General features: G+C 38.6%; 2 protein-coding genes across 33 annotated transcripts in view; both read left to right on the top strand.

Moving 5' to 3' along the window:
• Nucleotides 1-25,597: 25,597 nt before the first annotated feature.
• cngb1a (cyclic nucleotide gated channel subunit beta 1a) lies at nucleotides 25,598-92,174 on the top strand. Its single transcript, XM_079825289.1, has 37 exons — nucleotides 25,598-25,664; nucleotides 29,863-29,956; nucleotides 30,046-30,076; nucleotides 30,202-30,247; nucleotides 30,394-30,490; nucleotides 33,496-33,587; nucleotides 34,136-34,235; nucleotides 35,341-35,376; nucleotides 38,715-38,739; nucleotides 38,876-38,960; nucleotides 39,052-39,182; nucleotides 39,265-39,406; nucleotides 42,913-42,979; nucleotides 45,220-45,244; nucleotides 53,772-54,051; nucleotides 57,247-57,393; nucleotides 59,956-60,009; nucleotides 65,453-65,579; nucleotides 65,844-65,874; nucleotides 69,485-69,620; nucleotides 69,714-69,731; nucleotides 69,827-69,898; nucleotides 70,626-70,780; nucleotides 70,884-71,096; nucleotides 72,498-72,706; nucleotides 75,849-75,899; nucleotides 76,007-76,093; nucleotides 76,180-76,244; nucleotides 76,358-76,480; nucleotides 76,572-76,713; nucleotides 78,451-78,610; nucleotides 78,692-78,789; nucleotides 81,539-81,622; nucleotides 81,816-81,934; nucleotides 83,748-83,894; nucleotides 84,376-84,544; nucleotides 89,588-92,174. Exons 2-37 carry the CDS (start codon nucleotides 29,864-29,866, stop codon nucleotides 89,837-89,839), a joined length of 3,909 nt encoding a protein of 1,302 aa, XP_079681415.1. The 5' UTR covers nucleotides 25,598-25,664; nucleotide 29,863; the 3' UTR covers nucleotides 89,840-92,174.
• A 7,024-nt stretch (nucleotides 92,175-99,198) lies between these two features.
• kifc3 (kinesin family member C3) overlaps nucleotides 99,199-144,179 on the top strand; it is a 59,780-nt gene continuing 14,799 nt past the window's right edge. For 4 of the 32 annotated variants that reach the window (XM_079825660.1, XM_079825657.1, XM_079825666.1 and 1 more), the window contains exons 1-11: nucleotides 99,199-99,464; nucleotides 126,969-127,086; nucleotides 130,505-130,647; nucleotides 134,434-134,632; nucleotides 136,497-136,636; nucleotides 136,844-136,909; nucleotides 137,598-137,720; nucleotides 137,920-138,201; nucleotides 140,071-140,244; nucleotides 142,874-143,021; nucleotides 143,967-144,097. In XM_079825660.1, the coding sequence (XP_079681786.1) occupies nucleotides 127,005-127,086; nucleotides 130,505-130,647; nucleotides 134,434-134,632; nucleotides 136,497-136,636; nucleotides 136,844-136,909; nucleotides 137,598-137,720; nucleotides 137,920-138,201; nucleotides 140,071-140,244; nucleotides 142,874-143,021; nucleotides 143,967-144,097 (1,488 nt within the window). In that variant the 5' untranslated portion in view covers nucleotides 99,199-99,464; nucleotides 126,969-127,004. Of the gene's footprint in view, nucleotides 99,465-111,138; nucleotides 112,446-119,348; nucleotides 119,632-124,205; nucleotides 124,484-126,968; nucleotides 127,087-127,137; nucleotides 127,370-130,504; nucleotides 130,648-133,886; nucleotides 133,923-134,433; nucleotides 134,633-136,496; nucleotides 136,637-136,843; nucleotides 136,910-137,597; nucleotides 137,721-137,919; nucleotides 138,202-140,070; nucleotides 140,245-141,309; nucleotides 141,397-142,873; nucleotides 143,022-143,966; nucleotides 144,098-144,179 lie in introns of those variants that run through there. The other 28 variants (XM_079825646.1, XM_079825653.1, XM_079825649.1 and 25 more) reach the window with 25 other exon arrangements.

Below are 144,179 nucleotides of genomic sequence, written 5' to 3'. Positions count from 1 at the left end.
CTGCTGGAGCTCCAAAAGTCACCACTGGTCTCCCGTGGGAGGGTCCAGCGGGTTCTCCTGGAGGCTCTACCGGCTGCGGAGCAGAGGGAATAGGGGCCTGCGGAGATTGACTCGGCGGGTTTGCCCTAAACGTGATCCTCAGATCACCCTGGCCATCCAAAGAAGCAGGTCCACCCGGGTTAGGGGCAGCCCTGGTTCGTGGGATGGGTAAGGGGACTCCCCCAGCCCGGAGGTAGGAGAGTCTCGATCTAAGCTCCGCGATAGTCATGTTCCCGCAGTGGGAACATGAACTATCCACAAACGCCGCCTCAACGTGCTGTATGCCCAAACACGTGAGACAGCGATTGTGACCGTCAGCAGGGGACAGGGAACGACCGCATCCAGAAACGCACGGGTGGTAAGACATCCTGAAAAGGACGGCACGTCACCCGTGAACTCTTTTTGTGAGGAAACGCTCTTGTGCTGAAGCACTCAGGGGGAAACGCGACAGCGCACGGGATTGTTGTGCAGCCCGTGCCTGTACTCAGCAGGAAAAACGCCCAACCAGACCAACAGGATTTGCTGTTGCTGTTAAAACAGCAGTTTTTCTCTGCTTGCAGAGGCAGCCGATGAGTCAGCGCGGATCCCGCTGGAATGTGCCGTCTCTCCAACACGCGTTTCCTGGATTCTCCGGTCTTCTAAATAAAGCTTGCTGATAGCAGCGATAAACTCAAGCAGTCTTGCGTTGAGAGTCCTCTTCATCTGCCGTGTGGCTCCGAAGTGAATGACAGCGTGCATTCGCTCTCGCTTCCTGTTTATACCCGCGGCGCGGGGCGGAGCGCGAGATGCAAATCTCGCACGCCAATTGTTCATTGGCCGGTTCTAGATAGCTCGAAGCTGATAGGGGCTCCCAGAAGTGATCCCAATTCGTCGGTACGTCCGACGTACGTCGAACGTGACCGACTGAATGGGAACTGTTTTGCGATATATGGTAGTTTTTGAGAAATTGATGCGTTTCCATTGGGCGTATTTTCAATTGAATTTAAGCAATTTGAAGGGTAATGGAAACACAGCTAATGGATTATCTATTAATAAAGACTTTTCACACGGTTCCTCGCACAATTTTATGTTATGACCACAAAGCACATTTACCATCATTACCACACCTCAGAAATCGCATACTGTCTGATTAGGTACTTCATTTGAATTTAAATTTACTTCATGACCGTTAAAAAGTATGTTCTATATAGTATGAATGTGGGTAGACATACTACATCAGCCATGTATTTACTGTCATGTGACCTACCAGCGACAGTTGCGTCACTTCACTGCCATTCATAAATCCTCTCTCGTGGCCTCATGGGATAGTAAAGTGTCCATCGAATGTGCATGTCAGAATCTCACCGGAAGTAGTAGGTCATCTGGGTAATTTTCACCTATATTGTTCGAATACTATGCTTCTTCTGTCACAGTCTGTTTTTCGCCTATTATAATGAAAGGCAATAATAAGTAAAATGCACTCACGCAAATAACTTTATTTGATTGTTTCAATATGCATTGACACAGATTACTTTATTTGAATGTTGATATAACATGAGAAATGCATACAAAGCATAAAAGAAATGTCATCTGTATGATGACGTCAGGAACCTATGAATCAGCTTTTTGAATCAGCTTTTTGAGCCGAACTGTCCAAAAAGAACCGGTTCGCGGAAATGAATCGGACTTTGCATCACTACTGGAGAACAGGACACAGGCGAACTCGCTGGAGAAACAGGTAGTCCGTGTTGCATAAACGAGATCAGACAAAGAACTGAGGTGAGGTGTGTTTAAATAGGAGTGCTGATGAAGGTGCAGACGAGGTGCAGGTGTGTGTGATAATGAAGTGCATACAGGTGAGAGTCGAGGATGCTGGGAAGTGAAGCGCAGAAGTGACAGGTGACGATGTGACTGTAACAATAATGCTTATTATATAAATATTATATATTTGTTTTTTATAAATAATAAAAAGTTAGAGATGAGACGATTATTTAGGTCACTCGCTGAAAGATTCATAAATCAAGGCCTGTGTTTTACATACTCTTTCACAAAGATACAATTTTAGACTTTCCATTTTAGACATTCCCTTGTGGACATCTTTTCTTCCCTGTGCTTTTAGCTCTAATGAAAACCATTTAAAATATTTACTCTCTAAATCTAGTTTTTTTTTAAGTCTTGTCTTTTTTTGAGGAAACTCAGATCTTGCAAGTTAATCCAACAAGAAAATGCCAGTTCTTTGAAGTCAACTTCAGTGGATTAACTTGGGCTTTTTTGAAAGGCACACAAACACTATTTCATCTGTGTTAATTGTTTTGACTTACTCTTCTTAAACACAGCATTTATCACGACTATCTTCTGTTATCAAGGGAATGCTGTCATGTTGCTTCCTTTCTCTCTCTCTCTCTCTCTCACACACACACACACACACCAGAACACAGCCTGTTGTTGTTTTTTCTTTCACATTTTTTCTTTCACATCTCCATTTTATAGAGGTAAGAATTAGAGTATGCTTACTCCGTGTTTGTAAAAAAATAAGCCATTTCTTAAATTCTTACAACCCTCATTAGTATAATTGTACCATGGTACTGCCACAATATATATATATACAGTATATATATATATATATATATATATATATATATATATATATATATATATATATATATATATATATATATATATATATATATATATATATATATAATTTTTTTTTTTTTTAAATAAGGGAATTCATTCATACTCTTACAGAGACTATGCTTGATGAGAGCAGTTTTATTTCCTGTGTTAACCAATTTCCAATTAAAGCAGGAAGTTTGGGTTGGGCATGTGGAAAGGTGTGGCGCTTAGGAATAGGCTTTATATATAGAATGAGTAAACCAGTCTTATCAGCTCCTTGTTTATTGTCCTTATAAACTCGTTGATTTAAAATATACTAAAAAAAAAACTACAGTAAAATTTATTTAAATCTCTAGACAGAAAGATTTTTGCAGGTTTTAATAAAATGTATTTAATAACAATAGGCATAATAAGCATATTTCCAGTGTTCCTCAGACTTACGTCGCCAACTCAATCATCCTCTGTATAATTAATGTAAAATAATTACTTTTACAATTAATTGGAATAGAATTTCACAAATATATTGATACAAAAAAGAATTCTAGTAATCTATGAGTCTGCATTTACATTGCTTGTATATATTTTGACATGCAACATTTTTTCCCCGGCCTAGTCATCATCACTATTTGAAATGCAATTTCGAGAGTGAATCACCCATTTATATGTAGACGTCACTTCCAAAACTTTGCAGCATGTAATTGGTCGTCATTCCTCTTAGCAGTGTGAAAAATAGATATATATAGCCCAGAAAGAGCGCTCACTTTACAATCACAATTAAGCTGTCACTCATCTCAGTTCGCGATCTCACAGCGTTCCATTAAAATCAGTAAAGTTGTCTACACTGCATAATGAATCTCTTACTTACATCGTGTGTTGTTTGTTAATGAGATGATTATTGGCAAAAAAAAATTGTGATCAAACACTAATTTGCGGACCCCCTGCAGTACCTGCAGTGTTCTCCATCATACGCACTGTTGACACAAGATGAAAAATAATTTAAACCACAGTCTGAATTGAAGATTCAAATTGTATTGTTTAATGTTATTTTTAGTATTATTATTTTTTATTATTTTCATAATTATTTGTATAATGTATTTTGTAAAGTCAGGCTGTCTCTGTACACGTGTCCCAAGGAGAGACATGGGATGAGCTATATTTGGTACAGAAATGTGCATACATGTAGCACATATTTCCACTGATGCATACCGTAGCATAAGTATTCTGCTGATTTATTTGTTCCGTGATGTGTCGTCGACTGATGCGCAGTATTCCCAATGTGGGAAGCACATGTGTAAGATTGAAGTATATGCTCTATTTGAAACATAGGATGCATGTTTCTCTACCTTCTAAGAAAATCTCTTCCTAGTGAGTTCCTCTGTTAGTAGTATATAACATTCAAATTGAGTGAACTGCCCCAGACGGCAGAAGAGAGACGAGAAGAAGAAGAGATGAGATCAGGAGGAGACGAGAAGAAGAAGACGGGATGAGATCAGGAGAAGATGAGAAGAGAAGACCGCAGATAGAGGGAGAGGGACAGAGGGAGGATGGAACAAGGAAGAGGGTAGAAGAACGGAGGAATGGAGAAACAAATACAGCTGGCATGAGACAATAACTGTTCAATGTCTCTACTTTGTCTGACATATAAAAATAATAAGAGATCTCTTGGCAAATGACTGGAATCCGGTCCTGTGATTCAACCATAAGCTTCATTTTCAGATCAACAAAATCCAGGCCTGTTGGAAGAGCTAATGGCATCATGCTTCAGAATGCTGTCTACATAGGCCGCTAGTATACTTTTAACATGTGGCTAGCAAAAGTTGTTTTGTTGAGCTTTCTTAGACTCTCAAGTTTTTGTCCAAAAATTGTCCCAACTTTCCAAATTGAGTTATCTGAACAAATAATTTTACATTGAACAATGTTGTGCCAGGTCCCAGCAAATAAAAAGAAATGTTATTAAAAAAATTATTGCTTTGCATTTACTGGCTTGATTTATGCTGCTGCTGTTTTTATCACTGTTATTTAGTTGTCATATGGTTCAGAGTTGGCCTGACGTCGTCATACTCAGATTCTAGTCAGAGTCTGATACTGCTCCATTGGACTGTGATTATTGGGACAGGCTAGTTCAGAGTTCATATTTTTACTGAATTACAATTGTTGATCATCACCGTGTTTGAGATTTGTGTGTTGAAGTAGTATATGTGCATCTCATATGTGCAACTTTTGTACGCAATATATTTGCCCGGGTAAAATGGGTAAAGTGTTTGCTTCTAGTTTTATGAGGCAAACAATGTTCATGTCATGAAGTTATCTTTGAAAAATAAGGACTGTAGCTGCTTGCATTGCTAAACAGATTTTTCAGTCCTGCTTTCTCCCACTCCTGCAGGATTCTGTCCCGTTCCCGTCGCTCCTGCAAAAATATACATTACCTTCTCCCGCTCCCGCCCCAAACATTCATGTTTTGTCCCGCTCCCACCCACAAAAGCCAGCATAAAAGTATAAACAGATTTTTTTCTGTACGTCCATTAAATTGTATCAAGTCATTTAACATAAAATCAAGCGTGTGCATGGTTTGGCATGGCAGAATGCACACAAAGTGCGCTCCCTTAATAATTCCTAAAAAGCTATCATCTCAGTTCAGCGCAATCTCACAAAGCTCTGTTCTCAATGAAGCTGACAATGAATCTTCCATAATGTCTACACATTTTTAGGGCCCGAGCACCGATGGTGTGTGGACCCTATTGTATTTGCTCAGCCTATTATTATTATTATCCCAAATGAATCACATTTTTGAGGGCCTAAACATGCTCGAAAACTCATGAAACTTTGCACATGCGTCAGAAGTTGTGAAAATTTACATCTGATATGGTTTTCAGAATTAGGTGTGGCAAAATGGCTCGATAGTGCCACTTACAAAATTTCAATTAAGCGCCGTTCGAGCTATGTTTCACGTATGAGTATGAAATTCGGTGGACACATGTAACAGCCCAATACCTACAAAAAAGACCCTGGGTGCAAAATCTAAAAACCCAACAGGAAGTGAGATATTTTGAATTTTCTCTGCAAAATATGTGCAGTTTTTGTAATTTCCGGACGTTGTACTTTAACGAATTCCTCCTAGAGATTTAATCAGATCAACATCATATTTGCAGAGTCTTATTTAGAGGCCTTGGCGATGTTAAATTGCGAAGATCTTGAGTTTTCACTGGAGGGCGTGTCCGTGGCGGCCTCACAAATTTCGATGTTTCGCTATAAAACATGAAGTTGTTGTAACTCGGACACACAATGTCCAATCTGCCCCAAACGTCACATGTTTTATTAGAGTTCTGATCTGAACACATCTACATGCCAAAATTCAGTTACAGTCATAGCGCCACCTGCGGGCAACAGGAAAGGCCATGTTTTACACTGTGATTAAATCCTCATTGAGATTTAACCACATCATATTTGGTCAGTCTAATCTTTAGGCCTTGGTGATGTTAAATTGTGAAGATCTTGAGTTTTCGCTGAAGGGCGTGTCCTAGTCTGGTGTTTCGCCATGACATAGGAAGCTATTGTAAGTCAGGCATACAATGTCCGATCTGCCTCAAACTTCACATGTCTGATAATAGTCCTGACCTGAAGACTCTACATGCCAATATTCAGTTATAGTCAAAGTGCCACCTGCTGGCAGAAGGAAGTGTGGCACATTGAAGTGAGTTTGCCATATTTCTCCTATATTTACCCGCTTAAATGCATGTCGCCCACTGTTCGCTGTTTTCCTGAGGCCACCGGGTGGCGGTGCATGTGCGAGGGCCCTTTCATCGCTGCTTGCAGCTTTAATCCTTGTTATAATCTCAGGATTTGCCAGCATGCAGAATTCATCACTGAACAAAAACTCACTTTCTAACTTAAATGCCAGATTGGCCATTGCGTTCAAAAAATCAACACATATGTCTGTGATTTGCTACATTGCAGCAAAAACATGTTATAAATAGAAACTCTACCCATGCTAGTGTAACTCATTTTAATTTAGTTTTAGTAGTTCTTGTTGCTTTTGTGCAATAGATTAATAACAATTTATGTGTTTAAATGTTTTTTTGTGTTTTTTGTTGTGGCAAGGGTGGCATGGTTCAGCAAGGTCGGCAACAGGAGAGAAGAGGCAGGTGATGAGCGGTACGTAAGTTAAGGTTAAGTGCAGAATGACGTTCACCTGTGTCTCGTTGCAGTAATTGGCGTGGGGAGACCGGATAAAAGCCGGTCGGAAACAGGAAGCGTGGAGTAAGAGAGAGCAGCTGGAGACTCGTGGTCATGAGGAAGCCCTGGAGAGCACACCTGTTGTTATTGAGCGGAGAAGTGAACGTGAACCTGAGTTGAATGCGCGGACAGCGCAATTTTTGTTTTGTTTTGTACCAGAGAGTCAAAATAAACACACGGGTCCCAGCAAGCCGACCCTGTCTCCTTCCTTCATTATACAATAATGAATTGTAACATTGTTACAGTTTTCTTTTTAGATATTTCTATTTTGCTGGAGTCCCGCAAATCGTTTTACCGCCCGCGTTCACACTCAGCCATCAAATCTAGTCCCATAGGAGTAGGTCCGCGGGAGTGCAGGTCTCTATCTTGAAGTTTTAAGTTCAAAAGACTACCCGTTACTCATTGGAGGAACAAACGTTTTTAAGTTGGCTTGAACAGAGAAAATTAGTTGAGTTTACTTAAAAAGTTGAGTGTGATAGGTTGCTTATTTTTTCAAGTTGGTTCAATTACTTTTTTTAGTTGCCTTGACAAGAATTTCTCAGTTCAAAAGACTACCTGTTACTTATTAGATGAACAAAAGGATTTAAGTTTACTTTAATTAGAGTGAATTCGTTTATTTAACTTAAAAAGTTGAGTGTGGTAGGTTGCCTTATTTTTTTAAAGTTAGCTCAACGTTTCTTTTTTTCTACAGTGCACAAGATTTCTTGAACAAAGCCGTAGTTAGTGTCATCATCAATTGATGTGAGTTTATTAGCATCATGTTTTCTGTACAGTGTTCGGCTTTCCCCATAGGTGTACATGCTCAGGAACACTTTCGATTTCAGTGTAAATGATGAAAAAAAGTCAATGTAAATAACAGGGTCCAGAGAAGAACGGAATTACCGTGTTTTTATACTGTTATTAGAAGTGGAATTGAATCCCATACTAATCTCAACTAATCAAAAGAGATGTGTTAAATTTGAAAGCTCATTAAAATCAAACTCCCTCTATCACCAATACGCACATGCACCTCCAGCACAGGGCAAGTCTGAACAAATTAATTTCTGTGTTAATTGGATTATATGAAGCGCTCATTAAAATCCCACCCATGTAATAGGAAGATGTTTCCAGATGGTTCTGAACATTTTTGCCATATCATTTTAGCGCATTTAGCACTAAAAAAAGCTGCATTAGTGCTGCATGTTAATTAGACGTGAGTGTTTCATAGCCTTAGTCGCTCATTAGCATTACATAGAGATCATGTGAAAACAGCCAAGACAGGTGTTTCTGCTTTACAGACCAAGTAGGTGTTTGACACATTCAGATCTGTTCTCAGAGGAATGAGTCCAGCCAAAATTAATTTATTTTAAAAACCTGTATGACTTTTTTCTTCTTTGGAACGCACAAGTATTAAAGGGAGAAAATAAATTTTCCTTGAGCTTTTGACATATAAGAGGTCATCATACTATAAGAATATCCTGTGAGTTTCAGAGCTGAAAACTTCCTTGTTAGTCAAAGAAAAGCTTTTATTGACACCAGGCCCAGCAAACGACAGGTTTTTCAAAGTGGGGATCTATGACGTCAAAGGGAGGCAAGCACCGCCTCTGCAGAAGAAGATCAACGCCTACTTCAGCACTGCATGTTTAGCCCCGCCCACCAATTCGCGTATGACATGCAATAGAATAGGTAGCCTAAGTAACATAGGCCAATCAATGTGGTGTTAAACCAGATCGAGCTACCAAACATGCCATTGAGAAAAATAAGTGCAGAGGCGTTTTGTGTAAACATGATGGTTATTGTAGTTCTAGACTAAATGTGAGCATTTATTTATCTCACTTGCACAATAAAGATTCTGTACTCCTCAAAATGAATAAAATCAGTCAAATGCAAAATCAGAGTACTATGCAAACCTCCAATAATTAAATGTTAAATAAAACAACTATTTTTATGCATAATCTACCTTTATATTTAATTTACCAATGTCTTGCTGCTGACCTTTGATGATGAAAATTACTAGATTTTTTGTTTTTATTGGTAAAACTTTTTTCTCCTGCATCCTATTCTACCATTATCCAGAATGGCAGCAGAGCAGAGCTGCGCCCTCTACTGTTCATGCGTGAATTAGCATTTTTACCTCAGCCTGGGGCTTATTGTTTCAATTTTGGTATGAAGAGGTCTTTACCGTTGCACAAAAATATTACTTTTTTGTTATAAAAAAAAAACAAGCCCAGCCCAGGTGAGAAAAAGTAATGCAAAAGTAACTTAACGCATTACTTTTCTTAAAAAGGAACTAAGCAACTCAATTAGTTACTTTTTAAGGGAGTAACGCAATATTGTAATGCATTACTTTTCAAAGTAACTTTCCCCAACACTGTTCGTTAGTGTACAGAAACTGAGTTGCAATGACGAGATCACTGCATTCATGCGCTCAACATGTCTGTGATTGGCTACAATGATCATCACTGCAACCTTTTATGCCATGATCTTAATATAATGCCATAGATCTAAATATAATGCAACACTTTTGACAATTAGTATAAGGAACACGCCGACTTTTGGGGATTTTAGCTTATTCACTGATGGCTGATGTACTGAGCCTCAGACTCAGACTGAGCTTGACGACGTAGATGTGACGTCACATGAGCAACCTGCCTGACAGTTGTAAATCCTCTAGTTGTGCAAAGAGAAATCTGAATCACCGAATCTTGCAGAAATGGAGAGCGTGAGCAGGAGCAACATTTGGTAAGTATTCTGATTAATTAGTTTGTAATTTTGCATAGTATTTATTTATTTTAATAAATTGCCTCATAGTAAAAGATTGCCTGCGAGCTTCTCCTCCTGTCTATATGGTAATTTCTCTACTGCGCGCCGGTTGTCGCGTGGTTATGACGCAATCGTTAGCCTATTTCTACAAAAACGGCTTCTACGGGGCGATAGTGTAAGATACAAGGTAATGGCCTTTTATACATTGTCGTGTTTCGTGTCGTGTCTTTAAACACCTCAGATGTAAAGTTATTCGCTGGCTTGGTTAGCAATGGCTGCCCCTATATGGAAGGTACTCTTTCCGGGTGCTGGATTACCCCCTTGAGATAAACGGCTCCAGCTAGCCTACTGCTCATTAAGTGACAAAATAACGCCAACATTTTCCTATTTACATGTTGTGATGTGTATAGTTACATCGTGTACTAAGACGGATGGAACTTTGATGGAGCTTTGCTGCCGTACCATGAGTGCAGCGGCACAATGATATTACGCAGCGCCTGAAAATAGTCCCCAGTGCTCTCTGTGCATGGAGGATGTTGATGGAAGTTAGCCTATTTTCAGGTGCTGTGTAATATCATTGCGCCGCTGCACTCATGGTACGGCAGGAATGTTCCTTATTACGCAGGAATGAGAGTATAGTTCCTAGCCATATCGGTCTAGAAAATCGCAACTTTTCATTTTCTGTCGGTCTTAGTACACAATGTAACTACATCACATCATGTAAATAGGAAAATGTTGGCATTATTTTGTCACTTATTGAGCAGAAGGCTAGCTGGAGCCATTTACCTCCAGTCTTTGTGCTAAGCTAGGCTAGCGGTGTGTGCGTCTGACAGAGTTATGGCACGCACGGAGATGAGAATGGTATGTATGGACTTATCTAACTCTGGGGGATACGGTGAATAAGCTAAAGTCCCATAAAGTCGGCGTGTTCCGTAAACCAGGAGAGCTGTAATAGTAAAAACGCAGTAAAAGAGAGGGTAATACTTAGCTATTTCAAATGGAAAGACGTTAGCCAATCACAGCAGTGGGCGTTTACACTGAACTCTCACAGCAGACACGCCCCTTAAAACAGAGCGTTCAGACCAGAGCGATAAAATCAGGGTCAGAAAAATGGCTTTTATTTATAAATTATGACAATTTTTGATGTAAAAAGCATTCTAACATTATAAGTGCACCCCAGGAAACATCATAAAACAACGCAGTTCATGACCCCTTTAATAAATGTAAATTATTATTTTTTTCATTATTCAATATTGATTATGGGAGTTAAGTGAATGAGCCCAAACCGAATACTGTGAGGAACACCGGCAGGTCCGTGCCACTCATAACGAAAAAAGTACTGTTGGAGACTAGCAAGTGTCCCTGCCAAATTATTATTCTCCACACATTTATATCTACCTACCGCCTGAAGTGTCCTTGTAAAGGAAGAACGTAGCATATATTAAGTATTAATGTCTGAGGGAGCTCTGAAGGTGTTTGCATAGAAAGCGATGGTTATAAAACATAGTCATTTTGTAGCCAATACAAATCAAATTCCACCTGCCGTAACAAGAGGTCATATTATAGCAAAACTCCATCTAACCGTCTCTCATTACAGTCACACCACAAGCCTAATGGCAACTTAACACACTAAATTCACCCTGAGATGGAGAATGTGGGTGGAAGCTGCAAATGGGGACTAGATTGATAAAAAAAATTGGAGGTGGCAGAAGGCTATTTACAATGTGAGCTACAGGTAATGAGAAATACGCTGACAGGAAAGCAGCGGCTGATGATCTGATTTAGAGTGAATGATGGAGAGACGGAGGAAAACAGGCTAAGGGTATGTGACATAGAAAACTGATAAACTCTAATAAATGTCATGACTCAAAACTACATATTGTAGTTCATGTTTTTTATTATGCTATTTTAAAGGTTTATAATTTTGTTTTGGATTCTCCTTCAATGGGTTTACATGCATCCAAGGTCATAAAACACTTTTTCATTTTCTCGTAATATACAGTGCAGCATCGCCTCTTTTCTCACAGTCTGGAAAAGTTGGATAAATGATTCTGTCTTTCCAAGAGCCTACTCTGATTGGTCAGACGGCCCAGTCTGCTGTGATTGGTCGACTCTGCTCTGATTGGTCAGACGGCCCAGTCTGTTGTGATTGGTCTACTCTGCTCTGATTGGTCAGGTGGCCCAGTCTGCTGTGATTGGTCTACTCTGCTCTGATTGGTCAGACGGCCCAGTCTGTTGTGATTGGTCTACTCTTCTCAGATTGGTCAGATGGCACAGTCTGCTGTGATTGGTCTACTCTGCTCTGATTGGTCAGGTGGCCCAGTCTGTTGTGATTGGTCTACTCTGCTCTGATTGGTCAGGTGGCACAGTCTGCTGTGATTGGTCTACTCTGCTCTGATTGGTCAGGTGGCCCAGTCTGCTGTGATTGGTCTACTCTGCTCTGATTGGTCAGGTGGCCCAGTCTGTTGTGATTGGTCTACTCTGCTCTGATTGGTCAGATGGTCCAGTCTGTTGTGATTGGTCTACTCTGCTCTGATTGGTCCGGTGGCCCAGTCTGCTGTGATTGGTCTCCTCTGCTCTGATTGGTCAGACGGCCCACTCTGTTGTGATTGGTCTACTCTGCTCTGATTGGTCAGACGAGCCAGTCTGTTGTGATTGGTCTACTCTGCTCTGATTGGTCAGATGGTCCAGTCTGCTGTGATTTGTCTACTCTGCTCTGATTGGTCAGGTGGCCCAGTCTGCTGTGATTGGTCTACTCTGCTCTGATTGGTCAGGTGGCCCAGTCTGCTGTGATTGGTCTACTCTGCTCTGATTGGTCAGGTGGCCCAGTCTGTTGTGATTGGTCTACTCTGCTCTGATTGGTCAGGTGGCCCAGTCTGCTGTGATTGGTCTACTCTGCTCTGATTGGTCAGGTGGCACAGTCTGCTGTGATTGGTCGACTCTGCTCTGATTGGTCAGATGGCACAGTCTGCTGTGATTGGTCGACTCTTCTCTGATTGGTCAGATGGCACAGTCTGCTGTGATTGGTCTACTCTGCTCTGATTGGTCAGATGGTCCAGTCTGTTGTGATTGGTCTACTCTGCTCTGATTGGTCAGGTGGCACAGTCTGCTGTGATTGGTCGACTCTTCTCTGATTGGTCAGATGGCACAGTCTGCTGTGATTGGTCTACTCTGCTCTGATTGGTCAGATGGTCCAGTCTGTTGTGATTGGTCTACTCTGCTCTGATTGGTCAGGCGGCACAGTCTGCTGTGATTGGTCTACTCTGCTCTGATTGGTCAGGCGGCACAGTCTGCTGTGATTGGTCTACTCTGCTCTGATTGGTCAGGCGGCACAGTCTGCTGTGATTGGTCTACTCTGCTCTGATTGGTCAGGTGGCACAGTCTGTTGTGATTGGTCTACTGCTATTTTCCGCAAAGCTCTCTCAATTTCCATTTCTCCAAGACCTGTAACACTAGAGATTACACTTCAGCTGCACCGTTTTGTATTACTGACTTGAATGACACCTTATATTTGTTGCTATTTAATTGCTTGCTCTATCATAGAGATTATTAACTCAAACTTGTGAAATCAAAATAACAGTCTTCGTTCTGGAGGTGTCTAAACGTTTGTCTTTATGGCCCAATACCGTAGGCTGTGATTAAGAAGGGAAGTGTTGCTCAGTGTCTCCCATAGCTGTGGTCCAGCTTGTTATAAAGTAGACCTTCTGTTTCATTAATGGTGTGTTTTGGCCTTCAAAGCGAGTTCATCACTGATTTCCTCAAGGAATATGTATTAGAGCAGGATTACATGATCAGAGCCTCTTCATTTCCAGCACTTGTCACTGCAAGATCTGGTTTGTTTGTTCCTTTTAATTCCAGGAGCTGATATTAAAAAAAAAAATGATTGAGAAAGATGTGAGGAAAGGCCATAGCAATGGACACTACATGTTAGACTAAAGGCATAAATGATACCTGCAGAGCCCTTTGACAGGGAATAATAATGGCAGCTGTGTGTATCAAAAGCAAATGCCCTTCAAAATAAATGTATTCATATGGTTCAAATGGTTTACTCTTCAATAGGTTGTTATCTAATGCAACTACATCTATACAATTGAAATGTGGCTTAACCCTATAATGCCTATCATATTTGATATTCTGATATTCTAAATTATCTACATGATCAAAAGTTTGCTGAAAAACCTGATAACCTAATGCCCTCTGTAGTCTGTAGTTTATACATTTTAGCAACTATCATTGTAGAAATTTATTTTTGTGAAACCTTTACTAATTTTTATAATGTAAACGTAAAACTTTTATATTGTTAGTAACATTTCAGAAACATAATAACTTTACTTGACTATCCATACAACATTTTTCAGGCTTTTGAGGAATGTTTATTGGTGCATCTCTAAATCATCATTATATTGCATTGCATTGCATATGCCCCCACAATTAAAGCTACAGAGCTTTCATAAAAATAAGCACTTAAATATTTCCTTACTAAGATATATTATTGGGTGATATAGAGTGACCACTGATATTTATATGCATTTTAAATAGTCTGTTATGTTATAAATATCAACAAATTCACACAGCCACCTTTCCACTGCACACAACATTCACACATACGGTTGTCTCATTTCGCCCTCTAGCGGTAATCACACAGAACTTTGGATTTGCTTGTGAAGCAACCGTTACTCTTGGCTTATTCACCATGGTATAATGCATGTATGAATATATGAGATCCACACAAAACAAATGACCCCCAATACATCTAAAATAAAAACATAGATGTTATTGAGCTAATAACATAAATATTGATTTAATAATTATAAAATATTTTTTCTGCCATAATTATTAATAACCGCCATTTTACAGGCGGATACAGAAATAGTGTTTACAGAATAACGTTAAAGTGTTAAAATATTGGTAATTCTAACTTCACGCTCATAGTTTTGATTAGAATACATTACATCCGGTCAAGCCGCAGAAGTTTAAATATTTCAACGCATTCGAAGCTCAAATTTTTGTTTTTCCCAGATCCTGGGTCAGACGTAACAACCCTGTGTTTGGGTAGTTTCTGTGTTACCCAGATCATAGGTCAGACGTAACAACCCAGTGTTTGGGTAGTTTTTGTGTTACCCAGATCCTGGGTCAGACGTAACAACCCAGTGTTTGGGTAGTTTCTGTGTTACTCAGATCCTGGGTCAGACGTAACCACCCAGTGTTTGGGTAGTTTCTGTGTTACTTAGATCATAGGTCAGACGTAACAACCCAGTGTTTGGGTGGTTTCTGTGTTACCCAGATCCTGGGTCAGACATAACAACCCAGTGTTTTGGTAGTTCCCAGAACTGTACAATATTTGTTAATGGACATGTTATGGAGTCAGTCACAGCTGGGTGAAATTCAGGGTGGCAGTCTGAAGTTAGAAGTTCCCCCACTGAACACGACACAAGCTCCAGCACGAGATTCAGCGCCGTTACGGTTGAAACGGGACTACAGAGACTGTCGATTACACCTGAATTACTTCTAAAGTTTAATTTTTACTTCAAAAATAAAGGTATTATCATGCAAACCAGTGGTTGTGTGGAGTATTTAAAAAAAGTTATTATCATTATGTATGAAGTAATATATATATATATATATATATATATATATATATATATATATATATATATATATATATATATATATATATATAATTTGCTGGGTAAAATTAACCCATCATGTGTTTTGTCCTATATTTACCCAGCCCTTGGGTTGAAAACAATCCAAATTGGGGTTTTTTTTAACCCAGTGTTTTTTTTTGTGTGGTTACATTGTCTTCCTGTTAGTGTTGCAAGGGTCATGAGACCCAGCTCACTGTATGGCATATCTTTTCCCCTTCTCACAGGCTCAAATCTGTTTGGATTACAGCCTCTGATCACTTAAGGAGATTGTGCATGTGTTCATTTGTAGTAGAGTGGAAGAAACTCTTCAAAGAGTTTCACGTGAGGAAAACCTTCATTTAGAGTATACAGACGCCCGGAGTCAATAAAAACATTTGGCTGTTGTCCATTTAGTCCTATAATTTTCTTATAAAGGTATACTCCATTAAGTTGTTCCAAACCTAAATTACTTTCTTTATTCCATTAGAACACAAAATGTCCAAGCTGCGGTTTTTTCATACAGTGAAAAAGAAAAATAGCTGGAAAAGAACAGGGAAAAGAAATTAATTTAGGTTTGGAATAACATGAGGGTGAGTAAATGATGACAGTTTTCATTTCTGGGTGAGCTATTGCTTTAAGCTGACAGCTTGAAACTGTTAGTTTAAATTAGTTATGTTAGCTTTACAGTTAAGAAATGCTGTGCAATGAATCCTCTGAGGGATCTGAAGCACAGAGAGACCAAGAGACAGCAGAGAATATTGAGAACAGAGCTGTCAGTACACGGGGATGATCCATCCTCGGTTTTGCTGACGCTGAATTTCAATGCGGTTTGTCCTGCTAGCCAAACTAACACATAATCCCTCAGGCCATAGAGACGGCTACTGTTTATCCTGCCAATCAAACACGCCTGTGCTTGTTGTACAGTCAGACACCTGTTTAGCTACATATGGCATCAAAACATCATGTCATGCCTTAAAGATCAAGGGCCAGATTTACTAAACAGGGCAAATTAGCCTGAGAGCGCAATTCCAAGAAAAGCGCTGATGGGAGTGGAAAGTTCTGCGCATGATCTAGGCCTACTGACGACCCGTAATTTAAAGAACACGGACACAGACGGATCATTTCCATAATGACCAACGCAATCTACCAAGAGCAGCGCAGATAAGCGTCTGGTTTAAGACGTGCTTTTTTGGGCTGTAAATAATGGTCCCAAACACCAGTCTATTGACAAGAACAAACCCAATTAAATCACGTTGCGTGATTCATAGTCTCCTCCACAAATGTTGCATCTGAAAGGGAAACTCTGACAAATGCATATCCAGGTTCATCTTTGATTACCCCTTTAGGGTCGGTCAAAAATCTTTGAGTAATCTTTGATAACCAGCTGTCCTTCAAAGACCACATTTCAAAGACAGCTCGGTCGTGCAGGTTTGCGCTGCACAACATCAGGAAGATCAGACCATTCCTAAGAGAGCACGCAACACAGCTTCTCGTCCAGGCCCTGGTCATTTCTAGGCTTGACTACTGCAATGCGCTTCTGGCTGGACTTCCATCGTGTGCAATCCAAACGCTTCAAATGATTCAGAATGCAGCAGCATGTCTTGTCTTCAACGAGCCCATGTCACACCTCTCTTCATCTCTCTGCACTGGCTACCACCTGCTGCTCACATCAAGTTCAAGGTGTTGACGCTTGCTTACATATCCACCACGAGCTCAGCTCCTGCATACTTTGACTCACTCCTACGAGTCTACACCCCCAGCAGAAGCCTTCGCTCATCTAAGGAGTGACTGCTTGTGGTGCCATCACAGAGAGGCATGAAATCCCTTTCCAGAACATTTTCATTCACCCAGGGCCGGCCCAAGCCTTTATGGAGCCCTAAGCAGAATTTTATTTGGGCGCCCCTCGGTGCCACCAATACGATTGACTATGGTCAATTCTTGATCATTCGCACACCCAGTATCAGTTTTAGTAGTTGTAGCTGTGTTGCTTTCATCATGTCTGGCAGTAATGGTCTTACCCCAATACGGTTTTTAATTGTAACAGTAGCAAACCCACAGGTGTGGTCAGGTGTTAATATTCAAAGCCTTACTGTACTACAGTTCAGACTGGGATATGTACTTAAAAACAAATGTAAGTAGTCTCTTATGCTGAACATGAATCACTTTTCCCCAGGATTCTCTGATGAATAGGAGGTTCAAAAGAACAGCATTTCTCTGAAATAGAAAGCTTTCAAAAAAATCCTAAAAATATTGTACACAACTGTTTTCACCATTGATAATAATCATAAATGTTTCTTGAGAATCAAATCCTCATATTAGAATGAATTCTGAAGGATCATGTGACACTGAAGACTGGAGTAATGATGATAAATTCAGCTTTGATCACAGGAGTGAATCACACTTTACTATTCACATATAAAACATGTTTTACATTATAATAATATTTCACAATATTACCGTTTTTACTGTATTTTTGATCAAATAAATGCATCCTTGTTGAGCAGAAGAGACTTCTTTTAAAAGCAAGAAATGTTGGTTTCTTTCAAAAATTAAGCTTTTATTTAGGCGGAAATAAAAATTAATTTTTTGCATTCCATTCGACTGTGTAGAAAGAACCTTTTTATTTTCTAAACAAAAACTTCCAAAATATAGGCTACACAACTTATAATTCCAAGGGGACGATATAGCAGTTTGCAGAAAAACATTTATTGAGAAACTGGAAGCTATGCTGTACTCCGGACAAAACATGCAGCACGTCAGACAAGATATTCGCACTAAACCATATCATATTCTCAAATCCATCTATTCATAAAAAGGTTACCGGGCAACTGACGAGTAACGTTACGTTTTAGCGCTGGTTTTCTCGCACTTGGACTTTGAACCCTGGCTAACAAGTGAATAGCGTTTGGCCGATGGCGCCGCGAGCTCGTGCAATGCTGTCAGAATCAATCCGTGCATATATTAGAAAACTTAACATTTTGCAGTTTATTTAGTAATTGTTTAAGGCCATTTCGCGATTTCAATTATCATGAAATAACACACTGCAAAAAGTAATTTCATGTGCTCTTGGGGGCCCCCTGGTGGCAAAGGGGGCCCTAAGCAGCCGCTTAGTTCGCTTATGCCTTGGGACGGCTCTGCATTCACCGTGCCTTGCTGGTGGAACGATCTTCCCACCTCCATCCGGAAGGCAGAATCACTAACAACATTCAAAAGACTGCTGAAAACTCATCTCTTCCATGAGCACTTAATCTCATCTATAAAAAAAATAAAAAAATCTATTTTCCTCTATTCCCTCCCTATTTTAGCTTATACTACTCTAAGTAATGTCAAAACGTACAACCCCAAATCAGAAAAAGTTGGGACAGTATGGAAAACGCAAATAAAAAAAAAAGAAGTGATTTCTAAATTTACTTTGACTTGTATTTCATTGCAGACAATATGAACACAAAATCTTTCATGTTTTGTCTGGTCAACTTCATGCCGTTTGTAAATATGCATCCTTTCCTGTCATTCAGACCTGCAACACATTTCAAAAAAAGTTGGGACAGTAAAGCATTTACCACTTTGTAATGTTGCCATTCCTTTTCACAACACTAAAAAGACGTTTAGGGACTGAAGACACCAAGTGATGGAGTGTTTCAGGTGTAATTTTGTCCCATTCTTCCTGTAAACAAGTCTTAAGGTGGGCAACAGTACGGAGTCTTCGTTGTCGCATTTTGCGCTTCAAAATGCGCCACACATTCTCTATTGGAGACAGGTCGGGACTGCAGGCAGGCCAGTCAAGTACCCGTACCCTCTTCCTCCGCAGCCAGGACTTTGTAATGTGTGCAGAATGTGGTTTTGCATTGTCTTGTTGAAATATGCATGGACGTCCCTGGAAAAGATGTCTTCTTGAAGGCAGCATATTATGCTCCAAAATCTCTATGTACTTTTCAGCATTAATGGTGCCTTCACCGTCTGGATGATCCTTTTCTTCTTTGGTCCGGAGCACACGGCGTCCATTCCTTCCAAAAAATACCTGAAATACTGATTCATCTGACCACAGTACACGTTTCCACTGTGTGATGGTCCATCCCAGATGCATCCGAGCCCAGAGAAGTCGACGGCGCTTCTGGACACTGTTAACATAGGGCTTCCTTTTGGCACAGTACAGTTTTAACTGCCATTTGTGGATGTAACTACGTATTGTGGTACTTGACAAAGGTTTGCCAAAGTAGTCCTGAGCCCATTAGATTAGATTAGATTAGATTAGATTCAACTTTATTGTCATTACACAAGTACAAGTACAAGGCAACGAAATGCAGTTTAGGTCTAACCAGAAGTGCAATAGCAGCAAGTGCAGGATATACAATGGATGCGTAAGTGCAGGACATGGATATGTACTGAATATGTATAAATATGTATAAATAGAGAGACGTTATTACTATAAACAGAACTGAATTTACAGGTGAATATGTACAGTGAATAAATATACAGATGGCTATTACTATAAACAGAATTTACAGGTGAATATGTACTATGAATACAATATACAGATGGCTATTACTATAAACAGAATTTTACAGATAGAGGTATACAATAATATGCTAGGCTAATATGAGGAATAGCAGTGGATTAGGGTAGTGCAATAAATTATGGACAGAGCTATCCGGAAAAAAAAAAAGTGTAAAGTGCAGTGGAAAGTGGTTGCATATTACAGTTAGAAGTACAGTGCAAAATGCAAATGTAAACATTGGTACTATAAATACAGTCGGCAGTGCAAATGAGCATAATCCAGTTAAGATATGGCAGTGCAAGATGCATATGTAAACAGTTGTTACTGTGATAAACAGTCGGTAGTGCAAATAACAAAGTGAAGGAAGATGTGAGGTAGGAGAGTTATCAGTTTATGAGGGAAGTGGATCAACGGGGGTTTGAGTTCAATAAAGAGACAGCTCTGGGGAAAAAACTGTTCTTTAGTCTGCTGGTCCTGGTCCGGTGGATCCTGAAACGCCTGCCGGAGGGCAGGAGAGAAAACAGTCTGTGGGCTGGGTGCGAGGAGTCCTTGAGGATGCTGCGAGCTCGATGCAGACAGCGTTTCCTCTGGATGTGCTCGATGGCAGGCAGTGGAGTCCCTGTGATGCGCTGGGCAGTTTTCACCACCCGCTGCAGTGCCTTGCGCTCCGCAACAGAGCAGCTCCCATACCATACTGCCACACAGTTGGTCAGGATGCTTTCTATTGCGCAGCGATAGAGGTTCACCAGGATAGCCGAGGAGAGCTGATTCTTCCTCAGTGTCCTCAGGAAGAAGAGGCGCTGGTGAGCCTTCTTGACCAGGCTGGAGGTGTTGGTCGTCCACGACATGTCCGCCGAGATGTGGATCCCCAGGAACTTGAAACTGGAGACACGTTCAACAGCCATTCCATTGATGTGGATGGTGTCGTGTGTGCCTCTTGACTCCTTCCTGAAGTCCACGATGAGCTCCTTCGTTTTGGTGGTGTTGAGGAGCAGGTTATTATCAGCGCACCATGTGGCCAGGTGCTGGATCTCCTCCCTATAGGCAGTCTCATCGTTGTTGCTGATGAGCCCAATTACCGTAGTGTCGTCCGCAAACTTGACGATGGAATTAGATCCATACACAGGCTTGCAGTCGGCGGTGAAGAGGGAGTAGAGAAACGGGCTTAGCACACAGCCCTGTGGTACACCAGTGTTAAGAGTGATGGATGTGGAGCAGGTGAATCCTGAACGAACATTCTGGGGTCTGTCAGTTAGGAAGTCCAAAATCCAGTTACACATTGAAGTGTTGATGCCCAGGTCTCCAAGTTTGGCTATTAACTTGGATGGGATGACAGTGTTGAATGCTGAGCTGAAGTCAACAAACAGCATGTGTGCATACGTGTTCTTATGGTCCAGATGGGTGAGCACAGAGTGCAGTGCCATGGAAACGGCATCCTCTGTGCTCCTATTGCTGCGGTAGGCAAACTGGTGTGAGTCCAATGTGGATGGTATAGAGTCTTTTAGGTGTTCCAGGACCAGCCGCTCAAAGCACTTCATGACGATGGGTGATATCGCTCATAGATGAATGACGATTCTTGATGCAGTGCCGCCTGAGGGATCGGAGATCACGGTTGTTCAGCTTAGGCTTGCGCCCTTGTCCTTTACGCACTGAAATTCCTCCAGATTCCTTGAATCATTTAATTATGTTATGTACTGTTGAATGTGAAATATCCAAATCTCTTCCTATCTTTCTTTGAGGAACATTGTTTTTAAACATTTCAATAATTTTCTCACGTATTTGTTGGCAAACTGGCGATCCTCGGCCCATCTTTGCTCCTAAAGGATTAGACCTTTCTTGGATGCTGCTTTTGTACCAAATCATAATTACAATCACCTGTTGACATCACCTGTTTCAAATCACATCATTATTTAACCATTATACCTCATTACTAGACCTAAATTGCTCCTGTCCCAACTTTTTTTGAAATGTGTTGCAGGTCTGAATGACAGGAAAGGATGCATATTTACAAATGACATGAAGTTGACCAGACAAACCATGAAATATTTTGTTGTTCATATTGTCTGCAATGAAATACAAGTCAAAGTAAATTTAGAAATCACTTCTTTTTTTTTTTTTTTGCGTTTTCCATACTGTCCCAACTTTTTCTGATTTGGGGTTGTAGTATTTCTGGCACTTTTTGTGCTTCTTCACCTCTTCATCACAGATCACTTCCTGTATTCCTCAGTTGTAAGTCGTTTTGGATAAAAGTGTCTGCTAAATACATAAACATAATGTAAATGCATATGCAAGGTCAGCCGCAAAATATCTGTCCACCCATTTTCTGACAGTAGTTTCCAAAAGAGGGTTTGCACTGGCGCAAGCTGTTAGTAAATCTGGCCCCAAGTGTGTAGTTTCAAATACTCCCTCTGTCATTGGTCAGAGGCACAGATTACATGTGGCCTGCTAATAGCTATATTTTGATTTGTACTGATAATGTGTGACCAAATTGTTATTAGTTATTGGTTGTCTGAAATTCTTGACAGATAATCAGACGTTGCGTGAGGTTTCCTCCGCTCAGGGTTGTGATGTGGCATCTGTAATAAGTGGCAGGGTGGGTGACATATGGGGAGGAGGGATGAAGCAGACTCCAGAGGGTTGTGAGCAGAGGTGAAAGTGACTCATCTCAGACTTTGAGAATTTTTAAACATGAGCCGAGAGACAGCATCTTATCTCACTGATGAATATGTGCCAGATGGCAAACTGGGAGGCAATGGCAACAGACTGAGATAGTTACCGGGTCTGAAGGGCAGCGGCAAACACACTGGAATCGTTCGTAATATCAGAGCTTGTTTATGAAGGTTTGAGGGGCCCCTAAAGGCCGGTTGAATTAGGTCATTAGTATTTTTGTCTTATGACCGTAGGATGTCTTCCAGGAGCAATAATATCTTACTGAATCTTGCTCAGAAACTCACCTGCAGCTTTAACCTTTCAAACACATTAAACCATAACCCTAGCGATGAAATTAATCTCATTGGGGAGCAAGGGTTATTATCGTTAACTAAATGTAAAACCATAAAAAATCTTTTCATTTTCATTACTTGAAGTAAAATAAACATTACCTGAAATAAAGCATATTTTACAACCCCAAATCAGAAAAAGTTGGGACAGTATAGAAAACGGAAAAAAAAAAGAAAAAAAGAAGTGATTTCTAAATTTACTTTGACTTGTATTTCATTGCAGACAATATGAACAAAACATATTTCATGTTTTGTCTGGTCAACTTCATGTCATTTGTAAATATGCATCCTTTCCTGTCATTCAGACCTGCAACACATTTCAAAAAAAGTTGGGACAGTAAAACATTTACCACTTTGTAATGTTGCCATTCCTTTTCACAACACTTAAAAGACGTTTAGGGACTGAAGACACCAAGTGATGAAGTGTTTCAGGTGTAATTTTGTCCCATTCTTCCTGCAAACAAGTCTTAAGGTGGGCAACAGTACGGGGTCTTCGTTGTCGCATTTTGCGCTTCAAAATGCGCCACACATTCTCTATTGGAGACAGGTCGGGATTGCAGGCAGGCCAGTCAAGTACCCGTACCCTCTTCCTCCGCAGCCAGGACTTTGTAATGTGTGCAGAATGTGGTTTTGCATTGTCTTGTTGAAATATGCATGGACGTCCCTGGAAAAGATGTCTTCTTGAAGGCAGCATATTATGCTCCAAAATCTCTATGTACTTTTCAGCATTAATGGTGCCTTCACAGAAGTGCAAGTTACCTTTGCCAAGGGCACTGACACAACCCCATACCATGACAGACCCTGGCTTTTGGACTTGTTGCTGGTAACAGTCTGGATGATCCTTTTCTTCTTTGGTCCGGAGCACACGGCGTCCATTCCTCCCAAAAAATACCTGAAATACTGATTCATCTGACCACAGTACACGTTTCCACTGTGTGATGGTCCATCCCAGATGCCTCCGAGCCCAGAGAAGTCGACGGCGCTTCTGGACACTGTTAACATAGGGCTTCCTTTTGACGACCCTTCCTTTTCATAATTACAATCACCTGTTGACATCACCTGTTTCAAATCACGTCATTATTTAACCATTTTACCTCATTACTAGCCCTAAATTGCTCCTGTCAGGCTGGTGCGACCAAGCGGCAATGTGTCCGGGAACCGAACCAAGATTTTTTTTTTCCTCTCTCCACTCTCTCGTCTCTGTCGCTCCTTGTGCATCTGTCTCCTTTTCTCTCGTCTCGTTTGTCCTTACCCCCATGTGCTGCGGCCACCGAGACTGGCCCCGGGGGGAGTAGAGCATAGTCTCGTGGGTACCCCCCGGCCTGCGAGGGACGATGGGGGTATTTGATATGCAGGGCGAGCGAGAGCCATGAGAGAGTGGTGCGAGGCTGGTGCGTGATTGAAGATGAGCACCAGCTGCGCGTCACATTGGTCTCTAATCCTCTCACAGAGAAGCTCGGAAGCATAAAAGGAGGAGAGAGAGAGAGGACCAGGCCTGGATTTTACGTTTTGTTTATGTTATATTATGTGTGTGCGCGACAGCCGTCCGTGAGGATTTGATGCATGTAAACCGGTTGAAGGAGACCGCCAAAACAAAATTAGGAACCTTTAAAATAGCATAATAGGGGCACAACATTTTTTTATATAGGTTGCTGCATTCAGGATAAGCAAGCCTGGTCTCATTGCGAAAATGTACCTCTGGCAACGTTTTTGCAAACCCCAAAATACGTACCAATATGTACATATCACTGCAGTTTCAAAGTGATATGTCCACTGGGTGCCGCCAAAAGCTTCGTTTTTTTCCCCGGAACAGATGAGCGTCAATCTGACGTTTTGTGACATTGTTTTTTTAACGTACACCTACACTAAACCCTAAACCTAACCGATAGTGTTAACAAAAGCAAATGTGACAAAAATACAATAGTAACCATGTCTTGTTAGCTTGTGTGAATTCATCTTTGAGCTCTTTTATCATGACTTGTCTTTCACGGGATTCGTACCTGAGCTTTCATTATTACAAGTACAAATCTGTACCAGCTGAGCTACTGAGCAAACTTATTATATAAAATAAGCCGAGCATATGGAGCAGATTAAGTGACGCAAACTCCAAAATTTATTCATTTACATGGAAAAAAAAAAACGATAAAAAGTGCTTGCTGTTTTACTGCCTCTAGTGTTCATTTCACTTTGAAACTGCAGAGATATGTACTTTTTCAGAGATATGTGCGGTTTGCAAAAACGTTGCCAGAGGTACATTTTCACAATGAGACCAGGTTGGGATAAGCACATAAGTACCATTTTGATGAACAATACAAAACACATATTCCTTCTCTGTTGTAAACAAACACCGCGTCAGCTCACGCGTGAGTAGTCATACGAGTAGCATTTCGAGTGTCATGCTGGGAATTAGAAATCCCAGCCCAGTTTGAGTTCAATTTAAGTTTGTCTAAATTTAAAAAAAGTTAATAAAACTCAATGAATCAATGAAACCATTCAGATTACTTAAAATTTGTCAGTTTTGTGAAAGTTCTAACTCATAAAAGTGAATTTGATTGAACTAATGTGTTTAATTTTAACCCCACTCAAACCAATAGTGTGCACTGCGTAAAATGAGACTACCAAACCAGCCCATGAAAAACTACTATATCTATATTTAGATACTATATATTTGGCTACTATTTGAGGGGGTTTGGCGGTGGATTCTGACTCCACTTTTGTCCTGGACCCCTCTGTTGTTGTCATATACGGGCTGAGCTCCAAGAAGGATTCTGTGAAGCTAATGAGGTCCAAGTCCAGGTCCTCCCTGTCCATCCCTCCCAGAGAAAGCCTAATCCCGTTAGCTGTGCTTTCTCACGGATAATCCCTCCACTTCCCCACCTGTCCTTGAGCCCTCAGCCTCTCTCTGGGATGACTGTCTTCTGCTGAACACTACAGGTAAATATTGCGCATGCCAACATTAACAAGCAAGACCCTGAAATATTAATATCAATGTCCATTTAATGTGCATACATGTTTATTTTTAGCATGGGGTTTTGTTAGGTGTTTTATTGTTGTTGTTTTCTGTATTTCTTTTCAAATTGTGTGGATTGTAACAACCAGGTCAATTAGGTAACAATAGTTAATGCATCCACTAAGATTAGCTAACAATGAGCAATACAGGATTTATTATGGTAACACTTTATTTTAAAGTAACATAGTTAAACATTACTACATGTACTTACTAGTAATAACAGTAAATAATTACAAGCAATTAACCGTAACTCTATAGTAAGTACATGTACTTATTTGAGTGAGTACAATGTAACTACGTCACCGTAAAATAAAGTGTAACCCATTATTGTTGTTTGTTAATATTATTTAATGGTGTTACCCTTTATTTTAAGGTGCCATTGTTATAGTGTAATTATACTGAGTAATTGAATGAAATTAGTTAACAACATGTACTTACTATATACTTAGGGTTAGTGTTAGTGTTTGGTTTGATAGGGTTAGTTGTGTAACTATGCATAATTTACTATTACCATAGTAACTACATGTAACAGAGACACTGTGACCATATTTTCCATTTTTAGTTAATGTTAACTAATGTAGTAAACTAATGTCATTCATCATTTTGTATTAGTTTGAATTAAATTTTCTGGCATCATATTTACCAGGATCAGGGTCAACTGAATTTCCATACATTAAATATACAGAAACTAAACTCTGTTTTTAGAGATTATATAGACTTGAGTGGAGGTGGGTCACAGCTCATTTCCTCAAACGTCAACCTCCTGACAGCTGGTTTGACTTGCAGTAAATCACCAGTCCATGAATCTACTCTGGCTCAATGTTTTCCCCCATCTGCTCAGAGACTGTTCTGCATTGTGCATTTCACCCATAATCGCTGTTTTTATTCGTTTGGCTCAGTGTATTTGGGAAGTAATGTTTCTATTGGTTGCAGTGTATATTGGCTAGTATTAAAACAGATGCCGATCACTGGACCAAACCGGGTTGGGGAGTTTTAAGTGAATGAATTATTTAAAATCTGCAGTAGTGGGAGTGTGGTCATGGTTTGAATACACGTCTGACAATGTACAGCGCAGTGTCTGAGCTGAAATGGAGAGGTTAGAGTGAGAAAATTGACCACCACAGAACAATGAAGTGCTCTCCATGCGTCTGCGGCCTCGGACTGCATCTTTCTCTGCTCAGGTGTAAAGTGGAACAGTGTGGGTAGACAGGTACAGCTGGCTTGGTCTATTTCCGCAGGTGTTCAAGCCAGGAGAGATTAGGGTCAGATGCATTTATCAGTGATTAACAGTGACAGGAGCCCACACACAAACAGCCATGATCCCTTTGGAGCAAAACCTCTGTGACCAAGAGCAAGAAAAAGTTAGATTTATTAAAAATGTCATGTCAATTGGTTTCAAACTAGGTGCTGTAAGCAGTTTCAGCTGCTGTGTTAACTTTAGCCCGACACCAAAATTTGCACCTCAAAGGCATATCGGCAAACTCAAATGTGCAAAATGATTGACAGTCCATTAAATATATTCGAGTACATAAGCATGCAGTGATAGATGGTTCACTTCTTCTTGCAGTATTGAATTTACTTTAAATTATCTCTAAAATACAGCTTTCCAGTCTGGCAGAACCATGATAATAAAATGTAAATTACACTTCAGTATTAATTATGTGACTCCCCTTTAAGTGTGTGTACACTTCTTTTGCCACATTGGTCACTGCAGCTGCTGTGCATGGATAAATATTCATAACAACATTCATTTACATTTAATGAAAATTACAGGATTTTCAAAATGTATTTTTAAAAATGTGATATTTTGTGTGGGCTTAAAATTCAAAAATGGCTAACACTCTAATGAATAAAGGGGCTGAAATTATTAGTAGTTTGGCATAATCTTAATTATTATTTATAGTTATTTCATTATTTCTCTTGTACTTTAATCAAAGCTATATTTTTGCTGACACAAAATCAAGGGGAGTTTTAAAATCAATGAACAATCAGTTAAAGTGACAATATCAAACTAGAGCAGGAGGTAAATCTATGATAAATGCAGCAGAAATAGCCTATATAACGAGATGAAAACTGCACATAGTACACGCACTCAAATCAGAGCATCGTATTTTAATCTTTTAATTTACTGAACAAACTGATTCACTAGAATGAAGTGGACTCCAACGCTGTATGAGAGGGATAGGACTGTTTAGTTTGAACCGAGTCACTAGAATGAGTGAGTCATATTTGAATCTCTTAATGTACATGATCTGCACGAAAGACAGATTCACTAAAATGGATGGGACTTCCCAATATGAGAGAGGTAGGACAGTTTCAGACATTATTCAGTATCAGACATTCATTAGAATAAATCGAACTTTCTAACGCTAAATATAACAGAAAGGGTTCTTTGGGATGAACCGATTCTCTAAAACGAATCAGACTTTCTAATGCTTCATATGATAGAGAGGACTGTTTATGTTAAAGGGTTAGTTCCCCCAAAAATGATTCCTCTACCTCATGCCGTTCCACACCCGTAAGACCTCCGTTCATCTTCGGAACACAAATGAAGATATTTGTATTGAAATCCGATGGCTCAGTGAGGCCTGCATAGCCAGCAATGACATTTCCTCTCTCAAGATCCATTAATGTTCTAAAAACATATTTAAATCAGTTCCTGTGAGTACAGTGGTTCGATATTAATATTATAAAGCCACGAGAATATTTTTGGTGCGCCAAAAAACAAAATAACGACTTATATAGTGATGGCCGATTTCAAAACACTGCTTCATGAGATTCGAAGCGTTATGATTCAGCGTATCGAATCAGTGGCTCGGAGTGCCAAAGTCACATGATTTCAGCAGTTTGGCGGTTTGACACGCGATCCGAATCATGATTCAACACACTGATTCGATGCGCTCCAAAGCTTCATGAAGCAGTGTTTTGAAATCGGCCATCACTATATAAGTTGTTATTTTATTTTTTGGCGCACCAAAAATATTCTTGTTGCTTTATAATATTAAAGGAACACTCCACTTTTTTTGAAAATTGGCTTATTTTCCAACTCCCCTAGAGTTAAACAGTTGAGTTTGACCGTTTTCGAATCCATTCAGCCGATCTCCGGGTCTGGCGGTAGCACTTTTAGCATAGCTTAGCATAGATCATTGAATCTGATTAGACCGTTAGCATCTTGATCAAAAATGACCAAAGAGTTTCGATATTTTTCCTATTTAAAACTTGACTCTTCTGTAATTACATCGTGTACTAAGACCGACGGAAAATGAAAAGTTGCGATTTTCTAGGCAGATATGTCAAGTAACTATACTCTCATTCCTGCGTAATAATCAAGGAACGTTGCTGCCGTACCATGAGTGCAGCGGCACAATGATACTACACAGCGCCTGAAAATAGGCTAACTTCCGTCAACATAACCAACGTGACAAACTGCTTGCACAGAGAGTGCTGTTGACAATTTTCAGGCGCTGCGTAATATCAAGTTTTAAAAAGGGAAAAATATCAAAACTCTTTGGTTATTTTTGAGCGAGATGCTAACAGTCTAATCAGATTCAATGATCTATGCTAAGCTATGCTGCTACCGCCAGACCCGGAGATCGGCTGAATGGATTCGAAAACGGTAAAACTCAACTGTTTAACTCTAGAGGAGATGGAAAATGAGCCTGTTTTCAAAAAAAGTGGAGTGTTCCTTTAATATTGAACCACTGTACTCACATGTACTGATTTAAATATGTTTTTAGTACATTAATGGATCTTGTGAGAGGAAATGTCATTGCTGGCTATGCACGCCTCACTGAGCCTTCAGATTTCAACAAGATGAACGGAGGTCTTATGGGTGTGGAACGGCATAAGGGTGAGGAATAAATTACATTATTTTCCTTTTTGGGTGAACTAACCCTTTAAATCTTTAATTATTACCTTAATGCAGGCACTAAAAACAGCGATGTCGCGTCTGGTCGTGGACCCACGGTGCAATGCTACTCATTGGGCTCGAACTGGAAGTGGAGTCGCTACTTTTATTTAGTTTCTCCCCAACACTTTTAAAGGATCTTTTTGGACCATTGTTGTTCATTATAGTGAACATCCTTATATGACATTGACCCTTGCTGTGTGTATTTCTGACAGCATGTTTAGCTGGGTGATAAAAGTTGTTCCCCAGCCTCCAGAGTCCCCTGGGACACTGGGAGAGGAGGACCAGAACAATGCGTCCACATCAGCAGTGAGTGTGTGTTTGTGTTAATGTGTACATACACTGAGTCGCCTTTCACAGTTTAAGCATGTCTTCGCTCTCTGCGTGCTGTTCTTTAGGGTGTGATGAAAAAAGAGGACGTAAAACAAGGTAACTCTATCAAAACAAGGCACTCTATCAAATTGTTCTGCAGTTTTGATCAATGATCAACATTGAATCCCCACATCACAGAAAAAGAGTATTGTTCATACATTTTGTATGGTGTTATTTTACAGAAACCAACCCTTCCAAGTCAAAGGAGGAGGTCTCAGAGGAAAACAGGTGATGTTTTGTTTGTGTGTGTGTTTGGAGTACATATGTGCGTTCAGTGTCTCTAGATGCTGTAATCCTACCAGACCTAATTACTTCTCTCCTTCCCACCCACCCTCTCTCTCTCTCTCCCTCTCTCTCTCTCGCTCTCTCTCTAGCTCTCAGAATGGGGTTTTGAATTGGCTTTCTCATGGGTTTAGCAGTGCTCTCCCTCAGCCAGTGAACGCCTCTAAACTGGGCAACGCTGAACTAAAGGTATTTTTATGACTCATGTTAAGTATACTAACATAATAAAACGAAATAAATAATCAAAATAATCAAATTAATAATAATCGATAGCCTTTTATCTTTAAGTTCTTGAGTAATTGTACTTATACTTTTATGAACTGAATACTTCCACCATTACAGTTCTTGAGTATTCAGAATTAATTACTAAACTTGAGTATAATTTTGGAGTTTTTATGCTGTACTTAAAGGGATAGTTCACCCAAAAATGAAAATGATGTCATTAATTATTCACCCTCATGTCCATCCAAACCCATAAGTCTTTTGTTCATCTTCAGAACACAAATGAAGATGTTTTTGATGAAATCTGAGAGCTTTCTGTCCCTCCATTGACAGCTACGCAACTACCAGTGAGGCTTCAAAAAGATCATCAAGAGATCATAAAACTAATCCATATGAATTGAACGGTTTAGTCCAAATTTCCTGAAGAGACTCGGTCGCTTTATATAATGAACAGATTGAATTTAGGCTTTTATTCACATATAAACATTCATCAACTCACACATCAGCTGAGGTAAACAGAAGCTCAAGCATGTTCACGTTCAGCTTCAACAAGAACCAATGAGGTTCATTCTCGTGTTACTCATCACTTTTGAGCTTCAGCAAGAACCAATGAGGTTCATTCTCGTGTTACGCATCACTTTTGAGCTTCAGCAAGAACCAATGAGGTTCATTCTCGTGTTACGCATCACTTTTGAGCTTCAGCAAGAACCAATGAGGTTAATTCTCGTGTTACGCATCACTTTTGAGCTTCGGCAAGAACCAATGATGTTCATTCTCGTGTTACTCATCACTTTTGAGCTTCGGCAAGAACCAATGAGGTTCATTCTCGTGTTACGCATCACTTTTGAGCTTCGGCAAGAACCAATGAGGTTCATTCTCATGCTACGCAGGTTCGGTTGAGCTTCTGTTTATGTTCGCTGATCAATGTTTACATGTGAATAAAAGCCTAAATTCAATCTGTTCATCATATAAAGTGATTGAGTCTCTTCAGAAAATCTGGACTAAACCACTCAATTCATATGGATTAGTTTTATGATCTCTTATTTAATTTTTTGAAGTGTCAAAATGTCAGTTGTGTAGCTGTCAATGGAGGCACAGAAAGCTCTCAGATTTCATCAGAAATATCTTCATTTGTGTTCTGAAGATAAACGAAAGTCTTACGGGTTTGGAACGACATGAGGATGAGAAAATCATGAAAGAATTTTCCTTTTTGGGTGAACTATCCCTTTAAAGGGGTACTTCAGCGCTCGGAAGATGTATGTGTATTTAAACTGTGTCATTTATGTAGTAGAAATGTGATTTTTTAATTTTTATTTAGTGCCTTCTAGACTGAGAAAAGACGGAACATTTATTTTTGTCTCGTGGATGAAAGACAACAACTCCCAGAATGCACTTGCTTCGCTGCCCTACGAGGCCACTCCCTACACCGCCCCCAACGTCGTTTTGATCTTCATAATAATACAATAATTTTGTTCAGTTAGAGAGTAAAAACTACAATTAAAAACTGAACATGCATTTTCAATAAAGTGTGAGTGAGCCAAACGAAAGTCACAGGACAAACACAGCAGGAGTCAGATTTTTATTCAGCACGAGAGCGAAGTAAGAGCTGAGCAGAGCTGAGGTGAGGTAAGCGTGACAGTCATTCTCAGCGCGTGTCCAGTCTGGCGCGTTTTCAGATCGCATATGGAAGCTAAACTTTCATAGGAATTCAATGAAAAGTTGAAACACTCACTTTGCTCTGCATCGCTCTGTTATGAATGCCCGAGGCCGAGCCGAGCGCATTTACATTCTGTGCATGAGATCTCTCCCCTGTGGGCGGGTTGATAACATGCGGAACAGCTCCCTCTACTGGCTGTAGTTTTTAGCCTCTGGCCAAAAAATCCTCAGATGACGCAAAATGACGATATTTGCGTCATCTAAGGATTTTTTCCAGAAATAAAATGCACAATTCTCTCGTCTCAGGGGGATATGAGGGGGGAAAGTACCATAATTCAAATATACTACGGGGTTTCTACTGATACAAAGCTTAATGCTAAATCACTGAAGTGACCCTTTAAGTGCTATTGAAACTAAACACACTCTTACAGTTCTTGCATTATTGTACGTAATTACTAAACTTGAGTACATTTTTGGAGATTTTGTACTGTAGCCTACTTAAGCACTATGGAAAATGAATACTTGCACACTTCTTCAGTTACATTAACATTTTTAATTAGACTACCAATGTACAAAGTACATATTTATTTGTGTTTTTTTATTGCTTGCTCTTTTTTTCTTTCTTTTTTGTCAATGAGGTTAGGAGCCAATCAAATTTCACTCCCAGCTGAACCTTTACAGTCAGTGACATCTATTTTGGTGTAAACCATGACAAAAATATGATTATTTGTCATTATGAAGAGACGCCTTCTTCAGTGGCTATAACTTTAAGATAAAACAACACATATTATCTCTGGACGTTGCTAAAGATGCATGACCTTAACTCCCGTGTGAACACAGTCAGTGTTCAGTCTATAAACAAATATATTTAAGAGCCAAACAGCTGTTTATTGTTCAGGTGACAAGTTTCAGTTCAACATCTAGTGTGTTGTGCCCTGAAGTTTTACAAGATGCAAAAAAAAAAAAGGTTTCTGTAACTGTTTGTAACAACAACAACAAAAATGGGACAATCTCTTTAATTTCTTGATTTAACAAGTCTGTTTCTGAATACTTTAGAAATAACATTTAAAGTTACTGTAATGCAAAAATGTTTCATTCCTTGATTTAATCAGTCTATTTATCGAGCCAATATTGCCTTTTTAAATACTTGAGTACAATTGAATTAGAATTAAACCTTTTTTATTTGAATTTTAATATAGTGCAATTTTGAAACGAAATCCAATCCTGATTGGAAAAATCCTGATATTATACATCTATAGGGCAAATGAGTTTGTCTGTTTTATTGTTTACATTTTTTTTCTTTTTGTTTACCACAGATTGAACAGCAAGATGGAAATGCAGTGAGCAACAGGTATAGTTTCAATCATATGGATTCAGTTTTATTCTGTATATGTATGGTTTATGGCATGTAGTTACATGGGAATATGTGTGTGTTGCACATCTGTATCTGTGAGTTTGCCTGTTAAATGGATATTTTGAGTTTTACACATATTTTCATCACTGTATCACCACCACGGATGGCAGTACCACATCGGACCAGTGAGTAGGCTTATAGTGGAGCTCATGCACAAAAATGCAAAGCTTTGCTGCAGACCAGCATGGAGAATTTTTATTGTTCATTTTTTTGCATGCTACACACGCAAGGACTTCATTGCACTGAGCTATATTTCCATATTAACAGCTCAAGGCATAAGAGCCTCATGCTGAACAGACATAAACTTTAGTATTCCAATATATATATATTCATCTACAAGAACACAACTGGAATGGAACATTTGTTTTATGTTTTATGCTAAGGCTACTGCTTCACGGGTGTGAACGGCCTATGGGCAGACTGTTTGCTTTTACTGTCCCCTGCTGCCATCTAGAGTTGACTTAGAGCAAATCCGCTTATTTGCATGCTTTCATATCCTTATGCTCAGAGCAGCTGATGGACTGTATCTCTTCTTCCATCAGGGCTGGAATGATAGGATGGATTGTGCAGGGACTGGGAAAAGTGGTTCCACAGCCAGATGAGAAATACAAGGGTCACACCGAGCCAGAGGAGGTCACAGAGGTATAGACACACATATTTCACTTGTCCAAAAAGAAGGCGAGGCTTTGTGCAGTGTGATTACTTATTTGGTTATTTACCAAGTTTACTGGATTTATTGCCGTTTACTGCATACGCTTATTAGTTAAGCATTTTGAATTTGTGGAGCATATTAATGACTTGTTTTTAATGCTGTTCATGGACATTTGTATTCATGAGGAATGATCATTCGTGTGTTTAATATCCAGTAAATCCAGTAATTTCACATGAATTTAAATTCAGAATTTGGTCACACTTTAAATTAGGTGTCTTTAACAATTATGTACTTTAAAAAAAAGTTAAGTACAATGTACTTATTGTGTTCGTGTTGTATTGAAAACACTTGAGATACGTGAGATATGGGTACAGTTAGGGACAGGTTTGGTGTTCTGAGTAGATTTAAGAGATAGGGGTATAGTAATTATATATGTAATAACAAAAAATAATTACAGATGTAGTTAATGCTGGTCTCTTTAAATGTAAGTTCAATGTAAAAACATACACAATCAGTGCATTGTATGAAATGAATAAATAAAATGTTAGTACATAGTAGTTAAAGACACTTACAAAAGTGTGACAGAGAACTTTGAATAACAAATGATGAATTATGATAACAAAATATTACCAAGATAGATATTTTTTTAAATATACGGCAGCTTGTGTCCGCCATATAATAAAAAATGTAAAAGGTAATTGACTTTTTATCTCACAATTCTGACTTTTTTTCTCACAATTGCAAATTTATAATCACAATTTTGAGGTAAAAGTCAGAATTGTGAGAAACAAAGACACAATTATCTTTTTTTTTATTCATTCCATGGTGAAAACATGTTTCCATAAAAGACATTAATATTTTTACTGAGAACGTTTCTATTTGTTATTAGATAAAAACTGAGGAATGATATTTTAAAACACATATTTATTTATTTAATTACTTATTTACATTAGATTTTAAAAATGTTACTTGAACATATAGTGACACTAACAGAGTTAATGGAGTTAGTCCTACCAGAGCATTTCAGGTCCACGGGCACCAGTCTCAAAGGTGCCTTTAGCTTTTCTGTGAGAGTTTTGTTTCATTTCCATTTAGCCTGCAGTTGTTCCAGTGGTTAAAGTGGATCCTCCAGTAAGTACAGTGTTTTTAGAGCAAGCTATGTCAGGATCATGCTCGCTGTTCCCTCCTCTGTCCCACAAATCAGCATTAAAGGGGCCATATTCTAGACTTTTCATTATCACATCATCAGGGCGGGACAAGATGCTGAATAGTTTAAATCTGGGTGGCCCGATGTTCTCAGCTCAGTTTCAGTCTGTGGATGTAAATGATGAATATTGAAAGATGTCTACATACGGTTTCATTTCAAAGATAGCACAATCATATGTCCCCTTTAAGTAAGGTGATGTACAGAGACATTCATTTGAATTACTTGTTCTACAAACTACACCACAAGAGTGGATCAGCCCAAACGGCTGAATATTAATGACTTTATACACTCACCTAAAGGATTATTAGGAACACCTCTTCAATTTCTCGTTAATGCAATTATCTAATCAACCAATCACATGGCAGATGCTTCAATGCATTTAGGGGTGTGGTCCTGGTCAAGACAGTCTCCTGAACTCCAAACTGAATGTCAGAATGGGAAAGAAAAGTGACATCCAGTATGCGGCAGTGCTGTGGGCGAAAGTGCCTTGTTAATGCTAGAGGTCAGAGGAGAATGGGCCGACTGATTCAAGCTGATAGAAGAGCAACTTTGACTGAAATAACCACTCATTACAACCGAGGTATGCAGCAAAGCATTTGTGAAGCCACAACACGCACAACCTTGAGGCGAATGGGCTGCAACAGCAGAAGACCCCACCGGGTACCACTCATCTCCCCTACAAATAGGAAAAAGAGGCTACAATTTGCACGAGCTCACCAAAATTGGACAGTTGAAGACTGGAAAAATGTTGCCTGGTCTGATGAGTCTCAATTTCTGTTGAGACATTCAGATGGTAGAGTCAGAATTTGGCGTAAACAGAATGAGAACATGGATCCATCATGCCTTGTTACCACTGTGCAGGCTGGTGGTGGTGGGGTAATGGTGTGGGGGATGTTTTCTTGGCACACTTTAGGCCCTTTAGTGCCAATTGGGCATCGTTTAAATGCCACGGCCTACCTGAGCATTGTTTCTGACTATGTCCATCCCTTTATGACCACCATGTACCCATCCTCTGATGGCTACTTCCAGCAGGATAATGCACCATGTCACAAAGCTCGAATCATTTCAAATTGGTTTCTTGAACATGACAATGAGTTCACTGAACTAAAATGGCCCCCACAGTCACCAGATCTAAACCCAATAGAGCATCTTTGGGATGTGGTGGAACGGGAGCTTCGTGCCCTGGATGTGCATCCCACAAATCTCCATCAACTGCAAGATGCTATCCTATCAATATGGGCCAACATTTCTAAAGAATGCTTTCAGCACCTTGTTGAATCAATGCCACGTAGAATTAAGGCAGTTCTGAAGGCGAAAGGGGGTCAAACACAGTATTAGTATGGTCTTCCAAATAATCCTTTAGGTGAGTGTCCTCACAGCTATGTTATCATAGAATATAGTGTTACAACAAATTAAAGTTGTAAACACAAGCTGGCTGCTGCAGACAAGCCTGTCTGGACTGCTTTGGGTGGTTATAGGTCGAGTCTTTAAGAAATACTTTGAACCTCATTGCATTTCAAATATCCTGCTATACACTTTGTGCAGAATTATTAGGCAAGTTGATTTTCTGATCATATTTTTTTCCAGGCACATTTTACCAATTCTAAACCACAATAAACTTAATAAATAAAATAAAAAATGTGTACTTAATAATGTATAAGTTATATATAATTGTTAAAGGCTGGAAATCAAAACGACCTTATTTTCAGGTGTGCATAATTATTAGGCATGTTTTTTTTACAGATAAAATGAGCCAAAAAAGAGATTTAACTCAGACTGAAAAGTCAAAAATTATTAAATGCCCTTGAGGATACAATACTAATGCAATACTAGACATTGCAGTTAAGGCATGACCATTGCACAGTGAAATGCTTGTTGGGTCAGCAGGCCAAAAACAAGTGGTGAAGACAAGACACCTGTTAACCGCAAAATAATTAAGAATTAAGGTGAAGAATTAAGTGTGAAACCATCAGGAACCCTTTAGTCTCCAGCGCCACCATTTTCCAGAGCTGCAACCTACCTGGAGTCTCCAGAAGTGCAAGGTGTCAGGACTTAAGTTAGGTAAAGAATCCTAAAAACTACCCCCACTAAATAAAAAGAAAATGTGCCTAATTCTGCACACCTGAATATAAGGTGTTTTTCATTTCCAGCTTTCATGAAAAATTATTTGTCACTTATACATTATTAAATACTAAATGAATTGTAGTTATCAGGATTACTGTGGTTTGGAATTGGTAAAATGTGCCTGGAAAAAAAATATGATCAGAAAATCAACGTGCCTAATAATTCTGCACACAGTTTAGATGTACATCACTCTATGGTATGGCCTTGCTGCATCGGACATCTCAAATGCTTGCCTGGCTAGCAGCTTAAAATGCACATACTGGCTTACTTACATAAGTTACATACCAGTGTTTCTTCAACCTTAAAGCTGGCGTTTCGATAGTCTTTTCTTCCCCATTGTGACGTATATCTGAGTGAAACGGCTTCTCGAACAAGATAAAATGTTGGGTGGGACTTGATTTTGTCCATTGGGAATTGATTGGATAGTTGTGGTTTGCTATTGGTGGATCTCATGTGAGTGACAGGTTGCCCCGCCCTCGCGCCACTTAACTCATCATCAGAGAAGAGAGGTCGCTGCAAGAGGGAGGGGAAGTTATTTTGATTAAAGATTATGAGGGCACATGAATTTTAAAGGTAATGATGAGAACGGATAATTCATTAATAATAAACACAGCAATATTCTGTAAAAATATAAAAATTGTCCATTTTGATTTCATGGTGACCTTGATTTGTATTAAAACTAACACATTGTTACATGAGGATTACATTAAAACTTCATGGTTTGTTTATTTATTTATTGCATTTTTTTTCAAATGAATTTTATGTATATTTTATTGTTTCACAGACCCAGACTTTTGAACTTCGAAGTGTGAAATATATTAAGCATGTGAAAATGGTGTATCCGGGGTTTTTTTTACACAATCTGTCCAGCGGAGATGAAATATGAGATACATGTTTTATTTTCTACCGTTTCTAAGTTTACTCAGCCCAAAGCCAACAAAGTTGAAGAAACACTGATATATTCCTAAAAACCTTGCAAACACTTTTACAAATGAGAGATGGGCTACTTGACATAATATAGACAGAGAAAAACACAAGTTCAAGCCAATGTAGAGCACCTGGCCTATCAATTTTAACACCAATATTAAATCTAAGGCTACACACAGTAAGCGTTCTTTGTGTTTCCGTGTCTTCACAGGTACAAGAGGTCAAAGACATTCGTGGTGAGTGCCGCCTCTTGATAACCACTTGATCTAGAACTGTATAAACTTTGGAAATGATCATTTTTAAAGAATTTGCATTGTGAAGGGCTGATGAGAACGGAAAGGACACATGTGACATGATTCTCCCTCTCACCAGATGCTGAGCCGCTGCCTCATATTCCTGTGGTGGAGGTTGTGTCTGATGAGGAGCCAGACGCTGCAAACGTGCCCTTCTCTCCCAGGTATATGTTAATGAGCTGTCAGAAGCTAATCAGGATTCTCAGGATTCTGCCTGAACTCTTCCTTTAATCTGCCTGTCTCTTTCTCTTTCAGGGTAATAGAATGGATTAAGCATGGTTTTGAGAAGGTAGTCCCTCACTCTCCTCTCGATCTTCGTCCTCCCACTGGTACGGAAACATCTGCCCAGAGGGCTGCTTCTGCTCCTGTGACACCCTGCAAACAAGGTAGAATTTTAAAAATCAAAAATGCTCGGTTGGGCTTCCTTGGAGACTGAGTTCTGCATGTGACACTTTTTTTTATATTCAGCACCTGAACCAACACCTGCTCCTGCACCTCCACCAGCACCAGCACCAGCACCAGCACCTCCTCCTGCAGCTCCACCTGCACCTGCATCGGCGCCTGCAGCTCCTGAGCAACCTAAAGTAGCTGAGGATTCCAAAGGCACGAAGTAAGTGTCCGTACCCTTCCCTTATAATGGCTATGGCTATCTAAACCAACTAAATTAAGAGATGTACCAATGTATCAGCCAAATGGGTATCGGCCGATAAAAGCTTTATTTTCACTATTGGCTATCGGCCGATTGTTTAAAGGATTAGTTCACTTCAAAATTTTAGGACCCACTTTATATTAGGTGGCCTTAACTACTATGTACTAACATTTTAATTAATCATTTAATACAATGCACTTATTGTGTACATACATGTTTTTACATTGTACTTACATTTGAAAAAATACCTGCATGTAATTATATCTGTAATTAATTTCTGTAGTTACATTTGTAATTACACAGTTGACACTTCCCTCACACCTAACCCTACCCTTAAACTTACCCATACCACCACACCTGTCCCTAACCCTACCCGTATCCCACCTCAATATCAGCAAAGGTGTTTTGCAATACAATTTAAACACAGTAAGTACATTGTACTTATTTTTTGATGTAAGTACATAGTAGTTAAAGCCACCTAATATAAAGTGGGGCCAAATTTTACTCAACCCCATCTCATCCAAGATGTTAATGTCTTTCTTTCTTCAGTCGAAAAGAAAGCCGTTTTTTGAGGAAAACATTCCAGGATTTTTCTCTCCACCTTAGACTTCCACACTCTAAAAAATGCTATGTTAAAAATAACCCAAGTTGGGTTGAAAATGGACTAACCCAGCAATTGGGTTGTTTTAACCCAGCAATTGGGTTGTTTTAACCCAGCAATTAGGTTGTTTTAAGCAAACATTTAACCCAACCGCTGGGTTAAAACAACCCAATTGCTGGGTTAAAACAACCCAATTGCTGGGTTAGTCCATTTTCAACCCAACTTGGGTTATTGTTAACCCAGCATTTTTTAGAGTGCATGGCAACCATAATGCTGAAGGTCCAAATCAATGCAGTTTCAAAGGAAGGGTTTCAGAGGCTCTGCATGATCCCTGATCATCTTGCGCTGCTCTGTGCCATGTCAAGGATTGCGCAATCACATTGGGTCACGCTAGACGTAGGCGGAAGTACCGCCCCAAGACTAATACTAAAGCCCTTTACCAAAAAACAACTTCAAAATAGTCCCACATCCTTGGTTTACCTTTTTTTGCTAAAGGATGTTTGTATTAGTCTTCGCATGTGCGCTTTGTAAACACGGAGGCGGTAGGGTGAATTCAGGGTGATTGGGACACTTTTTTCCAAGTCATCTCAATGGCAAAAAGTGTCCCAATCACCCTGAATTCACCTTACTTCTAGCGTGACCTTTCCGACGTGATTACGCAATCCTTGACACGTCGCAGAGCAGCCCAAGATGAGTAATTTGGGTTAAAAAGTATTTTCATTTTTAATTACATTTGAAAATGGCAGATCGTTTCGCTAGATAAGACCCTATTCCTCGTCTAGGATCGCGCAGAGCCTCTGAAACCCTTCAAAGCCCTTTGAAACTGCATTGATTTGGACCTTCAACATTTTGGGTAGCCATGGAAGTCTATGATGGGGAGAAAAATCCTGGAATGTTTTCCTTAAAAAAAAAAAAAAAAAATTTGACTGAAGAAAGAAAGACATCTTGGATGAGATGGGGGTGAGTAAAATATCAGGAAAATGTCACTAATCCTAACTAATCCTTTAAAAACACATAAAAAAATGTGTCAGACTGCGTGTGAAGAAAATCTTGTGTTGAATTTAGGGCAAGTTAACGCAACAATAGCGCATTAACAGTTAAAAAACATAGGGTGTTTCTCAAACAGAAGGTTGCATCTTAAGGCATGTCTCGGCTGCCACGTCATCAAAAGTTGCTAAAGGCCATCTCAATTTGAAGGATCCTTCAAAGGCAGCCTTCGGTTGTGTCCTTCATTCGGCCTGTTTTGAAGGATACATTAGATTTATCCGTTGTGGCCTTAAATCACCCACACTCCTTTGCACATTTAATCACAAAAATAAACTGATGGGAAATGAGTTGGTACTGAGCTTGTCTGAGTTTATTATGAAATGTAAGACAAAAATAATGTTTTCGGACATGAAAGCATAGATGTTAATTTTTTGTTTTTCTGTAAATGAATCACTAGCACTAAGCTGACAATAATGCAAGCCATGTCATTCCCTATATTGCATTAATAGAATGCCAGTTATTTTAAAGATTTGTAATACAAAGTATTTTTCCGAAATGAAGTTTACCCAAAAACGATTTTTTTATGTTCATCTGCTTACCCCCAAGGCATCCAAGATGTAGGTGTCTTTGTTTCTTCAGTAGAACACAAATGAAGATTTTTAACTCCAACCGTTGCAGTGTGATAGTCGTATAATGCATGTCAATGGGGATATGTTACAGTATGAGAGCAATGAGAGTAATAACACATAGACATACGAATCCTTATTAAATCATGCGGCTCGTGGCGACACATTGATGTCTTAAGTCACGAAACGATCGGTTTCTGCGAGAAACCGAACAGTATTTATGTTATTTTTTTACCTCTTATCAGACGAATGTCATCTAGTATTCCCAGCGCCATAACTTCCGGCGAATAAGGTCAAAATACTGGCGTGATCAAAGATATATATACGTAGATGCCTCATTCGGCCGATCCGCGCAGGCTCTAATGAGGAATCTATGTATATATCTATGATCGGGCCGGTATTTTGCATGTATTTTGACCTTATTCGCCGGAAGTGATGGCCCGGGGGCGGCTGATGCAGAGCCATTGAAAAAAATGAAAAACATTTTTAAATATGGATATTTTTCTTACACAAACGCATCGATTTGCTTCAGAAGGCCTTTATTAACACCCCGGAGCCGCGTGGAGCACGTTATTTGACGGACAGATGCATTTTTTTATGGACTTCAAAAACAGAGCAACAATTACTGCTATTATAATGCTTGGATTAGCCAGAACATTTTTAATATAACTTAAGCTTTGATTCGTCTGAAAGTAGAATGTCATATACACCTCGGATGACTTGAGGGTGAATAAATCATGGGCTAATTTTAATTTTTGGGTGAACTATCCCTTTAAATAGTATTTTCGTGACTGTGGGGGTGGGAACATGTGTGACGTAGCCATACACACTTACTAGACTGTCTCATTCTAGCGTTTATTCGCCGGAGTGTCCATTTAAACCAAATGCAAATATTGTGCCTTGTTGGCAAGTGCTATTCGCACAAACTCCGGCTAACAATGCCTGGTTGGGCCAAACAAGATAAAACAAATATTGACTTCTTTTCAGATACAATTTTGTATCTGCTTATTCTATTAATTAGTGTTAGAATCAAAAAAAAGAAGAAACCGTATCTTTCGTATTTCATTTCTGTTTTAAAAAAGGAAAAATGAATGGATTTTGGATGGATAGCATTCGGTTATCAGTGTGCTAGCATTCCATTCTGAACATAACACATATCTGAGACCTTTTATTGTTTGGATACATTTGAATCATTTTGATATGTAGGCCTAGATAAGTCTAATGACATGCATTATGTTTTATTTGTTTTGTAGTATGGTTGGCTGGATTGTACAGGGGCTTGGTCGCATGATGCCTCAACCAGTACTGAAACCAAAAGAGGTAAATTGTGAGCACACTGTCCCCTTTAAAGGGGTCATGAACTGCGTTGTTTTATTGTTTTATCGTGTTTCCGGTAGTGCACTTATAATGTTAGAATGAATTTTACATCAAAAATGGTCATAATTTATAAATAAAAGGCCTTTTTCCTACCCTGATTTTAGCCGTCTGATTTGAACACTCTGTTTGAAGGGCCGTGTCTGCTGTGAGACGTCAGTGTAAACGCCCACTGCTGTGATTGGCTGCTCTGAGACTTCACTGTAAACGCCCACTGCTGTGATTGGCTGCTTTGAGACTTCAGTGTAAACGCCCACTGCTGTGATTGGCTGCTCTGAGACTTCACTGTAAACGCCCACTGCTGTGATTGGCTGCTTTGAGACTTCAGTGTAAACGCCCACTGCTCTGATTGGCTACTCTGAGACTTCAGTGTAAACGCCCACTGCTGTGATTGGTTAGCATCTTTGCATATGAAATAGCCTAACAAAGTATTATTTGTGGAACTCTCGAAATCCATTCGCACATTTTACTATTACAGCTCTCTCAAGTGTTGATCTTAGCATTATATTAAGATCATGGCATGAAAGGTTGCAGTGATGATCATTGTAGCCAATCACAGACATGTTGAGCGCATGAATGCAGTGATCTCGTCATTGCAACTCGATTTCTGCACACTAACGAATGCTTTCATCATAACTTACAGGGCAAACACAATGTAAATAAGAGATTTGTTGATTATTACAGAAGTTTTGGCAAGAGTCCAGAACTCAGTCACTGATAAACTTGCACTGTTTGATTGACAGCCTCAACGATTGTAAACGGAACGTTCTTTGATCGCTTTCTATATATAATCACAGTTCAAATAACAGATTATTTTCATCCTACTAAAAGAAACAATATGTGAAGTTGACCTTTTAGTCACTGGTTTGATTTGCTGACACAGACAAAGAACATCTGACTACATGAATCATTACATATCATAAATCACTGGTCACAGATCAGGCATTATAAGTAACATGTAACATAAAAATCAGTTTGCAAAGCCTGCGCCGAAATTGCGACTTATTAACCAAAGAATCCACAGTGAAATGTAATGAATACAAATAAATAATGCTCAATTGAGACATTCACATTGTTGAACATGAATAACCACATTCCTAAAATTAGGATCCTTTGGAAGGTAATGTTATTTTTAGTCCTGTATCGCTCTTCTCTCCTCGTCATCTCACTAACACGCCAATGGGCGTGGCCAAAGTTGCTGAAGTAGGCGTTGATCTTTCAACTATCTATCTATTCCTCAACAAGTCGTTCGCTGGGCTTTGTTACAATAAAAGCTGTTTTTAGACCTGTAAGGACGTTATTAGTTCTGAAACACGCTTCTAAAGGAACACGCCTACTTTTTTGGGACTTTAGCTTATTCACCGAATCCCCCAGAGTTAGATTAGTCCATACATACCATTCTCATCTGCGTGCGTGCCATAACTCTGTCTGACGCACCCACCGCTAGCCTAGCTTAGCACAAAGACTGGAGGTAAACAGCTCCAGCTAGCCTACTGCTCAATAAGTGACAAAATAATGCCAACATTTTACATGTTGTCATGTGTAGTTACATTGTGTACTAAGACCGACGGAAAATGAAAAGTTGTGATTTTCTAGACTGATATGGCGAGGAACTATACTCTCATTCCTGCGTAATGATCAAGGAGCTTTGCAAAGATATTACGCTGTGCCTGAAAATAGTCCCCAGCACGTTCTCTGTGCAAGCAGATTGTCACGTTGGTTATGTTGACAGAAGTTAACCTATTTTCAGGCGCTGTGTAATATCATTGCGCTGCTGCACCCATGGTACGGCAGCAAAGTCCCTTGATTATTAGAAATTATAAATAGGAAAATGTTGGCGTTATTTTGTCACTTATTGAGCAGTAGGCTAGCTGGAGCCATTTACCTCCAGTCTTTGTGCTAAGCTAGGCTAGCGATGGGTGCTTCGGACAGAATTATGGCACGCACAGATATGAGAATGGTATGTATGGACTTAACTGTATTTAACTCTGGGGGATACGGTGAATAAGCGAAAGTCCCAAAAAATTGGCGTTCCTTTAAAGGATATTCTTATAGTATGATGACCTCATATATGGCAAAAGAAATTTGGTTTCTCAGTTCATGACCCCTGTGTAATGTGTGTGAAAAGAAAAAAACAAAGTTCACTACTAGTCTTCCATTTACCCATTTCCTTTGTTTATTTGCAGGACAGCTCTGATATCGTTCAAAACGGTAAGTTGTTTTAATGCATCTCCGCACACATATATATAATAGATGAAATGACTTCAGACAGTTTTGCAGGACAGGGTTGTTTTGTCCCCAAGATGATATCTGAACATATCAGAGGCATTGCTATTCTCTCAAACTGCTTATTTGTAGGGTGGAGGTGTTAACTCAGCTCCTCTTCTCCTTCTGTTTCAGGGGAGAAGGTCGTTAAAGCCCCCTAAACATAAGGAGAAGACGACTGGGAGAGTCATTACCTCCACACAGAGACAGCGAGAGATGTTCAGACAGACACACACACACACACATCAATAGTTCCATAGAGCTCAACACATATGAATGTGCTTTTTCATGTAAACTGGTGATTTCTGGTAACTATATTACAGATTTGCATGCTGGCTTGTTAATTATTTAGTGCATTAGTGATTAGGCTACCTCAGAGAGACAAGCAGTAAACAAAAACAAACAAAAAAAAGAGTTTACAAAGTCGTTTGCTGCATAAGATGCTCTATAAGTGCTCCATCATTCTCACTAAACGGGAATTCAACATTTCTGCCTTTGATTGATCAGATATTCCAGGCCCAGACTTGTGTGCAAGATTTCAAAAGCACTACAGACCCACAATGTACACACTTTTTTGAAGAAATCAACTTTTCTATAAATATTAAACCAGAATATAGGGGAAAGTATTTTAACATAAAAAATAAACCTTTTAAGGAGCACAGTTATGCCCAATATTGTTGCCATAAAGCCAAAAAAAGTTGAATACTCATAAATCCCCATGCCACTAAATGCGTTTGCCAATATCTACATTGCCTGCTATAAAAGCAACAGTTAGCCTAAATGCTTTGAATAACAAAACCCTGCTTTTTTTCTATCATGCTAAGCATATTAGCAAAGCCACTGTGCAATACCAGGCTTCAACAGGGTGGAATATTATTATGCTGTATATTGATGCTGTTTATGTTTTATTGTAAAATGCTATTGCTTACACAGCACAGGCAGCTACCTTACTTTGTTCGCTGTATGAAATCACTAACAAATAAATGATTTATAAAAGCAGATTGTTTGTTGTGTGGTCAGAGCAGAAATGTGTACAGTAAAATGCTTGCAATAATTGTTCTGTTATTCTGTAGTATTTGCAACTGCAGCAGTTTTGATGAATTATAAAATAGCTAGCTAAAATGTTTTGAGGCATTTTTAAAATGTATTTCTGTATCAGTAAATTTTTGCACTTTAGGACACATATGCAGTGTTGGGGAAAAAGTTACTTTTAAAATTAATGCATTACAATATTTCGTTACTCCTTAAAAAGTAAATAATTGTGTTATTTAGTAACTTTTTCTTACTTGGGCTGGGTATTCCAGAAAGCAGGTTATGTGGCATACCTGGGTATGTTTAACCCAGATAACCTCAACTTTCACTTCCAAAAACGGAGGTCACTTTCAGGGTACACTCTAAAAAATGCTGGGTTAAAAATAACCCAAGTTGGGTTGAAAATGGACTAACCCAGCAATTGGGTTGTTTTAACCCAGCGGTTGGGTTAAATGTTTGCTTAAAACAACCCAATCGCTGGGTTAAAACAACCCAATTGCTGGGTTAGTCCATTTTCAACCCAACTTTGGTTATTATTAGCCCAGCATTTTTTAGAGTGTATGTAAGTAGCCATAGCAACTCACTCTCTGAACATAACCTGCTCCGAAGCAGCTCATGTTCCAGGGTTAGTTTGCTTAAGAGGTATTCAGATGTGTGTAATATAATTAATATAGTTGAAATTAATATAGCTAAATGTGTTATAGTTACAGTTATTATGCACAATTTTATATACATATTAATTCTAAAGCACTATAAAGGTAATGTTTAAATGTTAATTCAATTCAAATGTATTTATTATTTATTTTATTGTCTCACACATGGATCTGCATTAAATGAATTAGCATCAAACAAACATCCTTATTCTCGATTAATAAAGATTACTTATTAAACGAAGATATTGAAAAAATTATTGCACAACCACCAAATAGGTGGCGATGTGCACTAAGTAGGTTATGTATTAAGTATTAATGTATTAAGAAGAAGAGGAAGTAGATTGGTGAGCTTTTTCTTAGCGTCTGTTTCCATGGTGAATCATCGATTCGTTGCTCTGTTGAGGATGTCTGTTCACGGTTAAAGGAACACGCCGACTTTTTGGGACTTATTCACCGTATCCCCCAGAGATAGATAAGTCCATACATACCATTCTCATCTCCGTGCGTGCCATAACTCTGTCTGACGCACCCACCGCTAGCCTAGCTTAGGCAAGGCAAGTTTATTTGTATAGCACATTTCATACACAGTGGCAATTCAAAGTGCTTTACACAGAAATGAAATAAAAATATTACAGTTATAATAGGAATTTAAAGAAATAAAAATTAAAGAAAATATTGAAAGATAAAAATAAAGAGTATAATTAAAAATAAAAATAAAAACAGGGTTAAATTTAAGCATATAAATTAAAATGCAAGCAGTTCGGACAAAGCACGTACAGTGGCACAGTGCTCATTCAGTAAATGCACAGCTGAACAGATGTGTTTTGAGTCTGGATTTGAAAGTGGCTACTGTTGGAGCACATCTGATCTGTTCAGGAAGCTGGTTCCAGCTACGGCTGGCATAATAGCTAAAAGCAGACTCTCCTTGCTTTGAGTGAACCCTTGGTATTTCTAATTGACTTGATCCTGATGATCTGAGTGATCTGTTGGGTTTGTATTTAATCAGCATATCTGCAATGTATTGAGGTCCTAGGTCATTGAGTGATTTATATACAAGTAATAGCACTTTAAAATCGATCCTAAATGTAACTGGAAGCCAGTGTAAAGATCTGAGGACTGGTGTGATATGGTCATATTTTCTGGTTCGGCTCAGGATCCTGGCAGCAGCGTTCTGTATGAGCTGCAGCTGTCTAATGGTCTTTTTGGGAAGGCCGGTGAGAAGACCATTACAATAATCCACCCTGCTGGTGATAAAAGCATGAACGAGTTTCTCTAAGTCTTGCCTGGAAACAAAGCATCTAATTCTTGATATATTTTTGAGATGATAGTAAGCGGATTTAGTTATTGCTTTGACATGACTATTGAAACTCAGGTCTGACTCCAAAATCACACCAAGATTCCTGACTTGATTTTTTGATTTCAGGCCTTTAGCCTCAAGATATGCGTTCACCTTGAGAATTTCATCTTTGTTTCCAAATGTAGTAATTTCAGTTTTGTCTTTGTTTAACTGAAGAAAGTTTTGGCACATCCAACTGTTAACTTCATCAATGCATTTACATAGAGAGTCAATGGGGCTGTAGTCATTAGGTGATAGGGCTAAGTAGATCTGGGTGTCGTCAGCATAGCTGTGGTAAGCCATTTTGTTATTTTTCATTATTTGGCTCAGTGGCAGCATGTACAGGTTGAATAGGAGTGGTGCAAGAATTGACCCTTGTGGGACTCCGCATGTCATGGATGTCCACTCAGACTTATGGTCACCTATACTCACATAATAACCTCTCCCTTCTAAGTAAGACCTGAACCATTTGAGGACCATTCCAGAAAGCCCAACCCAATTTTCTAGCCTGTCAAGAAGTATTTTGTGGTCAACAGTGTCGAATGCAGCACTGAGGTCCAGTAGTACCAGAATTGATGTTTTGCCTGTATCTGTATTGAGGCGAATATCATTTATTATCTTAATGAGGGCCGTCTCTGTGCTGTGATGCGGTCGGAAACCAGATTGAAAATTGTCAAAGTATCCGTTTGAGCTTAAGAATTTGTTCAGCTGACTGAAAACAACTTTTTCAATGATCTTGCCTATGAAGGGGAGATTTGAGATTGGTCTGTAGTTGCTCAATATGGAGTTATCCAGATTTCTCTTTTTCAGGAGAGGCTTAACTACTGCGGTTTTAAGGGAGTTTGGAAAAGTCCCAGAAAGAAGTGAGGCGTTTACCACTTCTAGGAGATCTGCTTCTAAACAGTTAAACACACTTTTGAAAAAAGAAGTGGGGAGTGTGTCAAGGGCGCAGGTTGATGTTTTAAGGTGCTGTACTGTTTCTTCTAAAATTTTACCATCAATTGCTTCGAAATCAGTCATAGTAACTTTCTGAGGCTGTGGTCTGATCTGATTCACCTCAGAGCAACTGAACGATGTGCTGATCGCATTTCTGATATTAATGATTTTCTCGGAGAAGAAGGAAGCAAACTCACTACATTTGCTGTCTGAGAGCATTTCACTGGGAATATGACTCGGGGGGTTTGTTAGTCTCTCTACAGTAGCAAAAAGAGTGCGCGTGTTGTTTATGTTTCTGTTTATAATATTTGAAAAGAAGGTCTGTCTAGCTTTGCCTAGTTCCACACTGAAAGCACGAAGACTGTCTTTATAGATCTTATAATGGACTACAAGTTTTGTCTTTCGCCACATGCGTTCCGATTTCCTGCATTGTCTTTTCATTAATTGCACTGCTGTTGAGTTTCTCCAAGGTGCTTTTTGTTTGCCACTCTTTTTCCTGGCTTTTACAGGAGCAATATCATCAATTACACCCTTAACTTTTGAGTTAAAAGAGTCAAGGAGAAAATCAACAGAGTCTGCAGATATGCTTGGTGTTAGAGATATAGCCTTCATAAACAGCACACTGGTGTTCTCATTTAAGCATCTCTTTTTGATAGAGACAGATCTAGTTTCAATGGCAGGAGAGATTGATATATCAAAGAAAATACAGAAATGATCAGACATTGCCACATCCTTAATAACTATTGATGAAATATTTAGACCCTTACTGATAAGTAAATCTAGAGTGTGTCCACGATCATGTGTGGGTCCGTGAACATGTTGTGTCAAATCAAAAGTGTTAAGAACAGTCATGAGATCTTTTGTTGTACTGGATTCAGCATTGTCAATGTGAATGTTAAAATCCCCAGCAATAGCAAAACAGTCATACTCAGATGAGATTGCTGATAACAGCTCTGTAAAGTCATCAATAAAGGCCGGAGAATATTTCGGAGGCCTATAAATAATGATAAGCAGGATGCGTGGAGCACCTTTTAGCACAATGCCCAGATATTCTAGAGACAAATAGTCACCAAACGATACTTGCTTACATTGATAGACATCTTTAAATAGTGCTGCGACCCCCCCGCCCCTTCTGACTGGTCTGTTGACACTCATAAAAGTAAAGTTAGGAGGGGCTGTTTCATTGAGGACTGTTGCACTGCAGCTGTCTTCTAGCCACGTTTCATTTAGCAGCAAAAAATCTAGGTTGTTTGTGGATATTAAGTCGTTGACTAGAAATTATTTGTTTTTAAGTGAACGGATGTTTAAGAGTGCTAACTTAACAGTATTAATTTTAATTTTTTCCCCCATAGTAATCTTAGTTTGACAATTAACAGGCAGCAGATTAGATGGGTTTGCCATACGGCCTGAGAAAGCCTTGGACTTTCTATCACGTAACAGAACAGAAATAGAGAAAGATAAAGGCACACTGGATTCACGCATGTTTTGTAAACATTCGATAAGATTGCTGTTGACGTTGCGAGGACCCAGAACACGTCACTGAGAGCTGGTATCAGTTGTTTTTGGTGCAGATGGAGGAGGGTGTGTGCCCTGGCGTTGTGACCGAAGAAATCTCACAGGAGGAGGGGCAGAGCGAGCTGGGCCCACAGTCTTTGGTGGTTGTGGGGCTCGACGCTCTTTGGTTGATATCTGGGGGCTCGCAGTGATCGAGTATGATTGTCTGTTTCCAGTATAAACAAAATCCATTTTCTCTGTGAAGCTCAGAGGCGGGGATGCTGTAGAGCGGGATAACATGTCTGGTGAGGGGGGCTGTTTCTCTGGTGTTACCGGAAACTGCAATATGTTATCGTCTGGTTCAAGGCGTGATATAGACATTTCTTCCAGCCTATTGCTTATACCACATATAAGTTGTAAAAGTTCACCAGTCTCACCCCTGATGGTCCCCATTTTTACCAGTGCCTCCACAGACTCCACAGTATGGGCTGAGATGTTACTGTTTAGTGGCTCGATCTGTGTCACTTGGAGCAGTTCTAATCTGTCACAGTGCGTCTGTGGTGAGCTTAGCACAAAGACTGGAGGTAAACGGCTCCAGCTAGCCTACTGCTCAATAGGTAACAAAACAATGCCAACATTTTCCTATTTACATGCTGTGATGTGTATAGTTACATTGTGTACTAAGACCGAATTACGCAGTAATATCATTGCGCCGCTGCACTCATGGTACGGCAGCAAAGTTCCTTGATCATTACGCAGGAATGAGAGTATAGTTCCTAGCCATATCGGTCTAGAAAATCACAACTTTTCATTTTCTACCAGTCTTAGTACACAATGTAACTATACACCTGACAACATGTAAATAGGAAAATGTTGGCGTTATTTAGTCACTTATTGAGCAGTAGGCTAGCTGGAGCCATTTACCTCCAGTCTTTATGCTAAGCTAGGCTAGCGGTGGGTGCGTCAGACAGAGTGATGGCACGCACGGAGATGAGAATGGTATGTATGGACTTATCTAACTCTGGGGGATACGGTGAATAAGTCCCAAAAAGTCTGCATGTTCCTTTAACATACTCTGAGTTGTCTGAACTTACTCACGGACACGTTTTTGGAACCAGCATACCTCGAGTAAGCAAGGTTTGAGAGTCTGAGAGTCCAAGGTATATATGGCGGTAGGTTAACCTTGCTTTCTGGAATACCCCCCTGGGCTTGCGTGTTTGTTTTTATATATAAAAAATAAATAAATAAAAGATATATTTATCATTATGAATATAAACAAATAAGATGTCTTTTAGTACTCACTATCAAGCTAGAATAACGATACTGGTAAAGTTTAAAATACACACACAACACAGTGTCTACGACACTGACAAGAAAAAAACATCAGTAAACATTGGTAGAGTATATAAAAACAAACCAAGGGCCGAAATAAATGTGCAGGTAAAGTTCCCGGTGAACATGGTAGAAGAGTTTAGACAGAGGGTAGTAGCTAAAGCTAACTTAGTTCTAAAAAAAGTTCCTGGATGCGGTGTACCAGCTTTTACACATGCATTTTGTTATCTAAAGTTACATTTTGCGAAATTCAAAACGACAGCGATCAACTTGAGCTAGGCATATTGAGTATTTATCATCTCTACTAATGGCTCGCTAGGTGTATAACATTGTAACTTTATGCTAAGTAATGTTATGTTAGCTATATTAGGCAGCTACGTGTGCTAGTGAGACATGCTTCATGAAAACATAAACCCAAAAAATGTATAATCAAAATGAAAGATTACCTGTCCAGCAGAAATACAGCCTCTTGAACTCAAACGGGTGCGCCAGGGTTGCCAGGTTTTCACAAAAAAAATCCGCCCAATTGCTACTCAAAACTAGCCCAAAACAAGCCCAATCGTGTTTCTCCGGTAGAAATCGCGTTTGGGGGGTAAAATATGTGTCTTTTTGGTAGGGCTGCCTGCTAAAATTCGCAAATCCCGGGGCAAAATATCACATAATTGGGGTCGCTTCAACCCGCGGACATGAAAAACAGCCGCGGCAACAGTGTTTGAAGTAGCCCGACTTGGCAACAGTGGGGCGCGCGCATGTGGGCAGATCCTGGAGCAAAAGCGGCAGTTGCCATGGTAACGAGAGAGAGTGACAGTCGCCCAAGCCAATCACTTGTTTCCTGAACGAAAATAATGAGCGGTGTTTATTGCAGATTAAAAAGTATAGAGTCACTCGATTTTTATACTCTCTTTTTCAGAGTACTTAAATTTTAATTATGTATTGACATATAAAGAAAGTTTAAACAAATTTGGACAAAATTGTTTTAGATCATACTTACCTACCCCACCTAGAGAGGTTTAGATAAAGGTGATTAAAAATCAGTATCTAACCTGACGAAAAGATATTTATTCAGTGTTATCCACATTATATTTCAACTGCAACCACATTGACAACTTTTGCAAAGATACGTTTGGCCATTAACTTTTAAACGCATCATCATAGTCAAATTGCAAACACATGAGGAGGGTCTCGGTATGAAAGACCCACAACTGGCAGATCAACGTGCTACTACAATTCTCTCTGTTACATTAGGAAATTAAATTAAATTGAATGTGGAGGATTTCAACTGTCACTAGATGATTGACAGGGCGGTTTAAAAGGTGACAGGATGCATGGTAACTAAGCAACAGAGCCATCCGTTAAAGATGACGAAGTAATATCTCTCAAAGCTTGCCTACTCTTCTGCTACACACTCAAAAGCATGTACTTTTTCTTCACAAAAAGAGTACATACTTTTAGGACGTAGTATAAGTAAGCGAATTGGGATGCAGCATGGGTCCCAAGGACCTCTGGTTTAGCTGATCTGCCAGGTGGTCTCCCAGCTTGACCAGCCCAAATTGCACCCAAACCCCCATTACAACAAACCACTCTGGCCTCAAATTAGGTCAATGTTAATATACGCAATAGAAAAGGAATTCAAAAGCATTTCTTTAGTGTTTGGTCCTCTGACCTGTGGTTTTTCCTGTTGTCGGTGCAGTCTGCATCCTGCAGGACCCGTGTGATATGGTGCTGGAGGAGGTGGACTCAGACTGGGATGCCCAGCAGAGGGAGCAGGGCTCGGGCCAGGACGTCCAGGCTGAGGAGCAGGTGCAGCTGGACAGCTCATCTCTGCTGCAGGTGATCCCCAAGATCCTGCCACACGTGCTGGCCATGCAGGATCAGGAGGACGCGGAGACGCAGACTGAGCGCTGGACGCCTCTTATTGAGAGCATCAAGAAGGAAGCGGAGGAGACTGCCATAGCAAACATGGAAGACAGGTGAGAGTCAGTTATTTGGATCCCATTGACCTTGTGGTGGATTTAACACTGTAAAGCCTTAGTTGGCCATATTTGTCAGGAACATTTCAAATCTCATGGAACAGTTTTAGAAACTTTAAACTTTATGTGAGATGGTGGTCCAGTGGGTTAAACCATGGAACTGATATGCAGAAGGTTGCTGGATCGATCCCAGCGGTCACCACCAGTGTGTCCTTGAGCAAGGCCCTTTACTCCATGTTGCTCCAGGGGGATTGTCCATGTAATAAGGGCACTGTTAGTCACTTTGGATAACAGCGTCTGCCAAATGCATAAATGTAAATGTCTCATACTGTAGTGATAATATTGAGCTCATACTCAAGAAGGAAAGAACACCTACATTTTCTTTTTGAGCAAACTAAGCAAAAATTTGCAATATAGTGCAGGGCCGAAAAATAAGATGAAATTTCAATTAGCTTGTAATGTAAATCAATGAGTCTTTATAACAGAATATATAACAGACTTCTTAATACTTACATAAAATGCTTATAATTATCAGTAGTCACTCTATATCTCCAAATAATATGTCTTAGTAAGATGATATTTAAATGCTTGTTTTTATGATCAAAGCTCTTATTGTGGGGGGCAAAACATATGATGCTGTGCCATACAATGATGATTAAGAGATTAACAAATAAACATTCATCCAAGAAATTTTATCACATTTAATGCTCATATTTTAACACGATTTTTCACCCAAAAAATGTTTTAAAAAAGGAGGAAAAATTGCTTCAGTCCAGTAAATGTTCATCTTGAAATATTATAAACAACATATAAGTTATTTTTATATTTACTTTTATACAAGATTTCATAGCAAAAATACACACGAACCATGACCTGAAGCCTTTTACTTGCTAAAAAGTATAAACTATCCATCATCAGTTGAAATTTCAGCATAGTTTTGATCATGTTGATAGTTTAGAGTTTAGAGATAGTTTACATAATCAACAAGTGTTGCCCTAATCTCATCAGAGATGGCTCTCTTTCCTTCTCTTCTTTGCCCTCATCCTCTTCTTCCTCTTCCTCCAACTCCTCCTATTCCGACTCTTCGTCTTTGAATTTGTCCTCTGCCTCTCCCTCCTACTCATCTTGCCCTCTGCCCGTTGTTAGCATCCATTGTTCAAAAAAGGTAGCCTGACCTTTGACCTATTTATATGCCTATACTACAGTAAAGCAGTGATTGGTTAGTGATCAGTTAAGCAATTAGTGTTTGCACATGTGAGGAGTGTGTATGTGTGAGACCCAGTGAATAAGTGTAGCATTTTGATTGGTTGTGTTGGGAAAAGGAAAGCAAGTCGCTTCCAGTTAGATTGTGCAAAACGGTGTGTAGTTTTGCACTTTGAGTGAGGGGTTTCAAAAATCATGTGAAATTAACAGATTTTGTGTGTAAGCAGTTGGAAAAAACTGTATTTTTTATAAATGTTATAAACGTTACGGTAAATAGGTTGTTTTGCTACTGTGCCTTTAAGACACCTTCATTAAAAAATAGATGACCCAGAAATTAAAATAAACAACAACCAAACAAAGCTTGCCAGTTTGATAATAGCCTACTAATTGGAAAATGACATTCAAGAGGGGAACATTTTAATACTGAGAAGACTTAAATATAATGTAGTGCACTTGTTGTATAGACTTTTCTGCTTTCCATCCTTTAAATTGTTTTATCTCTACCAGATATAGTTCAGTATCTGATCACATAATGGCTTTTTTATAATTAATATACACAGCAGCATGTCTAGATTACTCACTTGTTGCTCTGCATCTTACTCGTGTGTGTGTGTGTGTGCGTGCGTGAGTGTGTGTGTGTGTGTGTGTGTGTGTGTGTGGTTCAGGTAAACCCTACTGTTGGGGTAACAGCTTAGGACCCAGGACCAGTACTGAAAAATGAAGACCAAGATTCAGGAGTGTAATTAATTAAAGAAACATTTACAGAAGAATAGTTTGCAGTTTCATCAGCAGAAACAGCTTCAAGTCTCACAAGGAGTTCGTAGGCCGTGCTCCCCCTACCAGCCTACCCGCCTCCGCCTATCGTACATACAATTTCTCAACAGTTATACTGTTTTCAAGGTCTAACCACGTCATTACTGCAAGTTGAATGATTCTGATTGGCTCAGAGAAAATGCACAGTCACTGTAAATTTCCACACAAGGATAGATAGCAAAGCATATCACTAAACTAGGTAGACTAGTTGTCGCCCGATCACTAGAATTAGATCATTGTTGACCTCAGAGGTTGCTGAAAGGCATCTTCAGGTCTGGTGTCATGTGCAGAAAATCATCATCAGATCATGAAACGCACACACACAAAAGCTCCCTAGAATCACAGCTCTCCCAAGGTTGGAGAGTCTTAACTAACTATCAACAAAACACTTCACCAAAACATGCTGATACTATGTGCTTCTCTCTCAGTGAGAGGTACAGACAGGGCAATCCTTTAGTGTTTCAGTAAAAGGAAATATAAAATAATTAAATTAAATGAAAGACAAATCCATATTTCATCTGGAAGCAGTCACCACTCAGAGACCAAATACAAACTTTAGAATATATAAAGGATGAAACAATCATTGGTCCTCTTGATTTAAGCAAAATCATAACTGGAAAGAATCATTAAAGTCATAATAATTATATAGGAGGAGGAATATTGATTGAGGCTTTGATTTTGAATGATATATATATATATACATAATTATATTGAAGCGGTGGTAGATTCCAGAATCTTTCACTACAAAAATGTCTTCACAAAGATGCAATATCTGAAATCCTTGTCCTTGTGGGGACATTTTTTGGTCCCCATGAGGAAAACATACGATAAATCATACTAAGTGATGTTTTTTGAAAATATATGATAATGAAAATGTATGAATATAATGATGAAAGGTTTTCTGTGATGGGTAGGTTTAGGGAAGGAGTTAGGGAATCATTACATCTATGGAATATGTCCCCATAAAACATGAAATCCAATATGTATGTGCGTGCGTGTGTGTGTGTGTGTGTGTGTGGTTCAGGTAAACCCTACATTATGGGAAAAAAATGTCTTCACAAAGATGCAATATCTGAAATCTTTGTCTTGTGATGGGTAGGTCTTGGGAATATGTCCCCATAAAACATGAAACCCAATGTGTGTGTGTGTGTGTGTGTGTGTATGTGTGTTTGTATGTAGACTGCAGCAGGAACGTGTGGAGGCAGCACGTATGGCGGAGGATCTGGCCCGACAGGCTGCAGAATTGGCCGTCAGACAGCTGGCGGAAGAGCACACCGCACAGATCATCATTGATTCGAAAAACGAAGAACCAGACAATGAGGATCAGTAAGTCACAAACACACTACAAACTCCGAGAGGAATTCAGTGAGCCTGTGTTACGCTCTTCCTGCCCTGTTCTGTGTTTGTTTGTTAAGTCTGAGATCTGGGGTGTGATAAACCACAAAGTGGCTACAAAACTTTTTTGCGACCAATGCGCTGTCTCTCTCTCTCTCTCTCTCTCTATCTTTCAAACTCTTCCTTTCTCTCTCTCTCTCACACACACACACACACACACACACACATAACCACACTGACAGTGTTCAGAATTCACCTGTTCACTGTTTGTTTTACAAAGACTGCCAAATATCCAGGAGGAAGAGAATGAAGAAGAACCAGAGTAAGTGTCACTCTTCTCTTCGCTGTTGCTCCTTGCTCTCTTTCTGCCAGGGTCCAAAATTAACATTGGCCAAACAACAAAAGCGAGTAACAACAGTCTTTGGCCTAGAATTATAGTTTTATAGCGTAGCTTTTAGTCCATTTCTATTAGCTTTGTGATCATCTATGTGCCTTATTACATTCAAACGGTCTTCTGAAGAAAACATTTGTTGTGTGTCTTCTAAAGACTTTTACGTCAATGCAAAACATATGTGTTATATATAGTAATATTGTTATATATTATTACTATTTAAATGTACAATATGTTTTCTATTGTAATATATTACAATAGAATGTAATTCATTCCTGTGATCAAAGCTGACTTTTTTTTTGCATCATTACTCCAGTCGTCAGTGTCACATGATCCTTCAGAAATCATCCTAATATGATGATTTGCTGCTCAAAAAAATGATTATAATTATTATCAATATTGAAAACATTTGCTTAAAGTCCTCAAAGTTTTTTGGCTTTTAGTGAATATGTTAGTCCTACTGTTATCTATAAGCTAGTGTGCTCCAAAACAATGACAAAATTCACAGTTACAAGATACAAGCGTTCAAAACGTACAGTCTCTCACTTCTGCCAAAAGGGAATCAATGGTTTTGCTGACATCACTCTGCACCTCAGCTTCTCATCAGGTTTTCTGTCCAATCAAATGCTCTGTAGAATCTGAAGTCCCGCCCCCTACATTATAAATAGACACTGAATCTGCAGCTGAAATCGGTCAAACATGTACTATTTTCTACATGGTGAATGGCACGTAGTGCACTATATAGGGGATAGGGAATGATTCAGACAGTGTAAATATGCTTTCCATTGGGGCGAATGAAGTCTGATTTCACATTAGTATTGCGCAAACTGCCGCAGCGCAGTCTGCTCCGGTTCAGAGACGATAGCACACAGCGGATCATATGCGAGAGTCGATGCAGTCCACAAAACATGTCGGACCCATTTATATTCTGCACAGAATGCTGTATTTAAAAGCGATATGGAGGAGATTAGCATTAGAAACAGGTAGAGATTAAGAGGAAACTGCGGCTTTACTGAGCTCAACAGCTCTGTCCAAGCTGTGATATAAACTAAACACTATTGGCTATTTTTAAAAAGGGGAGGAGCTCTTCGATATGCCCCGCCCTGTCTTCCTGTTTCAGTAGAAATGACATCAACGCATTGAATAATGCTGCGTGTTTCAAGGCACTTCAGTTATTATTTTGTGGAAACCATGATGCATTTTTCAGGATTCTTTGATAAAAAATTAGAACAGCATTTATCTGAAAAATAAGTCTTTTGTAAGACGGCAGATATACATGCAAGTGAAGATGTGGTGTTTAAATTGAAATCGTTTCAAGCTTGGTTTTGTTTTTAAGCTGTATTACCTCAAATAGATAGTTGTGGTAAACAGAGTCACAAATGTTAAGTGATTTTTAAACGTTTAGAACAGTTCTTTGCTGTCAAGGCAAGAAACATTTCATAGTCATTTTCAAGTTATGAATAATTTTCATTCCTATAACTGGTGTGAGAGCGCAGCAACGCTGTGAACGTGTTGGCATAGCAACGTGATACTTCCTCCCCGTGTGTCCTACAATGTCCTCAGCCTTCGAAATTAAATGAAATGAGACACAGCTATTATAAATGTCTTTACTGACACTTTTGATTCATTGAATGTGTCCTTGCTGAGAAAAAAGAAAAACAAATCTGACTGACTTTTGAATGATAGTGCATATAAGAATTAAATAATATTATAAGAAAAATCCAAATGTAAAATATAAGAGATAATTATTTAGAATAAATTAAAAGAAATTACATTGGGATCCGAACAATTCTCTCTCACCTCTCTTCCATGTTTGCTCTAGCAGTCTTCTTATATGATGTGGTCATTAATATGTGGTTTATTTAATAATCCCAAATCTAATTCTATATTAATAGATTTTGCACTTTAATGGTTGGTAAAAAAATATATATATATGCATGGCTAGTAATTCACTTGGCATTCGCAAGTGTGACAAAAACTTAATTTTGGACCCTGCTTCCGACCCTTCAGTGCTGCAACTTTCCTTTCAGCTGAGTGAATGTTACAACTCACGATTTGATTGGATGCGAGTTCTTGCTTGCTTCACTTTACTACTGTGCCGTTACTTTATTATCCTGCATGTCAGCTGAAGTGCTGTTTGTCCTCTCCGGCTTGCCATACAGGTTACAGCCGTTCCGTGAAGAGAGTGAGGAGAATGAGGATAGTAAGATCACAGAGTAAGGCCTTCATCCTCAGAGCTAAGCAGCAAAACGCTTGCAGCCTTGGCATTACTTGTAATTCTTGCGCTGATGGCGAGGTCCTTCAGTGGGACATATTTCATCAAAGCTGCAGCACATGCTTTAGCAGCTGTTTTTATCCACACACACTGCCTTTACAGCTCCTGAAAAACTAGACCCGAAATAAGTAAAGCTTTCATACATTCATGCAATGTTTTAAATTGTCTTTAGGGCGGGGCAATATTATATATTGATTCTGTATTGAGATATAAAGATCACTGTAGTGTACTGTGTTGGGAAAGTCAGAACATTATTTTTAAGTGTATGATATATATTTGATTTATCGCCAGCCCTAAATAAATAAATTAGAGCAATTTAGTCCATATAGATACTTTTCTGTAGATCAAAGCAAACCTGCTCTGAATGCTGATTCAGTCTCTAAAAAGACGAACCGTTACAAATACAGAAGTGCCCCGCTTTTTAGCCCTTTGTGTTATTTTGGGCATGATGTCAGATGCTTAATTTAGGCTTCAACCTGCTTTACCAAGTCACTATAAACCATCCTGTCTGAAAACCAGAACAGCTGATGCCAAAAAAGCTTTTAGGCCGAAGCACTTCAGTAGAAGTAGAGCAGTTTCAGACCTGCTGCTGCTGCTGCTGCATTTTGCAGTGCTGAATTCAGTAAGCCGTCATGCAACGAAACTGAAATGTGCACTTTTTATCAACATTTTGCAACCTACTTGACATCCCCTATGCAGTGTTGACATGAAAAGGTATGTTAGACTGGCCTATATTAGTTTGTGTTACCAATATGCTTCTATTCTATATTCTACTACCATTCTAACACCATTTAAAGCTGCAGTCTGTAAGTTTTACCTCTTTGTCGCCATCTCTGTTTGAACCCTGAAACTGCAGTTATTTGCGGAGTTATCTTCTTTACGTGGGTTGTGCATTGGCACGGATCCTCAGCGCGGAAGAATCTAATGTTCTGAGGTGTATGTGTGGGTTGTCTATCAACACCAGTTGTCAACGATGATTGTCGTTTAGAATTTTCTTAATTACAAGCCGCCATCAAAATGACATTTAATTACATTCCAGCTGCTGTAAGAAAAGTCCACAAACGATCCGCCACCTGCAGCATCCACACACACAAGATAGAGCCTACTAGCCTGGACATTAACTTTTTTGCTCACCAGCCACTGTGGCTAGTGGTTTTCCAAAGTTACTAGCCACTCAGCATTTTCACTGGCCACAAGTGGTTTCAGTGACCACCAAAATTCAGACTACATTGTATATCAGCTGGTACACTCAGGCATCATGCCCTGGGTTAAAATAACCCAAGTTGGGTTGAAAATGGACTAACCCAGCAATTGGGTTGTTTTAATCCAATGGTTGGGTTAAATATTTACTTCAAACAACCCAATTGCTGGGTTAAAATAACCCAATCGTTGGGTTAGTCCATTTTCAACCCAACTTGGGTTATTTTTAATGCAGCATTTTTTAGAGTGTATGTGCAGGTGGGCAAGGGGTAGGCAATATGAGCATAGGCTAATATGAGAAATTTTTTATAATATGAGTTATTCTAGTTAGGAACAAAGATGCAAATGAGCAAATTACAAAAACAATAGTACATTTAAAAAAAAAAATCAGATACAGTAATATACAGATACAGACTTAATATGTATACATTTATTTAACATCTGTAGTTGTTTGATTAATATTAATGACAGACAAGTATTTAATTGGGCTGCTGAATGCATGGACGTAATATTCTGACACATATCCAGTTATTACCCACCTGTTTACGTAAACTTAAGCCATTACCGACTGTGTTCATGCGAGATACTCCACACGATGGACATTTCGACATCTGTGTGCGCGTGTATTTGACTATTCAGGCGCAAGGAGAACTGATCGCATGTGCGACAGAGAGAGAGCGCACGCAAAAGAACACTTCTGTTGTGTGTCATTCACCACGATTCCGCCTATCCCACCATCACTAACTGCAAGATAATCAATAAAGAATCGTAAGTGAATATTAATTTTGTGATACTATGGTCTTGGTATTTCATTTGGCGGACCCACTTTATATTAGGTGGCCTTAACTACTATGTACTAACATTTTAATTAATCATTTGATAAATTGCACTTAATGTGTACATACATGTCTTTACATTGTACTTACATTTTTAAATATACCTGTATGTAATTACATCTGTAATTAATTTCTGTGGTTACATTTGTAATTACACTGTTGACCCTTCCCTTACACCTAACCCTACCCTTAAACTTACTCATACCACCACACCTGTCCCTAACCCTACCCGTATCCCACCTCAATATCAGCAAAGGTGTTTTGCAATACAATATAAACACAGTAAGTACATTGTACTTATTTTTTGATGTAAGTACAAGTTAAGGAGTGGCTGCTTTACCCGCCACAGCTGAAATCTACCAGTGGAAAGCTACCAGTACCACTCAAATTATAACACATTATTACAAGCTTACCGTTGTGAATCGGGCTAAGGTAAGGAGATCGCTTTGAACACTGGCTGGTTATATACTTGCTCAAAATGATTTTGGATATTTTTTTAACCCAAAACATTTACAGACTGCAGCTTTAAGATGTGCCACAAAAAATATTTTGTACATTAATGCTGCAGACCGTGCTGGTAGATTTTTGTTTTGCTAAAGAGGGTATGCATTGACGTCACTTTCCTGTTGGGACACGGTCCCTCAGCCAGATTGAGTACAGTTTACTCCCTCCTGGAGATACTTGCAACAGACAGGAACTACAAGATGCAGCGTAAATGCTTTTGTCTGTCTGTCTGTGAAAATCCCCAGTGTTAAATCAACACTGCTCAGAGCACATATAGGGTGCTTCTCAATACTCAAATTAATGCTTCCTCGAAGAAGACATTAAATCTCTCAAGATCTCAATAAACAACTCCACAAACAACATTACCAGCTTCACTTATGATTGACTTTATGTCTTTCAGGCAAGAAGCTCTTATTGAGAATTAACAGCGGTTTAGATGTTGATGTTTTATTGAAAATGTTTGGGCACCATTATGGTGATCAGTGTTTCCTTTAGTTGGGCAGTTTGACTCTTGGCTTTTTATGTGAGTTTGTGGTCTTTGTAACAGTGTTTACTGAAACACATAATTTGTCACAAATTATTTGTCACAAGCCATAAACAAAGATGATCAGGTGATGTAGTTTTGATCATGCCACAATGTATTCTGGGAGCCACCGTAGTATAAAACTCATGGCTCCCAGCATGCATTGCAGCATGAAGCATGTCAACATTGTTGAGATTCATATACTGATTATTGATGTCTGTTTGTGTCTAAAAAAAAAAAAATCTAGCAATGTATTTAATTTAAAGAAAGGGGGAAATCATAGTGAAAAAGGTGAAGTTAATGCTGTTTGTGGAGATGTTTAATGAGATTGTGAGAGATTTAATGTCTTCTTTTATCTTCAGTTGACGTAATCTAAGGTTGTGGCTGAAGTCAGTTGTAGTTCGTGTGTTTCTCTTTCCTTCAGTGATTGTTAGCAGCAGATGTTCATCACTAATGGCTAATCATCACTTAATTAATCTCTTAATTATCTCATTAACTTTGACACTGCTTCAGAGTTACTTTAACACTCTGTAGAGTGGGACCATTATGTGCTCTGAGCAGTGTTGATTTAACACTGGGGATTTTGCTGTGTATCTATCCATCTATCTCAAACTGGGTTTGCCTAATATCTAACCAACTTGTAGAACACAAGGCTCATCGTAACCCTTACAAAAAGAAGTGTGTTTAAGTGTGCTATTCTATTCGTATATATTTCTTTCAATCGAAAACTAAGAAAGTATACTTTCAGTCTATTTCTTATGTACTTCTCAGAAATATACTTATACGTATAAAGTCTCTTAGGTATACTTGACTTATACTGACAGAAAAGTATAGGTTTTTTCTTTGTCATTACCGGCTGCAAAGATGAAGTTGGCGATGCTGACTCGCCATCTCCGCAGTAGTGGACGCACCAAGAGAGAAATGCATATGTCATACAGATACTATTTATTTTCGTTTTGAATTGTTTCGTTTAAAAGTAGACATTCCAAGCTTTCTATAGACATATTTCTTGAGTTTCGGTTAATTTATTAGATATGCTCTAGTCCATGATTAGCGCCATGATTATATTGTCTGCTATATTTGCATATTATTTATTCAATCTAGGCAATTGGTTGATTAAACATTGATCAAAATTAAGATAAAATTTTTACAAAACGAAATTCACTTTAAAGAAAAGCTTTCTACAAAACAAAACTTAATGAAGTGGTCAAAATATTTTCTAATCCACTCCATGTCTTCCAACATATTGTGCATCTTATGATGTGTCCTATACTGCTGTTCAATTTTCATAATCAATAGATGAAATTATATAAAAAATAATATAATATTTAAACATAAATATGAATTAACGTTTTTTTTTTTTTGATGGTGACAAACAGGGAATTAAATTTCATGTCAGAGCGGGATTTGAGCGAACATTGTTTTACCGGTGAACGTGAGCGGTTAATGAGTGGAGCGTTCGCTTGGGCCGTGAGCAATTGAGTGGAGCACGCTGGCATGGAGCAGAATATTGAGCTCAACGTCACACCGCTCCGCTTCGCTCACATGCTCTGACACACATACAGTAAATTATATAAACACAAACTTTTATGTTAGATGCAGTTAATTGCGATGAATCAATTTGACAGCACTAATTTCTTGCAATTCAGAGTTTTTATCTCACAATGCTGAATTTTTTTCTTCAAATTCCAAGTTTAAATGCGAGAAAAAAATTAAGAAATTGTGAGATATAAACGTTGAATTGTGAGGAAAAAGTCAGAATTTTGAGATATAAACTTAATAGTATATATCTATTAAGATATATCTATTGAGATATAAAAATAGTCAGAATTGCGAGGTTATTTATGAAGTCAGAATTGTGAGATAAGAACTCTTAACTTTTTTTCTTTTTTTTATTCCTTGGAGGAAACAAACTTCCATACCACACTGAACCAGCTATAACCAGCATAATCTAGCATGGAATAGCATTGAAATTGGTTTGAGCTTGATCAGAATCCCTTTTTTTTTTGTCCATAGTGATAGCTGCATCTAATATAGCATTGAAAGTAATGTTGCTATTTCATTTACCTTAATCTCTTTGAAATACCTAAAATAGCATCATAAATTCACTTTCTTTGCAGCTCAACCTTAAAGCATTCTGGTACAAATCTGATTGTCCGTCAGAGTGGTTGACTTTCATAATCCAATCTTCACACGTTCTTGTCTTTTGAGTTGTATCTGGTCAACAACTACAGATCTGATTGGTGGCTTACCAGTCTCTGAACGTTTGTGATGGACTGGTTGTGTTGTCATGACTAGACTGCTGCTCAAACCCTTTTCAGGAGCCTGGTGGACATCTGCCCGGTGGAGCCCTCGCCGCACGAGTCTGAGGTTTCAGATCAGGCACCCCAAAGTCCTGTGACCACTCAGCCTGAGCGCGCCACATCTTCACCTCCTGATGCTGACCAGGTAGCATTGCTTAAAACATATTAGCGCACTGGAACCAATAAACAAAACAAAAAAATTCAAGAAAAAAGTTAGAATTGCAATTACAAATACTGTAAATATTTACTGTATTTTTTTCAATCAATTAAATGCAACCTTTCAGAAATATAAAAATGATATTGTAGTTTTTTTGAATGGTAGCTATATGCATTTAGACATTTGAATTGGTCGTATTTGTCTTATGCTGTCTTATGCGTGTTTGCTTTTATTAATCTTCTGTTGCTACAGGAAGAGGAACCTCCTGAAGAAGGATGTGGAGGTCAGTGTGAACATGAACATATGTGCAATGTCTATATACAAGCAGTGTTGTCTGTAATCCATTACTAAGTAATTCATTACAGAAATGTAATTAATTTTACTTTGGAAAAGTAAAGTAAGCGATTACTCATGTTTTTTCTGTAATTGAATTATGGTTACTTCTGATGTAATTGCATTAAATACTTTTTGGACTTTTGAACAATTCTATATAAAACAATAGTGGATTTACCATCAAAATTTTACATCTACTGTAATGATAAAATTGAGGTTTTTAATGTAAACTTCTCCCTTTAAATACTTTGGTCAGTTCAAGAATAATCATGCAATTTTATATCTGTGGCAGTTTTATGTCTCTGCTTGTAAAATGGTAAAAAAAAAAAAAAATGGTAAATGGACTGCATTTATATAGCGCTTTCAACAGACCCATGGCCATCCAAAGCGCTTTACACATTGTATTGTTCAACTAGATGTTGATAGGATTTAGAAAATAATTAGTAATAAGTAATGCAATACTTTTTAGAGGGAGCAATTAGTACAGTAATCTACGCGATTGAAGATGTTATTAGCTAGTAATAAATTACTTTTTTAGAGTAACTTACCCAGCACTGTATCCAAACATGTATAAACCCAACATATTGGTCTAGCAGCAAGCATGTTGAGATAGATAAAGCAATACCTGTTGATTTCATGAAGCGAACATTACTGTCTCTGTTGAGATCCAGTTTGTACATAACCAGTGAAAGGTAATGTGCACGTCCAGTAATTGAACCGGTCTACCTATATCTGCAGTGCCCGCTAGCTGTTCTGACATAAAGAGCTGGGTTCTTCGCATCCCTCATGCTTCCGCATGTCTGAGCAACTTCCATCTGCTGAAAAACTATAACGTTCCCTTGCCCAAGATGCCCTCTGATCTCCTGCTGCTGTACCAGGAGATATCCCAGCTTCCAAAACAAGCCAACCAGTGCTTCCAGAACGTTCTCCATCGCCTCAACATCCTCACGCCCACGTAGAACGCCTCAGCAACAGCACGTAGTCTTTGAGTTAGAATCTGTAGCTAGTAGATTTACTTCTTAAAATTCCCAAGAGATTCATCCCAAGCTAAAGTGCCCTAAAATCCAGATCTTCCCATGCTTGACACCCATAGACACGGTTTCGAAGTGCCCTACAGTTACAGAAAGACACCAAACCTTCAACAATCTCTCAGGTGAACTGACTGTGCTAGATAGCGCTGTGCTGTGCTGTGCTGTGCTGTGCTGACTGTTCTGTGCCAGTGTTTTCGATAATGCAATATCCCTACTATTGTTTGTGCTATTGACATGGAATATTACCTCAAATCTTGCAGCCTATTGAGGAGAACTTTATTATTACCTACATTGATGTTTTCGCCTGGTGGACAATAAAATGGACGGAAAACCCCTTAGATTTTTTTGACAGTGTTCAGACTCTGAAATCTGAATTTCACAGAGATTTGGTTTCTTTTGACTGCTTCTGTGTGGGGCCCACCGAAATAGTATAGATCAGGTCTCTATACAGTGTGAGTGTTACACTCGCATTTTTGGAGCACGTGTGCAAATAAAAAAGTCCCCAAGAGTCCTTAAAAAGTCTAAATTTTATGATGTTTTTTATGATGATTTCTGAAAAAAAAAATTTGAATGAGCAGCCGACGAAAGTAAAGCATATACATTTCACAATAAGAGTCCTGATATATTTCGGGCTTGTTTATAATTAAAAGGTTTTTTTTTTCGTTTTTTTTCTGGTTATCATTGGTATATTGGTCATTTTACGCAAACTATATCTGACATTTAATTCATCATAAACTCTTGTAGCTTCTGTCTGGATAGCCCAGTCACAGGAAGAAAACACTAAAAACATTATTTAACACATTATTCAATATATAGATTGAAAAAAGTTGCTGCCTTAAATTTTTTGAAGTAAAATCAACTTGGATGTTTAAGTCATTTCAACTTAAATTACATTAAACTGACTTAAAAAAATGTGTTGAATCATGTATGACATAAAAAATAGCTTATTTTGATGAGTTAAAGCAGGTTTCCTCAAACTCAGTCCTGGAGGGCCGCTGTCCTGCAGAGTTTAGCTCCAACCCTGATCAAACTCACCTACCTGTGATTTTAGTGATCCTTAACATAGCTATACATAATAAAGGCTAGATGTCTCGTCCGTGCAGCTGACCAATGGAGGTCGACGTCCGCACCTGGCGGCCATCTTGTCACAGGCAGCTCGCTCACTCGTAACATTGTTTTCAAGGGTGCTTGCACTTTTTAAATAACCATAACTTGCTCAATTTTCTACCGATTTTCAAACTGTCTGGTTTGTTATAAACTTCAGAGATGTAGTTATGACACTGCATACTTATGAAAAATTATTCATAATTTGTTCAAGCATCCATAATTATAGCCACGTTAATAACGTTTGTAAGAAACCAAACCATTTGTAAATCCGTCAAGATTTCAGTGAGATAAGAGTATTTGTGTGAATGCAGATCACTCGCCTTACATCAGGTACCACAGAGCCCTGCCTGTGACAAGATGGCCGCCGGTGATGACGTTAGAGACTCCGCCGTAAGACATCTAGCCTTTATTATGGATATCTATGATCCTGAAGACCTTGATTAGCTTGCTCAGGTGTGTTTGATCAGGGTTGGAGCTAAACTCTGCAGGACAGTGGCCCAGTAGGACTGAGTTTGAGGAACCCTAAGTTAAAGCAATGTAAAAACAGATGTTGTTATCATAACCTATTGATCATATCATTTTTTGCTGTGTATCTGTTTATATATAGTAGTCAAAAGTGATGTCCGGAGGGGATATTTGTTTTCAATGACCCTACAATTTGATTAAACCATCAAAATATGAGGAAAGTACCAAATTACAGCTTCAGGTTTTATTTTACAACGCAAAAACATTCATAAAAAAAACATACATTGACTGTAACATAATCAGTTATTAATATTTTGTTGGTTCTCTCTTGTTTTTGTATGTGTTCCCCATTTCTTTATATGACAGACAGGCCAAAAATGATGTTTCATTGCATTATTACAAGTATAACAATTTACTCTCCAAGCACAACTACGCAATATGTTTACAAAATCTTTAATACATTTTTTGTAAAAAATATTTTAATAAAGGGTGAAGGTGTCAGTTTTCCTAGGCTGGACATCACTTTTGGCCACTACTATATATATATTGTCTATGTGGGCATCTAAATATATACATAATTATTAAATAATTTTTTTTGAATATTTTAATTTTATAATTTAAAAATATACTTAAAAACCTAGTGCCCTTTTTGTATTATAATACATTTTAAGGAAATTTGCTTGTAAATGTCTTAAATCCCTTTATTAAGGAAAAACACATTATTATTATTGTGTCCCTAGCATTTTTTAATGCACTCTTACATTTTTACATTAGAAAAAACTGTCAGTCAGCTTCAAATGTAAAAATGTAGTTTGTTCTGTATTTTTTATCATTTTCTTTCTGTAGAATCTGATCATAGTTTGTTCATCTCTAAATTTCCATTTCACATGCACAATGAATGTTTTTTTTGTTTTTTTATATATTTCAACGCTAAAATGTAATTGTGTGTGCTCTCAGAAAACAGCCATGTGAAGCCAGCAGTGATGGTAGAGGAAGTGGAGGATGGAGAAATGACCGTTCCCAAAATCATTGTTGCACCAGAGCCAGACTCAATGACCCTCACTGTTCCTGTAGCAAATCTGACAGCCTGCAGGTCAGTGTTTCACCATCTGATCGATTTATTATCAGCTAAATCATTTAAGCTATTTCACTAAAAGTACAGTTTTTTTCCCCTTTCCACTCTCAGCAAAGTTGTGGATTCAGAGTAGGTTGTTCTTCATCTAAAATATGTAGTTTTGTAAGCTATAGCTGCTATAGTAAAGACTGCAATTTGTCATACTGTATGTTGTTGTTCAATAGAATGCCTCTTGGTGAGGAAGATGAAGACAGTCGAATGGAAATGAATGTGGCTGATCTACTCAATGTGGGCGAGTGAGTCTTTAAAAAGCCAAATATTTCATATTTGTTGTGTGTGTGTGTGTGTGTGGGGGGAGGGGGGTACGTTAAATTTTTTTGCACATAGCACTGGTGGTGTTAAATCTCATAAAACAACCACAAGTAGCAGCAATGTCCGTCACTTAAATAGGCAGGTGACTGGCAAAAGGACTGATGTTTCATACAGGGCATGCAAAATTCAACCCTTAACAAGAAGACTTGTTCTTTCTTTGCCCAAAATGGCAAACATACATAGCCCAATATCACTGACTTCAATACAAACAACATCCATTTACAATTCAACCTCACAACAACATTAAACTTAAGTAACATTCAATTTAAAGAAGATCTACATTTCTCACTTTCATTCATGAAAATAACATATCATGTGTCAATTATGTGTCACGCATAGTGGACGATTTCTGCCACCTGTGGGTAAACAAACACTTTTAAAATGAAAATTACCATTATAACCAGTAGATGGCTGCCGAGGACCACTCATTAGCTCATTTGCCATAATTATTTTCACAGATTATTATAGCAAACTTTAGTACTTTTATTGTTCTGAAGTATGATGGCAGGTACAGGAAAAGTCACAAAGTCTCATGCCATTTAGATGAAGGGAACTGTTTTATATCTCAAAACCCTTGCTTAGACTCAAAAAAGGAATGTCATTGGTGAACTTGAGACATGACTTTCTCCAATATGTTGTCATTTCCTGTAGAGGCTATGAACGGCCCATGTCTGCAGCCAGTCTAACAAGCATAGTTGTGAATGAGCGACTGCAGGAGCTGGTCAAGCTGTTTAAGGGGCGAACAGGCCGTGTAAGAGATAAACTGACGGATCCAGACGACTCTGATGAGGAAAGCCCTTCGGCATGTGAGTAGATTTGTATTTACTCTTTATTTTACTGTATTAGTTCAGTAATGTAAGGTCAAGGATAGATACTGTAGTTCCTTCACCTTTGATATTTGAACCCTAGCTCCAGCCAAAAAGCCTGCCGACGCCCCGCCTCCTCCACCACCTCCTCCAGAGGAAAAGAAAGACGAGGATGAGGAGGCTGAAGAGGAGGTGCAAATCTATGAGTTTATGGGATACAAGTTCCCAGTTCCTCAGTTGAAAATGCCCCAGGTTCCTGATTGGCTGAGAGCTATACTGGAGTACCGTTTCCCGTCCAGCATTGATCCGTACACAGGTGAGATCTACAAGAATCTGAAAGCTATGGGCCATTTTTAGAATAATTAATATAGAAGTAAACTACCTTATTTACGTGTTATATCATGAAGAATGTCTATTGAAAGCAAGCCAATTTTTTTCTGAAAAATGGTCAGGAAACTTAAACTTAAAATGAACTAATCTCCTGTGAAAAAGAAGTACACTCTAGCATACTTTTAAAAACAGTAGTTATTATGGAATAATATAATTTAAAAGAATATACTTAAGTTTGAACTGAATGCAATGTTCTCAGACTCTTAATTTTATGTTATTTACAATTTAAATAAAATGTATTCTAGTTAAAATTTATATTAAGTGCAATTAGTTGAACTTAAAGGGTTAGTTCACCCAAAAATGAAAATTCTGTCATTAATTACTTACCCTCATGTTGTTCGACACCCGTAAGACCTCCGTTCATCTTTGGAACAGAAATGAAGATATTTTAGTTGAAATCTGATGGCTCTGAAAGTCCTCCATTGGCACAATGCACGGTTCCCTCTCAAAACCCTTAAAAGGTACTAAAGACGTCGTTACAAAGTCCATCTCACTAAGTCCATCGCGCAAAAAAACCCTAAATAACGACTTACATAGTGATGACGATTTCATCGTAAGTTGTAAGTCGTTATTTAGGGTTTTTTTTGCGCACAAAAACTATTTTCGCCGATTCATAAAGTTATTTTAGAACCACTGTAGTGAGATGGACTTTGTAACGACGTCTTTAGTACCTTTTAAGGGTCTTGAGAGTGTAAAGTGCCATTGTGCCAATGGAGGCCTTTCAGAGCCATCAGATTTCAACTAAAATATCTTCATTTCTGTTCCGAAGATGAACGGAGGTCTTACGGGTGTCGAACGCTTTATTGACCCACTTAAAAAGGACTTAAGTACATATTTATATATAATTTCTTACATATAGTTACTTCTACTGTCGTTGAAATATTGTTATTGGGTACTGCTGAATGTATTGACAAGCATTTATGTTGAACTAAAATGTATTTTAATGCCAATTATTTTGACCCTTGTATATCATGAATAAAAATATATTTGTAATTACACATTTGTATGATAAAGTTGCGAGTTAAAATTAGAACTTTACTTTACTTTAAGTACTTAACATGTGCTCTAGAATGTCAACACATCAGAATAAGTGTACTTCAAAATGACTAAAGATTAAAACACAATTATTTAAAATGTACTTAAAGTAAAACTTTTAATTTGACATTACAAAGTGCCGTTTTAAAAGTCTAAGTGTGCTAAGAAACATTCACGAAACTGTACTCTTTAAGTAGACTTAAATGGCCTTTTATTTCAATAATACTATATGCAAACATTTTTTTATTTTTTTTTACATTTAATCAAATTAAGCAGACTTTGATTCTTTCAGATTTGATCTACGTGGTGTGGCTGTTCTTTGTGACGTTTGCGTGGAACTGGAATGTTTGGCTGATCCCTGTGCGCTGCACTTTCCCATATCAGACCTCGGAGAACATTCACTGGTGGCTGCTGATGGACTACCTCTGTGACGGCATTTACATTCTTGACATCGTGGTCATGCAACCCAGACTGCAGTTTGTGAGAGGAGGGGACATTGTGGTGAGCAAAAGCAACCTACTGAGATGAACACAACGTCCAATAATGTGTGACAAACAGAAAGTGGTGTGTTTTGAACTGCATATCTACTGTTATATATGAAAGCTTGCTTCCGCCATGGAATAAAAAAAGTAAAAAAGGTATTTGCGACTCACAATTCTTACAATTCAAACTTTATAACTCAAAATTGCGAGTTGATATGTTACAATTCTGAAAAAAAAGTAAATTGCAGGATATAAACTCGCAATTTAAAGTTATAAAGTTAGAATTGCGAGACATTTTTTTTATTAAAACCATAGACTGTAAAAATATATGGACGTAGTGTCCGTGACGTCACCCATAGGTTTCTGAAGAGCAGTTTTGAAGCGTAAAGTAGGGTCGAGCTGGCCGTTGCCGTCTTAGCAGCGCGTCATCGCATGTCACTCCCTGATAACAGAAAATGGGCAAAGAGGCGGGACGTGGCTGGAGCTGAGGTGACGCGATGACTTACAGACAGCAGACAAACGGCAATCCACCTGTCACTCAAAGTGGCCACGCCCTTAATTATACAGAACTTTAAGGCTTTATATAATGTAAACGGATGAGTTATAAAAAAATTCACCCCCCTCACAGTTGTCATGAAGGGCAAAACTAGCCGTATAGACCAAAACCACAATTTGTACCAGGCTGAAAACATGTGTTTTTTCTGCTGTAAAGTTGGGCATTTTAACATGGGGCTCAATGAGATTCTGCTCCCTTCTGGAGCCTGTCTCTAGCGGCCAGTCGGTGAATTGCAGTTTAAGGCACTTCCGTATTGGCTTCAAGAGAAACTGGGGGAGGTTGCCGCTTAATTAAAACTCATAGGAAAATCACTAATAAAAGCATTAATAAACACAAATTTCCTGTGGTGTGCCTCAAGGATCTGTTCTTGGTCCTCTTCTATTTCTATATGCTTCCCCTTGGTCAGATCATCCAGGTCTTAATTCCCATAGTAACTCTGATGATACCATCTATCTTACCTGTCAGTGCCTATCCTCCCCATTCCATCACTTCCTGTCTACAAGATCTCCAAGTATGGATGGCTCAAAACTGAATAATGATAAAACATAAATCCTATTAGTAGGCCCTAAATCCCTAAATACCACAGACCTTATTTTACTCATAAATTGGAAAAGATAAAAACATTATTAAAACCCATAGGAAAATATTGAAGGAACCACTGGCAAATTCTGAGAAATAAGTCAGAATTGTACAATATAAACTTGCAATTGCGAGTCAGAAGTCAGAATTGCAGGTTTTCTTTTTTCTCAGATGTTACATGCAATTGTGAGTTATATATCACAAATTCTGAGAAATAAAGTCAGAATTGCTGTATACAAACTCTGAAATCGGAGGAAAAAGTCAGTATTGTACAACATAAACTTGGAAAAAGTTTATATTGCGAAATATAAACTCACAATCGCGAGAAAAAAAGACATAATAGATAAAAGTCACAATTATCTTTATTCTTTTTTTCAGTGGCGGAAGCTTCCATAGTTTAATTATTTTAATCTAACTAATTTATTTTTAGGGCCCGAGCACCAATGATGTGAGGACCATATTGTAATTGCTCAGTCTATTATTATTATTCTTCAAAATTAATCGCATTTTTGAGAGCCTAAACATGCTCGAAAACTCATGAAACCTTGCACACGTGTCAAAAGTGGTGAACATTTTCGTCTGATATGGGTTTCAGAATGAATGGCTCGATAGCGCCACCTACAAAATTTCAATTAAGCGGCATTCACGTTACGTTTCATCTACGAGTATGAAATTCAGTAGACACTCGTAACAGCCCAATACCTACAAAAAAGACCCTGGGTGCAAAATCTGAAAACCAACAGGAAGTGAGATATTTTGAATTATCTCTGCAACATTTTTGCAGTTTTTGTAATTTCCAGACGTTGCACTTTCACAAACTCCTCCTAGAGATTTAATCAGATCAACATCAAATGTGGTCAATCTTATCTAAAGGCCTTGGCAACGTTAAATTATGAACATCCTGAGTTTTCACTGAAGGGCGTGTCCGTGGCGGCCTGACAAACTTTGATGTTTCGCCATGAAACAGGAAGCTGTTGTAACTCGGCCATACAATGTCCGATCTGCTCCAGTCCAAACTTCATATGTTTGATTAGACTGGGTAAACCCAGCCTGATCTGCCGGCGATTTGATTTCGCCCTGCAACTCAGTCTGGAAACCTGTACATTCATTTATCCTGCTTCTGTTACACTTTTGCGGGAACCAATCACAGACCGGCTTACCTGGCGCGCTATTGGCAGGTTTAACATGATGATGGATAGAGGATATGATGACGGTCGTTGCCCGTTGATCACGCCTCGTGTAGTCTGATTGGTTGAAGGGCTATCCAATTGCAAACAGAGTAATTTGATTTATTCTCGTTTATCACGCCTCTTGTGCAGTAGAAAATACAGAGCAGACTCCCCAGACCAATGTTCAATCTTAAATTGAGCTTGGTCTGGTGATAGCCAGACAAATGTTTGAGAGGAGTCCAGGCCTGAAGACATCTACATGACAATATTCAGTTAGCCATAGCACTACCTACTGGCAACAGAAAATGGCATGCTTTACACTGTAATTCACTCCCACAAACACATTTAAATATGCCACAAAGTACCAAACATGCTAGAAACACATTAAATCATGCAACACTCGGCTAAGTGCTAATGTATGCGATTTATGCCACGAAACAACGGAAGTTGTTGTAACTCAGGCATACAATGACCGATCTGCCCCAAACTTCACATGTTGGATAATAGTCCTGATCTGAAGACATCTACATGCCAATATTCAGTTATAGTCTAAGCGCCACCTTCTGGCAGCAGGAAATGTGGCACATCGAAGTGACTTTTCTCCTATTTTTATCCACTTAAATTCGTCGCCCACTATTCACTGTTTTCTCGGTGACCCCGGGTGCGAGGGCCCTTTCATCAGTGCTTGCAGCTTTAATTGTGAATTGTTTTGCTTGAAATAGTTTTTTTTTTATTTTTATAAACTTCACAAGGTTTAATATTGTGTTGTTCTTATGAAATAACATTCATAGAGTGTGTTTCTTTTACTTTATTGATATCTGTTGATGTTTGCCTATTTTATGTTTTGTCTTTCTAAGTGTGACAAAAAAGACATGAGAGAGAACTACATGCAAACCGAGCGATTTAAGGTAAAACTCTTTATTTTCTACTAAATCAATGCATTGACGCTGATCAAGTAACTTCAGCGTGTTATTAAAGCAGCATCCTAACCTTCGGTGCATGCTGGATGTTTCAGATGGATGTGATCAGTCTCTTCCCACTGGATGTCCTGTACGTCTTCACAGGTGTCAAATCACTCTTGCGGTTTCCTCGCCTTCTAAAGGTAAAAAACATGCCGTCCCTAATCTCTCCCCACTGTCACACACAAATACCTCTAATACTCACACTTATTCTGTGTCGCTTTTGCAGTACAATGCATTCTTTGAGTTTAATGATCGTCTGGAGGCTGTGATGAGCAAAGCATACATTTACAGGTAAGACCAGATGCCACAGCTAGAGGTCACCATTACACACAGCGAATACCATTTAAAGGCACAGTTCACCCAAATAATGAAGATTTTATTTACGCTCTGCCGTGTGATTCCAGGGTGATCCGTACGAGTGCTTACCTGCTATACTCTCTGCACTGTAATGCCTGTGTTTTCTATTGGGGATCTGACTATGAAGGACTGGGTTCTACTAAATGGGTCTATAATGGCAAAGGAAACAGGTGACCTTATCCATCTCAACGCTTTACTGAGTGGCGTGTTATGCACAGTGTAGATCATGTAATATAACGACTCTGTGTTTGTGTGATACAGTTATATTCGCTGCTACTACTTTGCTGTGAAGACTCTGATCACCATCGGAGGTTTGCCTGATCCCACCACTGTCTTTGAAATCGTCTTCCAACTGGTCAACTACTTTGTGGGAGTCTTTGCTTTCTCCATCATGATCGGTCAGGTGGGACATATACATGACAAAACTTCTGGGTTGTCAAAAACATGTCAAGGTTATATTTGTCACAGTGGCTGATGCACACAACAAAGGAGTAGAGAAACAAAGCCTTTAATCGATAAATCCACAACAGAAAACTCAGGAGATAGCTGGAGGAACAGTAAACACTTCTAACATAGACAATATGCAACACAGGAAACTGAGGGCTTAAATACACAGAGGATGATTGACTGAAACAGAAACGCTGTTAGCTCATTGAGAATACCAAGGAAAATGGGAACAAGGAAACTAAACAAATACATGTGACAATATTTCACCGCAAAGTCAAAAGAAAGAAAGAATATGGAATATTAATATTCATAAAGAATATGACTCATTTTAAGACCATAAAGTACAAATATTTTCATTATTTGCACAATTCCCCCCAAAAAATCTCATTACTGTAATACAAATAAATGCATTTTTTAGAAGAATGTATACTTCATGTATGATTGCAGATCTAATCAGGGTTAATATAGTTGACTAAAACCATAAAAAACCATTCGTTACTTGAAATAAAATAAACTTTAACTGAAGTAAAATAAAATATAAAAGCCAGTTGCCAAGGCAGCATTTCTCATTTTCATTTAGTTAAATTGATGTACTAAAATAATTTATAAAAACTATATAGACAGTATTACCAAAAAAACTAATTAAAAAAACATTTAAACGTTTAAAACTAAAATGAAACCAGCAAATATAAATATTAAAATAATTAAATAATTCAAAATATGAAAAAACTGTAATAGTATCTCAGTGATAGTAAAATAACTATATATCAAATGTAAATATTAAAATAATGAAATAATTCAAAATATGAAAAAAAAACTGTAATAGTATCTCAGTGATAGTAAAATAACTATATATCAAAGATAAATATTAAAATAATGAAATAATTCAAAATATGAAAAAAACTGTAATAGTATCTCAGTGATAGTAAAATAACTATATATCAAATATAAATATTAAAATAATGCAATAATTCAAAATATGAAAAAAACTGTAATAGTATCTCAGTGATAGTAAAATAACTATATATCAAATATAAATATTAAAATAATTAAATAATTCAAAATATGAAAAAACTGTAATAGTATCTCAGTGATAGTAAAATAACTATATATCTAAGGAGAATCACTAATTGCAAAAATACAATAAAAAAATAGCAAAAAATTATTAAAATAAATCATCCAGCTTGGTTTTGGTAAATAAGACTGTATATATATTTTATACATACATACATACATACATACATACATATATATATATATGTATATATATATATATATATATATATATATATATATGTCTATATTATTATATTATATATATATATATATATATATATATATATATATATATATATATATATATATATATATATATATATATATATATATATATATATATATATATATATATATATATATATATATATATATATATATATATATATATATAATATAATAATACTGAAGCCGCTTCACTGTGCTCGTCCCCTGCTCGGTCGTGTTTTCTCGTCTGCTCTTGCTTATTTTTGTCTGAAATACATCCTAGACATGTTTTTGTGAAATTCACCTTCTAGTTTAATAGTACTGTTTTTCATATCATCAACAGCAACATTTAAAAGTGTGACTGCCACTTTAAAAAATATGAATTCGTGAAACTGCATGCAGTGTAAAGTTGTCCCTCTGTGCTGTGTAGATGAGAGATGTAGTTGGAGCCGCCACAGCAGGTGAGGCCTACTACAGACACTGTGTGGACAGCACCGTCAAATACATGAGCTCCTACAGGATCCCCCGCGATGTCCAGAACCGAATAAAAACCTGGTACGACTACACCTGGAAGTCGCAGGGCATGCTGGGTAAGCACAATCCGATTGCACTGGACGTTTACATGTATCATTATTTGTTTTGGCTGTGTTTTATGATCCGTTTGTCTTCAGATGAACAGGAGTTACTTGTACAGCTGCCAGATAAGATGCGTCTGGACATCGCAGCAGACGTAAACTACAGCATCATCAGTAAAGTGGCGCTCTTTCAGGTGAGTTTCTATTACCTCTTTCACTCTTATCTTTCTTTCATGAACACAGTACACTGATTTAGTACTGCTGGAAAAACAGATCATTCCAGTTTAAGGTGGCCAAGCTGGTTTGTTGCTGGTCCAGAGTGGTCTACCAACTAACCAGCTTGAACAAGATGAATACTAGGTTAAAACAAGCTACACTGACTGGTCGTCCAGCTGACTAAACATGTACATAAGCTTGAACCATAAATGGACTAAATACAAATGTACCAGATTATAGCTGGATCAAGCAGGGTCCATGGACCTTCATTCAAACAAATTCACCCTATTTACTAGTGGTGTGAATGAGATGTTTCATCTCCATACAGTCCGACATAGATTCTCTTAGCCAGCCGCACAATATTTTATCAAAACATGCTTTGATACGATAGTGATTTGATTATATTTAGGGCCCTGCGATCGATATTACGATATTATGTGCCTAATTTGCACAACCAGTTACATTTTTATTAACTCACAAAATAAAATGTATTTGAATCCTGTATCCCAATTTAGACATCCACAACAAAAAATACACTCTTTAGTTTTTTAAATGCTATAAAATAATAATAATATATATATAGATTTTTAAAACATTGCATTGATACATAATATTTTTGGTCATTTGATCGTTGAAACCAGACATATCAACGTATGGTTACACCCACTGATCTATATACATGTATATTCTATTTCTTAATGCACACCAGCTAACAAAATATGTTCACTAACGTTCACATTAAGTTATGAACATTTTATTTCTGAAGGTTCAAAATGTCCAGATTTTTAAATGTTTAAAAAAAAAAATCCTTCGATATGCGAACATTAAGGGAACATTCAATTTCATAATTTTTGCTAACATTTTAGGAATGTTACTTTTGAATGCTCTCTGAACATTCGGAAGAAAGTAAAATTTAAATAAATGTTAGTTAGACGAATGTCAATTGACCGTTCGCAAAGACCCGCCCCCTTTTGTTACTGTTGCTATGTCCGACAAGCCATGGCGCTCTCACACCACACACACGTGTTCTCATGTAGAGAAAATACATCGCCGGAGCAAAGAGGACACTGACAACACGCCGACAGACAGGACAGAGCAAGTTACTTTTGATATGAAACAAAGTCTTAACTTTAAAATTGTCTTTTTTTTTAAAGAAATTTAAACAATAAATACCGTTTTGTGGCTATTTAATGTGTCGTGATCGCTGTTGAGCCTCAGTTAAAGCTTCTGAACTGATTATCTCTTCCTTGTAGTTCATTAATAAGCACGAAATAAACATGAATGAACACTAAAAGAAATGTTGTTTCAACCGCGGAGAGACATCAGTACACACCGTTTTTCAAGTTCAAGTCCACCGACGTTAATCTACGAACTCTCCTGACTGCTTTGTCGGACACAACGGCAGATTCGGCGATGTGATTGGTCAGATCGCCTGTCAATCAAACTTGCGGCGAAGGGTGAATTGTTTTGAGAATGTTCCCTGTTAGCTGGGACACTCCAGGTCGGCCTTGTACTCATTTTACCATTAAAATTGTTTTATCTTTGTCATTTTTCACCAAATGTAGTAACTTGCTCAACCTCTGAAACAACACTCAAGCCTTATTTGGATCAAATATGGACAAACCCTAGCCTGGTCCTACCAGACTCTTGTACATTTCATTTGTACAGAGAGTCTGGCCACTTTCCATTGACAAGCGTTATCTTCCATGAAGGCAGGCACTCAGTTGAAGTTTAAAACTATTGGATCTGCCCAGAGCCACTCTCTGGATCTGCTATAACCAATCGCTAACGTTTGGTCGTGACGCATGTCATCTCAAACTAGCGCACGACATCAACGTCATCATTCTCAGCCACTCCCTCTGTTCGCTGATTGGACCGCTTAAAATTTGACCGGAGAAAACCAGCGAATATACCACAATCCCAGACGGAGTACTGAAGGAAAATGAAAATTGAGCGGAAGTACGTAGGAGGGCGGAGCCAGGCTAGACAACCCCATCCATTGGTTTACATTTTTAAACCCAATGGCTGGGTTTGTCCATATTTAACCCATGGGCGTCGGAACCATGTATGTGGGTGGGACAAGACCCGCCCACTTTTTAAGATAATGATATTGGACCCACCGTCTCTAATTCAGGGCATGTCTGTTTACCTACCCCTAACCAATAAACACTTGTTATTAAACAAGTTAGACGCTTTAATTTAACTTTTCCAATATTTTTTTTTTTTCTTCATTTTTATTGTAAATAATTGCCTTTCCGATCTGATATGTGATGGGAAAAGGGAGTAGAGCGAGTTCGGCAAAAGGTGGATTCGAACCCTGGGTCGATTTGCGATGCCATGTGTCTTATACCCCTACACTATTGCTGCTGTAAATAATTCTGTGTTTTCCGTAACTTTGTCTGGCCCAACTAGACGTTAAGCAAACAAGGCGATATATTTGTACTTAATGTAAATGGCATCTACTCCAGTAAGATTTTTCTGGGAGAGGACCCGCCCACATTTCTTTTGCTTGCGAGGCCCATGATTTGACCCAAACATGGGTTGGAGCAACCTATCATTTTTAGAGTGAACTTTCCAAGTGCTGTTATTTTTCAACACGTCTCGTCATATGTAGATCACTTCTCACCATCCAATCAGTTCCCAATGGATTAACTCATTTTGTTTCTCTTTGAACGGGTTGTGGAAGCTGTTGTTGACTTTAAAGTCTTTGACTCCTGTTCATTCCAGGGATGTGACAGACAGATGATATTTGACATGCTCAACAGGCTGAAATCTGTGGTGTACCTTCCAGGAGACTCTGTTTGTAAAAAAGTAAGCAATATGCCACTTTTTTGTGACGTTTTACTGTACATGTGCTTTGCTACTGGCTTGCAAAAACATTTTAAAACCTATTTAATGGCCAGTATATTTGAAGGTTTTCTTAGTAAAGGTCACATCAAACAGCCACCATGAAAGAGCCTTTTATCTGTTAGTGTTTTGAACTGACTCTGGCTCTGGCGTCCAGGGCGAGATCGGCCGAGAGATGTACATCATCAAAGCTGGAGAGGTGCAGGTGGTTGGAGGGCCTGATGGGACGACAGTGTTTGTGACTCTGAGAGCTGGCTCTGTGTTTGGGGAAATTAGGTGAGTAATGATCATTATTGGAGCGCATTTACACCTCTTATTAGACAGTTCAGGCAAAACTACTGATCAGGTCAGTTTATATTATTGCCAAGTTTGCCAACTGATTAAAATAATAATGTAATGTATGCAATTCGCTCATCCATGTTAAAGGTAGTCCACCCAAAACTGTCTTATGTGTAATATAAATGTTTGTTTACAACTCTGTTATATTATCTAAAAATGAATAGTAATTGAATAGATTGGACTGTTGTTAACTTTAAAGGGATAGTTGACCTAAAAATGAAAATTCTGTCATCATTTACTCACCCTCATGTCGTTCCAACCCTGTAAGACTTTCGTTCATCTTTGGAACACAAATAAAGATCTTTTTGATGCAATCTGAGAGATTTCTGTCCCTCCGTTGACAGCTACACAACTACCACTGACGCTTCAATAAGTTCATAAAGAGATCATAAAACTAATCCATATGAATTGAGAAGTTTAGTCCAAATTTTCTAAAGAGACTTGATCGCTTTATATGATGAACAGATTGAATTTAGGCTTTTATTCACATATAAACATTCATCAACTCACACATCAGTTGTGGTAAACAGAAGCTCAATCATGTTCACTTGACATGCGAGAAACAATGAGGTTCATTCTTGTGTTACGCAGCACGTTTGAGCTTCTGCAAGAACCAATGAGGTTCATTCTTGTGTTACGCATCACATTTGAGCTTCAACGAGAACCAATGAGGTTCATTCTCGTGTTATGCGTCACATTTGAGCTTCTGCAAGAACCAATAATGTTCATTCTCGTGTTACGCATCACGGTTGAGCTTCTGCGAGAACCAATGAGGTTCATTCTTGTGTTACGCATTTGAGCTTCTGCAAGAACCAATGAGGTTCATTCTTGTGTTACGCATCACATTTGAGCTTCTGCAAGAACCAATGAGGTTCATTCTTGTGTTACGCATCACGTTTGAGCTTCTGCAAGAACCAATGAGGTTCATTCTTGTGTTACGCATCACGTTTGAGCTTCTGCAAGAACCAATTAGGGTTCATTCTTGTGTTACGCATCACATTTGAGCTTCTGCAAGAACCAGTGAGGTTCATTCTCGTGTTACGCATCACATTTGAGCTTCTGCAAGAACCAATGAGGTTCATTCTTGTGTTACGCATCACGTTTGAGCTTCTGCAAGAACCAATGAGGTTCATTCTTGTGTTACGCATCACGTTTGAGCTTCTGCAAGAACCAATTAGGGTTCATTCTTGTGTTACGCATCACATTTGAGCTTCTGCAAGAACCAGTGAGGTTCATTCTCGTGTTACGCATCACATTTGAGCTTCTGCAAGAACCAGTGAGGTTCATTCTTGTGTTACGCATCACATTTGAGCTTCTGCAAGAACCAATGAGGTTCATTCTTGTGTTACGCAGCATGTTTGAGCTTCCGCAAGAACCAATGAGGTTCATTCCCGTGTTACGCATCACGTTTGAGTTTCCGCAAGAACCAATGAGGTTCATTCTTGTTACAGATGAATTAATGACAGAATTTACATTTTTGGGAGAACTATTCCTTTAACCTTTTATAGTATAGTAATGTACCAACTGACAGGGTTCCCTCCCTGTATAGTTTACATCTTTAGTTTAGTTTTTTTCTTTAATATCCAAAGAAATCTATGTTGAATCAAGTCGAAATCTGAATGCAAACAAATCAAGAGCTTGTCTATCGTAATCAAATGATGAAATCTGTGTCAATGCCCAGCCCTGTAATGGAGCCCCACAGTGGGACATTGTGTTATGTGACATTTTTTGTGTGTGTCCACTCCATCAGTTTGCTGGCGGGTGGTGGTGGGAACCGACGAACAGCTAACGTAAAGGCCCATGGTTTTGCTAACCTCTTCATCTTGGATAAGAAGGACCTGGCAGATATCTTAGTGCACTACCCCGAGTCCCAGAAGCTACTGCGCAAGAAGGCCAAGTGAGGGGATCAGTGCTCAAACCTCAACCAAGAGCCCCTGCAATCCTCACACACACACACACACAGAAAACTTCATCCAGCGCAGTGGTCGGAGCCATTTACAGCTCTGTATCACACTCACAGATCTCCTAGTGCTATAGATTAGCCATGTTTGCTAAATATCATCTGATGTTCTCCTCGTACTGCATTTCTTTCTCTCTGCATCCCTCTCTTACCCTCATTTCTCTTTAATGGTAGGAGGAATTAGTGTTTGATTTAGTTTGGAGGTTATTGAGATAATGAAAAAGCATGATCTGTTGAGTCGCATGATCTGTTCACCCGTGGGACCAATTTACTGTGCATGTGTGTTGAATGATGTTATGTAAGTGCTTGAGATCGTCAAACCCTATGGAGCTCCACTTCCTGTTACAGTCTCAGCAATGCACATTCTAGCTTACAACTCAACGTCCTGTCATCCTAATGAGTTTGTCTCCTTCCATAGGAAAATGTTGACCAAAGATAAGAAGCCGGCTGAGGAGAAGGTTAAAGAGACGGGTGAGATCATCACTCAGCGTCCAGAGACACCCAAACTCTACAAGGCTGCCTTGGAGGTTGCCACAGGACAAACGTTTGTCAAGCTGAAGGAGGCATATAAGGGAGCAACTCTAGAGGTATTTATGATGCTTTCGGCCAAAAACATACCCTGAAGCCAGACAACATCTCTGATTGAAAAACAGATCATTAATAACTAAAAATATTGTCCTTCACTGTGAATCTCAAATCGGATACAGTGCCTTTGAATGCATTGTGATACATCAACGACATCAAACGTCATTGGTTCTCATGTGTCGTGAGACCAAACCTGAAGAGTCAAACCATATTGATTTTCATTTAGGGTGCGTTCACACTCGTAGTTCGGTTCGTTTGGTCCGGACCAAAAAACAAAAACAAAACATATAGTCCTGGTCCACTTAGCGTTCACACTGGCATTTTTAACAGCGAACCAAACCAAAGGCATAGGGATACGGTCACAACCTGATTGGTCGGCTTTTATGGCGTATATTTTGCGACGGAACTTTCTTACTGAACATTCAAAACAATGCTGTGTGCTGGATTAAACGCAATCATTTTATGGTTTTATTTTTACCAGCTGAGAACTCACAAAGAGCTCATAAAATGTTCAAAACATTCAAAACAGCCCCAGGATTTCCTCCGTTGTATGCAGAAACGAAGATCTGCTGCAAAGAGACGGCAGTTGATGAGGCACTTTACCTCCTCGTTGCGCCACGTTTGCCCTCTACTCATTTTGGAAACACCGATCTTTCCGCGTCGTCAAATCAGCTGACTTGTAGCGTCACCTTTTTAATCAAACCAAACATGACAAGTGTGAACGCACCCTTAAAGGAACACCGCGACTTTTTGGGACTTTAGCTAATTCACTGTATCCCCCGGAGTTAGATAAGTCCATACATACCATTCTCATCTCCGTGCGTGCCATAACTCTGTCTGACGCACCCACCGCTAGCCTAGCTTAGCACAAAGACTGGAGGTAAACGGCTCCAGCTAGCCTACTGCTCAATAAGTGACAAAATATGTGACGGCACAATGATATTACGCAGCACCTGAAAATAGTCCCCAGCACACTCCCTGTACAAGCAGGTTGTCGCGTTGGTTATGTTGACGGAAGTTAGCCTATTTTCAGGCTCTGCGTAATATCATTGGTACGGCAGCAAAGCTCCTTGATTATTACGCAGGAATGAGAGTATAGTTCCTTGACATATCGGTCTAGAAAATCACAACTTTTCATTTTCCGTCGGTCTTAGTACACGATGTAACTATACACATGACAACATGTAAATAGGAAAATGTTGGCGTTATTTTGTCACTTATTGAGCAGTAGGCTAGCTGGAGCCATTTACCTCCAGTCTTTGTGCTAAGCTAGGCTAGCGGTGGGTGCGTCAGACAGAGTTATGGCACACACGGAGATGAGAATGGTATGTATGGACTTATCTGACTCTGGGGGATACTGTGAATAAGCGAAAGTCCCAAAAAGTCGGCGTGTTCCTTTAATAAGGTCATAAATGTCAACTTAAAGGTCCCATGACATGAAATTTTCATTTTATGAGATTTTTCAACATTAATATGAGTTCCCCTAGCCTGAATATTGTCCCCAAGTGGCTAGAAATTGTGATCGGTGTAAATCGAGTTCTGGCTGTCTTTCTCTGCCTTTGAGAAAATGACAGCTCAGACGAGCTGATCTTGAATTTTTCTGTTATGATGTCATAACAGGTTACCTCCCTTTCCTCCGCCCAGAGAATTTAGCACGCCTATGCGAGCGCCATATTTGTTTGTGCTCGAGAGATCATGGCTTGTGAACGAGTGAATGCTGGCAGTTTCTCAGTGTTTGGATGTACAAATGAAAAGTCTTTTTACAGTTCCTTCTGATCTGTGATCAGTGATTTCTGATGTGTAGCTAATTATTCAAGTTCACACAGAACTTTATTATTCGTGCAGCGGCTTCTCTCTCTCCCAACACAGAAAAGTGTTTTCGTTTTTTCTATTTTGTGAGTCAGTGTTTTTGTACGTCCTCGTCGCGTCTATCTGTTCTACAATGTGCATACAGTCATGAGTTTCTGCTCATCATCGGCAGAATCACATCTCTTTTGAGATAAACCTCACGCACGCCGAGGCTCGGGCTGACCGGTCGGCCTTCAACATCCCCGACCCCCAGTACTGCATCTGGCCTACAGCGGAGGCACCAATCGCGGCGCGAGATTAAGCAGAAGGGGGGTAAGCGTGAGGGTCTCCGGGCTAGGCTAGCCAGCTATCCCCACAATAAACTGGATTACATTCGATTAATGCTGTTGTGTCTTTGTTTACGCTGTGTAATCAAGCGTCACTGACGCTTTTCATATGATAGGAAAATATCTAAAAATAATGCTATAATCAACACTTACTCGTAACTCGTTCATCTCCTGTAATGGTACATTACATGTGTTACAAAGTTCGTAATAAGGACGAAGATGGGCTCGGCGTGACTGGGACTCGTGTTTATTCAGAACTCTCAGATACAAACAAAATAAACTCGCGCTGACAGCGCTATCACAACTCAGTAGTTACAATATATAACTTTGTTAGCAATCGCTCCGTCTCTGGTCCATTGATGTCCGGTTCGCGAACAAATCATTCTTTTGAACCGGTTCATTTTAGGGAACCGGTCGAACCAGTTCACCAAATCGGACTGAATCGTTCTAAACGGTTCGCGTCTCGAGTCAGTGCTGATCCATCATTTACTAAAGTTACTAACTTTCTGACATGAGTGACAGTCCCTCCGACTAGAAATAAACTAATAACCTGAAGTATATGCTAGTAACTACAACAGTTCACTGAACTGAGACGTGCTGAGAGAAATGATGAGAAGTGAACTCAGGTCCATCCGTCTCTCTGGCAGGCTTGTGCCTCGTAGACCTCGTTAAACCACGCCCCCTCCGCTCATTTCAAATGCAAAGATGTCAGCCAATCACAACAGTGGGCATTTTTACTGAAGTCTCACAGCAGACACGCCCCTTGAAACAGGGCATTCAGCCACAGGGCAAACATCAGTATAGAAAAAATGCCTTTTATTTCTAAATTATTACATTTTATGATGTAAAAATCATACTAACAATATAAGTACACCTCAGAATACATTATAAAATAAAATAAAAAAATCCATGCCATGGGACCTTTAAGAACTTTTTTGAACCGCATGTGTTATTTAGGTTTGTCAATGGTTTAACTAACCTTTACTGATTTCGTTTAGTTTAGATTGGTTGAAAGAGATAACTGACTTTAGAATAAGGAGCATTTCCTAGTTTAGTAGCCAAAATATCATTGAAATCTTGTTATTAGGATATAAATTAAAAAATGTGTACAATTAGGGGTGTAACGATTCGTTTTAACAACGATTCGATTCGTATCACGATTTGAGGTTGTCGATACGATTCAAGGACGATATTGGTTCATTTAGAACGATACGATCCGAAACGATTCAGTGACTTGAAATCGATTCAGTAACTTTTTAGCCAAAAATTGTGTGACTGAAATAAATATCTGGATACTGCTCAATGCAGGTGAAGTTTCCAAGATTCCTGTTGTTTCTTGTAAGGGAATCAGGTATCAATTAATTATGGATATAAACAAACAAGTAAACAACAATTAATGGCAAATGCATTCAAATTTTATTTGAATAAAGTGCAACCAACAGTTTAGGTTGAATTAAAAGGAAGTTAACCTTTTCTGCTCTTATTTTCAATTTTCAATACATTTTCAATAAAAGCACAGTAAGTGCAACCAACATTTCAACAGTAGGTTAACCTGCTACTTCTGCTTTTGTTTTTTTCAACATAAAAATATTACAATATTAGTATAAAAAATAAAGTGCAACTAACTACTCTTCAGGTTTAATTAATAGTAGGTTTACCTGCTACTTTTGCTGTTGTTTTACAACATTAAAATAATACAAATACAATATTAATATCAAAAATAAAGTGCAACCAACATTTCTTCAGGTCTTCTTCTTCTTCTTCTTCTTCTGAATAAACTGGCTGAACCTGCTACTACTCTCAGTTTAATAAACAAACAATATTTAACAAAAATAAAATGTAACCAACTACTCTTCAATGACTCTACAGATTTCTTTTTCAAAAATATCAACATGATCTGACCGCAGAACACTTCTCTGTGCGTTCACTATGTTGCCAGCAGTATTAAAAACTCGCTCTGCAGGCACACTGGTGCCAGGAATTCACAGGTAACATTTAGCAAGGGTTGAAAGTACAGGTAAAACGTTACTAACTCAGCTCTTTCTCCTGGTGGCTTGATAATTTCTCGCACGTTGGCTTCTCTGTCATCCGCCACGCTATGTTTTGTTTTCTTAGCGCTGCTGCTGGTGCGTGCGTTGCGATGATGTCACAGATAGGCAGACTTAATCGAGTAAAGTTTAACGGCTTTATCATTAAAAGTGCTAAGAAAAAATATCCATATAAAGTCTGACGTGCTTAAATCCAATGCGTTATTTCCCATGATCGATACAATCGATTGATTACCTTTTAAAACGATGTTAGATCGATATATGTCGTCCGGAAGGCCATCTTGCCGAGCACAGATCGATGTAGTTAGATCATAGGAAAATAAATCGATACATCGATGTAGTAGATGAATCGTTACACCCCTATGTACAATACATGTTTTTTTATTTTGTGGGTTCCATATACTATTTTTATTATAATCAACAATTATTATGATGTTTATGGGTCAGACTGGCCCTAAATGGTTTTAATGAAATTCACCCAAAATTAAAATATTAAATAGTAATAGTAATTAAATAGTAATAGTGGCTCTTTTGATAATTGATAACAGGAGTGCTTTATACAAAAGTTCTTCATAGCTAAAATTGTGGTGTGCAACAAAGTAATCAATGTAGATTGCAGCCCCATGTTGTGTAAAAATAATCACCACATGATTACTCTGGAATGCAATAAATCAAGCTTGTGTAGATAGAAGCTAGAAACGTCCTTAGTCATCTTTATTTGCCATAACCCTTCACCCCTGGCTCTATAATGTAATTTTGAATCATTTTAATCCACAGTAAAAAAAAATAATTGTTTAACCCCAGTTAGCTGAAATTCGACCAGTCATGCCCCTCACTTCTTTTGTCTATCTTTCTCTCTCAGCCGTCCACTTCTGGCACCGACAGGGCCTCCACAGGTCCAGTGCCCCCTCCCTCCCCCATGCACCGCCGTTCGCCCATTCCCCGGCCCCGCGTGCCAGATGAAGATGACATGGTATCAGAGACCACTGACAGCACCATGATCATCCGCATGACTCCCCGCGTTGAGGGAGAGGAGATCCTCTCCGTGGAGTTCGGTCACGCAGAGGGGGTGGAAGTGGAGGAGGAAGAGGCGAGCAAAACTGAAGACAAATGAGAGAAAAGAAGAGGGCAAGGACAGAGCAGAGTAGGGATATGGTAGAAAGCCTGAAGAAAAGCCCAGTGCATACAACCCTTGTCATACTAGTGTACATGTTTCTGTATTAGTGTGTTGGTGAAATTCCTACAAATGCTTTGCAAACAGGTCATGCCAAACATGTTTTCAAGACTCTGGTAGAACCCTTTGGAGAACCTCAGGCTACCTGTTCAAAAAGGACAGTTCCCTGAGGAACCTATACGTTCCTTCTATAACTCTAAGGGCTGTTAATGGTTCTTCTAGTAACCTCATCATAAGACAAAGGTTTTGAGGCATTTGAAACATATTGAAGCTGATACGCGATATCTGAAGAACTTCCATTTGCGTAGAGGTTCTCGAGAGGTGGAAAATATTACATTTTTATAACCGCACTACTGTCTAAGTATTATTATATGATGTTGAAGAGAGCACCTGGGGAGTATTCCAGAAAGAAGGGTAAACTTACTGTCACATAATCCCCGAACTGTCGGTTGATTAACCCTAACCTTTCTTACTTGGTTATCGGTTCCAAAAACTTGTCCAAGTTCAGTCAAATCAAAGTATGTTCATTGTAAACACACAAAGACATTCTCAACAGGAGTCACACAGGAAATGGATGGTAAGAAGAAGCACGCTTTATGCTGTGTTCACGCCATGTCATAATAACCGTAGGCTCGAGATTACATTCTATTCGGAGCTGTTCGCGTCCTCGGACTATGGGTGTTTCTCAATTATTATTTGTTTATCCTCATTTCCTTTCCTATCTTCCTTTCCTCGCGTCTTATCTCCACCCCTTCAGGATGCGAGGGAAGGACGCAAGGAAAAGACGCGAGGACAGAAGAATCGCTCCCTTTAGCGTCACTTCGAAGCGTCGTCAATGATGACTCTTCACCGCTGGATTGCACGTCGGGATTCTTGAACATTAGAGATAACTATTTATATTGTAATAGTTTCAAACTCCACAAAATACCACATTTTTCCATATTTTATTTAAAGGGGTTATGAATTGAGAAATCAACTTTCCTTTGAGCTTTTGATATGTAAAAGTTCATGGTAATATAAGAATATCCGGTAAGTTTCAGAGCTGAAAACTTGCTTGTTAGTCAAAGAAAAGCTTTTATTGACGCCAGGCCCAGCAAACGATCGATCTCAGAATATGCCACACCCTGACATCATCGTGTGGTGAAACGCTGCCTCAACAGAAAAAGAACAAAGCCTGATTCTGTAGCCCCGCCCACCGACTCATGCCTGAGATGATATAGGCCTACATAGAGCTAAACCAGATCGAACTTCTAAGCAATAAACATACCACATAAGCTTCATTCGAATTCCAATATTATGAATGCATGGATGAACTTTATTTTTAATGAATATCCAGCTCACATGGGGAAGACATTGCGCGTCTGTTCCTTCATTTCACCACGGATTCGTTTGTAAACCAGAGACTGGATTTGCAGACAGGATGAGATTACATGAATGATTGAAGCAAAACACTAATGTGAGTAAAAAAATTTTTTTAAATGTGATAGTATTGCATTGTTACAGATCGTATTGATTATGTGTACGTGTCTGAACTGAACATACCTTGTTCTGGTCGGAATTTGAGGGAATTTCTGTAACTGGTTCATTGGTTTCATATGCAAATCTTATCCAATCATAGCAGTGGGCGTTTACTTCCAAGTCTTCAGTACGGCACGCCCATAAAACCGAGCGTTCCAGGAGAGAGCCTCAAAACCAGGGCAGAAAATAGCCTATTACTTATTCATTATGATGTTTTTGAATGTAAAAACCACGCAAACATCATAAGTTGACCTCAGACAACAGTATAAAAAAGCCAGTTCATGACCCCTTTAATATTACCATATATTACCTGTGCAATTAGAGAATTGAGATGCCCTAAAAGATGGCTGAGCTCATCGGTTTCCGGGTCATAGGATGGAGGACGGAGGAGCGAGGAAATGAGGAGAGATATTGAGATGCACCCTATGAATTATGCGTTTATATGGCGACACTATCAACTATCCTAAATTTATCTGCAGAGGTCAGGTGGTACAGCGGCCAAGTGGTACAAATAGGAGCTCTCAAAAAAATCCCTTCTTACAAATTCTACGAGGACATGAACACTTTACTTATCCTCTCTTCTTCTTTTGTTTATTGGCAATTTACATTCTTAGTGCATATCGCCATCTACTGAGCAGTTGTGCAGTAATTTTTTATGATCATGTTCTAATCTTTAATCAGTTTTTTGTTACTGCAAACAATAATTATATTGTTTATTTGACGCTAAATTTGTGAATTAAAAAAGAGAGACTGATTTAACGAAAACAGTATGATTTTTTGGTTTAGCCATTTTGCTTCCATATTGGTCACATATGTATTTTTTATATTTATATATTATATTTTTATATTATAGAAATACATTATATAGAAAACCTTTTGAATGCAAATCCAGGATGTGTGAGATGAGAATAAAACTGTAAATTTAGAGTAATCAAATAAAATAGAATAAACATTGCTTTAAGTTATAATAGTGCTTTATAATATTTTTTTATATGATATAATATTGTGTGAAATCTGTCATGCCTCATCAATAAGGCATGCATGTGTTGAATACCTCTGAAGTAAACTAACCCTGAAAGTTACCTCAGTTTTTGGAACCGAGAGTTGAGGTTATATGTGTACTTATCTGTAAACATTCCCGGGTATGTGACATAACCTGCTTTCTGGAATACCCCCTGTGGGGTGTTGGGCGTGGCCGAGAGCCGTGAGAACGGAGCGAAGCCGGTGGTGCAAGTGCTATTGAGCGTAACCTGATCACCACACTGGTCGCGAGTCTCACGTAGGAGCTCCGGAAGGATAAAATGAGGAGTGACAGCATCACTCCATTCCCACGGCTCTTGGCTCCGCCCTGCTTGCCACACCCCCAACATTACTTATACTCTTCTCCCAACTGCCATTGGAGAGATAAACGGATAGCCCCGCCTCAAACTCCCACCATTGGTTGAGGCAGTGTTGCTGTGTGAGTAATGTTTTGAAAGCTCCACAGTGTTTACATTTGTCAGTGGAAAGAACCTGTTTGCTCACCTCTAGCTGTCGCTGTATATTAAGGTGGGATAGGTAAAGGTATTTCAATATGGAAAATCACCTTTTACTTCCCTTTAAGGACTATGATTGATGTTTAGGACTGAAGGGCCATTAGGGTCAGCAGAACTCCCTGTGTAATGGAAAGTAATCGTGACTGTTTTCCACAGCACATGCTGCTCTAACTCAAAGACTGCCTGCTGCTCTGCATCTTATTCCAACATCCTGTCTGTTATTGCCTTAGCGGATTCCCTCTGTACACATGATCTTGTACACACATTTACACAAGGACCTTGTAAAGTTATTTCTAGTTAAATCAAGTGTATAATTTACCAAAAAAGAAAATCCTGGCATCATTTACTGGGCCTCATGTCGTTCCAAACGTATTTTACTTTCTTCTGTGGAACATTAAAGTAGTTTAAAATATTGAAATATAATAAAACATTAAAATATTTTGAGAAATGGAAATCAGTGGGTTTTTTTTCCTTTTTGTTTTGTTTTTACATACAATGGAAGTCAATGGTCACCAAAACTGTTTGGGTAAAAAAATGATGCAAGATTTGGCATTTTTAGGAGACTATCCCATTAATTTCTGTCTAGTCACATTAAATGCACGTTAACATTTAATGAGCTGTGGTGTTTTAAAGTAATGTTGTGTTACATTACCATGTGAAGGGGATTTTCATGCTTTATTGGATACAAATGTTACATTTCGTTTAAAAGGTGAGTCTAGAAAGCTGAACAAATTTGTTATGGTCTCTCTCAAAAGACTTGTGAAAGTCACATGGTGAAAATACCCTGTGTGCTTTGATATGTACTACGAGTACTAATCAATTATGAATGATTTTTTAGTGTTTCCAGGTCAGTTCATGCTGAACTACTAGTGTGAATTGAAAACACCAACGAATCTATAAATGGAAAGTTACTGCATCATTTTAATTTGTATTTGTTGAGAATCCTTCATGTGCGTCTCAGACAGCCCTCATTTCTCTCAAGAGATTAGAAGGAGAATGGGCAGGAATTAGGTTGATTGTATGTAATAGCTGGTCTATTTTTGTATACAGACACGTAAACAACATTGCCTGAGCCCTGTGACGGGACCCACTAACAACTCTTTACAGTATAGCTTACTTTTTGTTCACAGGAGGGGTGCCAACCCATGAAGATTTTGTCCCGGGCAGGCGCTGTAAATTTAAACTGATAAAACCTGGATGTATGTGAAAAAAAAATAAAAGTGAACATCTCTAAATGCTCCTGGAAATCCATGGTCCGATTTAGACATAGACTAAGACATACACACTGACAGGAAGAGCACAGGAAGAATGAGGTTTTTTTCATTGTTCCTTTCTTGCTCCACAAGACCAGAGGCAGGAAATATGTAAAGGCGGGAATCTGAGGGACAATCCTGGGCATGTTAAGTGACTGCTGAACAACTAGGCCTTCACTTTACAGCAGCATGCAGGGGCTGTTAAAGGGACAGTTACCCAAAATCAACAAAGAAGATATTTTGAAGAATATATCAGTGGTTTTTATCCATTCAATCAAATTCAGAGCATTCCGATGTTGTTTTGGACCCCTTTTGATATTCATAACATGGACAAAAACAGTTGAAACATTCTTCAAAATAATAAAGAAGGAAAGTTAAACAGGTTTGGAATGACATGAGGGTCAGTTAATGATGACAGTATCTTCTTTGTAGGGTGAACTATCCCTTTAAGAAGTTTCTGTTGTGGTTAGCTATTGAGCTAGCCTAGAAATCTAGATGCACCCTAGCCAGCAAATATAATTTGCAGCCAGGGTAGTCTAGCAACTCTCCGTTGGCTTGTGAGCTGGAAAAACCAAACTCTGGTCATTCAATCACATAGTGTATAGAGTCGGGGGGCGGGCTTAACATAATGACGGCAGAGTTGCGGCGGTTCCACCTGCTACTTGTAAACAAAGAAGCTGGCGAACAGCGGTCTTTCGAATCAGCTTTGGCCGCTACTCTGGAAGACTTTGAGTTAAGCTTTTCTTTGAGAAAAGAACAAAGAATGGCACTGAAGTCATTCTTAAGAAAGGAAGATGTGTTCTGAGTTTTGCCGATCGGATACGGGGAAAGTTTAATTTATCAACTAGCTCCGCTTCACCTTCTTCGTTGCTCTGGTTGGTTGTAGCGCTATCCTATTGTGTGCAGAGGGAATTTGAAAGACAACCATTTATCCCGCCCCTCGGATTAAGCCCTGCCAATGGTGTGTTCCCAGACTCAACATCTTGATGTGGGTCTGGCTTAGAAAATTATAAAATGTTTATATATAAATTATATATATTTACACTCACCTAAAGGATTATTAGGAACACCTGTTCAATTTCTCATTAATGCAATTATCTAATCAACCAATCACATGGCAGTTGCTTCAATGCATTTAGGGGTGTGGTCCTGGTCAAGACAATCTCCTGAACTCCAAACTGAATGTCAGAATGGGAAAGAAAGGTGATTTAAGCAATTTTGAGTGTGGCATGGTTGTTGGTGTCACACAGGCCGGTCTGAGTATTTCACAATCTGCTCAGTTACTGGGATTTTCACGCACAACCATTTCTAGAGTTTACAAAGAATGGTGTGAAAAGGGAAAAACATCCAGTATGCGGCAGTCCTGTGGGCGAAAATGCCTTGTTGATGCTAGAGGTCAGAGGAGAATGGGCCGACTGATTCAAGCTGATAGAAGAGCAACTTTGACTGAAATAACCACTCGTTACAACCGAGGTATGCAGCAAAGCATTTGTGAACCCACAACACGCACAACCTTGAGGCGGATGGGCTACAACAGCAGAAGACCCCACCGGGTACCACTTATCTCCACTACAAATAGGAAAAAGAGGCTACAATTTGCACAAGCTTACCAAAATTGGACAGTTGAAGACTGGAAAAATTTTCCCTGGTCTGATGAGTCTCGATTTCTGTTGAGACATTCAGATGGTAGAGTCAGAATTTGGCGTAAACAGAATGAGAACATGGATCCATCATGCCTTGTTACCACTGTGCAGGCTGGTGGTGGTGGTGTAATGGTGTGGGGGATGTTTTCTTGGAACACATTAGGCCCCTTAGAGCCAATTGGGCAACGTTTAAATGCCACGGCCTACCTGAGCATGATGGCTACTTCCAGCAGGATAATGCACCATGTCACAAAGCTCGAATCATTTCAAATTGGTTTCTTGAACATGACAATGAGTTCACTGAACTAAAATGGCCCCCACAGTCACCAGATCTCAACCCAATAGAGCATCTTTGGGATGTGGTGGAACGGGAGCTTCGTGCCCTGGATGTGCATCCCACAAATCTCCATCAACTGCAAGATGCTATCCTATCAATATGGGCCAACATTTCTAAAGAATGCTTTCAGCACCTTGTTGAATCAATGCCACGTAGAATTAAGGCAGTTCTGGAGGTGAAAGGGGGTCAAACACAGTATTAGTATGGTGTTCCTAATAATCCTTTAGGTGAGTGTATATATAGGCTACAGTATATACATGCAAATATTTCTTAAATATATACATGAATGAGGGTGTATTTATTTATACATTATAATTATAACTTTTATTTTGGATGCGATTAATCACGATTAATCAATTTGACAGCACTAATTTGAATATAATTGAATAATTTTCCATATTTTTTAAAAGCTGTTTATCTTGCCGCTTAAACTATCGTTTCTGCCATAAATCAAAGGTATGATGATTAAGGTCAATCAAGGTTTTCTCTAATGAATTTGTGATGTGATGAGTTATATTGAGTTCATTCTTGCTGTCTGAAAACATAGATCTTGGTATTTTAATGTTTCTATAGTTCTTTAGATTAACAGTATTTGTTTTAAGGTTTACAGTTCAGTTTAAACCACTTGGAAGAATACACTTTAATGTTGTGTATAGGCCCTTGTGTAAATTGTGTAAGACTCCATATAAGAAACATATAATTGCTTTTATAATTCACTGAATAGTAGGCTATATCTGTTTATTGGCACACTGTACAGTGTGGTCCAAGAGTCCGAGACCACTATGAAAATGATTTCATGTTTTGCTCTCTTTGCTTATTTAATACCAATTTTTACATTGCAAAATATGAAAACATTTTACAGTTTTTTTTATAGGTCTCTGTACCATTAATCAGACAAAATGTGTTTATTGGATTGGTGATGTGCAGAATATATATATATATATATATATATACAGGGCCGGCCCGTGGCATAGGCGGAATAGGCAAATGCTAGGGGCGCCACTCATCCATAGGGGCGCCAAAATGTATTACTGATACTATTTTATTCATATTAATTTGAAATATTACCAAATAAAGCGCAAAAAATCTTAACTAAGTTCCCCGCATCTTCCCGTTAAGCATCATCAATCTCCCCCGCCGAGCTACTTGAAGTGCGTCAGAAATATAACGCGTGATCAGTTTAACGTTGGGAATTTGTTGTGTCGTGTCGCGTCGCCTCTCGCCGCATCTAATGTAGACAGGATTGCTTTCATTTTTAGGGTGCTTGGCCGCTCGCTCCAGGTGTAGACACGGTGATAGTTGCCTGATAATTTATGTGGCCGACGGATGGCCGAATTGTAGTGTCATAAAAAACAGAAGCCCTCTGATGCAGGCGAGATAAGGGAAACACTGCAAAAATGCTCTTCTTATTTAGTATTTTTGTCTTGTTTCTAGTGTAAATATCAAAAAATTCTTAAACCAAGATGCATTTACTAGATAAGTAAAATAATATTTTTTTCTCTAGTGAGTTTATGCTTAAAACAAGCTAAATTATCTGCCAATGGGGTGAGAAAAATAATCTTGTTTCTGATTGAAATCTTGTTTCTTGTTTCTGTCCCAAACAGAAATAAGATAATTTTTCTCACCCCATTTGGCAGATAATTGTGCTAGTTTTAAGCTAAAACTCACTTCATTCTGATTTTTTCCCCCCAGAAAACAAGAAAAAAATTATCTAATGTATTTCAGTAGTAAATACATCTTGATTTAAGAATTTTTTGATGTTTGGACTGGACACAAGAAAAAATTACTAAATAAGAAGACCATTTTTTTTGCAGTGTAAAGACAGAGGTAAAGTGATGTAATGAATGAACAGTTTATTTAATTGCATAGTAGTAAAATACTAATGTACGCTAATTAATTCCAGTTTTACCTTAAACTATATGCAAGCAGCTGTTCTGGGTTCTCCAGTGGCCACAGATAGTGTATTTTGTAAAAAAAAAACATAATAATAATATCTGTTCTTTTAAACGCATGTAATATTACTTTTTTAATAGCCTAATGTTTTTACTCTACAGTTGCGCAGTTTTAAGGGGACATATGGACATTTTAAAATGTATTTGCCGAAATTAGTAATGATATTTATATACAGGTTTATTTAAAATAGCAACATTTTATGTAAATTTAACATTAAATATCTAAATTTCTCAGTTTAATTCATGGTGAAAACATGAATGTGCATATTAATGGAAGTTTGCTGCCATCTACTGGAAAACAAACACTTTTGCTAGTTCTCAATAGTTTGTGCATGAATGCCAGATGCAATTACTTGTTATTTGTGTTTAGGCTGTAATGTGACGTAGGTGCTATTTTTTTTTATAGTTTAACTATCATCAGCCTTTTAAAAAAATTTAATAATAATAATATCATGAACCTAATGACGGGGTAGAATGGACTGGACATCACATAAAACAACAACAATAAAAATTAAAAAACATCAATGCATTAAAAAAAAAACAGTACCAGTGTTTCCGCAACTAAGACTGAAAACATGTAGGCCTAGTGCTAAACCTTGATACAAGGGGCACCAAGTAAAATCTCGCCTAGGGCAGCAAATTGGTCAGGGCCGGCCCTGTATATATATATATATACATGGGGTATTTTCAGGTTTAAATTAAAAGATTTTGAAAGGCCAGATTTTTTTACTGTCTCAAACTTGACACTATTGCATATAATCTTATTAAAGCAGATAAGCACAATCTGTACTATTATTAAAAAGGGTGCCCAGCAATATGCCTCTTTAAAATGTATCCACAAACATGTTGTGTTAAATGATGACATATTTGTTCACATTTTACTTGTATAGCTATAGCTTCTAAATAAAAGACATGTATCCTACCCACAGTGACAGTTCTTGTAGTCGTGTCGTGTGTGTATAATTGCATGTCTTTTTAACATCATCGGGGGGCTGACTGAGAGTTTGAGTTAATGAGGACTGAAAAGTGGCCTGTAGTCTCTCTAGTAGGATAGGAAACGCGTTCATTTTCCCTGCATGAACAGGAGGAGCGAGCGTTTTGCGTCACTGCAGTCAGTCAGCTGTGTGCGCGCGTCTCGTGCTGCATGTTTCACTCAGGCGTGTTTATCTTCACTTCACGAGACACTACTAAACTTTCAGCCTTTCAAACCAGCGAGACTGAACACTGCTTTTTCAACAAGTGGATAAAAGAGTGGAATAAAACTTGAAGGAAACGGTTTAAGGAGGGAACAGGGCGGAGGAAGGAGTTTGTCGTGCTGGCCTGAGACGTAAGCACATTCTTTCACTTATGCCGCACATGCTTCATATTTTGTTATGAGGTATATAAAAGCACTATATTGTGAAACCATATGGCGACTGTATCAAATTAGTGTAAGACAAATGCAACTGTCACGGATATTATAGCCAATTGTGTTTTTTCGCCAGCGCTGTCAGTCCTGCAAACTAATTTAATAAAGTAAATATCAAGTTGCAGATCATCCTGAATCATAAACTAAACATCCCGTTTCTCTGTTTGAAATCATATTATCGGCTTGAGTTTTGTCGAAAGAGCAGCTGTATCTTCTCTAGTCTAAACTGTTATTAGTGTACCTCTATACGTGCCTAAGCCTTAAATTATAAACTACACTGTGTTTTCATCGTACGAATGGTTAACTTGTAAATTACGGGTTATACAGCAGTATTTTGGGTGTATCAAAGTCCGGGTGTGCCCGGTACAAATCCAGCGGATGTTCACTGAACTAGTCATCATGTAATTTCGGAAAAGTCATGTCAGTTGAATCAGTTTAGACGTGAGCGGTTTCCACTTCCAGCCTGGGCTGTTTAACATCTTTGGGCAGATAGTGGCTCAAGTTGTTGCTTGAACGTGATCACGTCGAGGGTGACTGTGTTCTGGACAGCGCGTGCTGTTTGTAAAAACGCTCCAGTTGTTTATGTCCGTTTGGGACAGTTCACCCAAAAAGGAAAATTCGGACATTTAGTTATCCATGGTTTTCCTGAAGCCATATGGTAAATTTGTGTGAGAAACAGACCAAAAATGTATTTTTTTCCCCACTCCTAATCTGACTCCACTTTAACTCCGTAAGAGAATGAGACTTTTTTTTTTTCTTGCAACTCTGACAATTCAGAATTTTTCAATGCAATTTTGAGAAGGAAAAAAAAAACATGACAAGATCTAGGCCTAGACTTGAACTTGAAATTCTGAGAAGAAAAATCTGAATTGCGAGCTTAAAGTCCCCATGAAATCAAAATGGAAGGGGTTTTTTTGTGGCTGTTAGTAGGTTAGCCTTGCTGTTATCTATAATCTAGTGTGCTACAAAACAGTGTCAATTTGCATTTAGAAGATAAATGTTCAAAACTTAGTAATTTCCGCCAATATGGATCAATGATTTTGATGACATCACTCTGCACTTCAGCTAAATGATTTTCTGTCCAATCAAATGCTCTCTAGAATCTGAAGGCCCGTCCCCTACATTATAAATAGACGCTGCAGCTTAAATCAGTCACTTGTTCAGACATTTACTATTTTCTACATGGTGAATGGCACATAGTGCACTATATAGGGGATAGGGAATGATCATATAGTAAATATGCTTTCAATTGGTGAAGTCTGGTTTCACGTTAGTGTCACGCGAACCACCACAGCTCCAGTGCAGAGATAAAATAGCACAGGTACACACCAACTTTTTGGGACTTTAGCTTATTCACCGTATCCCCCAGAGTTAGGTAAGTCCATACATACCACACTGCTAGCCTAGCTTAGCACAAAGACTGGAGATAAACGGCTCCAGCTAGCCTACTGCTCAATAAGTGACAAAATAACGCCAACATTTTCCTATATACATGTTGTGATGTGTATAGTTACATTCTGTACTAAAAGTACTAAAAAAAAAATATTTATTTTTTCTAGATTTGCGATTTTCTAGGCTGATATGGCCAGGAACTATTCGCTCATTCCTGCATAATGATCAATAGAGGTGTGCCAAAAAATCGATTCACAGCAGAATCTAGATTCTCATTTCAACGATTCAGAATCGATCTGAAATGTCCAAGAATCGATTTAATAAATTAATAAAATCAGCTGGCTGTTCGACGTACGGACGTCATCACCACGCAGCCAGTTTTTGAACGTGAGCGGCAAATCACTAAAACAGAGAGGAAGCAAATATGGATGAGAGGGAGATCCAACCAGCCCGTCTTCACTTAAAGCTAAAGTTTGGCGTCATTTCGGTTTTTACCGAATGCCTGGAAGCACTGCGCTGGACATGACACACACAGTGTGCAAGCTTTGCAAAATGAAGACCAAGTACTTCGGCAGCACAACAAATGCGCGGGCTCATATTACTAGGCATCACCCGGAGCTCAGCGACACGGAGCAGAGTCAGCCGCCAGCTGCAGACCAACGCACACTGCAGTGTTTCACGAAACTCCCTGCCAACTCCGAGAGGGCAAAAAAAAATAACTTATGTCCAAAAATAAGTTCATGTCCAGTTTTCATGATTTGTTGAAAATCATATAATCAGTTGCACAGTTTACAGTTCTATTGTTGCAAGAGACACTGTCATGAACATTTCAGACAGGTAGCTTAGGGGTAACTGTTACTATTTTTCATTTTGAAAGAAGCACTTTATTTTCATAACTTGTTATTCTTTAAGTTACTTTGTCTGACTGAGAAATATAGATTTTTTTTGTCGTCACTGTTTGTGTTCTACATGATATTTGTGGTAAACTGCAACTTTCCTGGGAAATCCATCTATTTTCAACCATTTTGTATTTTGAAGAAGCACTTTATTTTTGTTCCAACTTATTTTATATCTAGCTACTAATGAGTAGCAATTGAGAACCAGACAATGTTTTTGATAAAAGGCACTTTCCTGAGAATTGAACTTAATAAATGTGAAAAAGACACTTTAATGTCTTCGTTTGTCATTCTGTATAGCAAAGCAGATGAGAGTAGATCATGATCAGAAACCCGATTAGAAATCATTTGGATAAAATCGAATCGTTTTGAATCGAAAATCTTTTTGAATCGAAAATCCATTATGAATCGAATCGTGGCCTCAAGAATCGGAATATAATTGAATCGTGAGATGGTAAAAGATTCCCACCCCTAATGATCAAGGAGCTTTGCTGCCGTACCATGAGTGCAGCGGCACAATGATATTACGCAGTGCCTGAAAATAGTCCCCAGCACTCTCTGTGCAAGCAGGTTGTCACGTTGGTTATGTTGACAGAAGTTAGCCTATTTTCAGGCGCTGCATAATATCATTGCGCCGCTGCACTCATGGTACAGCAGCAAAGTCCCTTGATTATTACTCAGGAATGAGAGTATAGTTCATAGCCATATCGGCCTAGAAAATCACTTAGTACATGATGTAACTATACACATCACTACATGTAAATAGGAAAATGTTGGCGTTATTTTGTCACTTATTGAGCAGTAGGCTAGCTGAAGCCGTTTACCTCCAGTCTTTGTGCTAAGCTAGGCTAGCGGTGGGTGCATCAGACAGAGTTAGGGCACGCACAGAGATGAGAATGGTATGTATGAACTTCTCTAAACCTTTCGGTGAATAAGCTAAAGTCCCAAAGAGTTGGCATGTTCCTTTCAAGAGATTAGGAGGAGAAACTGTTAGGAGGAAACTGCTGCTTTACAGAGCTGTGGTATAAATTAAACATTATTGGCCATTTAAAAAAGGGGGCGGGATTGTTCAATATGGCCCGCCCTGTCTTCCTATTTCAGTGGAAATTGTCAATAATTATGTCTGCGTGTTTCAAGGCACTTCAGTTAGCCTTTAAATCTCACAATTCTTCAGAGAACCGTCAGAATTTTAATCACATTTGTAAAATAGACAGAAATACATTTATTTTATTTTATTCCATAGCAGAAACAAAAACAGAATTTCAAAATATAAACTAGGATTTCTGAGAAGTTTAAATTGTTGCAATATTTTATTCCATGGCGGAAATAAGCTTTCCATATTTATGGGCGGAGCCTAACTGGTTGCAGAAAAGGACAGTTCTGCCGTAGCAAACTGGGGAAGCTACAGAATAAAAGACTAAACAAAGTTAATTTCGAGTTTGTATCTCACAATTCTTAGAAGGATAAACAGAATTGTGAGATATACTCGTTATTCTGTCTTTTTTTCCTCAGAATTGCAAGTTTATATCCCTTCAGAATTGTGAATTGTTATTGAAGTCCAAACTGGGAGATATAAACACGCAAATGCAAGAAAAAGAGTCAAGAATTGTGAGATAAAATAGGCTATGTTTAATAGTGATCTATGTAAAATGTTATAGGTTTAAATATTATTTCATGCTGTAACTGCTATGTATGTATATCCCCTATGAAGTGCATGTGTGAATATTATGTAGACTCAAATTCATGCTTTAATAGGAGACTAATCATTGCAGGTTTCATCAGTCCAGTCTGTGACTTTCAAGATAAACGTCTGTGTTTAGCTTCAAAGGGTGACTGAATTCTATAAAAATGAAGACCATGTTTTTGGCATTCCAACTCTGACATGTTTCTCTTATTCTGTGGATTTTGCCCATTTTCCTCCACTTGTTATTTTTCTGCAGCCACTATGAGCACGCAGCTGCAAGTGACATAACTGTGACGTCTGCTCCAAGTGGGTCTATAGTTTGTGAGTTATTTTGAACATGATGGTGCTTTTTCTGTAAAAAAAAAAAAAAAAAAAACTGAATGCAAAAACTCATCTTCTGTGAATGTCTCTTTACACTAAAATAGAATGTTTTTTCACTGTCTTGCACCATGAGCAATTTAAGCAAGATGCGTCATATTCAGAAACCAATGAAACTATCTGCTGGAAATGTGTAACTGCCATTACAATGCATTGCATGCAGACAGCACTTTGTCAGTTATAATCCATAAGTTTTTCCGTGTTTGATGGGGTGTGATACTGAGCGCATAGACGTGTTGGGCCGCTTTGTCCAGTTTGTAGTCTATCATTCCCGAATATGCCCTTAAGTACATTCCTCAGTGAGGAGTCAGTGAAAACAGACTATGGCACTAACGCTTTTTGTCCTAGTGCTTTGTATGCGTGTGTGTTGTGATGAGGTGGAGAACACGCACAGTCACTTGTTTGCTGTCAAAATGGATGCCTGTCATGTCTTGTCTTCCTCAGGCAAACCAAGCTGACCAAGGTAATTCCTATACTGCTGTTGTGTAGAGTGAAACATGCTCAGTCAGAAGCTGTAGTGTGTCTGATTTATGAGTGATATATTCATTAATATGAGCTCATAAATTGAATGTATAATAAACAAATGATAAAAATGTTGTTTAAAACCTCATACATTAGAATGCTGCTGTCACTGCTTGACATCAACTACCAGTTATTATTGCATGACGCTGCATTTAAAATAACCATGTTTAAAAAGATAATGAGTGACATCACTCGTGGTATCACCTTAATTTTGCTTGGTAATATAATTAAAGGATATCCTATGTTACATAGTACCTTAATTTTCTTTTCCCTAATTATACATTAGTTCAACTTTGTAAACATCTGAACTCCATGAGACACCCTGTCACACCCCTCTATATACTGGCAATACAAGGAAGACTTCATGTTACATAATTGCTGTGAATCCCTGTCCTCTATCCAGGAAACCAGCTCACACCAGCAGATGGTGCTGTGCTCCATGGTCTCTACATTTATGGACCCGTATCTTCAATATGCCAAAGAAAGATGCAAATCTTTTTTGTGGATACAGATGTTCTTTATTGGCATTGATGGTTACATGCAGAATCTTTTCAATGCACAAGGTTCTGTTAAAAAGGTTGTTTAGATTATAAAATGTTCTTCACACTAAGAAAACTTTTTAAAGTCACCATGAAATCAAAATTGACCATTCTTATTTTTTATGGAATATTGCAGTATTTATTGTAGTTTATTTTTTTTAATTAATTTGCTTCTATAACGTCCCTCCCTCTTGCAGCGACATCTCTTCTCTGATGACGGCGAGAGGGCGGGGCAACCTGTCACTCACAGGAAATCGACCGATAATACCAAACCAATTCCCCACAGACAATATCACGCCCCGCCCTACATTTCTTTAGTTTGAGAAGCCATTTAATTCGTATACGTCAAAATCGTTTCATGTCAACATTAAGGGCGTTTTCACACCTACCTTGTTTGGTCCGGATTTTCGGACTTTTCAGTTTGGTCCGAATCAAAATTGCAGGTGTGAAACCTCCCCCGTACCACGGTCCGGACCAAACAGACGAAATTTGGTCCGACGAAAAGAGGTAGTCTCGGTCCGGATCAAACTGAACAAAGGTTCGGTTCGTTTCTAGTGTGAAAGCATTTTCTGTATGGTTCGGACTTTCAGACCATTTACAGGAAGTTCCTGTTTATGTTTAAATATTATAACGTTATTTTTAAAATCAATCTAGGCTACATTGATTATGAAAAGTGAAAATATGCGCAATATGTCAGTAGACAGAAAGTCAGAAATAATTTTGAACGAAATTTTGTATGATTTTGCTTAGAAAGCATTTCTTTAATGGGAATTTCGTTTTGTATAAATTGTATCTTAATTTTAATCAACGTTTAATCAGATAATTGCCTGGATTTAATAAATAAGAAGCAAATAGTCTGTAGCAGACAATAATCACTGGAGCGATCACATATGCTTTACACATGAACTGGAGCGGGTCTCAAATAAACCGAAACTCAGCAGGCTACTTGCCTCACAAACATGAGAAATATGTGTATATAAAGCTTGAAATGTCCACTTTTAAACGTAACGAATAAAAAAAATAGTCAAGCAATGCGCACTGTTCAATAGTGGCAACGACGATATGCGTCCGTTCATTCAACTTGTCAAAGACGCTGACGTCAGACGCACGTCCGTTTACAAACCAATCAATGTCCAGATGCCGCCCACATAGATGATGACGAGTGGACATGTAAAGTTCTTTAGTCCGCTCACATAATTGCAATGTGAAACCAAACCAAACCAAAACATGAACTTCGGTTCGGACCTTGGTGCGGACTTTCAGGTGTGAAAACGCCCTAAGAGTGTATGTGAAAGATTCAGTTTCATTGGCCTAAAACATAAATGTTCTTATTTTAGGCTAGACGTTTGAGTTTTATCAACCTAAAATACTTGTTTTGTTTTTTTTCTGGATGAGGCATTGATTTATTTTCCTTTCCTTTGGTATTTTCTGGCAGTCCCTGGGCAGAAGTAAACTTTACTGGGTGCTTCTGTAAAGAGTGTGCAATGTGTGCAACAGATGTCAGACACCCAGAACACGGCTGGCTTGCCACATGCACGTACATATATGTCTGTACGCCTCGGTGGAGACTCTGACTCACTCATGAGGTCACTGCTCATTGACAGTAGGTTGGGTAAAACCTTTGTTTTCACTGTTTGACTTTTCATAGTTTACACCGACTTTTCTGACCTGTGCTGCCAAGACCAGTATTCTCAGAAGAAACCAGTTCCTTGAAAATGTATGCGCTCAAACTGTTTCTTCGACAAGATAAAAGTTGAGGTATTGCGTCATACCTTAGTGGACATTATCCCTGTAATTTTGAGGTTTCCCACCCTTTTCTGTTACTCTGTAATTTGCTCCTGAAATAGCACACACTGAGGCCATTGTGTGTCAGCAATACCAAATTCATCGCTGCATTGAGACGAGGTTGTACACGTCTCTGCTGACTTTCCCTTTCTGAACTCACTGCCTCTTTCCATTAATTGTGAAGGGCTTGAATGAGTGGTGGCAGCTGTCAGCTTTTCCTAATCCCACTGCTCACTTTGCTGAAATTTTTCTGCTCTAAGCTGCTTAACTGAGGTGGTCGTGTTCGGCTTGGCCTCTTAACTTGAAGTCGCATACCTGTGTGTTTGCATAGCACCTGCACACACTTTATAATTCATTGATGGATCAAGCTAACAGCGAAGTTTTGTGCAAATATTTGTCTTTCATGTTTTCTGTGGAGCTAGATCTACATCAAAGAGCATTTGGATACTTGCCATACTTAAAATGCATTGCATATACCGATCAGGCATAACATTATTCCTAATAATAAACATTATTCCTTCCTAATATTGTGTTGGTCCCCCTTTTGCTGCCAAAACAGCCCTGACCCGTCGAGGCATGGACTCCACTCGACCCCTCTAGGTGTGCTGTGGGATCTGGCACCAATATGTTAGCAGCAGATCCTTTAAGTCCTGTAAGTTGTGAGTTGGGGCCTTCATGGATCGGACTTTTGTTCTGCACATCCCACAGATGCTCGATTGGATTGAGATCTGGGGAATTAGGAGGGCGCATTATAGGCCACAGCCACCAGGGAATATCGTTTCCATGACAGGGTGTACATGGTCTGCAACAATGCTTAGGTAGGTGGTATGTGTCAAAGAAACATCCACATGGATGGCAGGGCCCAAGCCCAAAGCATCACACTACCTCTGCTGGCTTGCCTTCTTCCGATAGTGCATCCTGGTGCCATGTGTTCCCCAGGTAAGCGATGCACACACACCTGGCCATCCACTTGATGTAAAAGAAAACGTGGTTTATCAGACCAGGCCACCTTCTTCCTTTGCTCCGTGGTCCAGTTCTGATGCTCACATGCCCACTGTTGGCGCTTTCGGCGGTGGACAGGGGTCAGCATGGGCACCCTGACTGGTCTGCGGCTATGCAGCCCCATACACAACAAACTGCAATGCGCTGTGTATTTTGACACCTTTCTATCAGAACCAGCATTATTTTGAGCTACAGTAGCTCGTCTGTTTGATCGGACCACATGATCAATGATCCTTGGCCACCCATGACCCTGTTGCCGGTTCACCACTGTTCCTTCCTTGGAGCACTTTTGATAGATACTGACCACTGCAGACCGGGAACACCCCACAAGAGCTGCAGTTTTGGAGATGCTCTGACCCAGTACTCTAGCCATTACAATTAGGCTCTCAAATCCTTACGCTTGCCCATTTTTCCTGCTTCTAACACATCAACTTTGAGGACAAAATGTTCACTTGCTGCCTAATATATCCCACCCACTAACAGGTGCTGTGATGAAGAGATAATCAGTGCTATTCATAATTTTATGCCTGATCAGTGTATATCATTTCATTGCATTAGATAACAAAATATTACACCAAATTGCATTTATTTAAAAACAGATACCACAAGCATACTTTTTACTAGCAAAAATATTTTTATAAGCTAAACAATACCTATTGTTCAAAATAAAGACACTTTCTAGTTGTTGAATATTAGTTAATTGTTTATGAGATGATCTACACCTGCATGAACTTGGGAACTGTCTTTATACAGTATACTTCAGTTGGTTAAATGTCCATCCAAAAATTACCCAACAAAAAGTTAGTTCTGAGGAAAGGTCTAGCATTAGGTTTGATATTTAGTAATCTAAATATAATATTTGTTCCATTTTTAAACGAATAACTTTTTAACCCAAATATGAACATTGACAGTGACATCATGATGTTCCAAACCCATATAACTTTTCTTGGAACCTAAAGGGAGAAATTCTGAAACAAGCCCCGGCTTTTCTTCTCCATGCAATTTCAAATGAATGGAAAGACTAAAGCCTTCACGTTTCAAAAAGGAAGGAAATTCATACATGTTTGGAACTACATTGTGATGACTTGTCAAGATGTTGAGCCCATTTGTTTAAACAGCCTTACAATGAGATCCACTTTATTGGATTTGCATTGTTTTATATAGCAGCACTTCAGTCTTTGTGTTTTTGGCCTGTCATATTTCATGTTTTTATCAGCTTAGCTCACATATCACATAACGCGCCTAATGCAGTGAATGGAAAAATCCTTTCATTTGGAATCTTGGAAAGTTAAATCACAAGACCGATTTTAAACTATATAGATGGTGTATGTGTATATATATATATATATATATAATATCGGAGTGAAAATCTCAAATTATTTTGGGACAAAATAACTTTGTCTTTTGATAAACTAACTCTGCATAGATATCTTATTGATTGTGAACTAATTAATGTATCATTTCTAATGGAGTTTATACAATTCTACAGTAGTTATGGAGAACGCCTCATATAGCTTTCATTTGCATTGAATTGCAGTTGGTTGGTGAAGTAAGGTGGCCTCTTGGTGACCTGTTTTGTACTTTGTCAACATTTATCTTTGTGGTTCTAGTGGCGCCATATTCTTGGTTTATTATTATTATTTCCACTGAAGTAGATTTCAGTCATATCTTTTATTACCCTAATTTGATTTTACCATTTAATTGGTTTTATCATAGACTAGGGGTGTAACAGTACACGTATTCGTACTGAACCGTTTCGGTACAGGGCTTTCGGTTCGGTGCGCGTGTGTACCGAACAGTGCCGAATGTAATCTTTAACAGTCGGCTTGTTTTAAGCGCGGAACACACTTCAATCCTAGTTCCCACTCTAACATATTAAGTATTCAGTCCATTTTATCACGAAATTCAAACGATAAATGCCGGTTTTGACGCTCTATAATGTGACGACTGATCACTGTATGCGCGTCAATTCAAGCGGCCGCGGCGCGAGCGCGTGAGCGCGTGAACGCGATCATCTCTTCCAGAAGAATAAACAGGAATTAATATCTTAAGGTATGTAGAGGATAACACTTACTGAAACGTATCATATGTCGTGTAATCGCTCAATCAGTGTTTCAACCGCGGAAAGACATTAAACAGCTTGTAAACAATGTCACGCAGCATCATTTACCTCAGATTCAGAAGTCATTCAGTGTCCACAGCTGTTAGTTCACTAGAGAAATCAACTCTTTCACTAAATATATGCACTATATTAGCCTATATATATTAATTCTACTTAACCTGTTAGTGATGTCTTGATTATTTAATGTATGTTTAGATAAATCTGTTATGAAAATGACAGTCACTGTGTATAAATGATTATATTTCAACAACGAAAGTTTACATGTTTGCACACAATGTATTATTTGAGTGTTGATTATTCTATATCGAAACATGAATATCAGCTGAATATGCTCACAGTTTGGGCTCCCTCTGTTGTTAACCTTTTAATATTATAGTAATAATGAGCAAGTAAGGGCTCCCTAGGCCTATATAGTTTACAGCATTATCTTTAAGAAACTTTTAGTTATAATTTAATTAATTTAAGGACAGACACAATTTTTTCACTAAACCACTGTTTAATAAAAAATAAATAAAGACATATTTTAAAACTGCTGTACCGAACCGTGACTTCAAAACCGAGGTACGTACCGAACCGTTAGTTTTGTGTACCATTACACCCCTATCACAGACAGATTTTACTAATTGCTCTAATAAAATACTGCATTCATTTGCAGGGAAATTATTTTCAATGTAAACTGTCTTTTTCACATTATATAGAACATTTTAAATAAAATGTCTACTGTTCTATGTTCTATTTAGTTTGAGTAGCTGCTGTATTGGTTAATTGGGTTAGAACAGGCATTCTTCTTGTTTGTCCTTGGTCTAAAGTATTTGACAGGCCCCTAAAAAGGTTAATGAACCGGAAGGTCTTTTGTTAGTCCTCACATTTTCTCCCCCCTGAAGTTTAACCACAAGGCTGCAGGAATCCGTTATGACTACAAATCAAAATTCAGCCTTCAATGTTGACACTGTCAGTTCTCTCTGAGAGCCATTCTTTTGGTCGTCCATTTCCATGTTCTTTTTTATTTATTGTCACACAGCAGAAGCATGATGGACGTAGTTCATCTAGGTCATCTCGCCATGGCAACGACCAATCAGGGACCAGCTTCTTTATCCTCAGCGGTGCATTTAAAAACTTTGAGTTCATTTTCCTTTTTTTGCATAGATGCAAACCGTCGTTACATCATCGGCTAAGAGACGCTTAGCTTTCTGTATTGCAGTGACAGATGGACACCATGAGAAAAGGGAGGGAGAAAGAGTGAAATGCATTTTCTCTCTCAGCAAAGGTGTGGGACTTCACCAGAAACACAGGAGCAGCCGGGCTGTGACCGTTTGGAGTTTGCCCAGTCATATGGACCACAAACTGGGATAAAGACTATCAAAACCAGGCATTATGGCAGAAGGAGTGGTTTGACCTGTGAGCGTTTTGTTCCTGCAAGACAACGACTGTAAAAAAATACAATAAAACCATTAGTGACGCAAGAGGAGGCAAAGATTTGTTTGATATCAGCTTGTGCCAATGGCGATTACGACTCTGTTTGGATCTCTGTTTACTGATTCGAACTGATTTCTGTGGAATACCTTTGGAAGTTCTCCAAAGAAGAGGCATGGAGACATAAAAGATAAGGACCCAAACATTCAGAAGCCTTTCCTGATTAGCAAACCTTTCACTCATCTATTATTCCGTGTGTGTGTGTGTGTGTGTGTGTGTGTGTGTGTGTGTGTTTGCATTGGCTTACATGAGCTTGTTTATCAGGGTGTGTCTTTATAGATGTGCCCAGGTAGGTTAAAATGGCTTTGTGGGGTTTAAAAGCAGGTGCGCATTAGTCGGCCCTCCCTCATCCTCTCTCGAGCGAGATTGGGAGATGTGAGAGGCCATCTCATTTGCTGGTGAGATCATGGACAGATTACCAGCCTAAATGAGCATTAGAAGAAGCTCTGAGGCATCGGAATAACATGTACTGAGTCTTACCATGTAGAAGGCATTTTCCATGTGAATACAACGAAGAACTGGTGAGAGAAGCAGCAAAAAGGAAACTATTTTTTGGGAACTTTATTCCAAAGCTGGTTGTTTGGATTTGTCCTTCTTTTTGGACTTCAATTTGACAAAAAGGCTCGCCATTAAACATGCACAGCGCAGTAGAGCTGATATCACGACTGTAACTCCAACCAGAAGATAATGTTCTGTGCTCGCACTGACCCTGAAATGAGATCAGCCGGAATGTGTTTTAAAGGTTACTCCATCTCTGTCTGACTGAACGTGTTGCTGGACCCGTTTGTGACTCTATTAGTCAGCATCACCATGTATGTGCTGTGCACCCTGGTGTTTCTGTCGCTCCACAGCCTGTTTAGGAGACCCAGAGACCGGGAATCCTCTGAACCCAAGGCGATTGAGGGCCCTGAGCAGCACAGCCAGGACGTCGCTAAAATGGGACGCAAGAAGAGGAACAAGCACACCTTGCCTGGAAGTTCTGGAGCACTAGAGACCGCAAGAGTCCCTAGACAGCATGACTTTGAAAAATGCCTGGATGGACCCCGCAGAGCAACTAAAAGATCTTTTCACCAGGATAATGTGCATGAGAGGAGAAAGAGAGCACAGGTGAGATTGAAAATGGAGATCAGCACAGTTTGAGGTTGGTCTTCAATGCTGTTTACTTTGCTGATACATGAGGAAGATCGCCATTCAATGTAGTTTATTTAATGTTGTTGTTTTTGACTGATCTGTTCAGAATCTACTGTCTGCCAGCTACTGGAAAACATCCATTTAATCCAAAATGACATTATTTATTCATTTATTTCTTCTCATTATTTATGAGTGTTGTATAATTGATTCGGTGAAAAGTCAGATTCTTTGGTTTAAGCTGAGCTTCCTGTTTTGAGTGTGTGAATTTCCTCCTTTGCTGTGATCTGATTTATTTTAGAATATCTAGTAGAGGTTTTTTTAGCCAATTGGATGCATTTCACAACGTCTCATCCAATTGTTTTCAGTAGTTTGTGCGATCTGTTGCTTCTAGAGTAATTCAGAATGTGAGTGACTTATGAGTATGTTCTTCTTGCAGAGTGTACATGGGGATTGTCGTGTACCTGGAATGATTGTTATTATCCTGTTCCTCTGCTGTCCCGTTTCTAATGTTCTTTGCCGTCTGATGCACCGTTTTAGCAGATAAAATCCTGAGTGGTTATGTAAGCAGTGGGTTAATCAGAGAGCTCCCTGTCCTCTTTAATCGTAATTTAATTCATACGTAATGCACTCAATCTACTGTTGTTCCCTTCCCTTCAATGTTCTTTGCTTTCACTTGTTGGATCAGCAGAAATCTGTCCTTGCTGGAATTGGTTTGACAGAACGCTTATTTCACCAGTACCCTCAATTCTAGGAAAAATCGTTGGTTGCAGTGCATTAATTCATTAATTTGTGCGTCGTCAGTAGATAATGCACAGAACTGTCCACTCACATCGCCGCTTTTATGGAATTGCGCTCGCATGCTAATTTGCCCTGTTTTGTAAATCTGGCCCCATATTTTTAAGAATGCAAAGAACCTTTTCCACTATATAGAAACTTTTGTGCAATCTAAAGGTTCCATGGATAGTCCATGGTCTATGTAGGTTAAGGCAAACTCTTCTAGCAAAGCAATGCTATGTCAGATCCACATTCATTAAGACGTACGTTTTAGGGGTGTCAAATACAAATGAGAATTTCGAAAATTCATCGAATTTAAAATAAAAATCTACATTCGAATGCAAAAACAGTGCATTGAATTTTAGGTGTGCTTCAGGCAGCCTTTATTCGTGGCGCACGAGATACGATGGGAATGTAAGAGTTGGTACATTTTAATGTTTTTCTTATCCAATTCAGTTGAAGCCACTTGACGCAACGTGATATGATGTTCATTCAAAACATTGCAGAAATAAAGTAAATACATTTTTTTCATTTGTGTTCTATGTAAACATGCGCTAGACGGATATCTTTGACCGCTGCACGTGTGTCTCGCACACGAGAGCCACATGTTTAGAAAGCCATGTAAAGTTAAAAGGTTAAACTTTTTAAAAAAACATGTCAAGATTTTGTGGGTGGTTTTCCATTCCACTGCATCTCATATTTTTAAATGCAAAAAAGTGTGATTTGCGCTTCGGTTCTGTATTAAACTATGCATAAACGCATGATGCTGTTTTGTTCGTAATTGTTTATGCAATTTACGAAATTATATTCGATTAGCTTAAACCTTATGCAGTTTTTTTTAATATACTATTTTAATGTGGTGCATTAATATTTTGCTCATTGTGGCCTCAGGAGATGAGCCAAAAGCTTTTTTTCCTCAACTGAAATCATGACTTTTAAATTTGAATATAATTTGAATATTAGTAATATTTAAGTATAAAATTCAAATTTTTCAGCCATTTTGATAGCCACATTTGATACTCTAATTACTGTGTAAACGTCAGCTATATGGAAAGTTTTGTCTTTTTAAAAGTAACCATTTGAAGAGGATCTTGCTCAGCAAGTGTTTATGGCTGGATATCAGAAAAATGTGGTTTTATGTCGTAGAAATTTTCACATTATGAACTTCACATTTTCAATGGGATAGTTCAAACTAAAAATGAACCTAATACTCAACCTCAAGTTGTTCCTAACCTGTATGAATTTATTTCTTCTGCTGAACACAAAAGAAGATATTTTGAAGAATGTTGGTAACCAAGCAGTTGATGGACCCCATTTTTTTTTTCCATACTTCATTATATCTTTTGTGTTCAGCAGAAGAAATCCATGCGTGTTTTGAACAACTTAAGGGTGAGAAAACAAAGACAGATTTAAAATTTCTGGGTTTAATTTTCCTTTAAGTACTCAGTACTCACTTTTGCAATAAGTTTCAGGGTGTTTAAGTTTGACTTGCCCACAGACAGCGATCAGAATGGCAGTATTGGATTATCATTAACAGGGCTTGTGTCAATGAATGGAACTCCTGAGCGGACACTGAACCTAATTAGTAAACTTTTAACGACACACAGCTAACAACAGTTTTTGTGCTTTTACAATCCTTTGGAAATGGTTTCGTAATGCACAGCTGACTTTGAGCATAAAACAATGTGCTCAGTTGAAGAGAAACAGCTTTCAATCTATATCAGCTAGTTATTCATATTCCTAAACTGTCACATTCTCTATGTACTGGCTCAAGTTTGCATTTGTAACCCAGTTACCTAGCAGTGCCTCAGAGAGTTTGGTCTCATGGGAGCAGAAGAATGGTGTCAGTGTAGTTGCTGAGAGACCTGTCAATTAATACACTACACAAATGAGTGGGCAATTTCACCCCCTGTGACCGGTTTTAAGACATGTCTCTTTAAATACTGTTTTATTTATTTTCTTTGTAGTTTGTGCTTTGAATTTGCTTGGAACATGATTTTTCCGAGGGAATGTCAGCTTTTTACTCAAAGCTCTTTTTCTTTGGGGCTTAATATCAGAAATATCAGGGTGATACTAGCTATCACTTTATACTAGGGCTGTGAATCTTTGGGTAGACAGCAAATCGATTCGATTCACGATTCATAGGTTTTCGATTCAAGAACGATTTTTGCCAATTCATAACGATTCGATTTGAGATGATTCAAATTAAAATTCGATGCAATTCAATTCTGCATTTTTTTTTATATGCATTGACAGGATTATTAAAACGGAGTGTGTATTCACACCAAGTGCAAATAGCGTGCCTTGTTGGCAAGTGCTATTCGCACTAGCTCCGCCTAACAATGCCTGGCTTTGCCAAACAAGATAAAATAAAAAAAACGCTTGCAATTCAACGTCTTCAGCGGCACAATCAGTAAAGTGTAAGGCTAATGGATCTTGATTTTGACGTGATCAACACGAGTTCGAATCCGCCTTTTGCAGAGCTCGCTCTTCTCTCTTTTCTCATCACAAATCACATCGGAAAGGCATTTACTTTCAATAAAAAATAAGAAAATGTTCTAAAAGTGGAAATAAAGTGCCTAATGAAATGGTTAATAATAATAAAAGCATTTATTGGGTAGGGTTAGGGATAGGTGTAGGGAAGGCTTTTATTAAGGCGGCATTCATTTAATAATTTTAATAAATATAATAATTTACACACTCTATATCATTATTGCATGCTGTTAATGTACAACAATACTGAGGTGCAAATTGTTGGTATCTGCCAAAGTAAAGTATAAATTACATGTAATTACTATTTATATTGCGAAGAACTGCTACTTTTATACGGTGTAAATAGAATATATCACTATTTTCACTTAGTAAATAGAATCTACAGCTATTTGCAATTTGCACAGTGTAAATAGCAATTATCATTAAGAAAATATGCTATTTTCTCTGAGTGTAAATAGAATCTATTTGCTATTAACACTTGGTGTAAACAGTCTTAGTGTCGAGGCCAATGTGTCTTAGTCAGGGTGTGAATTGCACAGCGGCCTTCAGGGGTCAGAGTGGGCAAAAAATATGTTTGTCCATTGTTAATGTTAATTCATATTATTACTTTATTGTTTTATTATAATTATGTACTTTATTTTAATAGCCTATAAAAATTGGCATTTGTAGAAATGTACATAAGCTAAAATTTAAAAAGGCTTTAAAGGTATTGTTAGTTTACTATTGTGTATGATAGTGTTAATGGCTACACAACCTTATGAAAGTGTTCCAGGTACATTAAACATGTAATGCTTCCATGGAGAGATTGGAATATCATGCATAATCCTAAACTAACTTTTCTTCACGGAATAGAAAGAAAAGCCCTATTTATTCTCTTTACATTTTCCTTATGATGATTCTAAAACTAAGCGCGCCGTGTGTCTACTGTTGCTATAGTATCGGACACAACTTAAATGCGCATCTGATTGATAGATAAACCGCACGCTCTTATTTCAGTTTTGTTAATGTTGTAGTTATTTCAGCAGTTTCCTTCGTACATTCAGTTAAACGGCATTAAGTTAAATTTCATTTATCATTTATCAGAACTGTGTATGCATTCTAGACACTTAGTGTTTGCTCCGTCCATGCAATACATGTGCATCCTTGAATATGTAGGGTTTTACTTCAACTACTCTGGTACTGTATGACCCATTTCCGTAAAACTTCAGTGTTTTATTTTATATAAAATAACGGTGACGTTTCCACGCAATCAAAGTGTTTTATTTCAACAGTAGTGGCCACAGTGACTTGGCAATTGACAATGGCTTGAGCGGTTTTGAGCCGTCCTGAGGAGAGCTCAAATGTGGACTGCTCAAAAATGTGTCAATGAGAGCTATGGATGGAGCGCGAGCGCAATCCAGTGAAAGGTGGTAAAGAGCGCAGCGCATGTCTGTGAAGGAGAGCTGTGAGGGCGTAGACTGGGTAAACCTAGCCTGATGTGCCGGCGATTTGATTTCGCCCTGCAGCTCAGTCTGGAAACCTGTACATTCATTTCTACTACTTCTGTTACACTTTTGCGGGAACCAATCACAGAATGGCTTATCCACCTGGCACGATATTGGCGGGTTTAACACGATGACGGCTAGAGGACTATCCAATTGCGTACAGAGTCATTTGAACTATGCCCGTTGATCGCGCCTCTTGTGCAATAGAAAATACAGAGCAGACTCCCCAGACCAATGTTCAATCTTAAATTGAGCTTGGTCTGGTGATAGCCAGACAAGTGAGGGCGCGGATGATGCAGCACAACGTCTCTATTAATTGACGCATGCAGTAGGTATAATCTAATGTTTATTTTAAAGCACTCAATCGCTATCGAATCGTGATTAATTCGATTCTTAGCATTTTAATAATAATAATAATAATATGTTACATTTTATATAGCGCTTTTCTAGGCACTCAAAGCGCTTTACATATATAGAAGGGGGGAATCTCCTCAACCACCACTAATGTGCAGCACCACCTGGATGATGTGACGGCAGCCATATTGTGCCAGAACGCCCACCACACACCAGCTGATTGGTGGAGAAGAGACCGAGTGATGAAGCCAATCTGTATATGGGGATGATTAGGAGGCCATGATGGAGAGGGGCCAATGGGCAAATTTGGCCAGGATACCGGGGTTACACCCCTACTCTTTATCGAAGGACATCCTGGGATTTTAAATGACCACAGAGAGTCAGGACCTCGGTTTAACGTCTCATCCGAAGGACGGTGCTTGTTACAGTATAGTTTCCCAATCACTATACTGGGGTGTTAGGACCCACACAGACCACAGGGTGAGCACCCCCTGCTGGCCTCACTAACACCTCTACCAGCAGCAACCTGGTTTTCCCAGTTGGTCTCCCATCCAGGTACTAACCAGGCTCAGCCCTGCTTAGCTTCAGTTGGCAACAAGTCTTGGGCTGCAGGGTGATATGGCTGCTGGTTTAAATCGATTATCAACCGAAATCAACCATTCACAATCGATGCATCGAGAAAACGAGTGAATCGTTACACCCCTACACACCCCTACTTTATACTGATAACTGATGTCATAATTAAGGATTCATGAAAAATGTCAGCTTTGCGAAAAGAAAACTTGGGGCCAGATTTACTAAACTGGGCAAATTAGTGCGAGAGCGCAATCCCATAAAAGCGCATTGAACAAAGACGCAGCCGGATCATTCCCATAATTATCAACACAATCTACCAAAAGTAGTGCAAATTAGCGTCTGGTTTAAGAGGTGCTTTTTTTGGGTGGTAAATAATGCCGCAAATACCAGTGAATTGACTAGCGTAAACCTTAGTAAATCACCTCACGTGATTCATTTAAATACTCTCCTCCCATAAAATTTGCATCTGAAAGGGAAACTCTTACAAATACATATGCAATAAAGGTCAGCCACAAATTAACTGTCCATGCCTTTTCAGTGCTAATATTTCACTGCGTGTCTTTAGTAAATCCTGATAGTCGTTTTTTAACACCAAAAGAGGGTTTGTGCTGGCGCAAGCTGTTAGTAAATCTGGCCCCAAGTAGTTGGTTTCAATCTTTTACTACTATTTCTTAGAAAAATAAGTTGTCAAGACAATTATTGTCAATATTAATATAATAATAATTAATAATAATAATAATATAAAGTCTTGTGGTGCGACCAATAAGCAGAAAACATAAAATGGTCAATTGTCTTTGTGGAAACTGACCCTCATGACAGTGTGTCAAGGTCAACGTGTCTCTTTGACCATTTATGGCCAAATTTAATTTTACCATCTAAAAGAAAATGCAGTATATATTTAAGTACTGACATTTTAAATTCGATTTTTTTTTTTTTTCCTTTATCTCTTGTTTGTCATGTTTTCCTGTAGCACAGCTGATTCTGACTCTAGGAACACCAAGGTTGTGTTCAATTCTTTACACCTTAAATGCACTGATAGATGAACACATTTAATGAATAAATGTAAAATATTTCAGTGTGCCAAACAGTAGGCAGGCACAAATGTTAGTGGAGTGAAGAGCAGCACCACGCTACATTTGCATGCTGAAATATTTATTTCAGTGGCCAGGCTGGTGACGGAGAGGGAGGAGGGAACTGTGGGATAGGAGGGGAAGGAGGGCAAACACACGGAGGGGGGCGTGATGCGGCTCGGATTCCACCGTTACCAAGGAACAGCGACAGGAAAAACGGCGTTGGTGTCAGTACGAGAGTGTGTGCGAGGAGAGAGGAGCTCCGTGTGCGTGTGTGTGTGTGACAAAGAGAGAACGGCTTAGCTGAGATCGGCGGCGTGTGTTTGTGTGTAAATGAGTGTGTGCTCACACTCCAAATAAAACCTAAAATGATGAAGGAATGAGCGACACCAGGAGACCGCAGGGACAGAGGTGAGTTCAGAGATGGGGGCGATGCAGATAAACGTGTGCTATTTCGGTTCATATTTCACTTGTCCTATCTAAGATGCTGATTTTTTTTTTTTTCCTGTCTAATGTTTAACATGCATTATCTTTCATGAGTCATGACACGCATGCACAGGACTGGACCCTGGACACTGCATATGGTGTGTTTAATGTCACCGTGTCCACCAGCGCAGGCAGATGTTTTTTATGGAGGGATTTAAAGGAGCGGAGGGGGGCAGTGATTTTACTCTTATGATGGGGGATGGGGAATCTAATAACTGGATTAATGTTTTATGGGGCTGTTAATAGCAGAGTAGTTGCATGTGCTTGCGTCCCTGTCCTTGTGTTTGTACAGTGATTTAGACAAAGCAATGCAGAAACAAGAGGCAGACAGACAGATGGAGAGACACACAGTACCCAGGGGGTGACTGCAGATGAATGAATGAGACAGGAAAATCAGACAGACAGCGACAGACTGTTGGACCACAGGATTCATGAATCCGCTCACTGGTGACAGACTGACTGTGCGCATGCATGCATCGGCTGATATGAATGACTTATGCTTTAAGCTACAGGAAAGAAATGGTCAACAGTAACAAACAGGATACATTAGTGAGAGCTTTTGTTTTATATTTCAATGATGAATCGAATTGAATCAAAAACCTGATGCACACATATACATCGCTACCAACATGAAGGCCAACATTTTGTATAAAGCTATTTTAAGTCTGTAATGCTACAGACAGACCAAAATCCTAACCCTTTTCCTAAAAAGAAGCGTATGCATCTTAAAAATAATAATGCATATCTTGCATCTTAAAAAATTCATCTTTTTGGATCCATCAGATCTAGTAATGTAATTGAGGACATGGGTATTATTAATATCCCAGGGTATTTTTATTTTATTTTTTAATTTAATCATTTATTTTATTAATTAAACTATTTATTTTATTTTAATTTTATTATTTTATATATATATATATATATATACACATACATACATACATACATACATACATACACACATACATACATACATACATACATACACACACATACATACACACACATACATACACACACATACATACATACGCACGCGCACACACACAGTGCATCAACACACTTCTCAGATCTTAACTGTAATTTAGTAATTAAAGCTTTTTATTAATCCCCAAAACTCCTTGACCCTTCTTAAAAGGTCTGCTGACCACAGGACAGCATATGTGTTTATATATAATAATATTTGTCCTGTCTGTTGCAGTTGACTTTACGTTCTTTATGTTTAGGGTCTCAAAGACCCAAAGCATTATGTGCAAAAATGTCATGGTAAACCTACACGATACATCCTATAAATTAGCCTATTATTTTTCCCTGATTCATTTTTGTTCATTATAACTAATCAAAAACACTTTGTATAACAATGTGTCTGGTGTTTGTTTCTGCATTGTTTACACTGGTAGGCTAAGAGAATCATACCCGTCAGTTCACAAACATATGTACCACACTTGTCATGAATGACTTTTGTAACGTTATCCAATTGGAATTTCTATAAAAGGTCATATAGTATGACTCTCCTACTTTATCGATATTGTTTTGAGGCATGTATAGGTGTCTGTGTCTAACACTAGTGCGTTCAGATGCGTGGAGTGTTTTGAATGCTGTTTTTAGAGCAGTCGCTCTTGACTAGCGGGTTTGTACATGCATTTTTTTTTTGTCTCTGTGAATGTGGGTAGCAGAACTAAAATAGAAGCTGGAACACACGGGAGAGAGAGAGAAACAGAAGTAGGCTAATGAGATTCACACACTCTGTGTGTAAGTTTGCTGCTGAAGATGAAAACCATGTCAGTGTGATGGGAATAAACTAGCTCTTCCTGAGCTAAACAGTCGTTTTCAACCCAGTTTCTCTCAAGAGCTTGTGAAATGCCCATCTGTAGGCCGATGAAATGAATATGTGTGGTGTGCGGTTTCATCAGGGGACTGAAGCTGATCAGTTGTTTCATTAAAGCAGTCTGTGTGAGATCCTCCCAGGAGACCACCATGAAACATCAGAAGGGCCTGAGTGTTGTTTTACCAATGACAGAGTGTAAATTGACCTTAAGGGAAGAGAGCGGAGGAGAGGGAAAGGCTTTGGGATAATTGAAATGTTGTAGTGTTTTGTTGTTTACTGTGAATTATTTTGGATAATTAGTGGCTGTGTTTGTTTGTATGTGAAAGATCATCATCAGTCTGCACACCCCTGAAAATGTAATCCAATAATTGGTAAAGAGTGACTCGCATTACAATCATGAGGTCTGATGTTAGTGTGCACAGCTCCCTCTGGTGGTCAAAACACCTTTATTAAAGGGGACATGTTTCTTAAAGGGTTAGTTCACCCAAAAATGAAAATTCTGTCATTAATTACTCACCCTTATGTCGTTCGACACCCGTAAGACCTCCGTTCATATTCGGAACACAAATGAAGATATTTTAGTTGAAAGCTGATGGCTGAGAAAGGCTTCAGATAGGCCTCCATTGCCATTCAGTACACTTATACTCCCAAGACAGATAAAAGGCACATAAAACGTCGTTACAAAGCCCATCTCACCACAGTGACTCTACAATAATCTTACGATGCGACGACAATAGTTTTTGTGCGCAAAAAAAATCTAAATAACACCTTTATCCAGCTTGTATTGCCTTCCGCGTGTGCCTCCACGACGCATGCGCGAGAATATGACGTAGCGCCGGGGTTCGGGAATCCATGAAATGCACACTTTAGCCCCATTTTGAGCACTACGCCGAGACCTAAAGCACGATCAATGTAGAATTCAACAGCTTAGATATGCACGTCTTCCTCTGCTTGTAAACAAATCGCTTCTGGGTCATCTGTCCGAACGCCGGATCTGCGTCATATTCTCGCGCATGCGTCGTGGAGGCACACACGGAAGACAAGAACAAGTTGGATAAAGGTGTTATTTTGATTTTTTTTTTGCGGAAAAAAAAAACTATCACAAAAACTATTGTCGTCGCATCGTAAGATTATTGTAGAGTCACTGTGGTGAGATGGACTTTGTAACGACGTTTTAAGTGCCTTTCATGGATCTTGGAAGTGTAAATGTACTGAATGCCAATGGAGGCCCATCTGAAGCCTTTCTCAGCCATCAGCTTTCAACAAAAATATCTTCATTTGTGTTCCGAATATGAACGGAGGTCTTACGGGTCTCGGACGACATGAGGGTGAGTAATTAATGACAGAATTTTCATTTTTGGGTGAACTAACCCTTTAATTTTATAATTTGAGAATTAAGAGTACACTTGTTTTCTATCCATAAAGGCACATTTCAGCTCTTAGGTTTCTTCTCAGGTGGATTAAGGCTAACTATGGGTCGATGGGAAGCTAAAAAAGCACTTCTGTTTGAATAAAAAACAAATGCTTCTGGAGCTTTTCTCAGAGCCAACTTCACTTTTCTGAGCCGTTTAGCAGTGATGTTTATATTACCTTCATGTGCTATTGGAAATGTCCTACTTCCACTTCTGAAGTCAATTACGAGCTTGTCGCATTCAAGTGCTTTGTTGTTGGAAAGAACAGGAATCATGGAAGACACGGAAGACCTAAATACAATACACTTGTGTATATATATATATATATAGCCTAGCCGTTTTTAATAGGATGGACAGTTGAATGGGAACCCAACCTCGTTATACTTAATAAATATATTTGCTAAATATGTATATTTTTAGCTGTGGTATTGAAATTGTAAACGAGAATTGTTCAATTTAACTGGTTTTTAAAATGTTGGGTGTCTTAACCTTATTTATTACAATACAAGGATACATGCGTCAAAACTGATCTTTTTGTGGTGGTGCAAGTGAAAAATTTTATAATTAAAAAAATGTATTGAATCGAATCAAATTGAGATCTTGTGAATTGGAATCTAATTGGTTCGGGACACCTGTCCTGTATCATACCCAGCCCTAAATTGAAATAACTTATTTTTGTGGTGAAATGTTCTTGGTGCTTGCACTGCCTTTTATTTTAAATAAATGGCACTTGGTTTAAAAAAATAAAAATAAAAAAACTGAATAAATACTATTTGCTGTTTCAAGTAAATTATGTTCTTTTGAACTTTTTATTAATCAAAGAATCAAAAATTTTAAGCAGCAAATCTGTTTTCAACATTGATAATATTAAGAAATGTTTCTTGAGCAGCAAATAAGAATGATTTCTGAAGGATCATGTGACACTGATGCTGAAAATTCAGCTTTGCTCACAGGAATAAATTACGTTTGAAAGTATATTACAATACAAAATTGTAATAATTTCTCACAATATTACAGTATTTGCTGTAATTTACCAATAAATGTAGCCTTGGTGACCAGAAGAGAAAACATGAAAACAAATCTTATACCAACCCCAAATTTTTGAAAGGTTGTGTAAGTTTTTGGCCACTGTGTGAGCATGAGCAACACAGTAACTGCAGATGTTTTCCAGTGAAGCTGTCCAGTGCAGGGATTGGACTTCAGTCCAAAATGTCTGCCCTGCCATCACAGTGGAAAGAGGTCATTTGCTGTCAGCTTAAAGGATTATGGGTAAAATGAACTTGATGCAAGCGGTCTTATCTCTGTAGAGAGAGGTGGCGTCACAGGACGTCTTCACTAACCTGTTAGTAAACCGATTTTTTCTTTCTATCAATATGAGCATCATTTTGAAGATGTGGAGCGGTGAAGAGCAGTTTGTTTGTTGTTGTGACTGGAGAGGATGAAGATGTTGTGTTGGATGGGATCTCTCATTAACAAGGGCTGGCTGGACCGGGATCAGCCTGTGCATCCTCAGGACTGCAGGAAAGCCGGACTCATGGTACAGCAGGACTGTGTGCATGTGTGTTGAAGTCAGTGAGAGACCAGCGTGAATAGAAGCTGTAGTCTTGGAAGGGTTTTCTGTGCTCTAGGAGGATTAGTTTCAGCGTGACTAGCGTGTGTTGTTGGGGCGAGACTGATAGCTTATGCTGCTATTCAGTGGTCACCACTAAATTTCAGCCTCTGACTTTTTTTAAGCCCAGACATGTTAAATCAGCCAGTGTTTTTCTGTTTACCACATACTAGCTCAGGCTGAATATTTGGAGAGATTCATGATTCCTTATCCTATTAAAAGCTTTTTTTTATTCATGCTGCAGTGCTGGAATGGGTAATGCCTAGGTTATATTTCATCACAAATTTGAAAGGTGTTTTTTTTGTGTGTGCATTGTTCTCTTATTTTGTAAGCACCCCCATACATGCACCCATTCTCATGATCTTAATAGTAAAAAGGCCATTGTAATGTGTGTTTTTGAAAGAAGTGTTCTGCTCACCAAGGCTGCATTTATTTAATCATAAATGCAGTAAAAAGGGTAAATATTGTTATTACAATTAAAAAAGGACATTTCTATTTGATTATATTATAAAATGTAATTTATTCCTGTGCTCAAAGCTGAATTTTCAGCATCATTACTCCAGTCAGTGTCACATGATCCTTCAGAAATCATTCGAACATGCTGATTTGCTGCCCAAGAAGCATTTCTCATTATCATTGTTGAAAATTGTTGAGTTTTTCTGCCTAATTTATTTGGAAAATTTTTTTTTTTTTTTTTTTAATTTTTTTTTTTTTTTTTTTTTTTTTTTTTTTAAATGTCTTTGTCACTTAAATCCAGTTTAATGCATCCTTGCTGAAAAATTATTGTCTGCTGGATTAAATGGATTTGGGTTTTTTGTGAGCTGCAGATGGGGTCTGTTTGTAAAAGACACTATTATTAGTTTATTGGGTTATTAGTTGGGCTATCATTGTGTGTCCAGGTACTTTTGTTGTTTGTTTGTCTGTCTGTCTGCAAGGAGCGTAATCCTCTTCTGTCAGTGTGACCTGTAGCCCTTGTACTCTAATCTCATTTGTAATAACACCAATGTGTTTATGACCCTGAAGTTGGTCGTTTGAACGAGTTCTGGTCACGTGACTGCAGGGAGATGTGGGCATCATGCAGAGATTTCTGCAGCGTTTCTCTATGGACTCTTTCACTGTTCCAGGGTTCTCAGAAACTGAAGTTTAACTTCTAGAGTGAAATTATATCAAATTAACATGTGTTGCTTCAATAGCCAAAAAAAAGAATCCCCCCTTAAATTAATGATGTATGCATTTGAATTGCATATAATATTTCCGTCTATTTGGGTTACACAGTTTTAGCATAACATTTTTTTGCTTAATGTGATACTATTTGTCAGCCATACATAAATTAAACGGTAAGAAATGGGTAACATTTCTGTAAAACTACTACACTGTAAAAAAAAAAATTTGAAAAATTGAAATTCTCCAATTGAAAATTTTCTAGTGAGCGATCACATCTAAATTTTTCAGTTGGCCAAATTGAATTTCTGTGAATTGATGCAATTTAATTCAATTAAAATTCAAGAAATTAAATTTGGCCAACTGAAAAATTTAGATGTGATCGCTCACTAGAAAATTTTCAGTTGGAAACCTGATTTTTTTTACAGTGTAATAAACCTATATATATATTGACTTTTGAAAATATGATCATTTCAATCAAATCAAATCAAATAGATGCAAATAGTTAATAAGCTATGCTATGATCTTTTCAGTGCAGAAATCTGGCCTATTTCTTAATGGCTTTAAGTATGACTAGCAAACATGCATCACATTAAGTTTATTATTTTATGTTAAAACGGTCTCATTCAAACTGTATATGCAACTCGTTTGATTTTGACACAAAAGGGCTTTTCATACTTGAAATAGTTAACCGTGGGTCATTGTAAACCCCGGGTAAACGGTTATCTTACATGTTTCACACTGATTATAATTTACCTGGAGTTAACAATTAATCCTGGTTATTCAGAAGATGCCATTCCTATACATTCTCAAACCCTGTGTCAGTGTCACTGAATGCACAAATGACACACACTATATGTTTACATATAAATGCTCAAGCATTGCACATCCTCGTATTACATATTACTTTACAATCATGTTTATCCTGAATGGTATACGAGTAAGACTGAGGCTGTCTCTTCTTCTTCACTCCAAATATGACATTCTCTGTCAGCATTTGACATTTTTCCTCTCAAACACTGAATTTACTGTTTACAATGTGCAGTGTTTCCATGACTGTCCAAAGCACTGTTTGGCACTGCAATGCGGGATTAACACACCAAGAGAGCACGGTGCTAACCCCGCTTCTAATTACATGTTTAACCGGGGTTAAAAGCGGTGGTTAGAACGATGACAACACGGGTTAAGTGCAGTGTGAAAAGCCCTAATTGTTCATTTCTTGGGTATTTATTAGATTTTTGTCTGTTTATAGCCGGTCCAGCGGAGTGGTCTGCTCGGCCCTGCGGTCATGTACAGCACACGAAAGACCTGGGACGTCGGACACACCCCCTGCCTGCAGGAGCTCTGGAACAAAGACCTCTCATTGGATGGTGAGCCCTGTCACATGGGTGGACTTAAAAACCGGTGTGGCAACATTTTTCAGAGGATAGTTTGAATGTTTGACTGTATGTAGTGAGGATAGAGCGTGGAAGGGAGAGATACAGTGTGGGTGTGTGTGTCTGTGGGTGTGTGCGAGAGCGAGAGAGAGAGAGAGCCCTCTGTGGCTCAGTTACTGTGTTGAGCTTGAGGGATGCGGTCTTGCCCGCTAACAAGAAGAAGCAGCAGAGACAGACGGATTCGGACCGAATACAGAACAACATGCGCTCTGTCCAGGTACAGAAGGGTAAATCTCCTTAAAGACGAGATAAGGGCTTGAACACTAGGACTATTGTGTGTGTGAGAGAAAATATGTAGGTGTGCTAATGCGCTCTGTGCTGCACGGGACAATTACAATATAACAACAGGCACAGCAATTGTGTGAGAAACAAAGACTAAAAAGGGAAGCAAACAAAGAGGAAAAACAGGGAAATGTCGAGGCAGATTGCTGGTAGCTGGTTTTTGCAGTGATGCAGTGAGAGATTTGCATTCAGTCCGACACTCTTCCACGAAAGCGGCTCTACTGCTGTGTCATCGCAAAACCTTCCGGCGAGAGGCTGCATGTCTCATCTGTGTGAGTGTAAACGAGAGTTGTTTGGCAAACAAAATGGTAATTGTTGTTTTTTTTGGTACGGTTCAGGGCCACATTGAAATCCAGGTTAATGCATCACTCGCAGCAGGCTGTTATCTTATCTTGTGTTACTGCTTTCTATGGTGCCCACAGGACCTTTACCAGTTTGATTGATAATGTTTTCACTGCATGTTTAGCTTGTAAGGATTACTTCACTGGTCATCATTTACTCACTGTCCAGTTGTTCCAAATCTGAAGGATTTCTGTTTCTTCCAAGTAACACAAACAGAGAAATTAATAACTTTGTTTTTTATGTTTTGATGCAGTTATTGACTGAGGACTAAAGCTCTGAAGCTTCAAAAAGTACAATAAAAAATAAAAAGTTGTCCAAAAGACCAGCTAACTAAAAAGTTCACACAACAAATCAACTCTGAGATAAATGTATAATTTCTAGAGTATGTCAAGCATCTATGTAGCTATTTTGCACTTCTATACGACTCTTCAGACCAAACCATCAGTGAGAAGTTTGTCTCTAGACACATTTTAAAACGGAAATGACAAAAAAAACTACAAAATGGTCAGACTTCTGTTCACATGAAAACAACACGGACATCACAAAAACACAAATGGCTGCTTATTCATATTACACGGCTGTAGCTGAATTTTCTCAGTTACCGCTCACATAGTAGCCTTTTTGTTTCAATTGTTTGTAGGTGAACATGTAGTTCATGTTCTTGATACTGTTTTGAACCACTTCAGATGATTCATTGAGAGCGCAGTCTGAACAAATAGGAATTGATTCAGACCATTTTGCCAAACCCATTTAACCAATTCACTTCCTGAAAAGGAATAACAGACGGAATGATTAATTCACAAATGATTGGCATCACTGGTTCAATCAACGTAAATACAGGACATGCATAATAATTGGAAAACATTTCTAAGGTCATGCTTAAGTGCGTACAACCATACAGCTGTAGATGCCCAAATCTTCTGAAATCATATGGTGGATTTATGTGAGGAACCGATGGGAATTGAAGCCGTTATTAACTGAAGATCTTGACGTTCACTTCTAGATGCCCTTTGTGTGTTCACGAGAAGTAGCTGTCCAATGGGTGAACAAATCATTCTTTTGAGTTTATTTCTCATTAAGTTTTGCATCTAATCAGTTATATTTTAATTTATTTCAGCTTTATTGATTGGTCACAAATGTTTTCAATAGTTTTAGCTTTAGTTAACATTAATAACCCTGTTTTTGGTCAGTTTCTTCCAGAAATATAGAATTTAATAATAATAATAATAATATTTACTGATAACACTTTACAATAAGGTCCCATTAGTTAACATTAGTTAATGCATTAACATTGGCCAATAATTTGTTACAGTGTATATACTATATTAAAGGTCCCGTTTTTCCTGTGTTTTTGAAGCTTCGATTGCGTTTACAGTGTGCAATGTAACATGTTAATGTTTCGCGTGTAAAAAAAACACAGTATTTTTCACACAATTTACTTATTTGTATACCGCTGTTTTCACTGTCCTCAAAACGGCTCGAAGATTTCCTTATTCTATGAAGTCCCTCCTTCAGAAATACGTAACGAGTTCTGATTGTGCCAGCGGTTCCCGTGTTGTGATTGGACAGCAGCTTAGCGCACGTTGCCCGGAAAGGTCATGCCTCTTACCATAATGAGGAGATGCATGCGCTCAAACTACAGCGTCCCTGAAGTCCAAACAAAGGTGATTTGACTCCGGGATAAAAATAACAGCCTCTCGACGACATGGCGACAAACACACTCTACGAACGCAACCGAACGCAACACTTCCGCAACAGGACCTTTAATCTTTGTTAGCAATAGTTCATAAAAATACTGGTCATTTTTAGTTCGTTTGCTCAGGTCCATTAAATAATATTAACAAATGCAACTTTTGATTTTATTAATGTTAGAAACTGTATGCTTTTTTCATTAATAGTTCGAAAAGTTGTTTTTCTTTGAAAGTAAATCACAAACCACAGTGGTGGTTCTCTCTCTCTCTCTATCTCTATCTCTATCTCTATCTCTATCTATCTATAATTTTTTTTTTTTTTGGTAGCTGTTAAGGAAATATTTTTTACAATAAATAATTCAGATTTAACCTTGAGCTTTTTAAGTATTCGATAGCTTTGATATTTGACCACTATTTACAATGACACTTGAAACTTGTAATACCTCCTTTTCTTTTTAGATGTTACTCTGAGGGGTTCAACAGAGTTTCGACATGTACTGATAAACAAACCTCTTTTATAATAATTCTTCTTTTCTGATGTGAATGCAAAACCATAATTTCTTGATGACTCACAGAAAGGTGATTCTCTGCCGATCCCTCAGTCAATATTGCGTGATAATAATTCCCACCTTACTGTGACGCTAAACTTCTCCATTCTGTCTCGTAATACATTTGTGTGTCAGTTTATTACATATAATATCAGCATTAGGTCACAACAATAGAGTTTTGACTTTTGAGCAGTAACATTGTATAAATCTCATACTGTCACTATAGTTTAATGGTGTGCGCAGACTTTCTAAAAAAAGCTCTGCATGGATTGAGGTGCATGAAACGGGATCACGAATCCAACTGTTAGGAGCGCTAACAGTTAAAGTCCATTTCTGATGGAGGATAAAAATAATTCATCAGAGGCAGGGATACATAGACCAGAGGTGGGCAAATGCCCAAATCCCCCACCCACCCCACACCCACAAATTGCACCCCGTTTTGAATGAAAACCATATTTACTGTGTTTGTTGTTTGTGTGTGTTCTTCAGCAAGTTCCCTGGATATCCTGATGAGTGATGGTGAAGAGGAGAGCTCCTTCCTGTCATTGCCCAACTCTGTCATTCAGCGCCACTGTTTGACCTCTGACCTCTCTGAAACATCAACCTCAGAACAGCAGCAGCTGCTGATACAGGTACGACCCTGCGAGTGGTGTTTGCTAAGACAAGCATAACCATATGATTGTTCATACTAAGCATTCTGGGACTTTTGTCGGTAATAAAGAATCAGCCGCTTACTTGGCTAAAAATTCTGCATTAACCTGGACAATTAATATTATTAGTTGTACTCGCTAAGGTAAACATCACAAATATTATTGCTCCCAACTAGATTTTAGGGATTTGCTTCTAAAACCATGCAACACACTTTACTAGCCTCAATAGCAATCCACAAACAACACATTTTCCCTAGATTCTGTGTACTAACTAGACCATTTACACTTAACCGTTTGGGGCCAGTATGAGAAATGAATGCTTGTATTCAGCAAGGATGCATTAATTTGATCAAAAGACAGTAAAGACTTAATATTACAAAATATTTATATTTTTAAAAACATTTTCTTCCTGAAAAAAAAAATGCATCCACAAAATATGAAGCAGCACAATGGTTTTCACCATTGATAATAATAAGAAATGTTTATTGAGCAGCAAAGCAGCATATTCAAATGATTTCTGAAGGAGCATGAGACTGTCGAATTAAAGAAGTAAAAAATGCTGAAAATTCAGCTATGATCACAGGAATAAATTACATTTTAAGATATTCACAGTTTTTGCTGTATTGTTAATCAAACAAATGCAGCCTGAGCAGAAGAGACTTCTTTGAAAAACATAAAATAAAATATTGCTGACCCCAAAATGTAGTAAGTGTGTGTGATCATGTTTTTCTATCCCGTTGGGGACTTCCACCTGAATGCACACTGACTTATGTGGATTCCGTGGGGAACTATATTGAGGTCCCCATGAGGAAACAAGCTTATACATTTTTTTTTCTGAAAAAAAATGCTGAAAGTTTTCTGTGATTGGTAGGTTTAGGGTTAGTGTAAGGGGATAGAATATACAATTTGTACAGTATAAAAACCATACCGTGTGTGTGTGTGTGTGTGTGTGTGTGTGTGTGTGTGGTGTGTGTGGTGTGTGTGGTGTGTGTGTGGTGTGTGTGTGGTGTGTGTGTGGTGTGTGTGTGGTGTGTGTGTGGTGTGTGTGTGGTGTGTGTGTGTGGTGTGTGTGTGGTGTGTGTGTGTGGTGTGTGTGTGGTGTGTGTGTGGTGTGTGTGTGTGGTGTGTGTGTGGTGTGTGTGTGGTGTGTGTGTGGTGTGTGTGTGGTGTGTGTGTGGTGTGTGTGTGGTGTGTGTCTGTGTCTGTGTCTGTGTCTGTGTCTGTGTCTGTGTCTGTGTCTGTGTCTGTGTCTGTGTCTGTGTCTGTGTGTCGACTGGAAATTCCTACGTTATGGGGACAAAATGTCACAAAGATGGCAATATCCGAAATCCTCGTCCTTGTGGGGACATTTTTAGGTCCCCATGAGGAAAACATCTTATAAATCAGACTAAGTGATGTTTTTTTGAAAATGTAAAAATGCAGAATGTCTCCTGTGATGGGTAGGTTTAGGGGCAGGGGCAGTGTAGGGGGATAGAATATACGGTATGTACGGTATAAAAACCATTACGCCTATGGAAAGTCCCCATAAAACATGAAAACCCAACGTGTGTGTGTATTCAATTCTCAACCATCTGTTTCTGTGATAGTGTGTTGTGATTGAATCATCATCCACAGATCACTACATTCAGGAGCTGGTTTCTGTGTGACCGGTCTGTACTATATCTGTGTGATCTTTGAGTAATTCGTTTTACAGGGTTAATAAGTCACAGCTAGCAGGCAACGCTGCCTTTGTGTTCTGTGTTTAAACAATGTTATCGTCTTTAGGGCTTCTCAGCGCAGCTGGTTGCTCAGGCTGTCTGTAAGTGACCACAGGCTCTGTTTGTGTCAGTGTAAGATTCCCTCAGTGCAACATCTGCAAGCAAATCACATTTAATATAGTTTATTAGATGGGCTTTAAATATTTATAAGAACATAATGAAGGATTGGACCACTGGTTGACAATTAAAATGAAATGTATACATGTTCTGAAGAAAATTTGAGTGGTGTTTGCCCACCATGATGATAAGAATGGAGGTTGGTGCCACTATGTTGATGTTATTTCAATGTATCCTTGATTCTAACTTTTGCCTCACATAACTAACAGTAAAAAGTTCCCATTGAAATACAATACTACATTTCATGAAGAACATAATACATAATTTATATGTAATCACATTCATAAACTTTATTTGAATTTAATTCGGATAAATAAATAAATACTGATGCAAAAAATGTATTTATTATATATTATGATTTTATTTGACATGCACAACTGTTTAGGAATGGTTTGTGTTTAAGAACCACTAACAAAGTCATTTGTTCACATAGTGTTCTCTTTTAAAATGGAAATGAGTGTAAATGTCAACATCATGTATGTCTAAAGGGTGGGTAATACAAGCTTACTGCGGCAATTCAGTCTTCTGTTTAATTCTAGCCATTACTCCTGATCGTAGGCTTTCGCAAATATTTATTTAGTTTATACGCAGTTATGTTTCAACTAAGTTTAATGGTGTAACACCAAAATATTTAGTTGTGCGCAAGTTGTAACTGTGACCATTTACGTCAAAACTAGGCTAGGTTGGAACTTGCGCATTTATCCCTGGTCTATAGAAATGACTGGAGTTGCATAACATGATCCACTGTAAGTTAATGATACATTGGGAGTACAGTCCTCCTCTCTTTGATCTCTAGGGGTGGGTAAACCATCTCTGAAAAGGACAATCTAGAGTGAGAGAGATTTGAGTGTGCTTGGGTTTCCAGTCTTTTCAACATACCATGAGCACAAAAGAGAACCGATTGGCTGTAGATCACATGTACGGTTTGTCCAGGCCGCTGCTTTTCAATGCATTGACGCTCTTCTCAATACAAACAATAGTTTAGACGTGGGGTAGCTTTGTATGTGCTTCTCTAGATCTATCTGTGTTGACCAGGCAGTGTTACCTGTAAAGGTACAATGAGGCACTGCTTTTCAGTAGTGAGAATTCCAGCCTAACGGATCACCGAAACACAGGATTTTAAGACATCGGATTTTCAAATCTCTAAAAATAGCATCATCTCAAAGAGTTGGTATGTGAACCATTTTTTCCTGCGAATTTTGAGTTGAGCTCTTTTAGGTGTCATCTGTCATCCATCAATGTCACGTCACTGATCTTTTTTGTTTTCATGCTTTTCTGCTCTTTTCTTTCCTCTCATTCTTTATCTCTGTCTCTCTGCACTGCCTTCTCTCCATGTCACCTGCACAGAAGGTTACTTTGTCCTGTTCCTGGACGTCTGCCTACGTAATTCCCTCTGATTCTTTCTTTGTGCTTAGCTACTTTGCCTCGTTCCGACGTCATCTTTACAAAACACACTGTTCTGCTGTAAAGTCGCTTATGTTCATAGTTCTCCCTGTTTGCTTAAATCTCTCTGCTAGAGGTTTTTTAGTTGTCTGAGTTTCTGAAAACTGTATCCAAGGTAGTTTGTGCCAGTAGAAATAGTCACTTGCTCACATTTCAAGAATCTTTTGATCAAATGATGAAGTATTTTTGCAAATGTCCTGGCTGCTACAAATTCCATAGTTTTGGGATGACATGAGAAGGTTGTGTAAATAACACTTGAAGAACCTGAAAAGTTAAAAAAGCTTAAAAAGCGCTTTCTCAGTAACCTGGTTTTATTTTCATTTTAGAATTTCCTCCCACGTATCTGTTTAAAAGTTCTTCCTGCTTGTGTATCGTTAGTTTGTGTGTAGTTCAGGTCGGACAGCTGGCATTCATGGTTGAATTTACACAGATTTATTGTGTGTTTGTGCAGACGCTGCAAGAGAGAGTTTGTGAGTTCCAGACACGCTTGCGCAGCGAAGACGCAGCGAAACGACTCCTGCTACAGCGACTGCAGACACACGACCACCAGCTCAACCACCATAACGAGGAACATTCATCCTTTAACCAAGAACCTCAAGAGCAGCTCAGACTGAACGGCGTCCAGCTCAACCAAGCTGTGTCCCCTACAGGTGAGAAATGTGAATCCATAATTACAAATATAATTTATTGGTCACACGTTATATTAGGTGTATTTAACTATGTACAGTACTTACATAAAAAAAATATTGGGTTACACTTTATTTGAAGGTGTCTGTGTTAGTGTAATTATATATTTAAGTGCATGTAATTACACATCATTTATAGTTGTTACTACAGTGACTACATGCAACATATGTACTTGTGTTCATGTATTGCAAAACACTTGTGCTGCTATTGAGGTGAGATACGGGTACGGTTAGGGACCGGTTTGATGGTATGGCTAGGTTTAAGGGTGGGGTAAGGGAAGTATAGCTATTAATGGAATTACACCTGTAATGCAGGTATTTTTAAATAAGTACAATGTAAAAACATGCATGTACACAATAAGTGCATTTGCACTATTTAAGACTGTCTTGGCTATGACTCGATGTCAAGTGCTGGACTAAGACAATGCTGAAGTGCTAAAAAAAGTATTTTCTTAATGATCACTAATACAATTTATGGAAAGATGTCAAAATTGAAATGTATTAAACATCTACTTAATAAAAACCGAGAAATATATGTCAATATCTGTAAAATAAATACATTAGCCAATTTTTTTTTAAATGAAGGATTGCAGAAATGAGCACACCCTCGATTTAATTCAACAAATGTATAATATTCTAGTACTTAGAATATCCTCCATGATTTTAAGCATACTGCTCTAACCCTTCTTGGCAGTGTACAAGCTCATTACAAATTGTCACATCTGACCTGTTTAACTCCTGGATGATGACCTCCTTAAATGCCCTGGTCTTTAATGGGGAGGATTGCTCGACTTGTCAAGTCAAGTCAACTTTATTTATATAGCGCTTTTAACAATGTAGATTGTTTCAAAGCAGCTTTACAGTGTTAAACAGGAAAATAATGCAGCATAATTTTATTCAGCTGTATAGCCATTCTGGAAAAAAACGCTGATGTCATCAGTTCATTTCAATTATCACACAGTGACAATGTGGGCTTTAGATCAATAATTAGATCAGTAATTTAGTTTAAATGGTTAATTTAGTTTATTAATTAGATTTATTTCGATGTTTAGTTGAAAAATTGAGTGTAGACTTGTAGTGTAGATTCTGTAGACTTGTCTCTACAGAATACCCCACAGGTGCTCGAGTGTTAAGATTGGGTGAAATGCCTGTCCACAGAAGGTTGATAAAATGCCCAACAATGCAGGGAATGAGGAGAGGGTAGCATCTTCTGTGTCAAGTTTTTGTATTATATCACACAGAGGTGTGTGAATTCATGACAGCATTGATAAAGCACAACTCACACTCTTCAGCACTCACACATCCCTATATAAGAGCTTTACTACCACTAAACTTCAGGAACCAAGTTTATTCACAAGCTGTTTTTAATACTTTTGATTGGTTAAATATTTAAATATTTAGATATATATACAGTACATACATACATACATACATACGTACATACATACATACATACATACATACATACATACATACATACATACATACATACATACATACATACATACATACATACATACATACATACATACATACATACATACATACATACATACATACATACATACACACACACATGTACTAACCACATTGACACTGTTATTGAACTGAACTGATTTCACATTGAACTGACTTGAGCTGAATAATGATACTGTGGAGCTGCTTTAAAATTGAATTTGCTTCATAATTGATGAATTTTGCAACATTATTTTCCTGTTTTCTTAGTGAAACGATCTGTTTAAAGTGCTACATAAATGCAGCTTGACCTAAAAATGAGAGAAAGCTGCTTTCATGGCATAAAGTGTGTGTTGTATGTGTGTCTGTGTAGGTGTGAGGAGTTCTAGTGCTTTAACACAGAGGCCTCTGGATTGTCCCAGCGCTGTACAAGTGAGTAGAATTCACTCACAGGAGCAACTGCAAAAAGACGAGGGAGAAGAACTCGCTCTCATTACAGGGTTGCGCACACAGGTACGTTACACATAAAGAATAGGGCTCGGTTTTCCAGCCAGACTCACAAGAGCACTACCAGATAATTTACATTCCTGAGCCGGCCATGTATCCTGACCCATTATTCGATATTCATTGTTTCTGTCTGGTTGGATTAAAGTAGATTGATACCTCATAAAGGTGAATGCATGAAACTTGCTGACTAATTTTTTGTTTGTGGTTTTGTAGGTCAAGGAGCTGGAGGAGAAACTAGTGGATCAGACACAGGAGGTGGAGAGACTGCGCTCAGAGCTGGTGAGAGACTGAAACCGGATAGTGAGAGGAATTATTAGGGACAGGGAGAGTTGTCACAGTTGTGTGAGACATTTCTATTGTTGTATAAAGAACACTGACCTGATTTAACTTTATGATGGGAGGTGGAGGGAGTGTTACCCTGGTGATCTAGTTTTGTTGATAGCAGAGAATTGTGTCCCTGATCTAATCTCTAATTTTCGATTGCTGTGGCTGTACTTATCTGTACTTTGACAAATTTGTCCCCTGAAGCTAAATATGATGAATCCTCATCTCATTTGTCTAAAACACTATTTTTTTTAACACAGAGCATTAAATTACTGTACCAAAATCAGTATCAAATGATTTGTATCAAAATTGTGGGGTCAATAAGATTTTACTTTAAGGAAATAATACTTTTATGTGGCTAGAACTCATTAAATTGATCAATTGTCACAAATTGTAAAGACTTTTATAATGTTACAAAAAAAACGTTTTGCTCATATTAACTGATCAGAATGTGATTGTGTGCATTGGCAAATTCTAACCCAAAGCCTAGCCTTACCCCTAAAATAAAATTGTAGAGGTAAAGCTAGGCTTTGGGTTAGTATTTCCCAATAGTGATTATAATTAGGTGTATATAAAATCATTAGAAGTCTACTGTAAGTCCTCATTCAGTTAGCTAAGTAAATGTGTGTATGTGTGTGTCTAGGGGGCGACAGATCTGGAGAAACAGCTCGAGGTGCTGGAGAGTGAAAACCAGCGGCTCAAACAGGAGCTGAGGGCCAGTCACACCCAGACCAGCTGCTCTACCGCCCACTGCCTGCACAGCCAGGTATACCCGCACTACCATAAACAGACCATCTTACTTTTTATAGGTTTAACCATGCAGAATCAAAATATTTCCAGCCAGGTTAGGAATCAATGCAAACCTCAAATACAATCCGATTGATTAATTGATGCTTGAAATGCGATCAACCTTTATTCTCACCACTTTTTATTCTCTCTTTTGTCATGTAATGCATCGGCCTCAGGATGTGGAGGCCATGCGTGGAGAGCTGTGTCGCAAGGACGAGGAATGCCGTGAGCGGGAGCGGCGACTGGCTGCTCTGGAGCAACAGGTGCATGAGAGGACGGGTGTAGTAGTTCATCTGCAGCAGCAGTTGGAGGAGGCCGCGGAGCACAGACAGGAGCTCCAGAAGCAGCTGGAGGAGGCGTCACTCCACAGGAGCCAGAGCGAGGACCAGCTGACCTCACAGCTGCGTGACGCTGAGGAGGCTCTGTCTCGCCAGGCCGCACTGCCGCTGCAAGTCAAGGTGAGAGTGTGTAACGAAGCACAATGTGTGAGAGTGCTGTCAGGTTTTGTTGATTTGAAATGTCGCCTACACTTTAAGGTGTTCTTGTTGCAGTGTAATTATACAGTTAAGTACTGAGTAATATAAATTAACTACATGCACTTACTTCAGGGTTTGGTTTAGTTGCTTGTAATTATGCATAATTTACTGGTATTACTACTGTAAGTACTTGTTAAATATATAACAAGGACACTGTAAAATAAAGTGTTGCCGAAAGGTTTTATTGAAATGTAAGCTTGAACTTCTTTCATAGAGGCTTTTTGTGGATATGTCTTGTGAATTTGAGGATTTGTTTGCATTATTTTAAATCTGAGTTATTTAGCTAACACTTAAACGCATTCAAGGCCCAAAAAATAAATAATAGGGTCACATTGAGACCTTGTGGCTAGAGACATTATTTAAAATTTAAAAAAAAAAAATCCTGTTATAACACCATACAAACATCAACAGTTTTGCATAAAATAAATGCCGGTTAGCACATATACAGTGGTGTCCAAAATGATTAGAACACCTGACATATCTGAAAATATTGACCTTTTTTGCCTCCAAAACTTGATTTAATTTCATAATGTTCATGAAACATGCAGATGGATGCTCTGACCATCAAATATCAGAGGAAGTGAGTGAGACCTTTTGTGAGACCTTTTGCAGCAAGTACAGCAGCACATCTCTCTGGCGTAGTGTCAATATATTTCCTCTGAGAACACTAATGTTATCCCATGTCTTCTGCAACTGAAGCCAAAGGCTTTCCTTTGAATGTACAATAGATCTGTCCAGTTTATTTTCCAACTCGCCTCAAATGTGCTCAATGGGGTTGACGTCTGGACTTTGAGGGGGCCAGTCCATCATTTTCAATATTCCAGCAGCTCCATCGCAGGTAGTTCCGGCAATAGTTAGAAGAATGTTTTCGGGTCATTGTCCTCTTGGAAAATAAATCCAGGTCCAATAAGACGACTCCCAGATGCCAAGTGTTATAATAATTTTGGCCACCACTGTATGTTTGTACCACTGCTTGTGTGTATTGTTTAATGATGTTGCTCTCCCCATCGTGTTATTTGTTCATTGGTTTAATGATTTAACCATTTTGTTATGGTTGATTCATGTATTTCATTATGCGTATTATGTTAAGAAGTCAACACAAGACAATTATACATGTGAAATGTGTATTTCATTGTTTCTGTACAATCACATGGATATTATAAACGGTCATACGTGCGAATTGGAACATGTTTCCCACAGTGGATTTAAAATGAACAGAAGTAGAAACAAAGTAATGTAAAGAGTGTCAAAGACAAATGTCCATAATAATTAAAGTAATATAAGGCTAGTCGAATCAAAAGGTCATCCTAAAAGCATTTTTTTTAAATACTGCAACACAAGAAGGTATGAGGTGTTAATATTCCCAGATAGTCTAATAGAGACTTTCAGATTTTCCCAAATAAATCTAATTCATTATTGATAATTTCTTATGTACAGCTCACTCAGCGTAGCATCAAATGTTTATATTGTGTCCAGTTTTCACCTCTAGAGAATCAACCTCTGTGTTTTAACCCATAAAGAGATTTCCCTCAAAATGGCTAACACAAAATCCGGTTCAATTTTCATTTTCTTCCTTCCATATTTAAGCTTATATAGCCACCTCTACTACCTCTTCAGACTGCATATATATTCTCCCTACATTTTGGACTCGCATTCAGGATCCCAAATACCATGTGAAGACACATACTCAAAGCGCTTGCTATGAGGAACGCACCCATGTGTTGATTCTTAAGTACTGACGAATACCTAATTAAAATGATTTAATGTGTCTGTTTCTCACTCTTCCTGCAGTATGTGACCAAGACGGTTGAAGTGGAGTCGGCTCAGTGTAAGCAGGCTTTAATGGAGACTCACACCCGTAACCAGACGCTGCAGGAGCAGCTGGGTGTGCAGAGACAGCTCCTCAGAGAGCTAGAACAGCAGCTCCACGAGTCCCAGAGAACCAGCGGTCAGCTCCGCCAGCAGGTATCACTGTCACTTCCCGTACCAGCCGCTCTGATATATTATTAGCATTTTGAGTGACCTGGATTGTCATGTGACCAAGTGCTTCACAGATCTGACCCCGTTTGTGATGACCGTGGTGATCTGTTGATATCACGTCTTCTCAAATCCCAAGCGTTTTAATTAAAAGATTAATAGGGCCCTATGATATCCACCCCACCCCCACCATTTTTTTTTTATGTTTTGCGTTTTCATTTTTAATAATCCAACGGATGTATAATCAATTTAATTCATAAAACTTTAACTTTTTAGCAATAGTATTTCCCTATGAAGTGTTTTTTTTTTTTTTTTTTTGTCTGTTTTAACTTTTCTTGATTCTGTTTCTTGATTTAGTACTAAATAAAATGCTACATTTATTATCTAACTAACAATTTATTAATCTTTTAATTTTCTTTATTTGGCATAGTGCTGCACAACAGAATTCTACTTTTTAAATTAAAACATGGATGAAAAGTTGTGCTTATTGTGTGGTATTCTGTAAAAATTGTTTTATTAAACTATATTATTACTTTTGTTATTATTTTGAGAAGTACATGTTACTGTACACTAGTAATATAATTCATAATTTCTGCAAGTTAAACAATTTTTTATTTTTTTTGGACTGGTTGGTAAGACCTTTCCATTTCTGTGCGTGTCTGATGATAGTTTTCTCAAATTAAATGAAGCGACTGTCAGAGCAGCTCTGGAGATGAAGTCCTGATATTGTGAGACAGCAGATGCTGAAACACCACGAGGGTCACTCATGTTTGATCATATGTAGTAGACGAAACTGCGCCACTCATTCACACAGAGACACTGCAGACTTTATATTTCGCGGTTTAATATTCAGACACTACTCCATATCGCGATTTGATTAAATTTACAGACCTAATTTTATTTATTCATCCAACTTTTACCAGATTCCGTAACATTCTGCACTTTTAAAGTCCATTTCAATGACTGGATTCCATGAATCTGGTTTACGGCCTCTGTGATTGCGGTGTTGTGGAAGAGCAGGTTAACAGCTCTCTCTCTTCACTTGCGTTGCAGCTGAGGATGGACCGTGGCCGTCTATATGGTCTGCTCTCCAAGGCGGTGGGTGGGGGTAGCACGGAGGTCACCCACAGGCTCTCCAAGGTCGGCCAGATTACTCTGCAGCCAGGCAGGGGTCAAAGGTCAAAAATGTGTTATGGGTCAGATTGCAACTTTGATTATAGGAAATTCTTTTTAAGCACTAATTGCAAATGTAGATGCTTGTTTGCTGATGCTCATTTTTGACCTATGAAACCCTGAAACTTAGCAGAGTAACTAGCTCACATCCTCTTCAGGGTCATAATTAGTGTTCTTGCAATAATAATCCCATGATCTACTGTGAAATAGTTGATGTCACCCCGTTGTGTACTGCAGATGTACAGTATTAATGGTGTGTGACCCCCAGATGCCTTTCCCATGTGTATGTGACAAACAGCCCCCCGACCCCACAGGTCTACTTTCACTTAAATGCATTAAATCAGTCTTCCAAATGACTGTGGTCAGTAGTAGACGACGTCTTTAATTCTGGTGGTGTTTGTGTTGCTTTGGGCAGAGATGTCAGAAATCATAACTGGCTTTACTTGAAGGTAGAAAGCCGGTTTTCTCTGTGCATCTGTGCTCATCTGTTATGTGTACATCAGGGGTGTTTACACTGACAGTGACTCTGATATAGTTGAGTACAGCTATCATCAACCAGTCATAGAGTGAGTTGCATATTTAATCGCTGTCGTTGTAAAAGCTCCTTTAAAGGGACAGTTCACCCTAAAATCAAAATAAAGTTTACTCAACCTGATGTTGTTCTAATGCTGTATGCCCTTCTTTCTTTTATGGACCTCAAAAGGAGAATAAAAAAAAAATATCCTGCTTGCACTTGTCCTGATCATGGCAGTGGATAGCGCCCAGCATCAGCTTTTTAAAAATGACGTAAAAGTATTACAAAATGACCCCATACAACACATGCTGAATATATTCCAGGTGTTCTGGGGGTATACGATAGGGTTTGGTGAAAACAAACTGACATTTTAATGTATTATTTAACAAAATTCTTGACCTTGGTCGTTGGTCTTCTGTGCACGGCTGCACGATGTGCGAGTTCGTGGAAGTTGTGAAATCAAGATGAAAAACACGACATGAATTGCAACGCCTAGAAATCCCCCAAAAAGTGTCAGTGTACTTTCTTTCCAAACCCTATCGTATACCCCAGAAAACTGGGGCCCAGGTGTGGCATGGGATCATTCTGTGATACTTGTGCGTCTTTTTTAAAAAGCTTGATGCTGGATGCTATTCGCTACCTTTTATATGGACAAGCCTTTATATGGACATTTTGAATTGTTAAAAATGTTCCTTTTGTGGTCCATAAAAGAAAGAAGGGCATATGGCATTAGAACACCAGGGTGAGTAAATGATTACTTAATTTTCATTTTAGGGCGAACTAACACTTTAATTAGTAAATTACCTTATATGTAACTCCTCATGTAAAACATTTGCTGTTTGAATAGAGCTTATGACCTCAGTGTAACCTCAGTGTTGACCTCAGCATCAGATGTGTTGACAGCTCTGTGCGTGTGTGTGTGTGTGTTAGATCCTGGTGTATGAGGGTGAGATGGAGAGAGCTCAGGGTCAGCTGGAGGCAGAGATGCAGACTCTGGAGGAGGAGAAGAACCGAGTAATCGAGGAAGCTTTCATCAGAGCCGAGAGCGAGATGAAGGCCGTCCATGAGAACCTAGCAGGTGAGACAGTGTGTGTGTGTTTGAGTGAAGCTCATGAAACTTGTCATGCCCAGGTTGTGTTTCACCCTCAAATCAAAAAAGAAACGAGTAATTATAGTGTCTTTAATGAAAACAAAGGCCGTTAGGGCCTTTTAATATCTTTTGCATTGTGACATTGTTTTGCATTGAGGCTGAATTGTCATGAAAATATAGTTAACAATTGTTATGCATTACATGTACTTAGTAGTATAACTAACTCTAATAAATTATTATAATTATACATACTAAACACTAAACCAAACCCTAACCTTGCATGTTTTTAATTAATATTACTCAATACTTATTTGTGTAAAAAAAAAATAATAATAATAAATAAATAATTTGTTGTGTATTTTTATTTTTTTAATTGAGGCAGTAAAAAAAAAGATATACAAACTGTAAATACATATATGTATACATAATACATAAATGCATATATATTTACTGCCTACATTTTTCTTGTAGTGACAATTTCTTACCTTTTTTTCTTCAAATCAAAACTGTGTCCATGCCTTCAATATGAAATATGAGCCTCTTATGCATCGACCTGAGAAAAAAACCCTCCTTTACACTTCTCATTAGACAGAGACTTTTACTAAACGACATCACTCAGGGCTTTTAGTCAAAACTGTGCTCATCTGAAGAAAACCTTAATGAGAATCACCATTTGAGAGGAGTATTGGAAATGACAAAAAGTTGCTACAAAAAACTGAAAAATTTACTGAATTATCATTAAAAATAATGTCGCAAATTCTCAAAAATATTTATGGTTCTTAAATAGGCTTCATTTATGTTTTATATACTTTTCATACAGTATATTTTAATTTGATCTTAAGCAAGTCTTTTGATCTTGTGGTGAAACATGAACACCACGTGTATGACTGAATGCACATGCGCCTGCCTGCCTCTGATGGTCTGTGTGTGCAGGTGTGCGGATGAACCTCCTGACCCTGCAGCCGGCCCTGAGAACCCTCACCTGTGATTACAACTGTCTGAAGAGACAGGTGCAGGACTTCCCTTACATGCTGGAGAAAGCCATCACTGAGGCCAAGCAGGAGGTGAGACCACCGCATACAAGCACACAAACACACCAGCCTGACCACAGACCGGACACACTGCAGCCAAATTACAATTGCTTAA

Source organism: Gobio gobio, assembly GCF_949357685.1.
Source record: "Gobio gobio genome assembly, chromosome: 9".
NCBI lineage: Eukaryota > Metazoa > Chordata > Actinopteri > Cypriniformes > Gobionidae > Gobio > Gobio gobio.
This window is presented reverse-complemented; position numbering and strand designations above follow the sequence as displayed.

What these genes read in the sequence shown, in the direction of transcription:
- cngb1a (XM_079825289.1), top strand. Translation starts at nt 29,864, where the DNA reads ATGTTTAGCTGGGTGATAAAAGTTGTTCCCCAGCCTCCAGAGTCCCCT. An exon ending in TGAGGAAAGCCCTTCGGCAT is followed by an intron (nt 70,781 to 70,883) that starts GTGAGTAGATTT and finishes TTTGAACCCTAG; the next exon opens with CTCCAGCCAAAAAGCCTGCC. An exon ending in TATAATGGCAAAGGAAACAG is followed by an intron (nt 76,481 to 76,571) that starts GTGACCTTATCC and finishes TGTGTGATACAG; the next exon opens with TTATATTCGCTGCTACTACT.